The 122,727-nt window shown below is 47.6% G+C and overlaps 1 protein-coding gene across 1 annotated transcript; it reads right to left on the bottom strand.

Moving 5' to 3' along the window:
- Positions 1–30,051: 30,051 nt before the first annotated feature.
- MAP6 (microtubule associated protein 6) lies at positions 30,052–105,616 on the bottom strand. The gene is made up of 4 exons (XM_006133575.4): positions 104,255–105,616; positions 48,945–49,158; positions 46,910–47,106; positions 30,052–30,136 (listed from the first exon to the last, which is right to left on the bottom strand). Exons 1-4 carry the CDS (start codon positions 105,007–105,009, stop codon positions 30,067–30,069), a joined length of 1,236 nt encoding a protein of 411 aa, XP_006133637.2. The 5' UTR covers positions 105,010–105,616; the 3' UTR covers positions 30,052–30,066.
- Between the last annotated feature and the right edge of the window lie 17,111 nt (positions 105,617–122,727).

Here is a 122,727-nt window from a genome sequence, read left to right as displayed (position 1 = left end):
GACACAACAGCCCCACACTTTATCAGGCTCACTGCCCAGCAAGTCCTGCTTCTCCCCAGCAGCTGGGCCTCCAAATTGAAGAGCTGTGTTCGCAAACACCATGCTGTGCTAGCCCTTTGTCCACAAAGATGCCCATTTGGGCTGCGAAAGGTCAGCTCCCCTGTTAAGATAATAGAAGCTGAAGCGATTAGAACAGGCGATCACTCAGAGAATTCCTGAGCATGCATTATTAACAGCCTCCTTTGGAAAAGAGAGGCAGGCAGTGGGGAGGGTGGTCCCAGGGGACAAGCTGAGCGAGGCAATCTGGCGGCATGATGAATGGTGGTCTCAAATCACACAGTTAAATGCACTCTCTTGCTAGAGCTGAGTATGGGTGAGTGCGGGGGAGGGGCGGGGAGGAGTTAGGTAAGGCAGAGATATCACAGAATGCTGTTAGTCTTTAAGGTGCCACAGGACTCCTCCTTGTGTTTGCATTTTGGTTTAACCTCTCCGGACACTCAGTGATGGGTTTAAAAGCAGCCATCCTTCTGCAAAAACGACTGAAATCAGACTACAACGAGAAAGAGCAGAGCTGCTATTCATTTGCAAATTTAACACAATCAAATTAGGACTGAATAAGGATTTAAAATGGTTACCTCACTACAAAGGCAGTTTGCCTTCACTTGGTCTTCACACTTCCCCATCAGCAGCTGGGAGTGAGTCACATCCACCCTGACTGAGACACTGTCACGATTGATCTTCTGGAGTTCGATTTAGTGGGTCTAGTAAAGACCCACTAAATTGAACTCAGAGGGCACCCCTTGTCAGCTCCAGTACTTCTGCTATTACAAAGAGTAAGGGAAGCCAATTTTTTGTTTGCTCCTGTTGGCCTCTCAGCAGGGGGATAGCGGGGAAACTAAAATCAAAGTACGTCGACTCCAGCTATGTAATTAACACAGCTGGAATTGTGTACCTTAATTCAACCTTCCCCTTTAGTGTTGACCTGACCCGAATTGGTCTCATTAACACGGGTCCTACACTTCATAACTCTAACTCTCTTCTTTTGATATACTAGTGTGTGTGTGTGTGTGTGTGTGTGTGTGTGTGTATATATATATATATATATATATATACAGGCAGTCCCCGGGTTACGTACAAGATAGGGACTGTAGGTTTGTTCTTAAGTTGAATCTGTATGCAGACCAGGGGGATGGGTAGCAAAGCAGAGCAAAGCGGCGGAACACGCGGGCAGCGGACAGCCCAGACGCGTCTGGGCTGTCCGCTGCCCGCGTGTTCCGCCGCTTTGCTCTCCGTCCCCCTGGACTGCATAAACACGGCCGCCGCTTTTTTTTTCGAAACGGAGCTTTTTTTTAAAAAAAATGGCAGTCTAGACATGGATCTGTCGAAAGATCCTGCTTCATTAAATCCCTGCTTCATTAGCAATTTTGACATGCCTAATTTACATCTCTCTGTCAACAGAGAGGTAGGCTGTGTCTAGACTGGCAAGTTTTTCTGCAAAAGCAGTTGCTTTTGCGGAAAAACTTGCCAGCTGTCTACACTGGCCGCTTGAATTTCCGCAAGAACACTGACGATCTCATGTAAGAAATCAGTGCTTCTTGCGGAAATACTATGCTGCAAAGCTTTTGCGCAAAAGGGCCAGTGTAGACAGCTCAGATTGGTTTTGCGCAAAAAAGCCCCGATCGCGAAAATGGCTAAAAAAGCCCCGATCGCGAAAAGTGCGTTTGCGGAAAAGTGTCTGTGCCAATCTAGACGCTCTTTTCCGCAAATGCTTTTAACGGAAAAGTTTTCCGTTTAAAAGCATTTGCGGAAAGTCATGCCAGTCTAGACGTAGCCGTATAGTCTAGACACTGCCCCAGTTCCTTCTGGTCACTCTCACCTGGGACTGACAGATTCCTCTCTCCATACATGGATCAGATCCAACAGCTTTGCAGTGGTCCAAATGCGGGGTGCGTTGGTGCGATGGCCAGGCATAAGCACCTGGGAAGTTGCCATGAGGGGAAGTGTTCCAAGTGTCCTTGCTGCAGGGAATGGGATTTAAATTTTGTGGAGCTTGCAAGCAAGTGGGGAAGATAGCTGGTCACCTGGCTGCAGGGCAGGGGAGTTCAAATGGCTGACCAGAGTGTCTGTTTGGGCCACTTCCTGGAGGCCAGAATCAGTGGCAAAATGCCACAAGGTGTCCACATTGCATGTTTGTCGACAATACATGGCGGGGAAAAGACGAAATTCCCTCATGGTCCTGGAAGCAAAACTTACTGGTATAGTCAAGCCTGGAAACTTTGTTTTGTCACAGCCAGCATTAGAATTCAGGTATTCCTGGCTCCCAATCCTTTGCTGAGAGAGACATACCTTTTAGGAACAATTTGAATTGTGAAGAGGGCAGGGGGTTGGAGCACAGATTTAGGGAGGGCAATGCTGCCGCGTAGCTGGTGTTATTATTAAATCCCCATATCGTGGAGTCATGTGACAATCTCTGCTTTCATTTATTAATACAATTTTTATTTTTAAAATGTTCTCGTCGTTCTTGAGGCGGGGAGTGGGGTCTGACTTATGTTTGGGGTTGGTAACACTGGTGGGCCGAGTGGACAGCATGAAAGCTCACCTGTGGCATAGAAGAAATGGGCATCAACTCTGTCATTGCAAGGAGAGTAGAGCGGGTAGGAAACAGTGAAAATCAGAAAACATATATCACAAGACATATGGTACTGATAACATGAGAAAACTCTTACCTGGTCCAAGATTGGGCCTGGAATATTAGCTCTTTAACATACACACACTCACGTGGTAGCTGTCTCGCAGATCCCCACATACTCTCCATGCAGCCTGCTCCCGAATTTGAAACCAAACAACAGCAGCTTCTAGGCTGCCATTATGACGTCACTGTGTTCCTCTCATGCAGCTATCCCATTCTGCCTGTGTCAGTGACATCACGGTTGCTAAACCCCTAAGGCTGTGTCTACACTGGTGCTTTCTTGCGCGAAGACGGCTGATCTTGCGCAACAACATGCCGCCTGTCTACACTGGCCACGCGTTCTTCTGCAAGTAAACTGACATTGTACTGTGGAAATCAGGGTTTCTTGCGTGAGAACTCTGATGCTCCCTCTCAGGAAGAAGCCCTCTTGAGCAAGAGCTCTTCCAGAAGAGGCCAGCGTAGACAGGCAACATGACATTTCTTGTGCAAGAAGCCCCTATGGTAAAAATGGCCACCAGAGCTTTCTTGCGCAAGAGAGCGTCTACACTGGCATGGATGCTCTTGCATAAAAGCTCATGGCAGTGTAGATGCTCTCTTGTGGAAGAGTTTTTGCACAAGAAGCTGCCAGTGCAGACGTAGATCTACCATCTTGAAATTAACCTTAAACTATTGCAGGAAAAATACCCACCTGTGGAAAATAAATGGTGTGTACTCTAAATATGCTTCCCCTTTTATAAACTAAGTTTTGCAAAAGGTAAACCATACCATTTTCAAATACAACTTTGGCAGGAAAGTCTTTTGCTGAGAAATCAATCTCACTGGAATAGAATGAACATTCAGCTAGATTCTTTTTTAATATAGTTTTTCATTTTCAAGTGGCATGGTATATAAATATTTCAGCGCCCTCTGCATTTTAAAGACAGAAAATACTGTCATAATGTCAAGAGCTCATTACAGGGACAGAGTCCGGTTTAATGGTGCCAATGAGAAAACTAAGTTTTTAAAACTGTCTCTTCTTAAAGTTCCTGTGACAAAGTGTGCATATCCTGCACTGGGCCAGAAGGGGTTAAGACCCTTTGGATGGAGGAAACCCCACCCCTTAGCCAAACTGGGCATGCTCCAAGTGCTGGAGCAGTATAAAAGGGGCGGCTCTGGTCAGCCTGGGCTGAACACTGGCAAGGAAGGACCTGCTACCGGACCTCCAGTGACTCTGACCATTGAGCCATGTTGCCCTGTGACATAAGGGTGACTTCATAGACTTTAATCACTAGGGTGTACTGCCCTGTAATCTACAGGCTAATCTACAGACTCTGGCCATGAGGCTGAACTGCCTTGAACCCAAGGGCTTCTCTACAGACTCTGGTCATTAGGGTGAACGGCTATGCACTCAAGGGCTGCTAGACAGAACTAATTCCCTGGAGCAACTAGCAGCGATGAGTCACACCCCATGACAATTCCTAGGAGAAGCAAGTTGGACTACCCCAGTTGGATATTCATTTGCTTGATAACTAAAATCAAATAGACGTATTGGGGTGGATTCCAAAAGGGGTCAACTCCCACTTCCATCCCTAAATAAGGGCCAGACTTTCAAAAGGTCTCAGCACCCATTGTCACAGGATGGCCACCTGTTCCAAAGAATTTAGCATGTATTGTGATGAGCTCTTTTGAAAATCCAACTGAATTTTAGGTTTATATGGTTGTTGAGCTCTGTAATGGGTCTTCATCCACAACCCAGCTCCCCTTGCTGGTCCTCTGGGAATTGGCTCTTTCCAGTGCTGGAGAACACTTCTCTGGCAGTACAATCGCTCACCTACCTGCCTGCCTCATCCTTCTCCCTCCAGAGTTGGAGAGAGACTGAGCTCCTGCAGCCCATTTTAGATTGGCTACATTAATCCTTCTCCCAATTGGTTCCTAACCCCGCCCTCTTCCAGTATTGTTTTAACCCTTTCTTTTCTAGTATGGGACAACTGCCCCATCACAAGCTTTTTTGAAAATCCTGACCATCCAAAATAAAAACAAAACAGATGAAAAGATGTAGATTTTATCCTTAGTATATCTTTAAAAAACACTTCTAAGTCCATTATGCACCTTTTGGATTTAAAGCTAATTAGTGTATGTATTTCTAAATTAGGAGTTAGTATAGCAGGCCAAATGCTATTGCTGATCCGTTTTTCACCAGCATGTCTCCAAGTGCTGATCTACCTCCTAAATTAAGTTTCTATGATATAGAGTGATGAGTCTTCAAATCAAAACAATTGTTTGGCAAATTCCTGCCGCGGGGGTCTCTGGGTTACTAGCTGCTTTGAAGTGTGATGATGATGCAGAAGGAGAGGGAAGCAGAGCTGTGCCCACAGGCCCAGTGAGATGAACTGTAGCACCAGCTGCTTTCAAAATCAGCATTCATGTCAGGGTGATTGAGACTGTGTTTTAACGGGTATGTCTACACTGCAGAGTATTTCCGGAAAAACAGCCATTTTTTCCGGAAAAAAATACTTGTGTCCACCCTGCTATTGTGTTCTTTCGACAGAAAGTTGAAAGAACGGAGGGGTCTTTCTGATGGTGGTAAACCTCATTCTATGAGGAAGAAGCCTTTTTCCGGAAAAGCTTTTTTGGAAAAAGGCATGTGTGGACGCGGAAGAGAGTGTTTTTTCGACAGAAGAGGCCTCCAGGAAAAAGCACTGATGCCCTGGTGGCCACTCCATCCACAGTAACCACAATTTAAATGCGAGATAGCGTCCAATCAATGCAGATGCTATCTTTCGAAAAAGCAGATCGCTTTTTCCTTGTGCGTCTGCTGTGTGGACGCTCTTTTTTGAAAGAAAGTTTTTCCAGAAGATCTCTTCCAGAAAAGAAGCTTGCAGTCTAGACAGAACCAATACCAAATGGGACCATAAAGTGGCTATTATTGCATCAGTGGGTGCAATGGGACAAATGCAAATGAAAAGCCTCTTCCCAGAACTTTAGGTAAAGAGGACATGTCACTTATAACCGACTTGTTTGGCTGCCCAGCATGCTGCTTATGTTTGGTGTGAGAGCAGCTAAGACCATGGGAATAACCATGCTATTTCCAGAAGGCTGTTGCGATACGGGTGGGTAATACCATACATTGCCTTTGCACTTGGGTTCAGGGAGACATCAGCATTTCACATAATCATCTGGCCAGTAGAGATCACTAGGGTGATAATTCACAGCAGTGATTAATGTCCAGGTTGCTGAGTGTGCTGTCCATAGTTATAATACGAGGGCAGGTCAGAGGCCTTTGTGAGAGGAAGTAGGGGAAACCTCAGTTCAGTTTCTTGTCTTTATATTTGCCCCCATGGTCTCCATGGGCATAGAGAGGACTTGCATTAGAAAGGCTGGTCTAGTGGTTCTGAGGCTCTGCATAGAGCCTTAGGACATCTGGGTTAAACCCCAGCCTCTGCCACAGGCTTTCTGTGTGACCTTGGTCACATTGCTTTATCTCTGTGTGCCTTGTTCCCCATCTGTAAAACAGCAAAAATGATATTTCTTTTCTCCCTCCCTTTGAGGTGCAGGTCTAATTAAAGTTGCTGAAGGGTGGGAAGGGCCTGTTTCTTTGGCCTTGGGTTTCTGCAACACCCAGTGCAAGAGGTTCTAGCTTTGACTTGCATCTGCAGATGTTCCTGCTATACAAATACACACACACAGGACCCTTGGTGCTGGTTAACAACCCCAGAATGCCACCCCTAGAGATTGCTGTGCCAAGGGTTTAAAAAGGGAGTGCCCAATTTGATTCATCTTAGAGATGGTTTTCAGACAGTTGGCACTCAGAGCATTCCAAAGATCCAACCCATTTAAGGTATATCAAGTTGTCAACTTTAAGATTCTGGCACCCAACCTTGCTACTCACTTTTGAAAAACCTTAGCCTAATATCCTGTGTATGGAAGGGGTACTGAATGGGCATCATTCTCATAAGCTTCATAGGATGCTGACAAGTGTGAACGTAAAAATAAACCTGAACAAGGATTCTCAGGCAGCAGGTGTTAATTACAAATAACTAATGAAATGAAAACAGCACTTACAATCTCTGTGTCCAATCAGTTCCTGTGGTATCCATGTGTCATGTATAAATTTAGGCCTTATTTCTACAGCTCCCTGGGTGGACCCCCCTGGACTTACATGGAGCCCATGTGGCATACAGGTAGGTCTGACAATGGGGAGCCAGTTACAGGGTTGTGCTAGGAGCTTCTATCGTTTTCTGTAAAAAACACTCTCCTTTCTGCTATGGGGCTTTGCTGCTGTTACTTAGAATGTGCGGTTTGATCTCTTTCATGTGTATATGATCCCGTCTGCTCTGTTGTTAAACAGAACAACAAAATCCCACCTTGCTTGGATATTTTTTCCTTTGATTGTAAAAATGTCCCTTGCCAAAGCTCCAGTCCAGGACACAGATAATTAGAAGAACTGCTCAGAAAGTTGTCATGCCAGGAGAAAATTGAATTCTGGAAACCCAGGCCTTTACAGTGAGGGCCTGGCTGCTTGAACTGGGTCCCAGCTCTCATGATATCGTGAGGTGGATGCAGTGGTCTTTGTGGCATAGGATTGCATGCATCCGTTGTCCTATCTGTGACGGAGGCTGGTACCAGAGGCCTTAGAGTGAAAGGTGTAAGCAGCACTGTGGCATTTATGGAATAAACGCAAATCATAATCCTGCTATTATGGTGATTTGTGCCCCCATGGGTTCTAGAAGAGCATCCTTGTGTACCTCCAAATGTGAATGGGCCAGGCCCCCTTATGCAGGAGTGCAAGAGGGTTCCTGGCATCTTATCCTATCATGAGCCAACGCAGGGCACAGTCTCCCCCTAAAAAGGCAGCCATGTGCTTCCCAAGGTGGAGTTTCCCAGGGGTCGCCAGGAGGAGTATCCTGCAGCAACCCAGACGCAAGGTGGCACAGCTCTGGATCACAATGGGAGCAGCATAAAAAGTCCCTTTTTATGCATTTAACTCTTGACATCAGGGCAACTGTAAGCCAAATTTCTGTCTAATACAATTTTAAGCAGCTAAGCGAACTGCTAGCCCACAGGGTCCAAGTTCTGTAATGGAAACACCAACTCAGCCATAATAATTTCAATAAATAAAACAGAGGCTGAGCCGGGTACTGAGAGCGCTGCCAGTCCCCCAGGGGGGTCCGTGGATGCGTTTTGACACAGGACGTACTTCTGCAGTAATGTCGCTGGTGTTTCTGAAGTGCCTGGAGCACGCATCAAACTTAACATGTCCATAGCAGCCTAAAAGTGTCAGTGGACACTGGCATTCCTTTTAAACGCGCCTAGTTATTCCACTGCAGCCCGTGTGTGTGTGTGTAAGAGAGAGAGAGAGAGAGAGAGAAAGACATCTGAACTGGTTTCCCTGCCAGCTCAGGGCCAGATGTAAATCAGCATAGCTCCACTGAGTTAATGCTGACTCTTACCAGCTGAAAATCTAGCCCTTATGTGAGCTGCCATCAGAATGCCGCACATAAATATAAAAAAGAGCCAGGTGTTCTCCACCCAAACTGAATACCAGTGTAAAAAAATTAAAAAAGAGCATGGCTGATTTCAGACATTAGAGAACATATGAGCCAGGAATTCCTTGCTGGATCAGACCAGTTCTAGTACCCTGACTCTGATAGGGTATGTCTACACTACAAAGTTAGTTCGAACTAACGGACGTTAGTTCGAACTAACTTTAATAGGTGCTACACTAGCGCTCTGCTAGTTCGAATTTGAATCGAACTAGCGGAGCGCTTAGTTCGAACTAGGTAAACCTCATTTTACGAGGACTAACGCCTAGTTCGAACTAGCTAGTTCGAACTAAGGGCTGTGTAGCCCTTTAGTTCGAACTAGTGGGAGGCTAACCCTCCCCAGGTTTCCCTGGTGGCCACTCTGGCCAACACCAGGGAAACTCTATGCCCCCCTCCCGGCCCCGGACCCCTTAAAGGGGCACGGGCTGGCTACGGTGCCCGTGCCAGGTGCAAGCCTGCCAGCACCCAGCTAGCAGACCCTGCACCTGGCACGGCACAGAGCCACCCACCCGATGCCCCCCAGCCCACCCTCTCTTGCCGGGACCAGGCTGGCGGCTCCCGGGAGCTTGCCCTGGACCGCAAGAGGCGGGCACCTTCCTGGGCTAGTGCGGACATCGTGGACCTCGTCCACGATCTCCGCACTAGGCACAGGAAAGTGGCCGTCTAGGGCAGGAGAGCTGCCAGCCTGGCCACCCAGGAGCAGGTGTGCATGAAAATCAAGGGGGTCCACTGAGGCCCCCGACACTGAGCCCTGAGCTTACAATGGCCGTCCTGGGTCAGACCAAAGGTCCATCTAGCCCAGTAGCCTGTCTGCCAACAGCGGCCAACCCTAGAGACCCTGGAGGGGATGGACCGAAGACAATGACCAAGCCATTTGTCTCGTGCCATCCCTCTCCAGCCTTCCACAAACTTTGGGCAGGGACACCACTCCTACCCTCTGGCTAATAGGACTCCATGGACCCAACCTCCATCACTTTATCTCACTTCCCTTTAAAGTCTGTTCTAGTTGTAGCCTTCACAGCCTCCTGCAGCAAGGAGTTCCACAGGTTAACTATTTGCTTTGTCAAGAAGAACAACTTTCTCTTACTAGTTTGAAGCCTGATACCCATTCCTTTCCTTTGGTGTCCTCTAGTCCTTCTTTATGGGAACTCAGGAAGAACTTTTCTGAATGCACCCTCTCCACCCAACCCCTGCTTTTAGAGACCTCTATCCTGTCCCCCCTCCATCTCCTCTTTTCTAAGCTGAACAGTCCCAGTCTCTGTAGCCTTTCTTCATCTGGGACCTGTTCCCAACCCCTGATCATGTTAGTTGCCCTCCCCTCTCCCAGCCTTTCTCTTCCCCTCTCCCACCTCCTTTTCCCAGTCTCCCCCAGTTTTGTTCAATAAAGACAGAGTCAATGTTGGAAGAAACGTTATCTTTATTTTGTACATCAATAAGAAGGGGGGCTAGGGAAGGGTAAGTGGAAGGAGGTGAGGGAGGAATGGGGTACGAGCCCCCGATGGGGAGGACTGGGCTGGCTCTGCGGGCTTCTGGGGGTGGAAGCTCTCCTGCAGCCCCCCAATTACTCCCTCTCCCCAGATGGCAGCCTGCGGCAAGTGCAGCCGGGCTGATGGCCGAGTGGTGTGATGTGCCCAGTGTGGGCACTCAGGGCACTCCAAGCCAGAACTTCTTTGCAAGCGGGGCACCCCTTAGAACTGTCTGTCCGGGGTGGGGGTCGGGACCCTTTAAGCGCAGCCCTCGGCTAGCCTGAGACAGCATCTCCATGCTCTAAGTCCTCCTTTTATGCCCTGCCGGCACTGCTTCCGGCCATCCTTAAGCCCTGTTCAGAGTCCACTCAATGTGGACTAGTTTTTAGTTCTAGATGCGTTAGTTCGAACTAGCTTAGTTCAAATTAACTAATTCGAACTAAGTTAGTTCGAACTAGCGCTGTAGTGTAGACGTACCCCTAGTGATCAATGAGCCACTTCAGAGGAAAGTGCAAAACACACTATAGTGAACAATTAAGGACTAATATGCCTCTGGGGCATTTCTTCCTAGATATTGTCCTGAAGCAAGAGAATACTATGGATGTTAAATAGTGTTTAATCAGCTAAATGAGTAGTCAATGGAATTTCCATCAACTACTCGATTAGTCGATAAGGGGGGAAACTGCAGAGCTGCAGCAGGGTTTGTTCCTGGCTTGGACGCTAACCCTGCTGCAGCGCTGCCTTTTAAATGTATTGAACGCTGCCAGGCTCTTAATACATTTAAAGGGGAGAGGCCCAGCGGAGGAACGGGGGGAGTGGGCATGAGCCAGGAAACAACTGATTCCTCCTAGCTTCCGCCCAGTCCCCCTGCTATGCCTCTGCCCTCTCTGTTCTCCCTGGTGAAGACAGGGCTGGGAGGAACCAGCTTTTAAGCCAGTTCACCCCAGCACCACCTCCTAATCCACCCCCTTGCTGCCTTTCTCTGATAGAGGCAGCAAAGGGGGGAAACGACTACTACAGTCACTACTCAACTGCCCAATAAACATATGCTTATTGGGTAGTTGACTAGTCGCTTACATCCCTAGAGAGGATATATCCTTTGATTAACAAAATCAATCCTTTTGAATGTATATAATATTACAGAGCTCTTCTGTAATGCCTGCTTCCATCGGTAGGTCCCAAAATGCTCCACACAGGAGGTCGAGATCAGTATTCTCTGTAGGGTCTCTACCAGTTGGGAGAGACTTGCTGCTCTGTCCTCAGCAGGGAGCTGCTGCTGTCACTCAGGCTATGTCTAGACTCCAGGCTTCTTTTGGAAGAAGCTTTTCCAGAAAAGATCTTCCGGAAAAACGTCTTCCGAAAGAAAGCATCCACACTGCCAAAGTGCAGAGAAAAAGCGATCTGCTTTTTCGAAAGAGAGCATCCTCACTGTATGGACGCTGTCTCGCATGCAAGCTGTGATTGCAATGGATGGAATGGCCACCAGGGCACCTGTGCTTTTTCCTCTTTCCTCTTCTTTCAAAAGAACTCCCCTTTCCCCGTCCACACACGCCTTTTTCCAAAAGAGCTCTTTCGGAAAAAGGCTTCTTCCTCGTAAAATGAGGATTACCTATGTCAGAAAAATCCCTGCGTTCCTTCCATTTTCTTTTGGAACAGTGTGATTGCGGTGTGGACGTAATTGCAGTTTAAAAAAACCCTCTGTAGTGTAGACATACCCTCAGGGAAAAGTGCCTTTCCCCTGCCAGGCAGCTACATGCATGAGTCCAGGGGCACATTAAGCAGCTGCAGGGCTGTGCTGCCATGCAGCTTAGAGGGAACACTGAACTGGGTTCTGATGGTTCATATAAACATAGATGCTTTTTTAACATCTATGCAGCTGTTGATTCCAGTATAGGGTACAGGAAATCCTGAAGTGGGCAATTATGGATTACCTAACTCACTGTTTATATGGACGATGTTTAGATACTATAATGAAGGGTTGCAGTTTAGAACTCTAAAACAGGTATCTACCGAGCTGTAGCCTAGTTAGCGAGGTCACCTCTTACTGTCAAAATCTATTTATTAAGCAGGGTTAGAAGTCTTACCTTTCAAGGAGGTGTGTGCTGCTCTTGACAGCAGAGCATTCAGTGTGATGGTCCACCAGTTTTCTCTTGGTTCAGAGAAACTCTAGAGCAGGGGTGGGCAATCATTTTTGATGGGGGAGCACGCCATGAATTTGGAAAGTAGTCAAGGGTTGCACTCTTCCATTATATTAATGGAGGAGGTGCGGGGTCTGGGATGGAAGTTGGGTGTAGAAGGGAGCTTGGGATAAGAGAGGGAGCTTGGGTGAAGGAGGCAGGTGTGACCTGGGGCACTGGACTTACGTGCAAGGGACTGGATTGTGACCTAGGGCAGGAAGCTGGGGTACAGGAGGAGGTTCTGGGGTTTGGGTTGTGAGCTAGGGCAGGAGGGGACTGTGATCTGGGGCAGCAGATTGGGGTGCCAGATCTAGGAGAGGGTATGGGTGCAGGAGAGGGGCAGAGGATTTGGGTATGTGGAGTAGAGGGGTAGGAATAGGGGGCAGAAGGTTGGGGGAAGGGAGGATGCCAGAGGTAGGCTCTAGCCAGGAGACTTACCAGCCAGCAGCCCATTCCTGAATCAGCCTCCCTTCCTGCCCTGCCCCTGCACAAGCTGCTGCCACATGCTCTGTGAATAACTAGGAGCCCTTTGTGCATTGTGGCTGCCTGTTATTGAAACAGGCAGCTCCCATTGGTCAGTTTCCAGCCAGAAGCCAGCCAATGGGATTGTGCTGTATTTTGCCTAGTACTGCTCTAGAGCTTGTCCTCATGGTTGTTATTCGCCTCTTGCTAATTGTGCTTTGACAACCAGCAGTTACAATAGCTTTAATGTAATTAGTTTTCTGATCACCAAAGGGGAGGGAGCATTCCCCGGAGTTAGTATTGGAGATCCAGCAACACATTTGAATCTTTTCCTGACAAATGCTGAACAATGTTCCTGACATTTTCTGATTTTTTTACAAAAGGATTCAAAACACCCATACCCCAAAAAAGACCTTAAAATCAATTCAAAATGGAAAAAAATAATTTAGTTTTGAATGTATTATTTTGAGTCTATTCTCATTTTTTCCACTGAAAGAGGGGCGTGAGAAGGATGTGTGGCAGGCACCCAAAAACTACACCTATCTGTCCTGTTATTAGCCTCTGGAGACCATGGAATTCCTTGGCTACTCTCACAATCTGTCCCTACCTCTAGCTGCCAAAGGCATATTTTATCCAGTAGTGACAATTCACAGTAAGAGCATTTTTATCTCGTTCAATATTATTCCTCCATCTTCTTCATCAGATGCCATAAAAATATCCTTCCATAGAAGACTTCTATTCTGTCATCCTAACTACAGGTCCCAAAATAATGGACATACATTTACTATTCTTGGTTCTCCATAGACCTCTAGAGTTCCCTATTAGATCATCTCCACCGACCCACAAAAAAGCAAAACAGAAAAACGCTCATTTCAATACCATCTGGCTACAATCAAGGAACTTTGTTTGTATGTTTGTTTGTAAATAGATTTTTTTCACCTCAGATTGTTTATTTAAAAATCAGAAAATTTTAAATGATTTTTTGCAAAAACATTTGTGATTCAAAAAGGCATTTTTATAACTGAAAACTTACCAATGAAATTTTTCAACCAAGTGGAGAATCTGGTAAAATGACAATGAAGAATTTTCTCTTAGGTGGTAGTTAGTACTATTACAAAACGTACTCACTCCCTGTTGAGGCTTTGAACAAAAAACCCTTTTCCACTAAGCTCCATTAGTATTTTATTAGGCTCTCCTTGTTTTGGGGAGATTTTGTTTGTGTGTTTCCTTGGCTGAATACATAGTGAATCTTTTTTAAGCTCCAGGTTTAATGTTTAGCTCCCTTTCTATAATAATTATAATTCCTACCAGTCCACAAAGGCTTTGGCTGTCATAAATTCCCCCAAGTAATACATTCATGTTTAATACAAGAACTGCTAGTACTTTGAAAAATTACCTTTATGGGACTTTAAAAAAATTTAAAAGCAACAAATGGTCCTGCAGCACCTTAGAGACTAACAAAACATGTAGACGGTATCATGAGCTTTCGTGGGCACAACCCACTTTTTCAGATCTTGAGGTCTCTTCCATCCTTATATTTCTATGATTCTAGAAAGGTACATTTTGATTCTCACATTAAATACCTGACACAACCACTTACTCCCTTAACTCAGGCCTTGTCTTCACTCTGCGGAAGATCAAAGCTGCCACGATTGATCTTCTGGAGATCGATTTGGTGAGTCTAATCAAGACTTGCTAAATTGAACTCAAAGAGCACCCCCGCTGGCAGCTGGTACTCCTGCTCTTGCTCCCCTTAGCCTCCCGCTGTGTAGATGGCGTTGCATACGTTAAGCCGAGCTTCCGGGTCTAGTGTAGACCTGGGATTAGTATTCCCCATCCTGTAGTATTGCAATAATGTGGATCAACACCCTAGCTGAATATCAGCAGCCAAAAAAAAAAAAAAAAAAGACAGAGAGAGCGAGAGAGAGAGAATGAAGCAGCGCCAACAGAGAGAAAGCTGCATTCCAGACCTGCTATTAAAGAGAATGGCTCCTTTACTTTGAGATGGAGCCCTACAATTTTGTCTGACAGCATCGCTTTACCCTGGCTGATGCCTAGGTATGATAGACAGGGGCTGCCAAGCAATTTCAACATTAATTCAACATTAATTTTCACGCCCCCAGAAAGAAGTAAACTTTGTCTCCTGTTGGCAGGTGGCCCCTGACATTAGCAAAGTAGTTCTCAGCCTTTTGTCCTGGTGACCACTTTCACATAGCAAACTTCAGAGTGTGACCCCACCCTCTTATGCATTAAAAACACTTTTTCATGTATTTAACACCATTTTAAATGCTAGGTGCAAAGTGGGGGTTGGGGTGTAGGCTGACAACTCATGTCCCCCCATGTAATAACCTTGTGACCCCCTGAGGGGTCCTGACCCTCACTTTGAGAACCACTGCACTGGCAGGTCTTACCTTAAAGCTAGGGCTTGAGGATTCCATATAGTCAGTACTAAAATAACCCATGCTGCTCTGTGAAGAGTCACTAGTTTCAATCACAGTTACGGCCTTGTGTGAGCTGTAGCAGGGCAAAATGCTAGTCCAGTGCCTCAGGCTGTAGTGTAGGACTTTGGAGACATAGATTCAAGTTTCTGTTATGCCACAGATGTCTTGTGTGACCTGGAGGAAGTCTTCTAGCCCCTTGATATGATGGGGACAATAGCACTTTCCTACCTCCTAGGAGTGTTGGGGGGGGAGGGGGGTTAAATATATCAAAGGTTGTGACAGATACTGCAGTAATGAGAGGTGTGTATGTTTCATAGGTAACCTGGAACCAAATTCTGCAGCAACAACTACTGGGTTTGACAGCAATGTTAACTGTATTCTACCGCTATGAAATACTTCTCAGTCCCAGCGTTGCAAATCCCAAGTGCCAAAAATGGGCCACCCCTCCCCTTCGCACCCCACTGCAACATCCCAACATACAAAAGCCATCTCCAAGATGGTGACTTTATTCTACATAATTAACAAGCACTAAATTATTGAGCAGATTCATAAAAAATGAAAGACAAACATTTTATTTTGCTCTGCATCTGGAGGGTAACCCAGATATGTCGCATAGACTGACGGTTGCCAGTTGAGAAGTCCTGCCCCTCATTAAATATATAGCAAATTGGAGTAGACTGGGGAACATGCATGGCACTTGGAAGAGACTTAAAGTGACTGCAATCACAGCTGAGGGAGACAAGGATGGAATAAGGAAAGGAAAAGAGAAAAATTGATCAAAGAAAGAGGAAGGAAACGAGGGATAAAAAGTTCAGGTTGGGCTTAAAGGCACGGAAATGAGCATAAGGCCCCTTGAAAGTCAGAGTTCACATAGGGTAAGAAACTTTCTATGCTTTGGGTTTTTTTACAGACATTTGTTTCAGGTCTTCAGTTGGAATAAATCAGCAATGACAAAAATGGAGCGATGTGTATTTGCACCATTCTTATGTAAAGCCTAACTGGGAAGGCGATTAAAAGTTTACTAGGGGACTGCACCCCCTGCTCACTACACTCGCCAACCCCCCTCACTCTACGAGTAGGCAACCCTGGCTTCACCCCAGCCACCAGGGAGGACTGAGCTGAGGCAGCACCAGCCCTTCCGTCCCCCCCTCCCTAGCCGAGGTGGCACCAGCCCTGGCTCTTTCTGTTCCCCCCGCTCGCTCCCCTCCGCTGCCCGGCCAAGTCTGTACCAGCCCCAGATCTGCCGCTGGTGACCAGGGAAGGCCAAGGCCATGGCACGCCAGCCCTGGCTCTCCATGGCTATGTCTACACTCGTGGCTTCTTGCGCAAGTATGGCCGATCTTGCGCAAGAATCGGCAGAGCATCCTCACTGCCCACCCGCTCTTGCGCAAGGAAATTTATAGTACGGCATGGTAAGGGAGGGCTTCTTGCACAAGAGCTATGCTCTTTTTTAAAAGGTGTAAGCCCTCTTGAGCAGGAGCTCTTGCGCAAGAGGGCAATGTGGACGCTGGGCAGGGATTTCTCACGCAAGAAGGCTCTATGGCTAAAATGGCCATCAGAGCTTTCTTGCGCAAGAGAGCGTCCACACTGCCATGGGCGCTCTTGTGCAAAATCACAGCTCGCACATGGCAGTGTGGACGTTTTCTTGCACAAGACTTCTTGCACAAGAACCCTTGTGCAAGATGTTCTTGCACAAGACTTCTTGCACAAGAACCCTTGTGCAAGATGTTCTTGCACAAGAAGCCGCCAGTGTAGACATAGCCCATGTGGCCACCAGCGGGGGCCGGGCTGGCAGTGGGTGGGGCTTGGCTCCAGGGCTGAAGCCTTGGGAGGAATGGGTAGGGCTGAGGGTGGGCTTTACCTGCCCATGCCTACCCCCAAGCCTGTGGACGCTGTGATGTGATGACATCACTCTGTCATCCCCAAGACATTTTTTATACAGAGAGCAGGGGGTGGGCAATCATTTTTGATGGGGGGGCCACTCCAAGATTTTGGAAAGTGCTTGAAGGCTACACTCTTCCATAGTATTAATGGAGGAGATGCGGGGTCTGGGATGGATGCTGGGTGCAGAAGGGAGCTTGGGGTAAGGGACTGGGGTACAGGATGGAGAATGGAGTCTGGGAGGGAGTTGAGATGACGCAGGCAGGTGTGACCTAGGGCAGGGGACTGGAGTACAGGGGTTTGGGTGTGACTTAGAGTAGGAGGGGATTGTGGTCTGGAGCAGGAGATTGGGGTGCCAGATCTGAATGGGGGCAGAGGGTTTGGGTATGTTGATTGGGGGGCAGAAGGTTGGGGAAGGGAGGGGCTGGGGTGCCAGATGCAGGATCTGGCAAGGAGACTTACCAACCAGCAGCCAAACCAGCCTACCTGCCTGCAGAGCTAAGGCTTGAAGAGTTTAAATTGTTCCTCAGCCAGCCTGCCCTGCACCTGCACAGGCTGCATGCCCATGTGCTTATGTGACTGAGCCAAGGTGTAGAGTTGACAGATACTTTTGCAAAAAAGGCAAAACAAAAACTGGTTGAACAAAAGCAAAAACAAAAAAAAAATGGGATACCAAACTGGTTGAGCTCCTTTAAATTTCCACACTTCCCGCTGCCCTGCACCCACCAGACACAGCAGGGGGAAAATGTCCCTGCCAGCCTTCTGGCTGAGAAAAACAGAAAATACCAGACATTTTACATGTCCAGTATTTTCTAGTTTTTTTACCCGACAGAAGATGCAATTACCAGACTGTCCGAATGAAAACCGGACACCTGACAACCCTACTGAGGAGAAAGAATGTGGTTCTTCTTGGCTGCTTGTTATTCAAAGAGGCAGCTCCCATTGGCCAGTTTCTGGCCAGAAACTAGCCAATGGGATTGTGCTGGGTGTGGGGGCAGCTTCTGAAGACTAACCCTCTCCTCCCAGTTTTGCAACAGAAACGGGGCCCAGCAACTGTGTTTCTGAGCAGTGTGCTGGGTTGCGGGGCAAGCAGGGGAGCCGGCCTGGGGCTCCCCGCTGCCTCTAGAGCCAGATCTGGTGGCTTGGTGGGCCGGATTTGGCCTGCAGGCTGTATTTTGCCCAGGCCTGATTTAGAGATAAAACAGCACAATAAATATCAATACATGGTAATAGGAAATGGTGCCAAAAGGAGACAGATAAACTGAATTAGTCCAAACAAAAAGGACTATGGTTGTAACTCAAGGTCTGTGTTAAGACCATACCTGGTAAACAGGAGAGCTATGTCTAGGCTGCATCCCTTTTTCGTAAAAGGGATGCAAATTAGACATATCGCAATTGCTAATGAAGTGGGGATTTAAATCTCCCCCGCTTCATTAGCATAAAAATGGCTGCCACTCTTTTCCGGCTCAGAGCTTTGCTGGAAAAAAGCGCCAGTCTAGACGCGGATCTTTCGGAAAATAAAGCCTTTTCCGAAAGATCCCTTATCCCTTATATTAAGAGGGATAAGGGATCTTTCGGAAAAGGCTTTATTTTCCGAAAGATCCGCGTCTAGACTGGCGCTTTTTTCCGGCAAAGCTCCGAGCCGGAAAAAAGTGGCAGACATTTTTATGCTAATGAAGCGGGGGAGATTTAAATCCCCGCTTGATTAGCAATTGCGATATGTCTAATTTGCATCCCTTTTACGAAAAAGGGATGCAGTCTAGACACAGCCGAGGGCTACATCTACACTGGCAGCTTCTTGCGCAAGAACTGTTTTGTGGAAGAGTTCTTGTGCAAAAAATCTTCCACAAGAGCGCATCTACACTGGCATGTGCTTTTGTGTAAGAGATGTGCTTTTGCGCAAGAGCATCCATGGCAGCGTGGGCGCTCTCTTGTGCAAGAAAGCTGTGATGGCCATTTTAACCATAGGGGCTTCTTGCACAAGAAATTCATGTTGCCTGTCTACACTGCCCTCTTGTGCAAGAGCTCTTACGCAAGAGGGCTTATTCCTTGTGGGGAGAGGAATAACTCTTCCAGAAGAAGCCCTGTTTTACAATGCTATACTGTAAATTTACTTGCGGAAGAATGCACATGCAGTGTAGACAGCAGGCAAGTTTTTGCGCAAGAACGGGAGTTCTTGCTCAATAAACTGCCAGTGTAGACATAGCCAAGAAGTGTGGGATTAGCAATCAATGAACCAAAACTGATGTATCAGAAACTTGGCCTTGTTGGTAGATATAACAAGACGGGCTATTCCATGTGCTACTCCCTTTTGTATCCTTTAAAAAACCCCACCAACTTTGAGAGAAGCTAATGCAAATATTGCTGACTGAAAGAAGGGGAAGGAATGAGCTTGCTACCATCCTCACCATCTTTTGGGCTCTGGGGTCCACAATGACATCCTTTGGCCTTCATTATCCTGATCCTAAGATATGTCCTGACCAGACTGGGCCAAAAGCAGGGCCCAGATGTCTTCATGTTCACACTCCTTTTCCTTCCTCACTTTATTTCCTCTCTTTCTGATTCTCCAAGAGCCTGGACTAGCTGGCTAAGACCAAAGATGAAAGTGGGTCTGTGCAGCGTTCTGGTAAGAACTGGCCACCAGACCGGCCACCAAACGGACGACTCTTTGCTCCCCTCTGTTGGCGCCCTGCCGGTAAGGGTTAGGCAGCACTACCATGGCAGTACTTTGCTGCCCTTTTGCCCAGACCCCTCTTTCAGGGACCAGAAACCTGGGTCCTTCAAATTGCCCACGTACCAGTGCTCCTAGCTTCTGCCTCTACATCCCTGGGCTCCCGGCTGCCGGCCATCGGGGTGGGGGGAGATCTTCCCCAGCCCTGTTATTCTGTCTGAGGCCTGCCCCTTCTGGGGGCCCAGAGCCACCCCTCATTAAAGATGCCGTGCCCAATGCAGGGTATACAGGTATGTCCCTTTTGACCCCTAGCTAAGACTATGTACCATGAACATGCTATAGACCTCTGACTAGAAAGAGGCTGCTAAAAGAAATGCCATAAATAGCCCAATGGTGCTACAAGTTTGTCAGGTCTCGGGTTAGCTGATAAAACTGCTGTGCCTGTGTTTGTCTAGTAGGCTACGTCAAGACTGCAAGCCTCTTCGAAAGAGAGCGTCTAGACTACGACCAGTACTTTCGAAAAAGTGAGCCGCTTTTTCAAAGAGAGTCTAGATGCGCTCTTTCGAAAAAGCACAGTTTGCATTCAATAGCGCCTTTTTTTGAAAGAGTACTTTTGAAAAAAGGCATTATTCCTTGTAAAATGAGATTTACCGTGATCGAAAAAACTGCCTCTTTCTTTCGATTTACTTTCGAAAGAACACGGCTGCAGTCTAGATACAGGTGAAGTTTTTCCGAAAAAAGGCTACTTTAAAAAAAAAAAAAACCTGTAGTCTAGACACACCCGTAATCAGTTTGCAAGTAAAATTGAACACCAGAGGCAGAAGCTGCATTTCTAGATTTGCTATTATTTTCTTTACCCTTTTGTGTATGTCATGTTTTGTCTTCTAGGCCATGGGGTCAGACTGCAACAACAGCCCCACTTAACCAACTTATCTTTTCTGTGAAAAGGACAGTTATTACTCTCGTTAATACCAATTAAGAGCCTTTCCAATAGGGGTTTTGTTTGTTTTTAAACTCTCTGCAGCTAAGGGGAAGGAGGGATGTTGTTAAAAATAAGGCCTTACTTACTTAATACTTTACATTCCAAATTCTTTCGCTGTTTTGCTTTCTTTTCTATATCTTTAATGAAAGGTTTAAATGATGTGCTTGCCAGGGCACTACACAGGCTGTCATCTCTAATGAGCAGTTCTCAAAATGTGGGTGGTGGGAAGAGGTGGAGTGAGGGAGGGGGAGGAGTGGGGCTTGTGGTGGGGGTGGAATTGCCCTGGGCCCTGCGCCTGAGGCTGTGGGGACGGGGTTGCCCCACAGGTCCCTCCAGACAGCCTTGGGTCTAACTAAAATCTTTGGGCTTAATGCTGGGGTAATTGGGTGAAATCTAAGAGCCTGTGTTGTACTCAGGTCAGACTCAATGGTCTCTTCTGGCCTTAGACTCTATGAAACTGTTATGGTTATGCCTAAAGACACCAAAAATGAGGCTGGATTAGGCTAAGGCCTGTATAAACAGAGTAACCAGCAATCTCTGCCCCATGAGTTTACAATCTGAACGCTCAAGACAGACCCAGTGTGGGGGAATGGAATGTAGCACACAAGCAGTCTGATGGTGGCAAACATCAGCTTAGTGCCATGATTTTGAAGCTGGGGGCAAAGAGTAGTTAAGAGGGAATAAGCTAAACAGAAAGAAAATGAAGCAAGCACAGCCAATACTATTAGCAATAAGGAGACCAGAAACCAGTTTGGCATAGGAATTATCTAACTAACCTAGTCTAATACACATTTATTTTTATATGCATGCACTTCGTCCCTATCTAGAAGCCAGGATGCCTTTACTGGAATTCTGTTGCAGATTTAGACTTTATGAGTGGTTGTTGATCATTGATGTCAATGGAGTTGGGCTGATTTGCGTTAGGTGAAGCCTTGCCTTGTGTCATGGGTGATGTTTTACCTTTGCTGTCCTAAGGTCCTACAAACCATTGAAAACAAACGTCTTGATTGCAGAGCAAGGCATATGTGGCTTGTGGGTTGCATACACTGCAAAAAGCATCCGCAGCTCCCTTTCCTTGCATGATCCCACTTCACCTTCTTTGTATTTAATGGCTTGTGCTGGGCCTGAGGTGACAAATTGGGAGTGAGACCGGAATGGTTCCAGAGCTCAGTGTGGTTCAGATCCAGGGTTTTGGCTTAGCCCCGTACAGAGACATCTGCAATAACTGAACATGAGATTTCCTCAAACCTCCAGGAGTGTTTGCAACTGTAGCTTTGCTGTGTGCCCATCTCCTGTAATTGCTTGATCATGGTAATTACACACAAAAAGATAATTTCTTAATCATGTGTAATGAGCACCCTTTAGCTAGCAGGCGAGGCACAAGCTCATTCCAGCTATTCACAGGCTTCTAATCCGCCTCCTTTTGTCTCGTCCATAGTTACCATGTGCAGCTTCTCTGAGATGCTTTGTAATGGTTTGAGTGGATTTAGTCTAATTTCTTCTTGGCTGTTACCTGACAAACCCTGTCAGTATAAATACTGTGCCATGTTATATCATAACACAGATACCAAAAGCTTAATGTTTATATTTAGCAAGCTCTGTGGAGCAAAGGTCCTCTTTCCATTCTGTGTTCTGTGTCACAGAACACCAGGAGGTCAGGGAGCATGAATAGAGCTTCTAGGCATTATTGCAACACAAATAATAAACAATAGCAATTTGTAAGTGTGTCTTCCTTAAAGGTTAATAGGTCTAAATCTCCTGTCACATGCACTGGTTTTATACTGGTGTGAAACTCTTAATTACATAGGAGTTATTTCAGATTTACATGGGTGTGATAGGGTGGAGAACTGGCCACACAACCTTTCAATTCCACATCAAAATATTTGGGACTTTCTTTATCGCTTCATTATGGGCCACTTTTGACTCAGATTCCTTCTGATTTTTTAACCTAACCCACTGGGACATTGTTTCTGGGTACCAGGAGTGGCTGCCCTTTTCTCTTCCTAGCTTGCTACAAATGGCTGCCTTATCTAATCGAGTCAGAAAAGAGCAGGCCACCTTGGCCCAGAGCCTCAAAGCTACCTAAGTGCCTAAATACCGCTGAGGATCTGGGCCTTTGTGCTTACAGAGATGATTCACAAAAAGTGAAATTCACCCTATGTATGGGGCAGTCTAAGGTATATGCACCACTTAAGTCTTACCTGAAGGCTTAAAAGGAGCAGAGTAGAGTAGTAATTTTCTGTGTCAAAATAATGGAAAATTAGGTTTTTACTGAACAAACTGTTTTGGGAAAAATATCTGATCTTTGCAGAAATCTCTGATGTTTCAAAGGGAAAAAAGACGCCTAAAAGCAGAAAAAATCCACCCAAAAACCTGTCATATATATAGTAGCCCAGTGTCTGAGTCTGTAACGCCGAAATGCTGGCTGTTCCCTCTGGGGGGCACTGTTGTTGAAATGCTGGCTGTTCCCTCTGGGGGGCGCTGTTGTTGAAATGCTGGCTGTTCCCTCTGGGGGGGCGCTGTTGTTGAAATGCTGACTGTTCCCTCTGGGGGGGGCGCTGTTGTTGAAATGCTGGCTGTTCCCTCTGGGGGGGCGCTGTTGTTGAAATGCTGGCTGTTCTGTCTGAGCGGCCTGTGCTGCATGGGGAGTGTGGGGCCCAAACGGCCACTTGCTCTGTTTGCTCCCCCACTGCGGCCCAGCTGAGCAGTGCAGAAGTCAGCCAAGCGCGATGGAGGGAGGTGAAGGGGGGCGGTGACATGCAGCGTGACAGCGGCTCCAGGCCCCGCCCCCTGGCCGTGAACATCACCACTCCGGGCCCCCCTTGCCTCCCGCCGTGGCGCTTGGCTGACTTCTGCGCCGCTCAGCTGGGCCGCCACGCGGGAGCAAGTGGTGCAAGCGACCGTTTGGGCTCCGTGCTCAACCATGCAGCATGGTGAGTGCAGAGCCCAAACGGTTGTTTGGGCTCCACGGTCCCCCGAGTGAGACGCATGAGGGGGGAGGAGAAGAGAAAGAGAGAGACGGAGAGAGAGGCAGGATGCGGAGGAGAGCTGAGAGAGAGAGAGAGAGGGAGGCAGTAGGAGGAGGAGGAGAGAGAGAGAGAGAGAGAGACGGAGCAAGAGACCTGAGGCTCAGGAGAGAAGACCAACGTGGAGGAGAGACCTGAAAATCCCATTTTATGATGGGCTAATTGGCTAGTTTTTATAAGAAAATCCACCACAACATAGGAACTTCAGTGCATTTTTCTCATACTCCAATTCATCTATAAGGACTGGCACTTACAACTTGAGAAATGCTGTTCCAAAGCTATTTGACTATTTGTTTCATTTTTTTAAACAACTAACAAAATCATCCAAAGCACAGGACTTGGTGGTGATAGGGGACTTCAACTGCCCAGACATCTGTTGGGGAAATAACACTGCAGATAATAACACTTGTTATTATCCAACAAGTTCTTAGAATGTGTTGGAGACAATTTTTTTATTTAGGAGGGGGTGGGGGGAGCTAATTGGAAAGAGGCTGTTATATATTTGATTTTGACAAATAGGAACTGATAGAGAATTTTAAAATGGAAGCCATTTTGTGTGAACATGTGAACATAAGATTGGTCATACTGGGTCAGACCAATGGTCCATCTAGCCCAGTATCCTGTCTGCTGACAGTGGCCAATACCAGATGCCCAAGAGGGAGAGAACACAACAGGTAATCCTTATGTGATCCCTCTCCTGTCACCCATTTCCAGACAAACAGAGGCTAAGAACACCATTCCTACCCATCCTGGCTAATAGCCATTGATGGACCTAACCCCAGAATCTATTTAGCTCTCCCCCATCACCACCAATTCCTATGCTTTGGATGATTTTGTTAGTTGTTTAAAAAAACCCAAAACAAAGAGTCAAATAGCTTTGGAACAGCATTTCTCCAGTTGTAAGTGCCAACCCTTATAGATGAATGGGATCATGAGGAACATGCACTAAAACTCCTATGATGTAGTGGATTTTCTTATAAAAATAGAGTTTTGGGTGGAATTCTTCTGCTTTTAAGCATCTTTTTTCCCCTTTGAAACATCAGAGCTTTCTGCAAAAATCAGATATTTTTCCCCAAAAAGTTTGTTCAGTAAAAACCTAATTTTCCATGTTAAAGTCCTAGCATTCACCACTTCTTCTGGCAAGGAGTTCTAGAGGTTGACTGTGTGCGAAGTGAAGAAAAACTACCTTTTGTTTGTTTTAAACCTGCTGCCTATTAATTTCATTTGGTGACCCCTAATTCTTATATTATGAAAGTGATCATGAAATGGTAAAGTTCATGATTCTAAAGAATGGTAGGCAGGAGACCAGCAAAATAAAAACAGTGGATTTCAAGAAGGCAGATTTTAGCAAACTCATGGAGTTGGTAGGTAAGATCCTATGGGAAGCAAGTAGAAAAGCAATTTAAGATAGTTGGTAGCTTTTCAAAGAGACATCATTAAGGATGCAAGAGCAAACTATTCCACTGCATAGGTTGATGGCAATTGGACACCCAGCACAGTGAATGACAGCGAAAATGGGGTAGGATGAAAAGTTAAAATAGAGAATTACTTACACAGATTAGATGTCTGCGAGTCACTCAGGCCTGAAGAAAAGCATCCCAGAACAGTGTTTCTCAATCAGTGGTACGAGTTACCTTAGAGGTACTCAAGAGAATTCTGGGGTGTACATCAACACAACTGAAATTTGGAGAAAACTGAATTTTTATTAAGTTTTACAGCACTTTATTATTTTTGTACTTTTTACACCCAAAAATTTCATCTCCTGCCCAGCTACAATTAAATTGTTTAAACAAATGTGTTGTAATGGTAGAAAAAAATTGTGTGTATCTGAAAACTGTAGGTACTGGGGGTACTTATTTTTTTTAAAGGGGTACTTTATAAAAAAAAAAAGGTTGAGAAACACTGTCCTGGAATACTCAAGGAGCTGATTGAGGAAATATCTGAGCCATTAGCTATTAACTTTAAAAAATCATGGAAGTCGGGAGAGATTCCAGAAGACTGCAAAAGGGCAAATACAGTGCCCATCAATAAAAAGGGAAATAGGGACAACCCAAGCAATTATAGACCAGTCAGCTTAATTCCTGAACCAGGAAAGAAATGAATTAAGAATTTTCAAACATCCAGGGACTTTGTCAAGAACAAAACAATCTGATTGCTTTTTCTGATGGGGTAACAAGCCTTATGGATATGGGGGAAATGGTGGATTTAGTATAGCTAGACTTTAGTAAGGCTTTTGATAAAGTCTTTTATGACCTTCTGTAAGGAGTCTAGGCCAGCAACATGGCCTCCCTCTGACCTGGAAGAGGAAGGGCCCTCTAAGACCCCTTGGTGGGTAGGTCCAGACTCACCAGCCCCTCCCACAGGAAGCAGAGAGGCGGGACCTAGGGTATAAGAGCTCAGTGCTCAGTTGAAGCCTGGTCGCCGAACAGGTCAGATGTTCGGCCCCAGCTCATGCAGTGAAGGGCCCAGCTATGCTGCGCCTGACCGGAGGACTGGGTTGGGACGCCAGGACCCCGACCAGTCCCCAACGACTGGCCCAGACTACTGAGTCCGCTGCCATGGTCTGAAGACCTGCCAAGGCCTCCAGGACCCCTACCGGGACCTGATGACTGGACTGATCCATCTGGGCCTCTGCCTGAGCCCGAGCCAGAAATGGAGCCAGCACCCCATTAGTTATACTCTTCCCCGTTCCCAGCTGACCCCAAGGAGCCGTGCCCGAGGCAGGTAGGTCCCCCAAGGGGAACTGGAAAGTGGCCCAGGGCAGCTGTCCCTTGGGTGGCTGAGGAAATGGAGGTCGGGTGGGCAGCGTGTTGTAGTTTGGATCCCCGCTGATCCACAGACCTAGTCAGCGTGTTGCGGTCCGGATCCCCGCCAACCCAGTGGCTGCTGCACAGCCACTGTCAGGGCCCTGGGCTGGGATGCAGTGGAGCGAGTGGTTCTGCATCCCCACTGCTAACCTTTCCCTCAGGTGGCTGGCTTCCCACTGTGTGGGCAAAACCCCTGAACTTGTCGGCTCTCTGCCAGCTAGGAGACCCGACCCCTGCCCGGCTGGGACCTGGCCAGAGCCTTAAACTGTTATCAAGCCACCCCTGGTAAACTTTGGTCTTTCTGTCCTGCCCTGACCCAGGGCGGGGCCTTATAAACTGCTTATTTATAGACTGTGACATTGCAATTGCCTTTTAACGGGGCAATAGAGGGAGTCAGCGCTGCCTCCCGCTGACGTGGACCCTTTACACCTTCTCATTAACAAACTAGGGAAATATGACCTAGATGGAGCTATTATAAGGTGGATGTATAACTGGTTGGATAACCTTCCCAGAGGGTAGTTATGTATGGTTCATAGTCATGTTGGAAGAACATAACTAATGGGGTTCGGCAGGGATCAGTTCTGGGTCTGGTTCTGTTCAATATTTTCATCTGTGATTCAGATAATGGCACAGAGAGTAGACTTTATGAAGTTTGCAGAACATGCCAAGCTCATAGGGGTTGCAAGGACTTTGGAGGATAGGATTATAATTCAAGATGATCTTGACAAACTGGAGAAATGGTGTAAGGCAGTGGTCTCCAACCTTTTTACACCCAAGATCACTTTTCAAATGATAGAACAAGCCAAGATCTACCACCCCATCCCATCCTTGAAGCCCCGCCCTCTCTATTCTCCTCCGCTCCATCACTTGCTATCCCCAACCCTTATACTGCTGCTTTTTTTCCCAATTCTTCTGTAGGAAGAGGTTTTTCCAACATAGGGCCTGACTAGACTGGACCAAATGTCAGAAAAATCCCTTATTTTGGGCACCCCCTTATTCCTCGTGGAAAGAGGAATATAGGGGTGCCAAAAGCTCATGTTTGCTCTTCCACTAAAAGAAGCAGAAGAACAAATGCATCCCTGGATGCAGAAGTGTTTTTCTGGGATATCTCCAGAATCCTGAAAAACTCCTGCAGTCTAGCCGTAACCTCGCTGGATTGAGACAGGATGTGTAGGCTCTGGGGTGGGAATGAGGGATTTGGGTGTGGGAAGGGGTGAGAGGTGCAAGCTCTGGGAGGAAATATGGATGCAGGAGAGGGTGGATAAGGGGATACTGGGTCGGGAAGAGGGCGCCAGGCTGGGCAGTGTTGGGGTCAGATGTAGGGTTAGGGTACTAAGCAAGCCACAGACTTCTGGATGTGAGGGTTCAGGAATTTGGGTTAGGGTATGTGAGGGGCTCTGGGCAGGGGGTTCCAGTGTATGATAGGCTCAGATGTAGGGTCTGGGGGAAAGGGGAGTGCAGGAGTGTTATGATGCTGTGGCCAAGTGGGGGCTTGGCTCCAATTTGGGGTTTGTTGGCCAAGCTTCATTTTCAAATAAAATACTATGTCAAACAAAAAGTTTCTGCATTGTCTTTATTTCTGAGAAGGGCAGGGAACCTGTTTTGAGTCAGGGGTCACTGACCCAAGAAAAGTCAGTTGGGGCCACACAAGTGAGATGCAAAAAAGCCTCCAACCCCCTCCTCCCCCCCAGCAAGCTTCACTACTGTGGCCATAACTGTGTTGATGGGAACAGGGGACATAGTACTGGGGAAGGGTGCTAGTGGGTGCTTTGGCAGGGGACAGGGTGCCAGTGGGGACAGAGTTCTGGGGTTGGAGGCAGGGGAGAGGGGACAGGGTGCTGGGAGGGCAGAGGACAGGGTTCTCCAGTAGGCGACAGAGTGCCAGTGGGGACAGAGTTCTGTGGCTGGGGACAGGGGAGTGGGGAGTGGGGGCAGGGGAGAGGGAACTGGGGAGTGGGAACAGGGGGCAGGGTACCAGTGGAGGCATAGAGTCCCCTGCATCTTCCTCCTCCCAGGATTCCCCCCTGCAGAGGGAAGCCGGCGCGTGCCTCCTCCGGGCCTGACTCCTCCTCCATGGCACAGAAAAACCCCGTGCTTGCCTGCCCTGGAGCTGAAACACACATACACACCCCCTCCGTGGCGCAGGGAAACCCCGCACACACATGCCTGCCCCGGGGCTGAAACCCCCGTGCGCGCCTGTCCCGGGGCTGACTCACCCCTCCTGCGCCAGTGCAGGGAAGTCGCCGTGCTCCTCCTCCGGAGCCAATGCCCCTTCCCACAGCGTGGCTGGCAAAGCAGCCAGAGCACTTCCAGAACCCCCGGAAGAGGTGCTAAGCTGCGGGACTTCTGTCTACCCGCATGAAGCCGGCACTACCTCCATTTTTGCTGGAGGTAGGTAGTGTGGCTTCTCGGGGGTGAGGGAAAAATGGGGGGCGGGGCAGACGCCTCGTGATAGACCAGTCAATTGCAATCGACCTGTTGGTGACCACGGGTGTAAGGTAAACGGGATGAAATTCAATAAGGACAAATGCAAAGCACACCACTTAGGAAGGAACTATCAGTTACACACATAAAATACGGGAAATGACTGCTAGGAAAGAATATTGTGGAAAGGAATCTGGGGGTCATAGTAGACCATAAGCTAAATATGCACCAACAATGTGACACTGGGGGGGGAAAAAAAGCAAACATTATTCTGAGACATATTAAGCAGGAGTTTTGTAAGTAAGAAATGAGAAGTAATTCCTCCACTCTACTCCATGATGATTAGGCCTCAGTTAGAGTATTGTGTCCAGTTCTGGGTGACACTTTTCAAGAAATATGCACAAATTTGGAAAAAAAAGTTTGAAGAGAGCAACAAAAATGTTAAAGGTCTAGACAGCACGCCATATGAGAGAAGATTGAAATAATTGGTTTTTAGTCTAGAAAAGGGAAGACTGAGAGGTCATAACAGTTTTCAAGTACCTAAATGGTTATTACACAGAGGAAGGAGAAAAAAATATATAAGACAAGAAGCAATGGGCTTAAATTGCAGCAAAGGAGGTTTAGGTTGGACATTAGAAAAACTTCCTATAAGCACTCGAATAAATTGCTGATGGAGGTTGTGAAATCTCCATCATTGGAGATTATGAGCAGGTTATACAAACACCTGTTGGGATAGTCTAGATGGTGTTTGGACCTGCCATGAGTTCAAGGGAGTGGACTTAACTTCCCGAGGTTCCTTTCAGTCCTATAATTCTATGATGTATTCCAGTATCATAGCAAGAGGGGGCACAGTAGTGCATTATGGGAAATATAGTCCCACCAGGCTGCCTGGCCAATAGAGGAGAATGGGAGCACAAAGCACTCAAACTACAACTCCCCTGAGGCACTGTGTCAGGATTGCTCAAGTGAAATTTTTGGGTTTCATTTTTCTACGAAAAATTTCACCCTGCTGTAGTGTTTAGGACTCGTGTTGGACTTCTGCAACACAGTGAATTTCTTTTAAAAAGCATAAGCTACTCTTTCTGTTGAGGCTGCTTAACCAAATGGCATCCAAAGCAGGTAAGAAATTATACTGCATCAATCCTCTGAGGAATTCAAAAAGAACTGTTGACCCTCTGAATTAGGCTTCTAGATAAGCCATAAAATCCAATATGAACCTACACGAATCTGCCTCCCATCAGCCAATATCGGCTACCTCAGCAGAAATCACTAGCACTTGACCAATGCATGTGAAGGGATCATCAGACCCATTAGCTTTCCCTGCTCAGCCAAATATAAATCCTGTCATGATCGAGTGAAATAAACGACGCTGGTAGAAATAATGTTTCAGTGAGTGACGGGCAAGAGAAGATGGCATTCCAAGCAGTTTGCCAGTTTTATTGTACGCCGTAGGACTATACATGTTTCATGCAAGCTATGTGTTTGTCCCATCTGCCACTCAGAATGACATGCTTCACCTCATGTGGGTGGGTCCTGGGCTAAGGTACTTGGTTCCTCGTCTGGAGCACTGGTGGCTTTATCAAGGGTCCTGCAAGCAAAAAAAGAGAGTCATTCCACAACTTCTAGACTGAACCAGTGGTCAAAGACCACAGAATGCATCCCTCCCTCCTCAGCCAATTGGTATTGGCCTAGCAATGCATCACTGCATGGAGCGTATTCATTGATTGTACACCCACGAAATAGTTCATTCATTCACCATATTGAGGATGGGCCTGATTCTGTTTTCATTTAGGGACTGAGCTAAAGCTCACTGAAGTCAGTGGATATCTTTCCACGTACTTCACTGGGCTTTGGTCAGGCCTGTAGAGTGATTTTACTGGAGCTGTGCCATTTCATTGACCTGAGTTGATTTGCTCTGGGGTTAGGCATGAACAGGATCAGGCCCAAGGGCAAGCCACAAACTGGCTATGAAAAATGTTTGCCAATTGATTATAACCTGCACAGAAAGTCAAAGGGTATGTCTACACTACCCCCCTAGTTTGAACTAGGGGGGTAATGTATGCATACCGAACTTGCTAATGAAGCCTGGGATTTGAATTTCCCGGGCTTCATTAGCATAAAGCCGGCTCCGCCATTTTTAAAAGCCGGCTTGTTCGAACCCCGTGCCGCGCGGCTACACGCGGCACGGGCTAGATAGTTCGAACTATGTAGCCATTCCGATCTATCTATACGCCTCGTTCGAACAAGCCGGCTTTTAAAAATGGCGGAGCCGGCTTTATGCTAATGAAGCCCGGGAAATTCAAATCCCGGGCTTCATTAGCAAGTTCGGTATGCATACATTACCCCCCTAGTTCGAACTAGGGGGGTAGTGTAGACATACCCAAAGGGTGTCTCGCTGTAAAATTGTATTGCAAGCAAGCCGTGTGTTTCCCTCAAAGCGAGCGATGAATTCTGGTGAATGCCCTATAATAAAAGAGAACTATATGCTATAAATTCAGGGGTGACTCATCTGTCTTGAGCTGCTTAATGACTCCTGAAGTGCTTGGATCCTGCCATGTCATTAAAATGATTGGCTTTAATAAAGAGCAGTTGCTAGAAAAACATAATCCAGCGTTTAGGAGGAGCCAATAGCAAGTGTGACGAATTGGAACGCCTTTTTTTTTTAAACCGATAAGACAAAGCCCCTAATGCTGACATAGTCCCTATAATATTGGCATGTCTTCTTACCAGACCAGGATTCCAGTCTGCCAACACCTTACCTGTGTAAATTCAGCAATCCAAGAGAAATGACAGACATGGGACAAGAGATGAAGATTCTACCATGGGAAGCTAGCTCCTTCTTCACCCACCTTTTCTGCCCAAGACCCCACCCATACTTCACCCTCACTCCGTCCCAGCCTTGACCCCTGTTCTGCTCCAGGCCCTTCCCTCTGCCCCGCTAGGCTCAGCCTGGGTGTCATGTCCCCCCGCCCCTGTGAGACACACCTGCCTGCCGCTTGCCGCATCCCTCCTCACCCCTCCAATCCTGGAATACCACTCCCACCCTTCTGCCACGTCTCTTCTCACCCCCGGCCCGCATGAGACCTCCCCACCTTCCACTCGCCACATCCCTCCTTATACCCCGCCCTTGTGACCCCCCCCGCCCATCACATTCTCTCCTCAACCCCTCCCACAGCACTCCCCCTCTCACCACATCTCTCTTCAAACCCCCAGCCCTCACAGGGGAGGGATGGGATGGAGGAGAGTTGGTACTTGATGAGCAGCAGGGACCTCTAGAGGGGATGGAGTGGAAAAGAGAAGGAACTGGTGGGCAGTGAGGAAAAGGGAAGAGACAGAGCAGCGAGGTGAAGCACAGGTAGCGCATGGCCCAGACATTTGGCAGCCAGTCACTGGTGGCTGCATCAAGCCTATTACACCTGCCACCCATCATGACAGATCCTGTTTGCGGGGGGGCAGATGTTGGGCATCAGTAGTGATTAGGGTTCCCTGGGACCAGGGCCTCAGCTGATGGACATCAGCATAGCTCCGGCGGCGTCCATGCTGATTTAACTCGCTGAGGTGCTGGGCCCATGTGCCAAGGAGGACAATCCCTGGGAGTTGCTCCATGCCAGGCGTCAGTGCAAGTAGCATGTGGAAGCAGGAGGGGAAAAGATCCTGCAATCGGGGAGGAAGGTGGTGGAAGACGCGGAGGAAGATCAGGGCAGGAGGCATATGGGCCTGTGGAGGGGAAAGGAGGAGGTCTGTGGGGTTTGGAGTATGGCGGGGGAGAGCCGGGAAGAATAGAATTTACGGGGGACCTGGAAGGGCAATGGGATCTGCATTGGTCAGTAAGGAAATGGAAGGAGACTCTCTGGGCATAGGCATCAATTTCCTCTGTCCCAGGGGCTGCTCTGCCCCAGTTCCCAGCCCCACTCTAGCCCTCCCCCCTCCTTCCCATCCCACTTCACCCCAGCCCCTGTCCACCCCGCTCCAGCCCACTTCTTCCCACCCCTGCTCTTCCCCCACTGCCTCCTGCATACTGCTGAATAGCTGGGCAGGAGGAGCGGGAAGGGAGCAGGTGGAGCTTATGTCAGAGCTGGCTGGTGCGCGGGAGAGGCGCTGATCCACAGGGTTGCCATGTGTGCTGAGCACCCACTACTTTTTCCCCATTCGTGCTCCATCCCCGGAGCACCCCTGGAGTCGGCACCTGTGTCTGAGGGGCAGAGTGGGTGGGAGCGATCCAGTGTCTGGGAAGGGCTCAGAGGAGGGACAGAGGTGCAAATAGCTGGCCAGGTTTAACATGGTTACCGTCCCATGGCAGCATCCATTTAAAATATCTGGGAACTGCGCTGCCCTTTGCAGCGAGATTCGTGTACCGGCTCTGGCCATGTGTGCAGAGAGGGGATTAAACAGCAGTTATGGAGCAGGGAGTGAGCTGGTAACATGCCTGGCTTTCTCCAGAGGCAGGGGGTGCACAGTGAGAGAACTGAGACCGTCCCATCTCCCGGGTGCCGGAACTTGGGAGGCGCTGGGAGTGAGTGGGAGTGGCAGGGCCCACGGTAAGGTTCCCCCTGGCCCAGTCAGGTTCAGGAGCTGCACCGAGTGCTTTGTGGCCTATCTCCACTGCAGCTAGGAGCCAGCCTCCCTGCCTGGGTCCACACACGCTTGGTAATATGCTAAAAATAGCTGTGTCGTCATAGTCGGTAATGCCGGAGCTGGGACGCAGAAGCCAGCGGTGGGGTTCAGACCCTGAGCTCCAGCCTGAGATGCACCATCAAAGCAAACGCCACACACTTGCTATGAGGGGCCAGCATGAGTGTGTGAATCCGGCCTTGTGAGGTGCTCTCCCAGAGGCAGTGTAGATGTACCCGCTTGGCATAGGACAGAAACAGCAATGCAAGTTCCCTTGCATCACCCTGTGCAAATGTGCCTCACCCAGCAACGTACAGGGAGGCTAGTCATCTGTATTCATACTAGACTGTCTTCTTTTGGGGTGGTTTGGCCCCCTGTCCAAAACTGGAGGTAGTGTTGTCCAGAGTCAGATGGGGATGCCATTTTGAAGAGGCCACATGAGCAGGGGGTGGAGTGGCACACGCTTCAAAATAGTGTTATCTGTGAAGTGTGACCTTGTACACACAGTGCACATGAAGTCATGGCAGGGGTGGCAAGGTCACACTGGTGGGGTGGGTCCCCACCACTCCCGGGAGTATCAGAATGGCTGGTATTCTGGGAATGTGCCAACAGATACCCTGGTGCTCCACTTTGGGGGGTGAGAGGCTGTTCAGGATCCATGGCACCCTACAGCAGTTGTGCTGTGGACAATTCTTCCCTAGGAGCTGATCTGAGACCACCTTTGTAAGCCAATGAATAGCCATGAAATGGCAATGTCCCAGCAGGCTCTGCACCAGGCTCCTGGAGAAGACAAGAATTTGATCCTATTCCCAGATCTTTCCCTCTCCCCCTCCATGAGAACCTGAAGTAAGAATAATGGTGTGATAGTTGTTTCACATAAACCTCAGTCACAACTAGCACTGAAATGGGGGGGGGGGGGGAGGATTGCATTAATACCCTGTGAAAGCACTACTCAAAAAGGATTGCTCTGTAGAAACAAAACATCCCCTGCTCTCCCCACTGTCTTCCAACACACACAAAACCATCCACTGGATCACATCCAGTGGATCTGTGCAAAAAAAGTCAGGAAGGTGAAATATCTACCCTCCGAACAAAGGGTAGTTTGAAAGAAAAGCCAGTTCTGAAATAAAACTGTCTTAATGTAGAGACTGCGGGTTAAAAATGCATCTTGTCTCTGCATTTGCCAGCAGTTCTGTGCACTCTCACAGACAGTCTGTGACAATCATATCCTCCAACAACACTGGGGTCTTGACAAGTTTATGGCAGAACTCAATAATGGGCAGTGACAAGGTGACAGCTCAGTGCACAAAGCAAGGGATGAATATTAGGCAGCAGCTCATAACACTGGAGGCTAACAGCTTGAGAGAGATCTGGCAAGAAATGCTGGGGTTTAGTTGTGAGTCTTCCAGCATCTTAACAACCGGCCAGCATTTACCAGCTTGCACCGACAGTGAGATACCGTATGTCATGTATAGGACCTCCAGCGTCCCAATGGGGGGCTGTGGCCCCAGGCCAGGAGGATGGCGTCCAGCTGCAGTGTACACAAGCCCCAAGATGCTCAGTGCAGCTCCCTAAACTGACTGGGCAGGATGGAGAGGCACTGTGGGCCTAATGGGCCCTCTGCCTCCATTGTCCTTAGGCATTGGGCTCCCCTCCTTTGGAGTTAGGAGCCCAGAGATGGCACTTTCAGTGCCCACCTCCTGATTCCTCTCCCTAACATCACCACTACACTGGTGTCACACCGGGGAGGTCAGTGGCACGCCCCATCCAGGTTTGCACTAGTCTGACTGAGTTTAAAATGGGCCTGTTCCTCAACTGGTGTACGTGGGCATAGCCCCACTGAAACCAGTGGGTCAGATCCAGCACTGTGGGTTGGGCATGGACTTAGGAGACAAGGGACCATGCTTCTCAGCCTCGCTCTGATACTGTCTCCCTTTGGGTAAAGGCATTTAAGCTTTTGGTGCCTCAGGGCATTAGGGATATGAGATTTCACCCCCGTTGTGAAGTGGTTTGGGATCTTCAGGTGAAAATGAGCTAGCTAGCTGCAAACGGCTATGGTTTGTTATGAAAGTTGATCAGTGGCAAACAAGGACTGAGCTGCTAAGAATGTGTAATAAGGAGACGCGCTGGTACCCTGCACTTGCCAGGAAAAGAAACAGGGCCCATGTGCTCGCTCCATTTGGGCACTGGAGTTTTTGTTCCTAGCTTCTTCCTCTTCATACGTTTGTCTGTCCTGAGGGCCTGATATCTGTGTCCGTGGGGATAGCTCCACTCTACACCAGCTGAAGATCTGCTTGGATGTCTGCTCTGCGCATGTCTTGATGAACCTTGCGCTAGATTCACAACAGGGACTTAGCCACCGAATGCCTCGGCATCCTGCTGCCCAAAAGAATCCTTGGCCTCGAGGTACACATCCAGGCTCCCCACGGGCACAGTCAGGACTGAAAGGCATTCACAGAAGGCAGCATGAAGAGTGGGGAGACAGTAGAAAATGCCCCGGAGAGGAGTTGAGAGGAAGCATGCATGCAAGCCAGCCCAGTATAGCCAGGTACTCATCTGGGAGGCAGAAGACACAGGTTCAAGTCCCTGCACTAAATCAGGGATTCAGACCTTCATCTCCCACATCCCAGATGAGTGCCCTTACCATAGGGCTCCTGGGTAGCCTGGGACAGACATACTGCAGCCAGTTCCCAACATGCCTGCTCCCGGCTGTCTGCGTAGACCAAGTCTGTTGTGTGTGCAGGTGAGGTATGCGCTGAGCAGGTGAGCACACCAACCAGCTCAGGGCCTACTTGTGAGGTAAGTGGGGGATTGTTTAATTTGCAAACTCTTCCAAGGCTCAGATGTAAGCAAAGGCTCCCAGCAGTTTGGCAACAGCAGGACCTAAGTGGCCTTGTGTTTGCCCACCAGCAGAAGTTTAGGCGCCTATGGCCTACAGGGTTAGGTGTGAGCTGAGTGGTGGTTTTGTAAATGTCAGTGGCACCTAAATGCTGGCCTCAGGTGCCTTAAGAGGCATTTAGGTGCCCATGTCCCTTGGCTGCCTTCCTCCTCCTCCTCCTCAAAGAATGATCCAATTTTGTGGTGTGACATTCCCTTCCCTGAATGTGTGTTCTCTTTTCTAAGATGCTGAGCTAGAGGCAGTGTGGTCTAGTGGACGGAGCATAAAAATGGGCATACTTAAGTTCTCAGACTCAGATTTCAAGGCCCGATTATGGTCATCACATCTGAGTTCCTGCCTGGCACAGACCAAAGACTCTCACCCAGTAAACTCTGTTGCAAGACGATAATTTGTGTTTGAGCTAAATTATCATCCCAAGTCTGCAAATGTCTTGCTGTGAGGCCTTGGGCACATCAGGTAGGCTTACATCCTCAAGGTATTTCGGCTCCTACCTCCCACTGATTTCAATAAATTCAGGGCCTCACACCTTTGAGAATTACACAGATGAACTGCACATGGAGTGGGTCTTAGATCTTGATACCCCCTTACTCAGAGCGGATCGTCCATTACTCTACTTACAATCCCACTGATTTCAATGCAGTCAGTTTAGTACTCATTGCAAGGAAGGGCCTCAGAAACCGGCCCTGTAAATGCTCTTACTATCATCATAATTAAGGGGAAAAGATCTGTCCTTCACAGTGGCATGCACTTTGCCTCACGTCTCTGCCTCCTCTTCCCTGCGACCCTTCCCACTCCCTCACGCATCCCACACCATACAGTGTATTTGGTTCACTTGTGTAGCTGTAACTGGCACTATACTATGGTGTCACACAATTGTACAGCTCCTGAAGCAAACCTTTTCACTGGTAGGCTCCCATTGTTTTTCATCAAATCTTTTACTAACATGCTGCTCTTTCTGTATAGCTAACTACACCTAGGGATCACATTGTGTTCAAGGGCAAATCTCCAACAGTGTGGGTGTTGGGTAGCAGTTCAGTGAGTGCATACAAGCCTTGCTACCCACACCCTCCTAACAGAATAATTTGCCGTGGGATGCTGTAGGAACTGAGAAGCAAGGATCAAGCCGAGACTCTGTCAATCACAGAGCAGTCCCTGCTGTAGCCCTCACAAGGGCAGGCTGTAAGATTCGGCCACTGGGATAACGATGAGCAGTGAAAACCACAACACTCTCCGGCTGTTGTCCAGACTCAGACTGCAAACAGCCCTGTCGAAATCCACCCTTGAAATGTTTCCTCCTGCTGAGCCAGCCTCTGCAGCATTCTCTGGAATAGTCGTGTGCTTTCATGTCCACTGATGCAGCTTATGACGTGGCTCCTGCTGCTTTTTCTGTTCTGCTAGCAAAGGCATTGACATCCACTGCAGGTGTGGCTTCTGCAGCTTTCTCTGCCATTCTGGGCTATGCAAGCTCTTTCCTGGCTTCCTCAGCTCACATGGCTGCACAGTCCCATGAAAATCCAGAAGCCCTATTGATTTCCTCTGCATGGAGCCCCATCTTCTGCCAACAGCACCAGTGCCACAAAGGCAGAAGGTCACAGTACAGCACTGAAGAGGGAGGACTCCTGAGTAGAAGGCAGAGGGGCTAAGTGGGGTTCCTCAGGGCCATAAGAGTGAGGCATGGGGTGGGGGGAGGGGGAGAGTGAAACACAAGTACTGCAATTCCAAAGGGCTGCAAGAATAGAGATAGCGAGGCCAACTGTCACCCAGGCAATCAGGACAGAAAGACAGCGCTCTGGCAGACTGGAGACGGGGGTGGGGTGCTAAAGCCACAGAAGCAAATGGTTAAGGAAGTAGGGCCATTGTGGGTAGCGGTATCACTGTTTATCCTCCCCAGTTACATAGCGAGAGACATACAAGCCCATGAGACAAGGCATGAGACGAGAGCTGGCAGAGGGAGTGGTGGCGGTGGAGGCGTTCCTGTCAGAGGTGGGTGCAATGAGAAAAGGGAAGCCAGTGACGGAACTCAGTGGGTGGGGGAAGAGAGTATTGAAGAGCGGGGAAGGGGGTGCTGTGAGGGGAGGGGCCTGTTCCGTGACAGGAAGTGGGAAGGGGATGGTGCAAAGGGATCTGCTTGTTCAGTGACATTCCTCTTACTGAAGTGTAGATGAGTTAGTCGGCCCGGAGAGGGCCCTGGAGTACTTAGGCCTTTCCCAGTGAGAGGAGGACGCCACTGATACTCAGTTGGCAGGACTGGGGATTCAGGTGCAGCATGACCAGCGGCTCGCCACGCAGTAGACAGCAGCACGCAGAGGCAGCTTCAAAACAGCACCCACAGTGTCCTGAGTCGCACAGTGCTGCTTCTGCCTGCCCTACTCGCCACAGGGAAACGCCTGCTGCTGAGCCAGAAAAGCACAGCACAGAGCCTAGTCTTTCGGGACGACATCAGCTCCCCGGACTTACACAGCCCTTTCAGCGCAGCAAGGAACTCAGTGAGTTTCAGTGTATGGGCAAGGGGCCTACCCTGGCTGAATGGAGCAAGGCAACACGCACATCCCCTGCAACTAAGTCTTGCAAGCCCAGGGAGGCATGAAGAAAGATCACTGCTACACAACGGGATCCTACACGACTTCAGGCAACGTGCTCTAAAAGCCAACACAGGTGGGAGATCATGGAATACCACGATGATAACAAAGCGGTTTCAAACGTCAGCACACATTTATTGGAAATGAATGTTGTATTGGCTGGCAAACATTCCTTCCAGCTCTTGCTTATATTTACTTTCTTTGCCTTAGCCACTGTCTTCTGAGGGAGTATGGACATTTCCATCCTGTAGCTCACTTTATGCAGCACCCTCTACACAGAGCAAGCTGGCATTCAAGAAGCCCAAAGGTCTTTTCAGTCCAAGCACAAGTTTGTCACCAGTGGCACATCTCCTCCATTCATGTTTCCTCCATTCAGAGGTTCACTAGGCATGTAGCTTTTCAACAGCCAGCCCGCAACAGAAATCCATGTTGTTTACAAGAAATCTCCACACTTCACAATGAATCACAAGTCATCAGACAACAGACAACAACACCCCTTCCTGCAAACCTTTATTCATCTGAGTAATCCTAGCAGGTTCACTAGATTTACTCACATGAGTAAGGGCTTGTAAGATTGGGCCCTTAAACCCATAATTAAATCAGACTTACCAAGTAGCTACTGCAGATAGGTGACCAAGATCTGGCTGAAGTCTGACATCTGGAAGCTATTTTGCTATAGCACTGAGGATTACATTCTTAACACTGAATGCTAGCATATATTCAAGTCCACATTTAAGAAACATTTCTTGTCCCAGTATAGTTCTTTAGTTCCTGGTGCTGTAGTTGTTGAAAGAAGAACACAGTTATTTCTAGGACACTTGGAAACATCAGCAATGACAGAGATGTGCCTTGACAATCCTGTTGCCTTTGGCAAAGGCAGATGACACAATATGGCCTAATGCCTACGCTACTGGGACACTAAAGACAGGACTTATCTGTGGGTGGCACGAAAACCACTGAGATACTCATATAGGCTTGCCTTACGTTGACCTTAACAGTAAGGAGTTGTGAATGATAGTTTAATCATTTGAGATTTTCAAAGATGATCTAGAGATTTAGATTGACAATTTGGTATATCTCAGTCCAAAGCCACATCTCAGCCAACTGTGAAATCTAAAATCTTCGCAACTGTGAAGAAAAATCTTGTGTATTTTGTCAGATTTAACCAATTTGTTCATTTGCTGACTGACCAGCTATTGGTAGCTGAAGCCAACCTCAGATGTTCGGTTTCTGAGGATGTCATGAATTAAAGTTGACCATGGGTAGTTTTCAGTAATACATTTCAATATTTTTGGACCTTTTCTCCCCTAAGGTCATATCCAACACTGTGTTCATTCTAGTGAGCATCTCCACATTTTAAGTCAGCTACAAAACATGATATCCCTTTTTAAGTAACATGTGTCCTAAAGTTTTGTAACAACACTTGTGTTAGCAAGTGAGCTGTTTGGTGCTACACAACGAGTCAGAGGCAGAACAGGAATTGACTCCTAAGGGCCCCTGGTGTTTAAGCCTATCTTTGGTTCACTAGGCCACACAGTCTCTTGAAATTGTATCTGGCATATATGTAGTGTTTGAGATTCACAGCAAATTCTGTGTCATGTTTTCCAGCACCAAGCATGGTTTTCTCCATGTTCTTGTTGGAATGCTAAGAAGAGGTGCTTAGTGATCATGTGATAGGTCAGGTCAGGGTGCATAAATACTAGATTTATGAAAACAATTCTGATTTTTTCCCCACAATTACAAATATATCCAAAATGCATACTCTCAATGACACATGTTTTCCCTATCTACCAGTTTTTGTTGGGTGCAAAAATGCTCTGGGAAATTAGAGCTATGACTGTGACATGCTTGGAAAAATTGAAATGTTTTAAGACAATCTGATTGTTATGGTTGAACACAAATTGGTATGGGTGTGTCTGTGGATGTTGCGGAAGCTAGAACACGGTGTTTCAGCACTTAATGGAAAGGGGACATATTTAGCAGGTTGTTTATAGACTAAGCATAGGTGTGAAATCTGGTAGTACATACTGTATCTTAGGAGAATATGAAGTAAATACCAGCAAAAAACAGAGTGTGGAATGTTAGAAGAATGTGAAGTAATTAAAAGCAAGGCCAGAAACAAAACTGTTATTTATTTTTTACTTTATTTACTTCACATTCTCCTAACACTATGTAATGTCAATATTTTTACCTGGTCCAGTTTCTTAGCTAGTGTGAATGGGCATAACCCCACTGAAGTAAATGGAGATATGTCAAAACCACAAATCTGGCCCACGGACATATGATTTTATCCATTTGAGAAGCTATCATGCCTGTACTAGGAAATTATTTTGAAATAACTACATTTGACATAACTCCCAAAATAACTATTTCAAAATAAGCTTATTCCCCAAGGAAAGCAGGAATACTGATTTCAAATAATGGGCTTGGTAGTGTGGATGCTCTGCTTAGTGTTTCAAACAATGGGGGTGGGGGGAATATTTCAAAATAACTCCCTAGTGTAGACCAGGGCCTGGTGTGTTAACCTAACATTCATTAAAAGAGGAAATGTGAATAGAGGTAATATTCAGTGCAGAATCTTACAGAGCTAGATAAAATAACTGAATTAAATTCTCTGGCAGTTCACTACCTGAAGCTAAAATATCATTATCCACCTACCAACCTTCATCTTTTTCCAGCTAGTAACCACATCTACATTACCATCTACACCAATACTTTGCATTTACACAGAAACTTTCATTCAAGGTGCTTAAGTGCTTCATATTCAGTTAATTAAGCTCCAGAAGAACATCTTGGTGGTTGGGTATTATAAACTTTACATGGGCAAACTGAGGCACAAAGCAATTAATCTGCAACTTGCCCATGGTCTTCTAGAGAAAATCAGTGGCATACAGAAACTGAACCCAGGAGTCCTGGATTCCCATCCACAGCTCAAAATAAGACCAGTCATCCTCCATCATGTATCCAATATAAACGTGCTTGTTTGTACATGTATTTTGTCCCTTTTGTAGCTTAATTGCCACTGAAAAAAGTTAAGAAAACATCTTCACTATTTCCCCAGCAAGGAGTTTTTGGACCCAGATCAATCATTAGTTTGGCATCATATAAACCCTCCTGTTGCTGGTCATCTGTCTATATGGACCAGCTTATGAGTGTGCACTATTCCTTCCCAATGCATAGGCCAGATAGGACACAAGCACTGATGTTGAGAGTAGAATTCTGAGTTTCCAGGTTTGTGGTTGTGGATGTGCCATTGATATGTCACCACTGAGTAGCTTTCATGTTATATGATCATGTCAGAGGACCTGATCCAAATCCACTGATGACAATGGAAAGACTCCCAATTCACTTCAATAGGTATTAAGTGAATGCCAACTACAAATGCTAATAACTCAACCATCACGCTCTTGGGAGGAGTTCTTCTCCTCTACATAGGGACATGTTTCTGTGGCTTGGCTGACTGTGATCTGAACAGTGAATCTTACCCAGTAGCCTCCTGCACATGGACACAGAGCAGGAGCCCTGTGTTCAACTAAGCACCAATTACAAACCCTATCTGCTCTGTTCACATGATGTCACTGTCCATCTTCAACTCTGCCAATATGTAGCTCTCAGTTCTTGCTCACGGGACTTAAGCAGCCATCTGAAAAGAGCCAGATTGCAGCATCTAGAAGCTGCTAGAAGCAGGCCACATCCTCCCTGACTGAATTCACCTCGTTATCTCTGGCCTTCCTCTTGATTGGTACTCCTTTCTTTTCATGTGCCTGTATATTTATACCTGCCTTTGGAATTTCCACTACATGCATCTGACGAAGTGGGTCTTTGCCCACAAAAGCTTATGCTCCAATAAATCCGTTATAAGGTGCCACAGGACTTCTCGTTGTTTATGCAGATTCAGACTAACACAGCTACTCCTCTGATACATTTCACTGTTATTTCTGCAACACGAAACTCAGCTTGGCTCTCCTGAGGTAACATTGGAAAGGGGGCTTGCTTCTCTTATTTGGTTGTGCTTCTTAGTGAGAAAACAAGATCAAGAAGGTGGTATTCATCTTCAGCATTTATTTGTCATTGAAAAAAACCCTTTGAGCAAGCAAAGATCACAAGCACGTCACAATCAATTGGCTATACATTAATCCTTTTTTTTGTCATTCTCATACTAACAGCAAGAATGAAGTAGCACCAAGAGGTGGTGTGCTCAACACATTACAGAGACAATTTGTGATACGCAACCAAAGCCCAGGCCACAAAATAGTAATTAGACACTTCCTATCTGCCTCCAAGAGGCATGAGTACATGGGAATCATGGGCATCATGTATTCACAACAGAAACATTGCAGATGAGGAAGCAGATGGTGGATTTGCAAAGCAGTCAGAAAAAGAAGCCCATTGGCATTTAGCACCATCTTGCAAAAGGGAGTGACAACACAATAAGAAGACACAGTGAAAATAAGAAAGCAGGAGGTCAAAGAGAGCCATAGGAATTCTCACAAAGATAAAGCAAATACTTTTGAACCAAGGAAGCAAAACACATTACAAGTTGGCAATGAAAAAATAACTGCCTTTATGGCAATTGAAAACCCAAAACCAGAGAATAAATGCTTGCCAAATGAAAGTGACCAGCTTAGCACCCAAAGTGACCTTGAATCAGCACAGATTTCTGACCAATGTTAAATTCACTGTATGGGTATTATGTCTGAGCAATGAGAAAGCAGGCAGAGGACTATACGTTGTCCTGAATCCATGCACACGTCTGAAATTGGTAAGCGTTTTATCATAGACTAAGGCAAGATGAGGCCCGCAGGACAAAATTCTGTGCTCAGATACACCGCATGTAACTCTGCTGACATCAGTGGGCTAGCATGGAGTGCGACTGAATGAAGAATTTGGCTCAAAGACCTGATTTTATTATACCTCCTAGTACTAATCACTGGGCCAACTATGCACTTGGATGCATGTCCGAGACCCTGAATGGCATGCACATCTAGAGACAAACTTGGGCCTATTCAAGGGGCTTACTGTTAAACCTTTTAGGACTGTATTTTAGTCTCACTGACTTCCAGTGGACTTGGCACTTAGTGAAGCATTAATACGGATGCAAATGGGCAAAAACGTATGATCCTCTGCAGTGAATGAATACAATCTTTCTCACATGTGAAGAAGTCAGTGTTTCTACCTACCGTAAACAACTTTCACCCTTTATGGACATTGTCTAACTGCTCTGATGCTTCATCATCTTAACTGTTACTATCCTCTACCTGAGATAAGAAGGTGTGTATCTGAGGTCATGTCTACACTAGCACTTACGTTGTCAAAACTTTTGTTGCTCGGGGGTGTGAAAAACACACCTCCTTGAGGGATATAAGTTTTGCTGGCAAAAGAGCTCCTGTGCATGGTGCTAAGTTGGCAGGAGATGCTCTTCTGCTGACATAGCTACCGCCTCTCACAGCTGCATTTAATGTCAATGGGAGAACTCTTTCCCATTGGCAGAATATAGTTACATGAGTATTCTGGCAGCAGCACAGCTGTAAACTTGTCAGTGTAGACAAGGCCTGAGAAGTGTAAAGGTGAATGGAGGCATCTGTTGACATGTCAAGAATCACAGAGTCTTTGAGGCTCAGCGCTCTCCAGAAGGTTAACAAACATCCATGGAACAGTGAGCTGCATTATCTTCAGTGAACAACTTAAAAAACCAACAAGTAGTCCTGTGGCACCTTAGAGACTAACAAAAATCTACGTATGCTATCATGAGCTGTCGTGGGCAAAACCCACTTCTTCAGATGAGATGATCTTGAGGTGCCCGCAACAGCTTATGATACCATATGTAGATTTCTGTTAGTCTCTAAGGGTATGTCTAGACTGCGGAGCTATTTTGGGATACTGGAAGTATCCCTAAATAGCAATGCCGCATCTTTAAACGCTACTGTTGTTTACCAAAATAGCCGGCATGCTATTCCCTGTAACTCTTGTTCCATGAGGGTCAAGGGATCTGTCAGAATAGTGTCTTATTCTGATGCACCCTGAGGTGCCACAGGAGTACTTGTTTTTTTAAAAGTTGTTTTTAAAGTTACAGACTAACACAGCTACCCCTCTGAGACTTTATATTTCATGAGTTGAGTGCAGCCCTTTGCTGAGCTACCCTGCACTAGTTACAAACAAAACTGAGGTTTGCTGTTGCACAACATCCACTCGATGTCTGAGCTCTCAGACTAGCGACGATCATTATAGACGGTTCAGTGAGGTTCTCTGTGAAGCATGCATGTCAAAAATGCATTACATTCACAAAGAGTTCCACAGTTTTACTTCCTGGAGGATTTCCCTGGTTTCCTCCTAAACATTGGAAGCATAAATATATATAGAAAGAGAGGGTTTTTTTTCCACATAAACATCCTGGCTATCTCATACTATACAGTTCTAACACAGCTAAACTTGGAAATACAGCACTGAATTAAGAACATCACACTTACTTCTACTCAAAAGTTTTAGTCTGTTAGCACAAGGCAAACAGGACATATCACACAACACACTCTATGTATGTATTCATTATTCAGGCCAACACTGTTCGCTAGTCACATAGCATAGAACTTCCCTAATCTTTATAAACCTTCTTTTACCCTCCCATCGTGGCACCCTTTTTCAGACATACCAAATGACAAAACATTTAGATTCTGACCAGTGAAATCACCACCCCCCAGAAAAAAAGTCTTGCAAGTATTTAATTCACATCTAATACATGCTAGAAGCGAGAATTCCCTTTTCAAATACCGCTGCAGCAAGATGGTTCTGGAGCGCTCACCTTACATCTTCCCCAGTTGCTTTTGCCTAATTAAATTTGCAACTTGGATTGAGCTATAGCAAAAAGGATTAATCCAGGCCAATCAGTCCTGATTTCTATAGCTGCTTGGTGGGTTTATTACCAGGTGGATCAGTTTTGTCAAACAGAAACCAGACCCTGAAAGGTGCTTTGCTCTGTAAGCTACCAAATCTGTCAGCTGAATCCTGAGATGGGCACGCTGGCCAGACCTGGAGCTGGTGTAAATCGATACAGTTCCATTGATTTCAACAGAGCTGTGCAATTGACACCAGCTGAGAAAGAGGCCTTCTGTGTTTACTGAGTCACACTGACATTAGTGGGACTTTAGCAGAGTAAAGGCACAATAAACACTTGAGTTGAGACCCCAGGGATTTGGCCAAGTTGGAGGTAATGGCTCTCAATAACTGGATCATGGTCCCATTCGCACAATTATGAGCAGCCATGACTTAACGTGTTTGTATATTTAAAACTATTGTGTTTGGGACAATTTTCTAGCAGTTTGCCAGAGCTAACAATGGTGACTTGCAAGTTCCATTCTACCTAGAAAAAGTCATGTTTGCAAACTGGATCCATTCCTGAAACTTGCTCCTACTCCAGTTGCACACAATAGCCATCTGCATCCGAAAAACATAGGAATCAGACCAAGATCCAAAACAAATAAAAAATAATAAAAAAGATGCAGATCTTGAAAAATGATAGGGAAGAACAACCTGCAGAGTCTGACCTGAAGCCCATTCAAGAAATCTTTGCAACCAGCTGGACTCTTTCTGTGCCTGACTTCACTTTCCATTCTGCTGCAACACGGGGCCAGATCTTGAGCTGATGTAAATGGGCATGGTCCATCTATACTAGTTGAAGATCTAACCCAGTATCTTTCATCCTTTCCTTTGGCCAAATACCCATTGATGTCTCTGAGAACAACTGTGAATCTGGAATGACTCCACTGAGTTATGTCAGGTTTATAGGGCCTAATCCCACAAGATATTGAGCACTACTTCTGTTCTGTTGATGCCACTAGATGTAGACAGAGCTCAGAACCCCCGACAGGCACTCAGGCTCATGGGATCAGATCCTGGGAACAAAACTGAGCCCCTTCCCTGCACTAGCGGAACAAATGGCAGCTTTATGCAATTTAAGCACTGGAGGTTCAGGCCCAAGGAAAGAGCCATGCCTTTTAATACATTTGCAGTGCACAATTAATTGAAAACCATTGCAATCTACAATCCTCTGTGCATTCCAGCCTCATCCTCTCCCCATCATTCTGTGTAGCTCTGTGTCGTGCAGGCAAAGCAGAAAACCTGACCTCTGAAATGAGGATTCCTAATCTTCCTTGGAAATAAAACATAAAAGCTTCTAATACAATCAGAACAAAAGCAGATTAGAAGCCTCTAATTAATTTTGTGGCCTTTATTTAATGAAAGAAAAAAAAGAAAGAGAGAAAAGTGCAATGAAATTTACTCTTTAGCCTCAGCCAATTTATTGTTCATCTCTTTACTTTTCTCCTTGTCCTCTGGCTTTGTCCCGCTGGAGCTCTCTGCAGTCTTTTTCTTGGCAGCCCGGCCAGATGTAATCTGCTTGTCTTTGGCCTTTTTCAGTGGTTTATGGCTCGTTGTTGTCTTTTTTGGTTTGGAAGGCTGAACACTACGCTTCTCCACCTGGATGGACGTAACATACAAACCGCCAACACAGAAACACACAGGAAAAGGTAGAAAAACAGGATTTAGAAGGAAAAAGGATCAAAGAGAAGGCAATATTTGTTTATACATTATTCCCTGTGTAAGAGCTTGTATACACAGCGACTTTGATATACACCTCAGCTTGCAGCACACTAAGTCTGTGTGTACACAAGCCCTAAGTCAAGTGTTGGGTTTAATGCCATCCAAGGACAACATGCCAGACCCTCTTGCATAAGATAAATTGACATAGCACCACTGACGTCAATGGAGCTGCACTGATTTACACCAGCTGATTATGTGGCCTGAGATATCAGAGGAGATATACATGTTACTTGCTTTGCTTAAGGATGCCGTCCAACTTCTCATTCTAATGTCTGTAATGCATGAGGCTGACTAGGCACCACCACGGAAAACAGCTGTCAATCTTCTGCAACCCCGTGAATAGGGTCAGCCTAGCAAAAGGAACTCTTTGGTGTTATATGCTGGGCTCCCCAGTGTTTGAAGGAAAGCCAGAGGGATGCCAGGACATCCCATCCATTACTGTAGGCAGGGCACATATTTTGTCACCCCCGTTACTGGCTGATTTGGGGAGTGGCTTTGCAATCTCATGAGGAATTACCTTTCTTTGGGCTCCAGCACAAAGGGGAAGAGGAGTCTCAGGCTCCCCACTGGATGCTCCAGAAGTTCTATACCACAGCCGCAGCCTGGGAGGGCTAAGGAAGAGCCCCTTACCCTGCTCTGTTCTCAGGTTGAGGAAATGGAGGAAAAACATATTGAGCTGTGTGGGGCTCATCTGCTGCCACAAGAAACAGCAGCACCAAGCGTGGAGCGGGACTGATGTCTGGCAACGGTGTGAAGCAAAACCCCGAACCCAGCCCATTCTCTCTCCCCAGCTTTGGGGGGTTGGGTTTCAGAAGCCCACAGGAGGCAAAATTTCCCATGTGCCCTTTCCGCCTTCCCTTGTTCTCTTTATATAAGGCCCAAACAATACCTTGAATACCTGCACAGCTCCAAACTTTGGGATGAAGGAAAAATTCCAGATGGATTTAGAGGGCCATCCTTGGCCAGGGGAGCTGACGACCTGCGCTACCCCTCTGGGCCAGGTGTGTGTGTATGTGGGGGGGGGGGGGGCAGCTCCATGCTTCCAGAAGGCGCAGGTCCTCAGGCGAAAGCAGTGGGGCGGGATCAGGGGCAGTCAGGTCTCTGTGCCACCCAGAGCACAGCATGGCCCCCCTAGCCCTCAGAGCTACACAGAGCACACAGCACAGCCTCGGGCAGCAATTTAAAGGACCTGGAACTCTGGCCACTGCCGCAGTAGCTGCAGCCGGTAGCCCCGGGCCCCTTTGGGCAATTGCCCCCTTTATACTCCCTATCAGCAGGCCTGTCCTTGGTTGCTGTGCATGAGTGTAGCTTCACGGAAGTCATCCATTTACACCAATTGAGGAACTGGCCCTTCGCTACTGGGGTGAAATAAAAGAAGGTAATGCATTTGTAGCTGTGTGTTTAGCAAGTAATGAGATTCTGCACGAGAGATCACGGAAACGTGAATGCAAAGACATTGTCTTGGGGCCAGATCGGGCATCTGTTGTAATTCAGTGTCACACCGCTGACTTCAATGCAGTCATGCCAATCTACACCAACTAAAGATTCAGCCCCGTGCTTTTGAATTGCCAGAGAATGATTCCTAGAAAGATGCCTGGCCAGAAATGAATAAATCCTGGGAAGTGGAATGAAACTAGGCAGTGCAGTGAAGTCTTCATAGCCATACCTTGCAGCAAACACCTCCTGGCCCGTGTCCCTTACACTGTATTTCTCACCTTTGAAGATTCTTGGAAAGGCTCACTATAAAGGCTGCGTATCCTCCTGCGATCGATGAATTTGTTGTCAGGTGGCGCAGGCTTGTTGGGTTCTCCCTTGAATTGAGAGCTGTAACTGGTTACATGGCTCACTTTCTCATCCGGGGGCTTGTACTGGGTCTTCGATTTTATAAGTTTGACTCTGTTGACATCTACCCAAGGTCTGAATTCATTTCTAGGGTTCAAAAAGAAACAGGAGACAGAAATTAAAGCAACAGGAAAATGGGTGGATAGATTGATTTCCTTTCTTAGCAGACATCTCCACTGGATAGCTCTTCCCCTGATGGATATTTTGCATTCTGAAATAATTGTGGGGCTAGGTATGATAGTACTCAGCATGCAGCAACTCCTGTTGGGTCTGATCCATTGCATATTGAAGTAAAATGGGAAAATTCCCATTCAGATCTGGCCTCTTTGGGTGCGTCTGCACAGCAGGGCTTACCTCGAAATAAGCTACACAAATTGAGCTACATCAATTGCGTAGTTTATTTCAAAATAGCTTATTTTGAAATTGGGAATGTCTACACAGCACTTATTTCGAAATAGAGCACTCTTCCTCCGACTTCCCTTACTCCTCATACAATGAGGTTACAGGAGTCGGAGTAAAAGTCCTCCAGCTTAACAGTATTTCGACACTATTACAAAATAACTGCTTGCTGTGTAGATGTGGACTAAGTTATTTAGAAATAACGCTAGTTATTTCAAAGTAATGTTGCTGTGTAGACGTATCTTTAAATTCAAAAGCCACTGCTGGGAGTGGGGCTAAAAATCTACCACTTAATTTAGGTTTGCAAATAGCTGAGCTCTATAAAAACCTGGCTGCAGATGTACCCCTTAAGTCTGTGTTGCTTCATCTATGCACTACAGAGCCCAAGAAGAGATTCCTGACTCTTGCACACATTTATTCTTATGATAAACTAATATATAAAAAAGGAATGTGCAAATTTAGCAGATGTCACAGTAATCTTTTGGTTTCCCATCTCAGCACATAAGTTTTGTTGTCAGTGAACTTACCTGTCTGAGAGATAGCTAGGTGAGTGCAAAATGCAAAAAAATCTAATATTTTCTAGTCACCACTCACCTTGGGATTGTATTGCGCTATTTGTTCTATATTGCACCACAGTGTATACATTAAAACCCTTTTTAGTTCATTCCTTCTACAGTACATCTATAGCACGATATCAACTATGGTTTTGGGGGGATTCACTCAAGCAAACCCATTGCAATGTGTACCACACAATGTAGCTACATATCTGCTTCTCCTCTTCATTAGCCCCTGAAGACAAACACTACAGCTAGTGAAACATTTTCCACCAAAACTTTTACCAGTGAGGAAATAGCTTTTTGATAAATCAGAAAGAAAAAGTAATCTATTTCTATTTTTAAAAGGGATTTTTGGGAGAAAAACAAAAAAAAATTGTTTTGTTTTCAACGCCCAACCAAAAAACCCAGCTTTTTCAGTTGTAAACAAAACTTTTTAATTTTTTTTCATCAAAATTGTGTTCTGGAATAAAGGAGAAGCATTGCCTGACCAGCTGCAGGAAACACAAAATTGAAACCCTAGGCTATGACATCTCCTAGGATGAAATTCACCTGCGTTCAGGGAGCCAGCACAAGATCTATGCATCGCTTATGTGTCAGGGGTTCAAGTAGGATGTTGGAGGTGCCATAACTCTCTGCACAGGGGTAAATTTCACCCACATAGCACAGCCTGCGTCTGTTTCTAAGACTCTTGAACGAAATTAACCCCTGCGTGCATGCAGTCCTATGCCTCTTGTAGGTGCTATATCTCTGTGGGTGCTATGAGCCATCTTTGTCTCTGGCAAAAGCTCCCAGTTATTAGTAATTTAATTTTTAACAAACCTGCCACTTGCACATCCATTTGCAGAATTTTTTAGTGTAGACCCAGCTCAGCAAACATGTCCTGCTGCCTGATAACCCTCTGCAGGGGTGTTAATTACCCATTTCCTTTTAAGTGGTATCCTACAGCACGCGTGAACTCCTTAAGCTTAAGAATTGGTCCGATGTTGTAGGTACCTAGGACTCTCCACCTACCTTCTCCACATGTGAGGAAGTGCTCTGTGTAGCTCAGAAGCTCGTCCCTCCCACCAAAAGGTATGGACCTCGCCTACTTTGTGTCCTAGGGCAACAAGGCTCCAGCTACGCTTCAAACCAGCTTGCAGTGTCAAAACATGTAAAGTGTAACCAGGTTAAAGCAATAGAGATGCAGCTGTGTTAGTCTGGTCTAGCTGAAACAAAAGACAGGACTATGTAGCACTTTAAAGACTAACAAGATGATTCATTCGATGATGAGCGTTCGCGGGCCAGGCCCACTTCCTCAGATCAATATGTGGAAGAAAATTGGCACAACCATATATACCAAAGTGTTATTTTTTTGATTGTATCACTTTGGTATATATGGTTGTGCCCGTTTTCTTCCACATATTGATCTGAGGAAATTCTGTATTTTGTTTCAGGTTAAAGCCTGTGTGTGGCCAACATTAAACAAAACTGAGGCTTTGTTCAGAACAACTTGCCCCCTTGTGATGTACTTGGACTATTGTGGATGCCTGTCATCTTTGTTGTGCCATCGAAGCAGATCCTGGAGCAATGACACAGATCCAGCCTGGCAGTAAGTGGATGCAATTTAGAATGTTCCCTATTTGCTATTTAATATTCATATTACCCCAGAGGTATGTGAGGCACCCTGCAAACAGGCAGGAGCACCGAGATTCTTGTCTTGAGGGACTTGCAATCTAATATCATGATGGAGCTCATGTAATGCTTCTGAGTAGAGAAGACCAAGACAAAAGATGCCTGCTTGCGCCCCAAACCCAGCTGCTTGTGTTGCTGGAGTGAGACAATAGCCTCCCCAAAGCCACTACTCCATCTCCAGCACAGGTGGGCATAAATTGGGAAAGCAGGGCTGGAAAGTAGTCAGAGCCTTGACTCCACCTGCCTCTCCCACAACTTGAGAACCAGCACAGATGGGCCAGCAGTACGGTAACATGCTGGTGACTTCTTCCTTGGACCATGTGGGAGAGAAGCAGCGTGTTAATCACACCACACGGGGCCTCTGACACAGGGCTTGTGGCAAAGCCACCTCCTAGCCCCAAACAGGTTTTGTGAAAGTAAAGGCCAGGGATGGACTGCAGAAGTGAGCATGTGTGAGAGAGAACAGGCGCAGTACGCACAGGCTGCATTAACCCAACAGTTTTTGTTCATATTTTTCCTCTCACTTTTGCTGAGTTTGTTTTTAAGGGGCTATTTCTTTTGATGAAAGAGGGGCAGGAGGCTACCAAAAATATCGCTCCTGATTCTTTATCCAGTCTCGGGCACAGGTGAGAAAGCTCTGAAAAGAACTAATTGAAAATCACTGACATCCCTGGTATAAAAGCAGCATATGTGGAATTAGACAGTCACTAATAGGCCAAATCCCATAGTTCCAGCTCCAGCAAAATTCCCACCACTCTCAACAGGAGTTTGACCAAGTAAGGACTTGATTTGACCCAGAAGGCACACTTGAGTACTATGACCAGCACACCAGTGAATCACATCATACAGTACCAGGCTCTGACCCTGAGTAATACTCCACATAGGGGTTAGTGAGTTTTCTGACCTGCCTGGAGGCTACCCTGGGCCTGAGCCAACATCCATGAAAGCCAATAGCCATCCATCTGCTGACTCCAGTGGCTTTGGGATCTCATTCTGCAGGGAGATCTGCTATTGGCCAGCTGGGTTCATAGTGGTTATTTTCATTTGTATTTCAGATTTGAGAAGAAGTGGGCTCTGCCCACGAAAGCTCATGATACCAGACCTATTGTTTTTTTCTGTAACAGACTAACTCGACTACCCCCTGAAGCATCCAGGAGGGTTAATGGATCCTGCAGGTGAAGGGGAACCAAATACCACCCCGCAACACACACACACACACACACACACCTCTGTAAGACACCTGCTAAACTCGACCTCAGAGCTAGTGCTGGCAGCCATCTCAGGAGAAAGTCAGGAAAGCATTAATTTCTTCCATCTCCATCTGCTTTTGCGGCCATTGTCTACTAGTGTCAGGTTTAACTGGTTCAGAGTGATACTAGTTCAAGCTGCAGCCCACAGGGCTTTCAAGAGAGGTTTATGTTTGCTCACAATGAGCTGAGGACATTGTGATGGGGTGCACTAGGCCCAAATCCCCCTGCTGGAAGCTTGCAGCCTTGCCACATCCTGCCCCAGTGAAAAAAGCAGAGAAGAGCTCCTCCAGGCAAGCTAGAGTGGCTGCTTCTGCTGCAGCCAATCAGGGCCCAGTAAACTGGTATAAAGAAGCTGCTGGACCAAGCCCTGGTAGTTCTTCTTTGGAGCTCAAACCGTGCAAACCCATGGATGGGCAGGTGGTGGTGGTGGTGGTGGTGGTGGATGCGTACGCGGGGAGGGGTAGTGTAGTGTAGTGTAGTGTGTAGGCTGGATTGCAGACCCAGCTGAAGACCAGGTGTGGTGAGCTAGGGTGGATTGCAAGACTCTGGACAGGGTGCAATGAGGACTTGGATAAAGCCTTGAAAGAGGGCAAGGATGGAGCAGCCACTTGAGAAAGTGGCCTAGGGAGCAAGTAGCAATGGCTAGTAAGGACATTTAGCAGGCAACTGCTATTTACAGTGTACCGGGGCAGAGACCTAGTGGGGTGGAAAGGCCTGGGTCTTCTCTCTCACCCCTCCCCATCCTCCCAGTACTACTCCAGGGGGTAGGAGAAAAGTCTGGTCCCAAGTCCCAGAGAAGAAGGGTCATCTGGGATGCCCTCCACTCCCAGAGCTAGTCAGAGGAGTGGGAGCTTGTGAACACATGTTCTTGGACAGAAGGGGGTGCTTGAGAGAAGGTGAACCCTTTACAGATATCCAGTTAATTCTGCACCTGAAGAGAGAGCTCCCATGGTCAATTAAGCTAGTGTGAATCTGGAGTGACTCCACTGACACCCAGGGAGGCTCCCAGACCCATACCAGTGTAACTGAGATGAGAACCTGGTGCTCCTTGGATTTTATCACTTTGTGACAGGGTGTCTGCCCCACACTGGCCCTTTAAGGGATAAAACCCAGCCCAGGAGAGGGCTGGAGTGGTGGAGCTGTGGAGCCAGCAGCTGTGGCAGGTATCAGCCAAATTAGGACCCAGCTGAGGGCAGTATAAATAAAGGCTCCTGGAGGGGAGGAAAGACACAAACTCACTGGGTGTGTCTAGACTACATGCCTCCTTCGACGGAGGCATGTAGATTAGCGAGATCGGAAGAGGGAAATGAAGCCGCGATTAAAATAATCGCGGCTTCATTTAAATTTAAATGGCTGCCCCGATCTGCCGATCAGCTGTTTGTCGGCAGATCGGGGGAGTCTGGACGCGATGCCCCGACAAAGAAGCCTTTCTTCATCGACACAGGTAAGCCTCGTGAAACCAGGCTTACCTGTGTCGATGAAGAAAGGCTTCTTTGTCGGGGCATCGCGTCCAGACTCCCCCGATCTGCCGACAAACAGCTGATCGGCAGATCGGGGCAGCCATTTAAATTTAAATGAAGCCGCGATTATTTTAATCGCGGCTTCATTTCCCTCTTCCGATCTGGCTAATCTACATGCCTCCGTCGAAGGAGGCATGTAGTCTAGACACACCCACTCTTACTCCAGATGTGAAGTAGGAGGGACCAAGCGGCCAGGAAAGTTGGAGGCTTCCGGTCCACACCCCCTTGCCAATGATGAGTGGCCATTTCAGACTGCAGTTTGCACCTGAGGCAGGGGCTAGATGAAGACTGGAAGTAGGACACAGGCAAGGTGTGCAGAAGGGTTTGGGGGTTCTGAGAGGATGAGGACCCCAGAGTGTGGGATAGGGCAGTGCCCAGAGGGGAGGATGCCATGGTCTGGGAGGGATGTGGGTCCTAACACAGAGGTGGAGGAAAAATAGGTAGCAGTGGTACCAGCTGAAAGGGGACACTCCAGAGCTGAAGAGCTAATTCCTGTGGTGGTGACTCATGCCATGCTACACACTTCAAACATATCTGTAAACAGATGTGATGAACAAAACATGCACATGTAACCTGTGGTTCAGTCTGTGTTACGGTCCATTCTAGTGGACGGCCTATAGGAAATAGGAGTCTACTACTACTGCTACCAGTGTGCTGTACGTAAATAGCTGGTTTAGATAGTATTATCCTAACCAAGATATTTGGTTTACTACCTGATTTATCAATCTAAGGGTACGTCTACACTGTACTCTAAAATCAAAATAGGACATGCAATTTGCATAACACAAATTGTGTATCTTAGTTCAATTTTATTTCGAAATAGGCTATTTTGAAATTTGGTGCATCTACATGGCACCAAATTTAGAAATAAAGTGCTCTACTCTGCACTAGTTAGGCCTCAGCTACAAGAATGATTAAAGGTCTAGAGAACATGACCTATGAAGCCAGGCTTCATGAACTGGGCTTGTTTAGTTTGGAAAAAAGAAGATTAAGGGAGGACATGATAGCGGTTTTCAAATATCTAAAAGGGTGTCACAAGGAGGAAGGAGAAAATTTGTTCCTCTTGGTTTCTGAGGACAGGACAAGGAGTAATGGGCTTAAAGTGCAGCAAGGGAGGTTTAGGTTGGACATTAGGAAAAAATTCCTAACTGTCAGGGTGGTCAAATATTGGAATAAATTGCCAAGGGAGGTGGTGGAATCTCCCTCTCTGGAAATATTTAAGAACAGGTTAGATAGACAGAGCTTGGTCCTGCCTTGAGGGCGGGGGGCTGGACTCGATGACCTCTCGAGGTCCCTTCCAGTCCTATGATTCTATGATTCTATGATTCAAGACATGCCTTATTCCTCGTGGAAAAAGGTTTACAGGGATGCTGAAACAGTGTGTCATTTTGAAAATTATTTCGAAATAGCAGACACGTTCCTTGGTCCCAAAATAGCATTTCAGTCTAGACGTACCCCAACTGGCACTAGTCTGTTACTAAAAAGAAGCTGTGTATCATAGATCAAATGCTACTGATAAAAGTGGCAGAAAGTTGCACAATAGGAAACCTCAAATCAAAGCAGAAATGAACCCCAAATCTGACAATTCACTGATAAAATATAAAGTCCATTGCTTCCATCACTTTTGCTTCAGACATGGTTTCAGGTTTAAAAGAAAGCACCTTAAATGAGTCCCTTTTTTAACATTGAAACTGAAATACCTTTCCTGGCATTCAGGGACAAACATTAATGGCTGCAGACTACACTACTGCAGTATGTTTGGCAATTGTGTTAGTGAAGATTTAAGAAACATTTGCAAAATCCACTTAGTACCAATTAGACATGATAAATGTTGCTTCAAAAAAGACTGGCACAAATTAATTGCTCCACCCTGCTGCTCATGCTATATCTACACTGGCAGCTTCTTGCACAAGAACAACCGTTCTTGCGCAAAAACGTACCTGCTCTCTACACTGCACGTGCGTCCTTCCACGAGTAAATTTACAGTATAGCGTTGTAAAACAGGGCTTCTTTTGGAATGCTGCATCTAGACTGGCATGATTTTGCAGAAATACTTTTAACTGAAAAGTTTTTCCGTTAAAAGTATTTCCGCAAAAGCGCATCTAGATTGGCACAGATGCTTTTGCACAAAAAGTGCTTTTGCGCAAAAGCATCCGTGGCCAATCTAGACACGATTTTGCACAAGAAAGCCCCGATCGCCATTTTCGCCATTGGGGCTTTTTGCGCAAAACAGTTCTTCCCTGTCTACACTGGCCCTCTTGTGCAAGTATTCTTGTGCAAGAGGGCTTTTTCCCGAGCAGGAGTGTGAAAGTATTTGCGCAAGAAGCGCTGATTTTGTACATTACAAAGTCAGTGCTCTTGCACAAATTCAAGCAGCCAGTGTAGACAGCTGGAAAGTTTTTGTGCAAAAGCAGCCACTTTTGTGCAAATCTTGCCAGTCTAGATGCACCAAAGGCTACGTCTACACTGGCATGATCTTCCGGAAATGCTTTTAATGGAAAAGTTTTCTGTTAAAAGCATTTTCGGAAAAGCACGTCTAGATTGGCAGGACGCTTTTCTGGAAAAGCACTTTTTGCGGAAAAGCGTCCGTGGCCAATCTAGATGCGCTTTTCCGCAAAAAAGCTTTTTTGCGGAAAACACTACTGTGCTGTCTACACTGGCCCTTTTCCGGAACAGTTTTCTGGAAAAAGACTTTTGCCCGAACGGGAGCATCATAGTTTTTCCGGAAAAGCACTGATGATTTTACATTAGATCGTCAGTGCTTTTCCGGAAATTCAAGTGGCCAGTGTAGACAGCAGGCAAGTTTTTCCAGAAAAGCGGCTGATTTTCCGGAATAACTTGCCAGTGTAGACACAGCCAAAGAGTTATTCCTCTCCCCACAAGGAATAAGCCCTCTTGCGCAAGAGCTCTTGCACAAGAGGGCAGTGTAGACAGACAACATGAATTTCTTGTGCAAGAAGCCCCTATGGTTAAAATGGCCATCAGAGTGATGTGTAAAAGGGAAGTCAAATCCCCCGGAGCCATTGACTCCCCTATGAGGGGCACGTACAATATACATACATTGCTCATGCTTAGATATATTTGCTATTTGTATAGGAGTAAGACATGACAAAGGTCAAGGCCTGTCACAAGTAATAACTCATAATAAGGAGACGAGGGGAAGTGAAACCAGTCTTCTGTTAAGTAGAGATATGGATTATTCCACATCCTTTAAACTTGTGACCGGCTCAAGCAGGAAAGGAAAAAGGGAAGTATGGCTCGCCCATTGTTCAGCAAAAGTGAATAAATGTAACACAGCTGTAACCGCAAAGTCAGCAAGTAGGCACTGTATTTAACCTCATTTGGAAAATTAACCTGACCTATAGGAATGCTAAATGTCAAAAATGAAGTAACCTATCATGTTAAGGCACCTAAACCAGGAAGGATGTTAACCCTATAAGAACCCCTGCCTATGAGATGTTGGGGGTCGGCTCTGCTTTGAACATTGAGTTCCTTAGCCGTACCTTGGTTGCAACCAATAAACTTGAGTTGGACCCAGCCTGAAAGTGTGACTCTCTTCTTGGGGTAAATCAGACTAGCTTCCAAGGGGACGAAACCAGCAATTTATGCAACAGAGCTTTCTTGTGCAAGAGAGCATCCACACTGCCATGGATGCTTTTGCGCAAAAGCACATGCCAGTGCAGACGTGCTCTTCTGGAAGACTTTTTGCGCAAGAACTCCTCCGCAAAACAGTTCTTGCACAAGAAGCTGCCAGTGTAGACATAGCCATGATATGTAGCTCCTTACTGTTGGAGTAGCCCCATTCAGCTCTGTGCAACTAGTGAAGTGCAAAGGACTGATCTCTGTGACTAAGGATGGCAGAATCTGGCTCCAGACTCCTGATTTATACAACAGATAAATTACAGAGGTAATTCATTGGTTTAGAATGAGGTGACATAATGAAAGCATTTAAAACTAGTGGATTTACCCAACATTGCTCAGGTCCTTGCGGGGGCTTAGGATGAGGTCTTGGGGGGTGCAACAGTCAGGACAGGGAGAAGGGAGGTGTGGGGGGCTCAGAGGAGGGGGCTAGGAGGTGCAGGACTCAGGGCAGGAGTGGAGCATGTATGAGATAGGGGATGAAGGGCAGAATACTCAGAGCAGAGGGAGGAAGGTGGTGGGGGAGGGCTGAGGGCAGGAGTCTGGCATGTGTGGGGAAGTTACCAGAGCTGGGGTTGTGCTGCCTTGGTGGTTCCTCCTAGGGGATCGGGGCTGCACTGCCCATTCCACTGGCTGGCTGTTCCTGGAGGGGATGGGCTGTCTGGCTCTCCTGGCCGGCCAGACTGCCTTCCCCTCCTGGCAGCTACTCAGGGAGGGGAAATGGGACCTGGCCATGGTTTCCAGCATATCCTGGGGGGTGATTCTCAGGGGGCTATGGCAGTGGAACCAGTGACTGGTGGGGTTCTCCTCTACCTCATCTGGTATTGCAGCAGAGCCAGTGAGGAGGGGTTTGGGGTAGAAGAGCGGCACTTACCCGGTCTGATGGCTGGCAAGAACCACTGGGTTTTTGCAACCTAGAAAAATAGATAAACATGTAGCTGCTCTACTTTGTTGTGTCTTTTGCTTAACCTCATTGGCGCTGTATGAAATATCTTCAGGCTTAAATTTCTTGTAAACTCTGTAACCTGCTGATTTAGAAAGTTTGTAGTGTAGAAAGTGTTGATTCAATTAGAAATTCTGTAAATAATAATTGGGGTGGGTATAATTGTATTTATTCGTTTAATAACATTAATGTTATGGAGTTAACATTACTAAATAAGGTTTTAGGGAAAGTAGTGATAGATGTGTGAATTAACATACTAAAATAGATAAAAGGATGTAATTGGCACCAGGTTGTTGCCACTCAGACATTGTGTTGAATGTCTAAGGTAAACGTGCGTGGGCAATAGAGAAGTTCCATTTATCCCATCTGCTCACGGGTCACCTGTTTCTTCTCTAACAGATACAGGTGCATAAGTACTACTGACAAAAAGATATCCAGGCCCAAGGGTCAACCCACCTTGCCCTCCAAGCATAGCAATGAATCATACTCTGACGAGACTTGCTAAGCTCCTGAAGCTATCACACTAAAGGAATTGCAGGTGTTTTGCATCTTTCAGGATTCCAGTGGCTGGGAAGGTCTCATCTGAGGTAATGTCTACTCTGGTGGGTTCTTGAGCAAGAACAAGTCCACACTGCCATGTGCTTTTGCGTAAGAGCATCCATGGCCGTGTGGACACTCTCTTGCACAAGAAAGCTCTGATGGCCATTTTAGCCATAGGGCTTTCTTGCACAAGAAACCCCTGATGCGCGTCCACACTGCCCTCATGCACAAGAGCTCTTGCGCAAGAGGGCTTACACTTGTTAGAAAAGAGCGTAGCTCTTGCCCAAGAAGCCCTGTCTTCCAACACCGTACTGTAAATCTTCTTGTGCAAGAGTGGGCAGGCAGTGTGGACGCTCTGCAGGTTCTTGCACAAGAACAACTGTTCTTGCGCAAGAATCTGCCAGGGTAGCTATAGCCCATGAGTGGGAAGGAAGCTGAAATACCCAGTAGCAGCTGATCAATCAGGAGAAAGGAAACTGCAACCCCTGCTTACTGTTACACTTGTGTGTTTAAGAGAAAAAAACCAAGCAGCTCTACTGAAGTTCAGGGAGTAACTGTGCACTGAAGACTTGCTCCAACTCCACTAAAAGTTTCAGAGGTAGCCATTTTAGTCTGTTTCAGCAAAAACAACAAGGAGCCTGATGGCACCTTGAAGACTAACCATTTTATTATGGCATGAGTTTTCATGAGCTGCAGCTCACTTCATTAGAAGTGAAAGCATATGTCATAATAACATTGCTAATTTTTGAGCTGCCACCGGACTCCATGTTGTGTTTTCATTGGAATTGAATGGGAGTCTTTTCCTTGGCATCGGAGATTTGCTTCAAGCCCATATGCCAACAGGACTGAGAGCAGAATTTGAACCACACAAAATATTTGCAGTATTATGGTATGAGAGAAATTATTTGGAAGAAACTTCTGCTCTGAAGTCAGGGGTGGACTGGCTTGGCGGGATACCAGGAATTTCCCGGTGGGCTGTTGTCCAGTGGGCCGTCATGTCCGCATGCTGTTGCCCCTTGCTCCGAGTGGCTCTGTATGCGGCACACAGAGCCCAACCCTGTGCCACGTGCCGGACATAACGTGGGGGGGAAGGAGGGAGGCTTGAGGGGTACGCAGGGGTGACGTCATGGGGAAGGCCGTTCTCAACCCATTTCCCAGGCCTATTTTGATTGCCAGTATGCTCCTGCCTGAGGTACAGCCTGTGCAATCCCCAGTGTTGCTGGGTTTGTAAAGTAGAGCATATTAGGATTTCATTTGTAGTCTCAAGACCAGTTGAGGTTGCTTTAGAGGAACACTGACCTACACAAACCCCTGAATGCCAGGAAATGTCTGGGTAGCCATCCAGGATTTTCAAAAGAGGCTCATCATTTAGGGGCATCACAATTCTTAGGTGTCCAACCAGACACACCCTAAAAGAGGCTGATTTTCAGCAAACTCTGAGCACCCACCCTCTAAAAAATCAAGCCTCTTTAAAGTGTCTCAAATAGGCAGTAGCAAATCAAATTGACCCCCTTCTTTAAAGTCCCCAAAGCCCCTCACATAATTGTCAGACTCACCTTCTAAGTAACCCCCAACATGTACAGTAAGACAGTGCGCATACCACATTCCTCACACTCACTCGAGAGCTAAAACCCTTGACCTCAGCAAGCAAAATTTCTGACAATTCAGCATCTGCATGCTCACGACATTGCAGGGGGTGTTATTTCTCACAGTCACCTCTGAGTCTCACATCCTGACCATTCCCTGCTGCTGCAAAGGCTAAAGGGGCTAGAACAGCAGGGGCTGAAATTCAGGCAGCCTCACGTTGATGTGTAATTCCGGCTCCAACCATTCGCCCCCCTGTATTTCAGCTCCTTTTGATCAGAAGAACAATTCTGACTAAACTGATATTGCAACAGGGGAATGAAACTTGCCAATAAAATGGAAAGAACTATCCATTTGCTCACCTACATGCAGTGTCAGATGTTATTGTATCAGATTCCCTCTGGGTGCTAAAAGACAGCAGTTTTCTCTGGTGCCTCCATTATTATGTTGTGCATAGTCATTCCCTGAAATGTCTTTCTGGGATTGTAACTAGAATAAGGCAGCTAAATTATGCCTGAGATTTTTTTTTCTAAATAAGAATATTCAAGCTTCATCTAACACACACACACATACACATGCATGCACAACAGCTTGATATGGCTGGCCCAGTATAAAGTTAGTTAGGCGCATATATCCTGAATCAATTTGATGTGTGAGTGGGAAACATGAGTCAAACAAAGGAGCAAGTATCAAGGGGAAGTCAAACCTATGGATATGCCTGGCTAGCTCCTATCCACTGCTGAACTGGAACACAAGAGGGGGGAAAAGTATCAGAGGGGTAGCTGTGTAAGTCTGAATCTGCAAAAACGGCGAGGAGTCCTGTCGCACCTTATAGACTAACCGAAGTGTTGGAGCATAAGCTTTTGTGGGCAAAGACCCACTTCGTCAGATGCATGTAAATATTGATCCCAACACACTGAGTGATGCTGAAAGCAAGTAGGAAAGCAATGTAGTCTTTAGCCTGTGGGTGTAATTGTATCCCCCACACCTAGGGTATGTCTACACTACCCTCCTAATTCGAACTAGGAGGGTAATGTCAGCATACCGCACTTGCAAATGAAGCCCGGGATTTGAATTTCCCGGGCTTCATTTGCATAAGCCGGGCGCCACCATTTTTAAATCCCGGCTGGTTCGAACCCCGTGCCGCGCGGCTACACGCGGCACGAACTAGGTAGTTCGAACTAGGCTTCCTAGTTCGAACTACCGTTACTCCTCGTGGAATGAGGAGTAACGGTAGTTCAAACTAGGAAGCCTAGTTCGAACTACCTAGTTCGTGCCGCGTGTAGCTGCGCGGCACGGGGTTCGAAGCAGCCGGGATTTAAAATGGCGGCGCCCGGCTTATGCAAATGAAGCCCAGGAAATTCAAATCCCGGGCTTCATTTGCAAGTGCGGTATGCCTACATTACCCCGCTAGTTCGAACTAGCGGGGTAGTGTAGACATACCCCTAGTGTGGTTCACTGTCCCAAGGGCAGAGATGTAGTGAGGATGTAATGTGTCCAGGGGCAAAGGTAAAATTTGCATCTCCCCTTCCTTTTCCCTCCCCCATGGTGTGGCAGGGCCCTGAACCTGGTGTACAGCTGAGCTTGACCATGGGAGAAGGGGGGCAGAGCTTGTACTGAATCTTCCCCCACCCCTTCCAGTTTGGGGCCAGGCCCCTGCATGCACTAACCTGCTGGCGGAGATGGAGGAGGATAAGGCTGGGGTTGGAGAGGCGGGGAGGCAGCTCTAGCCACCAGCAGCAGGTGGAGGAGGAGCAGGCAAGCCAAGGGATGACGGAGGGTGGGGTGGAGGGGGACTAAATTGGCATCCCCTCTAAGCGTGGCGCCCTGGGGCAACTGCCTCCCCTTGCTACGTCACTGGATAAGGGGAGCTCTACAGGCTCTCCAAGATTGAGAGCCAGCTGGCTTTATAGCTCAAACTGTAGAGGCTCTTATACTAAGCTCCAGAGGTTCAACTTCAAATCTGCTCAGTGGTGGTTCCATAATATGCTCCCTGGTAAGAGGTGTAGGCATCATTTAGGTGCCACACCAGACACCCAGTTCCCTCTCGAAGGTGTCAAAATGGAAGCCCCAGAACAGATTTTCTTCTCCATGCCCTCCAAAAGTGGTGGGGAGGGGACTGCAGAGGGCAACCCAACATGGGTGAGCCAATCACCCTTCAATGTGCTAAAAACAACTAATTACACAGACGTCCTCAGATGTGAAAGTTCTTTATTGTTGACAGCTGAGTGCAGCAGGATTAGAATCCAATACAGAAGTTGTCAGAGGCAGATCCTGGCAAACCCTGGTATTTAAAGAGAGAAAGAATAGTGAAAGTGTTGCTTTAAACATTCCTCAGGCCACAGGGCTCAGTATGTCTGACTTATTCCTGGGAGCACATGCAGCGCTATCACACTTTTGCTCTGGGAGGATATACAGACTTACAAAAATATTGAGATTCACAAAGCAATATACTCGATATCTTCCTCAATTCAAAGAGGAAAGTTCACACAATTAGGGGAAGTGAAATAAACTGCAAAGACAATAGTATTTGCCAAGGTGCTGTAAGCTCTGTTTTTCTTTGATGCTGCAAATATACTTTAGTGTAATTAATATCAAGGGAAATTCATTCACATCTCTGGGTATTGGTAGACTGTCTCATGGGGTCTGCATGTGCTCTTGCCTTCTTCAGCCTAAATTCTTTTATGGTGCCGATCACCTTGGGTGCATCTAGACTGGCAAGATTTTGCGCAAAAGCATTTGCTTTTGCACAAAAACTTGCCAGCTGTCTACACTGTCCGCTTGAATTTGCGCAAGAACACTAACATAAGTGTTGTAATGTAAGAAATCTAATGTAAAATTGTAGGTGTTCTTGCGCAGATACTATGATGCTCCCGCTCAGGGATAAGCCCTCTTGCGCAAATGTTTTTGCGCAAAAGGGCCAGTGTAGACAGGGAAAAACTGTTTTGCGCAAAAAAACCCTGATGGCAAAAATGGTGATCAGGGCTTTCTTGCACAAAATCACGTCTAGACTGGCCACGGATGCTTTTGCGCAAAAGCACTTTTTGCACCAAGGCATCCATGCCAATCTAGACGCTCTTTTGTGCAAATGCTTTTAACGGAAAAACTTTTCCATTAAAAGCATTTGCGCAAAATCATGCCAGTCTAGACGTAGCCCTTATGTATTGGTGAGGCAGATTTGTATATGTTTGATGGTGCCCTTCCCAACAAGTCGTTCTCTTGATGCTACCAAGCTGGGTTTGCAAGTGCTTTGAGGGAGAGGATTAAAATTCAATTCTTACTTCAGTTAAGAACCTACATTAAAGCTAAATTTGAAGTGGAAATCTGATACAGTGGGGTAATTTGGTGGAGGCTGGGAAAGACAAAGGTGGTTTGGATCAAAGGCATAAATTTAGGTTTGGTAAAATTAGGTGGTGCAGCACAACCCTAACCGCTCTAAAACCACAGAAAGGAACGGGGTGCAACATTTTTCAGGAAAGAATGGTCAGACTGTTCAACCAATATGAAATAAAACCACCCAATCCGACTGATAACAGAGCAACCCTCTGATCGGACCTACTGTAGAATGAGCTGGGGAGTGGAAGCGTCTTTTGTTCTGAACTCTTAGGAGGGAGTGATCTATGTCACCATGCCACAGACCAGGTATTGGACCTTGCAGGGCCTTTGGGGTGTTCCATGGTGGAAGAAGCCCTTCTATTTTAACCTCTCTGGGCATGTCTGCACTAGGAAACTTTCAAAATTGATTTAATAACTTCTGGAATAACAGAATCTAAACAGTGTGTCCTCACTGCTGGGAAGCCTCAACACTAATCTGAGGCAGGCTCTGTTAATGTGGATGCGCTGCCTTGACTTAGAACCCCAGGAAGCACTGGGGAGTAATTAGTCTGAATTTCTCTGGGCAGTAGTTATTTTGAAATAGCGGCACCAGAGTGTCCACACTACCGCTATTTCGAAATAACTATTTTTAAATTAGTGTTGTTCCTTGAGAAAAGCAGGAGTACAAAATAAAGCATCCCATTATTTCAAAGTAATGGGCTTGGTAGTGTGGACACTCCGTTGATTAATTCGACCTAAGGGGGTTGTTTTGAAATAAAGCCCTAATGTAGACCAGGGCTTTGGAAGCCAGGCTGTGAAATAATTTCAACATACTGCCTGCTCCTGTTACCTAGATGCTGCCCCTGCTCCAGCAATGGGACTTGATTCCAGCTAAGTTGCAGGACCAAGACCTCAGAGTCAGTTCTGGACACTTGTGATGGTGGAGTTGATGGAACAGGGGTATTGCTCAGATTATGGAGAGAGGTTATTGGGCAGGATGCAGGAATTACAGGGTGGAATTCTCACACCTGTGTTAGGCAGGAGGTCAGACTAGACAATAACAATGATCTTAAAAAAAAATCTATGACTCCAGAGTTATATCTAAACTGCAGGGGCTACAGCAGCACAGCCATGGCACAATAGCTGTGCCACTGTCGTACCACAGGGTAGATGCTTTCTATAATGACAGAGGGATTTTCCCATCTGTGCTGCTAATCCATCTCCCTGAGAGGCAGTAGTCTGTCCAACAGAAGAATTCCTCAATCAACCTGTGGAACTCCTTGCCAGAGGGTGTTGTGAATGTCAAGACTATAATAGGATTCAAAAAAGAACTACAGGTTGACCCTCTATTAACCTGGCCAAGAGTACTCTGAGGCTGTGAAGTCTGATAAGTGGCAGCAGGGCTGCCGGGTGAGGCCAGGAACCCAGTGCACAGTAGCGGGGCTGCCTGGCCATGCTGCGAAGCCTTGTACATGGCAGCAGGCGCGAGGAGCCAGCCTCTGTTCAGTAGCAAAGCCAGGAGAGACTGATGGCAAGGAGGGGGACAGGAAGACCTCCCGTGTTCAGCAAAATCCCTCATCCAGGAGCAGTCAGGTCCTGAGGGTGCCGGACCAGGAAGGTCCAACATGTAGATAAATTCAGGGAGGATAGGTCCATCAATGGACTGCAATGGTGTCACTACCCTCTGTCAGAGCTGGGAATGGGTGAAAGGAGAGGGATTATTTGATAGTTACATGCTCTGGTCATTCCCTCTGGGGCACCTGGCATTAGCCACTGTTGGAAGACAGGATACCTGGCTGGATGGTCCACTGGTCTGACCCACTATTGCTGTTATGTTCTTATGAATTAGCTGCGACTATAGTGGGGTTCAGGTTGACCTAACTCTATTGCACAAGGTGTGAAATTCGACACAGCTCTGAGCGATGCAGCTAATATTTAGGTGTTGACAGGACTAGGTTTTGTCCTATGCTCGGAACCTTATTTTACCAAAATCTATCTAAATGTTGGCCTAGATTAATCATCAAAACCATGAGTGTCAACTAGCTCTCAAGGCTCTCTTTTCCTCATTCAATGTGCAGGGCAACATTGGAGCTTACCTCTCTGCTCCTTCAGGGAAGGTCAGAATGGTCTTTGGTGGAGGTCGGGTGTCTCTGCCCCTACATTTAATATTATTGCCCAAAATATTATTTCCAGTCTCATGTGGTAATCACCGTGTCTCCCTCCACCCGCCTCCCTGGTTTTCTAATGGCGCTTGAAATCAGTATGGTTTTCTGATATCCCTTCTTATTTGTGCACCAGAATCATCAATCATTCCTGTCAATACAGCTGTGGAAACAGAACCGAACTGACTGTCATTGAACATGCAACAAAGGAGACAGGCTGAGAAACACTGTTGCTCCCTAGGTCCTACTAGAATAGCAGGCATTGTTGTGCCATTGTGTGGTTCCATCTGGGTATTCATCCTGCGCTCATCCTCATGGCAGCCTTTATACGAATACGTCTGGAGTATCACTTGACATTTGTACAAGACACAATGTACTGTAGGACTTACAGAATGAAAGTTCATTCTCAGAAATGGAAAATTACTGGTTATTCAGGTCAGAAAACACAGCCTGTGTGAGAGGTAATGATGCAGCTTCACATGGTTTTCATGGTCAAGACACTAACAAGGCAAAATAACAATCAATTTTCCACCATTGGGAAAGGGAGCACGGGGATCTAACTCTCCTTATACACTCATGCAGCAGCATCAGAGGAAAGGAACCCCAAGCCCTGACAGCTAGCAAGCGGAATGGTGCTGTGTAGCTCTCGGAGGGCGTGTTCCCCAGCCTTCCATTGAAACGTGGTGCTGGAGGAACCGAGAGGATTCTCCTGTTCAGGGGAACATAAATTTTACACCGCTACGTCACTCTGCCCAACACAAGCAGGTGGACTCAGCCCCGCCACCTCACAGCACACTTTGTAAGAGTCTAGTTGGAACCTGTTTTGGAGCCCCTCCAAATTGAACAAGTGGCATCCCCAGACATTTACAAAAAGAAAGGCCCATGCAACCAAAGCACAACTTACTGCAACCTTAAACTGAGCTCCAGGCTGGATAACACTTGCAGCTCAGAAAGAGTGATGGGGCATGATTCTTCTCTTCCTTACACTGGTGACTTCAATGAAGTCACTCTTGGCTCACAATAGAAGAAAACTAGCACCAGAATGCTTAGCAAATACAACCCCTTCCAGCTCCTGCTTAAATCAATAGGAAAAATTTGCATTGATCTCAGTAGGAGTTGGCTCATGTTCTTAATTATTGACGAGCTAGGCATTTCAGGCCTATATCTGGTCAGATCAATCCACTTAGTATTCTGCATCTGCAGGGATGGCCAGGCAGCCTTCCCTTGGTCAGCTCTGCAGCCATTTCAGCATTTCCAGATTCTAATTAACTCTAAATATTTCATGCTGTAAGCAGTCCAATGAAAAGAAAACCCAGCTCTGGAAACCCATGGAGAACTGCACATGCCTTCAGTGCATATTGCTAATTACTATCAAAAGTAGAGGATCTGATCCAGAAATGCTTAAACTGACACCATTCCCTTCCACTTCAAGGTCCATCAAATCCATCGGGAGTGTTGATGCAAGATCATGCCTTCCCTAGCCAACCATGCCTATGGATAATATCCTTAGAAGCACCTAAATATCCTATAATACCAAGCTCTCATATAGCACTTTTCATCAGAGATTTCAAAGCACTGTGCTCCTGATTGAGTTGCCAGCTGCCCCTTATCGCGCTCCTGCCCCATGGCAGAACTTCCCCTATACCTGGGTTCTGTGGTCTAGGAACATCTGTGATCCTGCCAGACCATGCATGTTGCTGGACCAGAGAGTCCCAGTTAAGGGAGGTACAACGTGTAGTTACTGCATCATTTGGAAGCTACTCTTTGAATTCTTTTTGCACCAGTCTGACTATACATTTACATTTGACTTGGCAAAGTTTATGCTCCCTTCTATTTTCCTCAATAAGACTTGACTTCCAATTATTTTAAAATATGTCTTTTTTCCCCTCTGATTGCCTCTTTTAATCTGTTGTTTAGCTATGGTGTCTTTCTTTTTACTCCTCCAACTGTTTGTTTGGTTTTCTAATTTGTGGTATACATTTAATTTCCATGCAGCGTGCAGGCATTTCACTCTTGTTCCTTTTAATTTCCCTTTAACTAGCCTCCTCATTTTTTTATGTAGCTTCCATTTTTGTAGTTAAAGGCTACTGTGTAAGGGTTTCGTTGTTATTTTCCTTCCCCGAAGGGTGTTAAATTTAATTGCATTATGGTTGAATGCAGTCTGTGTTACCATCAACCAGCTAATTGCAATGCTGTTTGTAATACTACTGCATGTGGTTTTGCAGTTTTGTTTGGGTTTCCTAATGTCCTGTCAACATTTCCTTGAAAATTACTACTGTATAATGTGCCTACCAGCTGGTAGCACAGAATTCTGTATTGACCCAGTGTGAATATTTCATAGCACACATTTCTGCAATTCAGCAAGCCACATTTCCACTGTGTCCTGAGAATGTAATTCCAGTGAGTGAAATCAGGCATAGAGACATGCAATATGCAACATGTGTATCTTCATTAGAACTCCATCATGCCTGCATTATGGCAACAACAGAAGTATGAATAATGTAACATGGAATGTGTAGTAGCCAAAATTAACCCAGAGCAGGGCTGATTCCACTGCTGGCATTGGTCTATGTCTGTGTCTTTTTACAAGGTGATTTATAGTGAAACTTAGTTTTAGCTGTCAAAAATTACTGTATAGCTGCTGGCTTTCATATGGTAGGCTAAATTCTGCCCTCCATTACTTCCATGCAATGTATTCATGAAGGTTTCTTGTACTGAAATAAATGAAGTTTCCATTTATTCTTAACTGGGAACAAAGTCCATAATAAAGATGGATCAAAATCACAATCTTAGATCCAAATGCCACTGAACTTTATGTGGGTGAGAGTCTGAACCGGGATCCTAATCTTAAATGATCACAGTTCATTATCTCAATAAATGGGCCAATTTTTGTCTCAAATCTGAACAATATTTAATTTTGGGGTGAGCAAAACCTGTCTTCAGCATGTTACTCTTTACAGGATAGTGCCTCAAGCTGACAAGCAAAGTGACTTTCTGCATGAACCTTTGAGCCTATGCCTCAAATGTTAAGTAGGGGCTTTGGGAAGAAATGTAAGGACATAGATTTTAACAGATGAAAATACACTGTGCTAGTGCCTAGACAATATAGTATTGGTTGCTTTAAAATTAGACAGACTAGACAGACTACACTGGGCTGAACAGAGAGATAGACAAGTCTTTTGAAGGGACAGAGTGGAAATATTGGGAAATTTCTTGCCAATAGGGACAGTCAACACATGACTATGGTACAAAGTCTCACACTGTGTCATACTTTATATAGTTCTTTAGGAAGCCACAAAAGGCCCACGCACAACTACAAGGCCAGGGGCTGCATGGGGCTAACTGAGGGCAGAGTTAGGCCTACAAAGTGTGTAGCACACATAACACAATAGCGTAATACTCGTCCCACTCCTTTTTCAGTTGACTCTTCCTTCACTTGCAGCTATCCAGGCCTGTGGAGAGCACAAGAGATTTGATCAAAGATAGAAGGCGACACAGTCAGACATCCCTTTCTCCCCCAGAAAAACAGGCGGAAAGCTTTTGAAAATGTAAACATCATTCGCGTGTCAATCATTATTTGACAAGGAAGAGCGGCTGAATCGGGTTCCCAAATAATTGGTTTTGCCCCCCATGCTATTGGATCAGCAAATGCCAGGGCCATCAGCGGTGTCTCAGGAGAGTCTGGGGAAGAGACAGTTCGAGACATTGAGAGACAGTTCGAGACATTGCAGCAGATGGCTACATTGAATGACCTCTTGCTAATTAGATGAAACAAAGAATGACAGAAGTAGATGAAGCAATTATTGGTCAGAACTGGTAACGCTGCCCCAGACACTGTCGTCCAAACCCAGAAAAGCTTGCTTGGTAGGTTACGTGAAGCTGGGCTTCTTCAAAGGTTACACTGATTCAAAACCTTTATACAGAAAAACAAGCAAAACTGGTTGCATCTTTAGACACCAAAGGAGTTTACAGTAACATGGGGTGACTTTATACATTCTATTGAAGGTTTCATTCTAAACACTTAATCTAGGAATAGGCATATCACAATGAAATAGGCTTGTTATTATGTGTATTATGGGAGGAAGATTGAAGGCCCATTCTGGAAGGTGATGTACAAATACATAGAGACAGTTCTTGCTCTGATGGGTTTACAGCCTAAATACACAAGACAAAGGAAAAAAATATAGCAGAGAGGGAACTGAGATGCAGAATTGAAGGGAATCCTGCAAGATGCCACTGAGAATCTGTGGTAGACTCAGGAACTGGATCAAGATGTCCTGATTCTCCAGTGCCTTAGTGTGATGGGGCGGAGCATCTCCGGTTGGCCGAAGCCGATCCGCCTGGCTCTGAACCGGCGCTAGCGCTCACTCTCCTGGGGAGCGGCCAGAGAGCGCTGATCAGCTGTACCTGTTGCTCAGCAGCAGTGGCACAGCTGACGGGCGGGGGCGGGGTGAGCGGAGAGCTTTAGGCAGATGCCGGGGCACACCGAGGGGGAAGGACGCCCTGCTCGTTGGCGGGGGTGGGTCAGCGGGTTATTATGGACTTGCCGGTCGGCGGGGTTTAAAAGAGGGGTCACCCAGACCCAAAAGGGAGGGGAGGAGAGCAAGCCGGGAAGATGGACACTGTTGGAACTAGTGGGGTAGGAAGCAGCCCAGGGCAGGGCCTTTAAGTGCAAGGTGAGTTTCAGGCCAGTCCCCGCCGGCCGGACAGGGCTAGCTGAACCTGTCCTTAGGGCCCTGGGCTGGGGCCCGTGAGAGAGGGCGGGCCCGGGCCCCCCTACCCCGTGTTTCCAAACAGGGGAAGCGACGGAAGCCGACGCTAAGTCCACCACTCGCCTTCGGGATGGACGGTGACAAAGATAAAGGGACGAATACAAGGGTGAGCACAGGGCCACCCCTGTACACTTAGCCACAAGACCATCCTTTCTCTTTCATCTGACACTTGGCAAACAAGAAAACAAATTCAGAGGTGATATGTGGTTTTCCAGCCACAAAGAGCTAATCATATATGGTGAGTCAGAATGGCTTTCATTTCCAACAAAAGTAAAGGCTCCATGAGGCAGTACAATGCGTAAGTCTCTTCTGTAAGGCTACATCTTCACTGCAAGTTCTTCGGCAGAAAATATGCTAATGAGGGACTTATTAGCATAAGTCATGATTTCATTAGCATATTTTCTGCCGTTTCTTTTTGCACAAGGGGTTTTTGCGCAAAAAGAAGCAGTGTGGATGGGGTTTTTTTTGCACAAAACTTTGAAAGATCTCAGTTCTGCCTTCTTCCTGTTCTACTCCTCTCATGGTACTGCTCTGCTACCTACATATGCACCAGCAGCACACACAATTTTCTACACTCTGGGTATGTCTACAGTGGCCCCCTAGTTCGAACTAGGGAGACTAATGTAGGCATTCGAAGTTGCAAATCAAGCCCGGGATTTAAATATCCCGCGCTTGATTTGCATCTTCCCGGCCGGTCACCATTTTTTAAAATTTACAAGTCCGGACTAACTGCCCACGTCTACACGCGGCAGGGACCCGGTAGTTCGAAATAAAGCCCTAGTTCAAACTATCTGTTAAACCTGCTGGAATGAGGCTTTTGGGGATGATCAGAGCTGTGCTACATGGCCCTAAAATGTACAAGTGAGGCTCCTATCCTGTTCCCAAAGGCTCACTGTTAATTTAGACCCATGTAAAACTACTTCCAGTTATTCTCGTTAATGTGCAGCTTCCTGAATTTGTCAGCATTTCACTTGCCTCTGTGCTGCTCCCTCTGCAAACTCTTCTAGCAGCAGGTTCTCCAAAGGCATTTTGCAATCATATAGCTACCCACAAACGCCTGAAATGTGTCTTGGCTGGCAGTGCTCTTAACTGTTAGGGAACTGAATTAAAAATAATAAAATGTCCAAGATATTAAACACCTGGAATTTATCTACAAAGAGATTTTCTAAGTAAATGTTTAATTATATGAGTATTCGTTTCTACTTCCACTGAGACACGGGAGTGCGCTGGGTAAATAATCCAGCGCATTTGGGAACAAGATCTGTAAATACTCATACTCATTTCTTTGGAGCTGTTCCAAGTTTAATTGACAAACTAAAGCCTGCTAGGAACAAAACCATTACATGGGTACTTAATTGAAAGGCCACGGCAAAGGAAGAAAACTTCTTTCCAGCGAAGCATGCATTGTTTAAACACGTTCCTAAACTGATATTTATTGCAACTGACAGAGCAGAGAGCTTGGAGAAAACTGCGCCGTCCTCTCCCATAAATAATTCACAGTTTGTAACATTTCATAAATGATTTTTTTTTAAATATAAAGAAAAGTGATTGTTAGAAATACAGTCAGATTGAAGCTGGGTGAGAAATCAGCAGCACTGAATGTGGTGAAAGTGAATGTCCTTCTGTGACTGTTTTGGATTTTTTTCCTTATCCATTGGCACACCCCGTTCCACAGAAAAAGTAGTTAAAAGAAACCATTTTGCTCAGTAAGAATCAGGGAGCTAGTTCTCTCTGCGGCACAGGAACCTTCTGTCTACACCACTTTTGCTGACATTTGGACTGAACCTCTTTTCATCAGTGTTAACTCACCCAGCTTCCCCTCACCCCTGCAAAAATACGGAATGCTCCTTAAGAGAGCTCCAGAGACGCAGGGCAAGGCTAGGAGGCTTCTGGCCGCACTGTAGTGCAATGATTCTTGGCCCTTTGCACATGCATGACTCCACTGGATCCCCAGAGATCCTCATGCACGTAGGGGAATTTGTGGGTTTGCTTCCTTTTGGGAGGAAAGGGACGTAACATAGTCTCATCTGTGCTTATTAGGTGGAAGGGTGGACACTGCAGCACAGCAACCGCATGCACCTACTGTGCACAGTCTTCCCCTTGTGTTCTTCATTGCACATGAGCATGTATTTCCAGCTGCAGGTAGGCCCAGCGCTTAGTGCCCCATTCCCTTGTCCATCCTGACAGGTCTGAGCATGCAGCAACTGACAGAGGGGCATGAGCAGAAGCTTTTGACAACTTAAAATCTCACAGCGGCCTCTCCACAGGCCCTTGCTCCTAGTTGTAACAGGCACCAAGGATGTTGTGTAGACATGGTCTGCAAGTTCATGGGCATGTCGTTCGGTGGCAGCCCGCAACCAGCACTTGTGAAGTTGCACACCCAACCTGCGCAGCTAATTTGAGCCCTTCGGTGTCTGAAGTTCAGTGGGAGGGGTTGCACCTGCTGAGTCTTGACAGAGCTATTGGCCCAACCCGGAGGTAGGAGGAGCTGGCCTAAAAGCTCAAAAGCAACCCGTGACTTTGGGCATCTCCTTTTGTGGGTGTACAATGCGAGACCCCTTAAAGCGACCTGAGTATCAGAAACAGCTGAGCACCTGACTGATGAGAAGGGTCTGTAGCCAAGGCCGGCCCACAACATTTTGGCACCTGAGGCGGGGAGCTCAAATGACGCCCCCATGTCCGCTCGCTTGGGCCAAAACTTTGAAAGGTCTCAATTCTCTCAGTCCTAGTGGGCCCCCCCCCCCATAGTCTGGCATCTGAGGCAGCCACCTCAGTTCACCTCATGGTAAGGCCAGCCCTGTCTGCACCTGAGCACCCCAAAACAGAGGGACCCCAAATCACCCATCATCTCTGAAAACTTAGGCCCTCATCACTTAGGGCTAATAAATCTCTTATATAGTGTCAATATATATGAGGTACTAGACAAGATGGCTCAAATATATTGACACGTATATTAAATGCATGCTCTGGAATGCAACTAGAAGCACATGCCGACTGCCTCCAAGCACCTGCTGGCCTGGAGGAACTTGTGTATGGGAAAAGGGCATAAGGGTCAAGGGAGGGGAAGGAGTAATGATTAAGGACCAACAAAGCCATAAAGGTAACAAAGGATCTCACATACATCAAAGTACTTCTCATTACAACAGTCATTGCTTGGTCAATCATGCTCCCTATGGAGCATAATGAAAGGCAAGGAACCCCAAGGTCATTGCTGACTGGAAATCAATGGACAGCATGATTTTTTGTGTGCTGGGCCATGAAGCAGGAGACCAGCACAACTGGGATGTAGAGGAGAAAGTTAGAGCCTCTAGCTGGTGCACAACATACCCTGATGTAGCAAAGCCCATAATCATTTGCTTAACTTTATACACCCGAGTGATCCCACTGACTCCGTGAGAATCCCTTTGAGGACATTATTCACAAGTTTAAAAATAACATGCGCTTAAATGTGTCATTGGATCAATGGCTTAGAGAGATTTTAAATCTTTGCAACGTATTTTGTCGTCAGAGCTCAATAAGTCAATATTGAGATCTGAAATTTCAAATCTAAATTAGACACAAACACAAATTATTAACACTGAGGGGGAGTAAGCAAAGGCACAAATTACTAAGTGAAGCAGTAGGTTCTTCCTCCTTTGAAGTCTTCAGATCAAGACTGCATGCCTTTCTGGAAGATATGTGTTAGCCAAACACAGATTACTGTGTTCTGTACAGGCATAACTTTGAAACCCTGTACTCTGCAAGCAAGCAGACAAGATGGTCTGGTGGTTCCTTCTGACCTTCAAATCTATGAATTGCAATAGAATTCAGGTCAGGATGGCAGCACAGACTCTTACCAGACGTCGTGCTGGGAAGACGGGACCCTTCTGGGGCTCTTTAGAAGATTATTTCCTATATGGAAGGGAAGAAACCACTTTTTCTTCTCCTTAGAGCTGTGAGGGTAACTAGATGGGTTAACCTCTTCTCATACAGGGAAGTCTCCTTTCCAAAGTGTGCCTGAAGGCTAGACAGAAGAGGATTTGCTAGGCAAGTAGGACAGCAGGACAGCAGCAACTATACCCATTTAGTGACAGTTCCAGGGCTCCAAGTCAATTAGAGACCTCACTGGGCAATGGATCTAGCCCTGGGCACTTGGCATTAGCACTGAAAACTGGCCATAGTGGTAGGCTAACAGTTTGGCTATACTGGTATATTTGAAGGCTTGCAAATGTAGCATTCTGGCCTCTGCTCCTGCATGCCTCTAGGTCGATATACTTATTTCTGTAATGGCTCTGAAAATATACTCACTACAGCATTTTTGGCAATGGGACTTTTCACATTCCACTTGTCTCACTACCCACAATGGGGACCAAGGATACATCACCAAACTATGACAAGCCATTTCCAGATCACGCAGAGAAGATCTAACTAGCCAGCACTTACGTGACCAAGAACAGGAACAGAACATTTCGACTTCTGCAAACCACATTAACTGAAGATGAAGTACAAATCGATGCACAGAACTTGGATGTATTTAGGAGCTTTAAACAAAATAAGTGAACCTGCATCTAAAATCACAGTAACTAAGCTGCTTGTAGGTTTCCCTTGCTGCTTACAGGATACTGCTGTGCTTTTATAAATAATCAGGCTACATAAGCAGGCAACCCTTCATATGTACACAGAATGTGGGATCCACTCTTCCCATAGATGTAACAGAGGATTTACCGATTTTATCGCCAGCTGGGACATGACAATCATCTGTTTTGACATCCTGCATCACAGAATAAATGTGGCACTAGGTAACTTGCCTGAGGCCACTGAGGAGTCAGCAGCAGAGGTATGGTTACTTAGAATCCAAATCTCCTGATTTCCACATCCATAGTTAAACCACAAAACCAGCCTCCCTCACAAACATGGGTATGAAAAGGGTGCAATTGCTATGTGAGAATACGGGGTGTGGATGCAGAGTCATCCTCCACCTGACTCTGGCTTGGAGAGGCCAAAACAGTGGGGATAGCTGTACCTCATGGTTCTGATCATTGTGTTGTGTCACATTTAAATGAAAATAACTGAAGCCATGACTTCACTACTGGGAAGCTTGGTGTGACTGTGATCAATCTTCCGGAGTTCAATTTAGCAGGTCTAGTAAAGACCCTCTAAAATAAACTCAGAGGGTGCACCTGTTGGCGCTGGTACCTGTTCATGCAAAGAGTAAGGGAAGCCGACAGGAGCATTTGCTCCTGCTGTGGGGACAACAGGGACATTCAAATTAAGGAATGTCGACTCCAGCAACACAATGAACATAGCTGGAGTTGCCTAACTTAGTTTGACCTTCCCCTTTAGTGTACACCTGGCCTCTGTTGATAACTACAAACTCTCTGAGCATTAATGGACACATCACCACACATGTAGCCTTTCCCAAGTGTTCAAAGTTCAGGAGTCAGCCCAATACACATCCAGAGGTTGGCTTAAAAGCCAAGTGGTTTTTGTTTTAGAAATAATAGACCTATGGTTCTTTTTCTTTGCATTCTGGTTTCTGAGCCGCATGTCTCCTTTTCTATACAACCAGGAGGCTGGAAACTGACTTTTCTTTTTAAAGAAAGCTGAAGCCCCCACATAAACACCTGACTCCACGAAAAAATACCAGATACCATGAGACTTGGCAACAGTGCAAGATGACACTCTCCTTTCTCATCCCTGAGAAGGATTAACCATTGGGACAAACTACCAAGAGAAGTGGTGGCTTCTCTCATTGCTTGAGGCTTTCAAATCAAGACTTAAGAAGTCCCCGCTGCGGTAGGGAAGTCACGTCCCTACTCTGTCCCTCGTTTTTTCTCCATTGTTAAATGACAAATTCCTGAACTGCAACTGCGCCCCCTGCCTCCAGTCCAATTCCAGTCACAGACTGACCAGGATCAGCCACACCAGCTCTTGTGTGTTACTGCTACAGAGCCACATACAGAAATTAACAGTAGCAGCAGATACCACCTCCCCCTGAGCTGCCCGGACAGTGCCTGGTGCATAAGCAAAGCTCCGTGTGTTTGTGGAAGGGAAGCCTAGCCTGCATTAAAGCCCCCAATACAGGGACTCTGTAACGGGGTCTGGTGAGCGCCCCTCTGTGGCCAAGGGTATCAGATAAGCTCTTTGCCTGGCCGTCTGGTACTTCCTTGCTCCCTGGGTCACTTCCCTCAGATGCTGCCTTATCTGGTTGTCTTCAAGGTTCTGAGGCTAGAACTGGGATGGGTAATAATTTTTTGCCGGGGGCCACTTCAGAAATTTTTGAAGTGGCACCCAGCCAGACCGGACGGGGCGGGGCCTCAAGCAGAAGGGGCGGGGCCAGAATACTTCCCTGCTTCCCCACCCACAGATCATGATTGATCTGGGGGTGGGGAGTAGGTGAAGACTTTGCCTCCCCCCCAGAGGTTCCCCTTAGGCACTCATGCCCCTTGTGGTAGGAGGAGATTTTGTGCCTCCCCCTTCAGTTCCCAGACCAATCAGGGCCTGGGGGTGAGGGAGCACACAAAGTCTCCTCCTGCCCTGCCAGAAGTGCATGGCGCTTTTAAGCACCCTGCACTCCTTGCAGGGTGGGGGCAGGGTGGAGGAAACTTCGTGCGCTCCCCCCGCCAATCAGGGTTTGGGGGCAGAGGAGTATGCAGTCTCCTTCTGTCCCGCCAGGAGCATGTGGTGCTTCTAAGCATCACATGCTCCTGGCACAGCAGAGGAAACTTTGCGCGCTTCCGCCCAACCCCAGGGTCTGATTGGCCTGGGGGCAGGGAAGCAGCAGAACCTCCACAGGTCGGATCAACCAGCTTGGTGGGTCAGATTCAGCCCGTGGAGGCCCTTTTGACAACCCCTGGGCTAGGATCTCACTAGCTCTGTCTATGGTGCTATCAGTTCTTGTATTCAGCTTCTGGCCCGTCTTCAGTCACTGGACCTGGGCCTTACCCAGGTCTAAAGTTCAGCTTGCACTCAGAGCTGTCCATAGTGCTGCTGGTCTCCTAGTCAGTATATAAAACTGCCTGGGTTAAGCTCCTGTAAGGAACTGGCAGGCCCTAGCCCGGCAGCTTCTTTTATACCAGTCTGCTGGGCCCTGATTGGCTGCCATGGAGACAGCCTCTCTATCCTGCCTGGAGAACCTCTCTTCTGCTCATCACTGGGAGGGGGTGTGGCAAGGCCTCCTGCCTCCTGTAAGGGTGTCGGGGCGTAATCCACCCCATCACAGATCTCCAAATAAAGCCAGCCCTCAACCCCACAGCTCTTGAAGAACTGAAGTGCCTTAAAATAAAAAAATAAAAGAACCCAAGCTCAATTCCGAGCAAAGCACTGCAGAAGTACTAAGTGCTATCATGGTACAGAGTAGACATCTTTAGACACTGCCTGCTGTACCATGCATTCGTAGGGTTGCCAGGCATCCGGTTTTCACCTAGACAGTCTGGTATTTGCGGGTGCCGTCTGGTAAAAAAAAAAAAAAAAAAACCAGGAATGTGCAATGTCCGGTATTTCTTGTTTCCCTGGGATGGAAGCTTGGCAGGGACAATTTTCCCCTGCTGTGTCTAGCAGGGGTGAGGAGTGAGGAGCGCAGCAGAGTCCAGCGAAGGCGGGCAGGAGGGAGCAGACGCCAGGCTGGGGTGGGAGCAGAGCACACGCTGTTCTGGCCCATGTGACCAGCAGAGACCGGGAGCTGGACACATGATGCCTCCCTCTCTCTACAATGCAAGCCAAGGGAGCAGGGCCGGGCGGCAGGAGCAGCCACTTTAAAAGTCAGATTGTTCCTCCATGCCTGGCTCTGCAGGGGGAAAGAGAGAGATTTGATTGGAGCAGGGCCTCCCGATGCTGGGGATGCCTGCCTCAGGGGGAGAAGGGAGTGCACTGGGATGGGGGAACGCTAGGGGGACCTGGCTCTGAGGCAGGGGTGAGTGCATTGGGAAGGGAGGCATTACGGGGGGGGGGGGGGGCTAAGTCTGAGGCAGGGGTGAGTGCATTGGGATGGGGAGCACTAAGGGGGACTGGGTCTGAGGCAGGGGTGAGTGCATTGGGATGGGGGGCACTAGGGGAGCCTGGGTCTGAGGCAAGGGTGAGTGCATTGGGATGGGGGGCACTAGGGGACCCTGGGTCTGAGGCAGGGGTGAGTGCATTGGGATGGGGAGACTGGGGGGCCTGGCTCAGGGGGAGGGGTGGGTGCATTGGTGGTTAGTGGGTGGTCCCAAACTGGAGGGAGTGTGCAACTTTTGCTTAACAACTTTTGTCTCCCCCTTTTTTTTCCCCTCAACAGAATGTTTTCCTGGTGCTTTTGGGGGAGGGGCGACAGGTGTGGGGAGGTGTTCAGTATTTTTTGTTAAACCATATGGAAACCCTATATATTTGGAGCAGTTCATCTTTTATTAGTCAGTGTTCTGTGCATTTATGCCAGCAGTTGGGGAAAGGGCACTGCCCATATTTACTGGGCCAGATCTTGACCTCATCCTCGTCCACAGCTAGGAGCTGGGCAGCTGGCCACGCAGGTTGTTCAGTATGGATGACCAGCTCTCTACATTACCATGCTGCAACAGCCGCATGCAGCTCTGCACAAATAGGACATATGGCTCCCCCTCCTCCCTGCACCGTTCCAGCTCGCCCCTTTGGCTGCCTGCCAGCAAACCCCCTCGCAGCCCTCAGAGCTGGTTACCATAGATACTTGTGGACTCCATGACAAGCTCTGCTGCTTTGCTCAGAGAGGCTCATTTATCCACTGGACACATGGCATCCCTGGCTTACTATGCTGCCTGCCAGCAATTCACCCTGCAGCCACATGCAAACAGAGCCAAGTCCTTGATGAAGAAAGGGGCCCTCTGCTGTATACAACGTGGCCAGATCTCTTGTTGCTTAAGGATAGTCCTTAGCGATTTCACTGATATTTCCTCAGCACTTGGGCCATATGCTTTATCAAAAGTTTCCTTTTCTCCAAGCTTCCTGACACCCCCAATACACCAGCTGACGTGCCAGTCTCTGTACGGTGGACAAGGGCTCCCAGTGCATGAATGGGAGTTCAGATGGCCTTGCTCACTGACAATTATTTTAGGGCATGTCTACACTGGAGAAAATAACTCCTCTTATTTTGAAATAACAAGGCGAGCGTCCACACTACCAAGCCTGTTATTTTGAAATTATGGGCTTGTGATTTCGAAATAACAACTCCTGCTTGTTAAGAGGAATAGACTTATTTTGAAATAGTTATTTGGGGAGGTATTATTTCAGGAGTTATTATTTCAAAATAACCTGGTAGCATAGACATAGCCTAAGGCTAGGTCCTGATGAAGCTATTTGCACCTGGATGAAGGGAATGTGACTTGCTGAAAGCAGAATAATGCTTTCACCCAGCCCAGGTGTAAATGAGTCCTTAGAGCAGTGGGAAATTAGATCCTCAGCCTCTGGGGCTTGATTCTTCTTATATACAAGGTTTATTCCAGCGGAACTCCACTGACTTCAGAGAGCTGCTCCTGATTTACAACAGTATCAGTGAGAGGTGAATCAGGCCTGCAAGAGAGTTTAGGACATGCTGGGCCCAAGTCTGGTCTCATACCAGAGTGAATCAGATCAATGGCTCTTCACAGTCACAGATGGTGTGAGAAGAGAACGAAGTACCCTGCATGAGATTCAAGGTTGGGTGGCTTCCACTTCTATGGCTCACACAAATAAACCCCTACCCCAGCTAGTTGTCCCTGAATTACCCAAGTCTGACCTGTGTTTTCAGTGCTCCCTCTGCTTCCTTTCCTTCAAAAACTCCCATTTGCCCTTAGGAGCCATAGCTGGGACAAGGGATTTTTGGTGTCAGGGACTTAGGAGCCTGGGGCATTGTCCTTTTCCATTGCATATAGTGTTTCAAGGGCCCACAGAGGCCTGTGAGCTTTTGAATAAGCCAGTTTCTGCCCCAGCCTTCTGCTGCTTGGTGTGAGGTTTCTGGCAGGCATCTATGCACAGGGTCACCCGCTACATCTTGGCATCCCATGTTAAGAATGTTTTCAGGTGCTTAGCTGTACCATACTGGAAGGCTGCCCATCCACTGAGAAGTCATTTGCACCCCTCGCCCAAAGTGATTAACTCACAGTCTATCTCCCCCTCTGATTGCAGCCGGCTCTGTGGCCTAGTAAATGGGAAAGAATAAGAAGAAAATGGGCAGGGAGGAAGGAAGGATTAATTCATTCCCTGAATAATTAATTGCAGAGAATTGCTCATATTCACCCACGCTCTTTCTTTTTCTATTAACCATCATGACCAGCATTCCCATAACGATCTTAGCTGCTTAGGCTGCCTGCATGGGTGACTCCTTCTCCAAGCCGGGAGAAGGCAGAACAAGGAATCTGGTGTGTAGTACTGATATTGTACAGTTTTCAGCACAGCACCCCTCCTTTGGTGTCAGACTGAGAAGAGACTCTCTTCAGGTACAAAGATGCCTTCCATGGCATTAGCTGCCAGTAGGAATCAGCCAGGTAGGTTGTTATGCCGAACTAACTCCTCCCCCTGCCACGACCCACTGCAGAGGGTGGGGCTCAGTGGATCTGTAAGCATTCTGCAGCCCCACGAAGGCTGCTTTGGAGTGTCCGGCCAACTGAGACGCTCTCAGCCAGTTTCCCCGATGGTGGGAGTCAGAATAGCTCCATCTATTTAGCTATGCCAAATTACACCCACTGAGGATCCAGCCCCTTCATGTAGATCGGGGTGGGCAATAAATTTAGAAGGGGGGGGGGTCCACTTCACAAATTTTTGAAGTGGCTCCGGGCCACCCCAGAAGGGGCGAGGCCTCAGGTGGAAGAGGTGGGGCCAGGACACTTCTGTGCTCCGCCGCCCACAGACCCTGATTGGCTGGGGGAAGGGAGAACGTGTGAAGTCTTTTCCCCCACCCCCGTCAGAGAGAACCACCAGCTGTTCTGCCACAGCCATGGGCTGGCCCCGGAGGCACTGCAGCCACAGGCCACATTGGAGGTGCCACGGCCCAGGACCAGCCCTGGAAGCGCTGCTGCCATGGCCACGCAGCCCGGGGCCAGCCCTGGAGGCACCACTATCTTGGCCAGGTGGCCCAGGGTCAGCCCCAGAAGCACCATTACCATGGCCAGGTAGCCTGGGGCCGGCTGTGGAGGTGCCTTTACTGCAGCCAGGTGGCCTGGGGCTGGCCCCAGAGGTGCCGCTACTGTGGCCAGGCAGCCTGAGGCTGGCCCCAGACCGTGTGGCTGTAGTAGCATTGCCTCCGGGGCCGGCCCCAGGCTCTGTGGCCATGGCAGTGGTGACTCTGGGGTCAGCTCTAGGCTACAGCATTTCGGCCTCCAGGGCGGCCTGGAGACACGTGGCCACAGTGCCTCCGGGGCTGGGCCCAGACCGCGTGGCTATAGCAGCTGAGGCGCTGTTGCGAAGCCCCAGTGCTGCCTCCTCTCCAGCGGCTGCGTGGGGGGAGGAGGATAAATATGAGCTTTTTCTCCCATGGCACATGTGCCACAGTTTGGGCACGCCTGTTGGGGGTGGGGCCTGGAACTACCTCACAGGCCACATCAAAGCCCTAGGCAGGCCGGATCTGGCCCACTGAGAGGTGTTTGCCCACCCCTGCTCTAAGCGCTACAAGCTCCTGGAGGGGGAGGAGACTTCACGTGCTCTGGGGGTGGGGGAGCGGGAAGGTATCCATGGGCCAGATCAACCTTCTTGGTGGGCCAGATTCAGCCTGTGGAGGCTCTCTCGCCCACCCCTGCTGTAGATGCTTTGATTGGCGGGAGGAACACGCATGCTACTGCCTTCCAGAGCTGCAGTAAGTTGCACCATGGCATATCTTGACCTCTGCCCTCAGGATGGCTCCAGACCTGCTCTGCTCCTACCCCCAAAGCACCTCTATTGAGGAAAGGGCGTTCTTCAGCCTAAATACCTCATGGGTTAGACAATCAGTAAGAAGCAAAGAGCAAGTCAACCTCTGATACCCATCTTTAAAGCAAACGTAAAGCAGCAGCAAAACAATATTTGTAAACCAAAATGCTTTGCAAGGTCATTTGTATCAGAAAGCCAGGCCACTCTCCAACAAACACACCTGCAAGACTAGATGGATAAACAACATTCCAGACTTCATGTACATGGAGGCGAGTGATCCTGCAATGCTACACATGCAAAGCCCCACTGTAGTTCAGCCCTATCTTCGTACAGGACACAGAAGAGACAACACAGCCTCCTGCGCTATCATTAACGGCACAGTAACAGATACTGAAACCTCATCTGGCTTGCAGAGCCATGTCTCTGTTCTGGTATTTTCTGAGTCACTCAAATCACAAGGAGTCACAAATCTTTTGGCAGCAACAGACATTTGTATCCAGTGATAAACTGCAAAGACAAGCTTTTATTTCTACCCTCCAATAAGGAGCAGGCACTGGGCTCAAAGGGTCTGAATTTAAAAACTTGGAGCCCGGAATGTCTGAATGCTAATCGCTATCACCAACTCCCATGCATGACCGGATGCAAGTTATTCGCAAGCTGTGCCTCAGTTCCCATTGATAGCAGTAATTGTGCTTTGCATCCCCATAGCGCCTTGCATCCAAGACTCTCAAAACACCTTGTACGTGCATATGATACCGACTCTGCCTCACAGCAATGTTGTGAGGGCTAACTGGGTATTGTCTGAAACTTACCAAGCATCTTCTCACAACACAGACTGTGCTGACTCAGGCCATTTTAAGCAAAACTTTAAATAGTTTTGACTCAGCACTTTGCCATGCTAAGAGTTCAGTCCTGCTTATGAGGCAATGGCCCTCGCTGGGGTGGAGAACAGCTGCCCTGCCCCTGAGGAAGGTTCAGGAGACCTGGTGAACAGCTCCTATAAGAGAAACATAATCCGCCCCTCTCTGGGACTATTCAGTTCTTCCAACCATTGCTGGGGATTAAGGGCCCACTGCCTCCCCTTGCTGCCCTTTATGGGGTGGGTAGGTCACACAGTCTTACGGGCTGCAGTCCTTAGGCCAGATGCTCTGCAGGTATAAATCGGTGAAGCCGATGGAGCCATACTGATTTACACCTGTGGAAGATCTGACTGCTTGTGTTCGATGGGCCAGTCACTCCGGTGAGTGAGGGGCTGTAGGACTGCTCTGGCCATCTACTGTCATGAACAACTTCATGGCCTTTTTCACAAGAGCGAGGGACGTCAACTGCAGCGCCCTGTCCAAATGGGCAACCCCAGTAATTACACGTACCACCTAAAATCCTCCCTAGAACTGGGTCACTTCCCCTGCAGCAAACAGTCTCCTCTTTCTTCCCCATCAAAACATCTCCCCCCCCCCACTCTCTCTGTGTGGTCGCAGAGGCACAGACTGTGCTGTGTTTCACCATGGAGCTACTTGTTTTCCAGTGGTGGCCAAGTTATTCCTATACTATGCACACACTTTGCAAAGTGTTTTGGGTCTCTGCTGGGTGTATGTAAGTATCACTAGAAGGCAATCTATACCTCAGATAATGCTCTACTTGAGGACAGGAGAAACATTTAGGGTCTGAAATTAGGAACCCCCTATAGAAAAGTGGGTAAAAGGTTAAGCAAGCATAGGAAGTTATACATTGGGAGCTAATTGTTCCATTACATAAAACTATCCTAAGACCACATGCACTGTCTGCCAGTCGTGCTGTGAGGCTTAAAGAAGGTATATACATTCTTTATATGTTTCAAAGAGGGCTAACAGGTGTATCTGGAGCATAATGAATACCTCCAGCTAGCTAGGGATAAAGTAAAACGTTATTAGATTAGAGTGTTCACAGGCTAAGACCTGTTCTGCTGGCAGGCAGATAGGAAAACAAAGCAGTCATGATCCAAAGGTGATAAAAGATACAGACAAACCATGTGGGCACAAGCTTTTGTGAGCCGGGAGCCCACTTTGTCAGATACATGTGTTAGTCTATAAGGTGCCTTTTTTTTCAGAAACAGACTAACATGGCTACCTACCTTGCTGAAACAAAACACGGAACACCCATTCTAAATGTAAGGATAAGGGGAGGGAAAGCCCCAGGGAAAGTCCCAAACTCGAAATTAGCTTCTCCTTGCTTCTATTATTATTCTTTATTACAACAGCACTTTAAGGGCCCAACTAAGGTCAAGGCCCTATTGTCCTAGGCCCTGACACGTACACAGTAAGGGTATGTCTACACTACCCCGCTAGTTCGAAGTAGGGGGGGTAATGTAGTCAAGACCTCCAGCTTGATAGCATTTCAACACTATTTCGAAATAACTGCCTGCTGTGTAGACGAGTACTAAGTTATTTCAAAATAATGCTAGTTATTTAAAAATAATGTTGTTATGTAGACGTACCCGAAGAAACAGTCTCTGTCTGAGAAATCTTACAGTCTAATTAGGCAAGACAGATAAAGGGTGAAAAGGGAAAACAAATGAAGTGACTTAACACATCAGAGCTGAGACTAGAAACAAGATTTTCTCAGGCCCAGTGTAGTGGCCCAGAAGCAAGGCCACACTTAGGCCTGGTCTATATTAGACTAGAAAGGTTGGATTAAGGTATGCAACTCCAGCTACGCAAATGCGCAGCTGAAGTCAGCTTTCGTTAAGCCGAGCCATGGTGGCATCCATGCAGTGGGAGACCGACAGGAGCAAATACTCCCATCGGTTTCTCTAACTCCTCACAGAAGGAAGAGTACTGGATGCTGGCAGGGGGCTGCCCTCAGCATTTGATTTACGGGTCTATACTAGATCCACTAAATTGAACACTAGAAGATCGATCTCTGGATTATTGATCTTCTCGTAAGTATAGACATTTCCTTAATACCATTTTAAGAGCCCTTTGCAAGATCAGCCACAAGTTGTTGGGCTCAGTGCAGGAATTTGCAGTTAAAATTTTAGGTCTGTGATGTGCAAGAGGGCAGACTAGTTGAATATAACAAATCTTGGATCCTTCTCCTGCTTCTGTTTTCATGCCTTCTGCCATAGCAGTCCTATGCTGTCACATAGAGCCTCATTCAACCAATACACCCAGGACTTTCTCCTCCTCTGTCTTTCCCAACTGATAAATCCTCAGATTATAAAAAAAAATTGTGCTATTCATCCCCAAGTGCATAACCTTGCAGTTTGCACTAATTTCATCCCATTTATCTTACTTCTGTTTTCAAGATTATCCAGATCTTCTTGTGTGATATTCTGGTCCTCCTCTGTATTGGCAACACCCCTCTCCACCTTTGTGCCTTCTGCAAATTATATTAGCCCACTCCCACTTTTTGTGACAATGTCATCAATGAAATAAAGTCTTCTGCAAGGCCTCCAGCCATAGATCCATCTCAATCAGCTGCCTTTTTTATCCCAAGTTAATAGAAGAGGCAGGAAATCAAAGCAGTCAGGGAGAAGGATAAAAGAAGACAAAGAAAGCCTGCAAAGTGTGTCACTGCAGAATCAGGGCCTGAGTTTATAAACAAAGATTTTAAACAATCAATAAATCCATTAAAATACAATCTCACTGCTGAGCAAGCAAGACACACTACACACAGATCTGAGCCACCGTGTCTGATTATTCCTCATGTCCCTCCCTCACCCCCATTTCCCTACTTTGTTTATTGCTCTCCTGTTGCATCAGACCTAAAATTACATTGTAAGCCTCTCCTGGCTTTTGTTCCACAAAGCACTTAGGCCCTGAGACATTCAAATAAGCAGCAGCTCACAGAATCAAAGGCCTTCACCACTGGGAATCTTCCCTAACAAGTCACTGCCAATATTCAGGGGCGTCCTTCTGTGTAAAGTGGATCTGTATAGATAGCGGACTAGACAGACAGGCAGCTGGAACAGGTGGCATAGATGGATTTAAGAAAAGGATGGACACATACCTCGCAGTTACCGGCTGTGCAGGCTGAAAAGTAGCAAGCAGCAGTGCAATAAACTCGCTTAGGAGAAGCTGATGCTCCCTGCACCGTCAGCCTGGGAGAGGCTGGGTGACTTTGTCCCAAGTCTGTGCACAGACTGGAGCATCACACCACTCTGTCCCCCATTTGTACCAATGGGGTGCACCCACAGGGCAGCAGCAGTGCTGAAAAAGGCTGGCCCTGCCCCAGAGCCATGACTAGTTGGGGATGGGCAGACTAGAAGCTGGCCTTTCCATCCCCCACAGTCATAGTCGGTTAGAGAGCCGGCCTGAAATCCTGGGAGGACAGGGCCTTAACCCAGCTCAATGGCCCCTCCAGCCTGGTCTCCATAGAGGCTGCACATGACTGACGGAGGCAGAGTTCCATTCAGCATCTGGGATTATACCACATGTCCATTGACTATCCGTTGCCATGGCACCGGAAGTCAGCCCATTCTGATCAAAGTGTTGGAACAACTCTATTCGCTGGAGTGATGGGTGTTAAGCGTTTGGAGGAACCTCGCTGTGTGGGGAGTCCCCACCACAGACCACAGTGCTGCCTATTACCCGAACAGGGGCAGAACAGTCAGGAACACACTGAACTCCAAGGTGCAGGGTGGCCCTGTCAGCGACTCCTGACACTGCGTTAAAGCCTGCTCAGAGCCAGCTTGAAAGCTTGGTTTGGCCAGGACTAGTGAAAGCAGCGCTGACATCCTTTGTCAGCAGTGAGGAATGTATCTGGTGGCTCTGCGATCCCCTTCTCATCCCAACCTGTGCTCTGGGCCCTTGGGATTTGAAGAGAAAGACTCACATCTCCAATCCCCACCCCCAACCTGCCTCTGAAGTAAATTAACATTGGTGTGGTCCCCAGAAAGAGACTTCAGCATTGCCCTCCCCTCCACACTGAAATGAATGAAGGAGTTCACCTCCCCCCACAGCTATGTTTTCAGTCTCCCTAGTCTGTACTCTCTGCATGTCTGGGAGACTTTCTTGAAATGATGAAGGATAGATGTATGTGCAATTATCCACCCATTAAGTGACAGGTCTCCTTGGCTTCAGCAGAACTACAGCATCCATGCTGCCCATCAAATACATATTAAATAACCACTCACTACCAAAGCTATCAAACATGTTGTTTTCAACATGGCCCTTTAGGAAAAACTGTTTCACTAGGAGGGTGGTGAAGCACTGGAATGGGTGACGTAGGGAGGTGGTGGAATCTCCATCCCTAGAAGTTTTTAAGTCTCAGTTTCACAAAGCCCTGGCTGGGATGATTTAGTTGGGATTGATCCTGCTTTGGGCAGGGGGCTGGACTCAGTGACCTCCTGAGGTCTCTTTTAGCCCTATGATTCTATGATTCTATAATGGCTTGAAGGAAATTTTGCTTGGTTTTTCCTTAAATACCCATTGCCAAATCCTATTGTCAGAGATGTAGCTGACAAGGGATTCCACAGATGTAGCTGAAAGCAGAATTTGGCCTTTACTGTTATATACTCTACTTTAATAATACCATGGGCCCAGTTTGGGTCTTTATGGCTCTGCTCCAATTCCTATAGAAGTCAATGGAAAAATTCCCCTTAATTTTAATAGGCCCAACAACATCAGTGGCTATCAGGCATAACCGCTGACTTTATTATGCTGGATTTACACAACAGTAAAGGCTACATCTACACTGGCCCCTCTTCCGGAAGGGGCATGTAAATTTCACGAGTCGTCGTAGGGAAATCCGCGGGGGATTTAAATATCCCCCGCGGCATTTAAATAAAAATGTCCGCCGCTTTTTTCCGGCTTTTAAAAAAGCCGGAAAAGAGCGTCTAGACTGGCCCCGATCCTCCGGAAAAAGTGCCCTTTTCCGGAGGCTCTTATTCCTACTTCAAAGTAGGAATAAGACCCTCTGGAAAAGGGCACTTTTTCCGGAGGATCGGGGCCAGTCTAGACGCTCTTTTCCGGCTTTTTTAAAAGCCGGAAAAAAGCGGCGGACATTTTTATTTAAATGCCGCGGGGGATATTTAAATCCCCCGCGGATTTCCCTACGACGACTCGTGAAATTTACATGCCCCTTCCGGAAGAGGGGCCAGTGTAGACGTAGCCTAACAGAGTAGTAATATGTTCCATGAATGTTCATTTACAAAACTGGCAACCCTCCTACTGTTCAGTGTTTCCAATAAGTATGGATAATCCAGTCACAGTAAGATCAGTCAGGCACGCATTACTAACTCGATCTTATCTTCAGAGTCAGAGACAGAATTCCAGACCCAACACTGAACATAAAGAGTAGCTCTGAATATGAATTTGTTGGGGACTAATCCAGCACTTTCTAAGAGGTCCCTCTGTTTATTGTTTGGATGCTGGAAGTAGCCAAGCACTGAATCATCTAAGCTGTGGCTTTTAGTAACTTTTGCTTGCTTAGCCTGTTTTTACAACAACAACAATAATAATAATAATAAAATCAAAACCAAACAAAAACAAAAAATAAAAACACCAAACAGGGGTTTTCATGCTAGCAAATCATGACAATTTTGGTCAAAAGTTTTCCATCAAAACCTTTTTGTGAGGAAAAATGCCTTATCAACTGAAATGAGAATTTTTGCAAATAAACCATGCATTTTGCTCCAAATTCTTCATTTTGAAATATTTAATAAAAGAGTTAATTTTTTTTCAAAACTTTCATTTCATTGCAAAGAGGAGAGACAAATCACTCTTATTTTTTCTTCACTAAGAAAAGATGGAAAATTCCCACTACATTGTTTCCTCACAGGGCCAGGGGAAAAGAAATGAAACATTTCCTACCAAGATGAAAGGAATTTTTCCATGAAAATTTAAAAACCCAAATGCTTCAACATTTTTCACTGATAAAACCAAAATGTTCTCAGAAAAAATTAATTTATTTTTTGAAATGTTTCACCTAACATATTCACCACTGTCCTGCTGATTTCTGCCCGTAGCACCTAGAAGTCTAGTTATGGGCTAGTAGAGATAGATTGACCCCTGCTCAGATACAAAATTTGTATCCACATCCGCAAAACAGCTGTGGATATCACCATCCACACCCGCAGATGCGAACGCTGTTGGCATAAAGCAGATATCTGCGGATTTGCAGGGCTCTAGAGACAGATGATGGAGGTCATGGGACCAGAAGTCAACGGCAGGGGATGCTTTTCCCATCACTTCCAGTCAGATGAAGTGACTGAAGTTAGACTAGTGAATCAGTGACATTATACACTAGGGATTGTCAGAGTGCAAGATAGTTCTCCTGTTTGGTAGGGAGCTGGGAATGAACAGCCCAGAGCTGGTTACACTGCCTGAGTGTTCTCTACATCTTTGAAATCCCCAGCTGCTTCATTAGGGCAGTTTTGGGATGCAAAGAGGCTGGAAGGGGGAATTCCTTGTCCAGCTGCAGACTCTCTGTGTGACCTTGTGCACATGACTTAGCCTACATTGTCCTCACTTCCCTATATGTCAAAAATCCCTTTACTGCTTCACCGGGCCCTTGTGAGAATAAAATCTATGAATGCTGGTGAGATGCCCGACACTGGGGAGGAGCTCGTAAGCACAAGAGACAGTCTCAGATGTGCGCATGTGGAACAGAGTAGTGGGCTCAACTTCTCTTGGAGTCAAATCTCCCTTTTTCTGCCAATGTGCACAGTCCCCTTGAAGCCAGCGGAGCTGCACGTGGGAGGGAGATAAGTAAGATTTCTCAGTGATTGTGCTGCCATGTGTGGTTTGTACAGCACCTAGCACAATAGGGCCCAGGTCCATAACGAAACTCGTGGGTGGTACAGCAATGCAGAGAAATGTTATTAATAAACAAAGAGCACCGACATGGGTTATTATTTATTGTTTGTATTTCCATAGTCTCTGGGAGCCCCAGCCCATTGTGCGAGATGCTGTACAAACACAGAACGGAAAAGCCAGTCCCTCCTCCAAAGAGCTCACAGTCTCAGGGTTTGTGTGAGCAACTATGGGTTTGTCTACACCGGCAGAAGAGGGTGGGGGTACTTAGAGAGGTTTTCAGTGGTGAGCTATACTGACTCACTGCAGAAAGCGCCGTTTCCGCCTGTGTAGACAAGCCCTGGAAGGGAAGGGCAGGAGTGAAGGGGTATGCACAAGAGGTGGCAGGCAGAGGCCTAGGCCACTCAATAATCTTTGCTACAGTGGTGGGTAGAGCAAGCCCCTCTTAGCCCCAGGACTGCAGAGTGAGCATGAGCCAGGGTAGGGGGGCAGGGAAGGAGGGAAAAGCAATCTGCTAGAGTAGGGGAGGGGGAGGCACAGAACAAGTCGTCCCCCCCCCCCCCCCGCCAAGAGGGGTCAAAGTTAAATTTCTGCACATGCCCCAGGGTGAAGATGTTGTAGAGCTGATGGGGGGGGGGGGGCAGTTAGGGATGTTTTCCACATTGACTTGTCTTGAGCATTTGTTCTTCAGAACTATTTTAATAACTCAATGTTGGTAGAAATGACTGTCCAGCCATATCACATGGGTAGGGAACGCGGAGTGACGCCAAGACAGGCTGGGAAGTCAGCCCCAATCCTTGCTTTAATTAGGTGTCAGAATTTTAATGAACAGCTCCTACCAACCCCCTCTACATAAGAACGGCCGTACTGGGTCAGACCAAAGGTCCATCTAGCCCAGTATCCTGTCTGCCGACAGTGGCCAATATTAGATGCCCCAGAGGAAGGAAACACGACAGGTAATCCTCACATGATCCCTTCTCTGTCACCCATTTCCAGACAAACTCTAGCAGACCATTGAATAGCTGGTCATCTTCACAGGCTTGATCCTGGTAAAATCCCACAGAGTGCCGTGGGAGTTTGGTTAGACAAGCAGTGCAGAATCAGGCCCTATTCCCCCGGCATCCCTGTAATATCATAGAATCATAGGGTTGGAAGAGACCTCAGGAAGTCACTGAGTCCAGCCCCCTGCTAAAAGCAGGACCAGCCTCAATTAAATCATCCCAGCCAGGGCTTTGTCAATCCGGGACTTAAAAACCTCTAGGGATGGAGATTTTACCACCTCCCTGGGTAATCCATTCCAGTGTTTCAGCACCTGCCTAGTGAAATCGTTTTTTCTAATATCCAACCTAGACCTCCCCCACTACAACTTGAGACCATTGCTCCTTGTTCTGCCATTTGCAACTACTGAGATCAGCCTCTCTCCGTCCTCTTTGGACCCCCATTTCAAGTAACTGAAGGCTGCTCTCAAATCCCCCCCTCAGATGAAATCAGCCCAAATTCCTCAGCCTCTGCTCATAAGTCATATGGCCCAACCCTCCAATCATTTTTGTTGCCCTCTGCCAGACTTTCTCTAATGCATCCACCTCCTTTCTGTAATGGGGGCACAGAATTGGACACAATACTCCAGATGTGGCCTCACCAATGCTGAATAAAGGAGAATAATCACTTCCCTAGATCTGCTGGCAATGCTCCTCCTAATGTACTCCAATATGCCATTAGCTTTCTTGGCTACAAGGACATACTGTTGGCTCATATTCAGCTTCTCATCCACTGTAATGCCCAGGTCCTTTTCTGCTGAACTGCTGTTTAGCCAGTCAGTTCCCAGCCTGTAACAACGCTTGGGATTCTTCTGTCCCAAGTGCAGGACTGCATTTGTCCTTGTTGAACCTTATCAGATTTCTTTTGGCCAAATCCTCCAATTTGTCTAGATCACTCTGTACCCTAACCCTACCCTCCAGTGTATCTACCTCTCTCCCTAGCTTAGTGTCATCCTCAAACTAGCTGAGGGTGCAATCCATCCCCTCATCCAGCTCATTAATAAAGATATTGAACAAAACTGTCCCCAGAACAGATCCTTGGGCACTCTGCTTGTTACTGACCACCAACCAGACATCAAGCTGTTGATCACTTCGCTTTGAGCCCAATGATCTAGCCAGCTTTCTATCCACCTTACAGTCCAGTTTTCCAATCCATACTTCTTTATCCTGCTGGGGAGAATATTGTGGGAGACTGTATCAAAACCTTTGCTAAAATCAAGTAGCCTAGGCGGGGGAAGGGTTGGCCTTCCCAAATTGCCAGGCATAGCCTCCCCCCCACGCTCTGCTCTCAGAATACCCGCTGCAGGTGTTCTGGGGGTGAAGTGTTGCTGCCCCCAGTGCCTATCCTCCCTGCGCTCTAAGACGGGGAAGCTGGAGCCACTGAGCCTCCTCCCTGCCCAGTGCTCCGGGGCTGGAGAGGCTGGAACTGTGCCATATGCCCTCTTCCCTCCCCGGTGCTCCGGGCCTGGAGAGGCTGCAACTGTGCCATATGCCCTCTTCCCTCCCCGGTGCTCTGGGGCTGGGGAGGCTGGGGCAAGCTTGTGCCCACCCACTCCCCTCCCCTCCCTGTGGTTGGGCGGGCGCGCACGCAGCACACTGCCCTGCCCGCCTCCCCATGAGGGTGGGGACTGGGTGGGGCTTCAGCAGAAGGATTGGGGTTTGTGATGGAGTTGGGGGCTTGCCTCCCCCAGCCTTACTTTCACCAACCGCTCATGGGTATATCACATCGACTGCCTTCCCTATAGTCACAGAGCCAGTTACCTCCTCACAGAAGGCAATCCAGTTGGTCAGACATGTTGACTATTCCTGATCATTTTCCTCTCTTCCTAGTGCTTCAAAATGGATTCCTTCAGGATTCCCTCCATGATTTTTCCAGGGATTGAGTGAGACTGACCAGTCAAATCCCGTGCTATCTGCAATTGCAATTGCACTTTGGCCTTCCTGATGACACCCCTGCATGCTCGAGCAATATATCCCTAGTCATCTGTCAGCATTCTTGTAAACTTCCTTTTTGTGTTTAAGATCACCAAGGATTTTACTGCTAAGCCACGCTGGCTTCCTACCATATTTGCTTTTCTTACTGCACACCGGGATGGTTTGTTCCTGGGCCTTCGATAAGGGTGCTTTGAAATACAGCCAGGTCTCCTGGATTCCTTTCCCTCTCATGTTAGCGTCCCAGGGATCCTGTCCATCACTTCCCTGTGGGAGTTAAAGGATCCATCTGCCACTGAATTTGTCATTTGCTTTCTGCTGCAGACCGGTTTCATGGTCTTAAAGCATCACATTATGCTGATCTTCACAAGGGCTGTAAGGAAATCTCCCAGGTCATCTGTTCTCTGAATATTGGCTGCCAGCCCCCACATGTGCATTAGCGCAAAGAGCAAGGAAGACAGGCACCAGTATGAAATGCCCTTGCTGCACTGAAGCAATAGGTATTACATTGAGCTGAGGGTCTGACCTCTGGCTGCCCCTTCCTGACTTTGCTGGGGGAGGGTGGAAAGAAAACACAGGAAGTCGCTTCCCACCCCATTGCTCCCATGCAGACCCCAGAAATAACGGGGACCTATAGGCACTCATGGAGAAAGGACTGGTACAGTTACTGTTGCTTGCTCCAAAGGAGGCATAGCCAACTAGTTTGAAGGTATGGTCCATCCTTGTGCCACTGGCTCTCTACCGCAAGGAGCACTATGCTAAACTCCCCACTGCAATTCACCTTTATCTGCAAATACAAGGCCCCAAGCACCTCTGCTCAGCGGCTACCGATCTGTGTCCACCCAGACCCTCCCTTCTCTGCCGACAGTTTATTTTTGTGGGTCTGACCCTGAAAGATGCGGAGCAAAGTTCTGTGCTGACATCACTGGGGGCCAAGAGAAGCCCTGCAGCTGGCAGGATTAGTGTCCAACTCGTTAGGTTCCAGTGGTTGGAACTCGGCCGCCCATATCTCCTCTAGAGCCTGGAGCCCCAGCAGCACCTTCTAAAAACTCTTTTCAAAGTGATTTACTTAGTTTTTTAAAGTTAAACACGCAACAAAAGAGAGGCTCAGCAATTCCATCAGTGTTCCCACTTGTGCAAGCCAGAAATGGCTTTCACGTCCTACACAGCACAACGTTTAATGAGCACATGGAGTCAAAATTTTCAATGTGGGCGCCAGAGGGTAGGCACCTAAATCCAGATGTTACCTACATAGGGTATGTCTACACTACAAAGTTAATTCGAACTAACAGATGTTAGTTCGAATTAACTTTGATAGGCGCTACACATACAAACTGCTAGTTCGAACTTAATTCGAACTAGCGGAGCGCTTAATTCGAACTAGGTAAACCTCATTCTACGAGGACTAACGCCTAGTTCGAATTAAGCAGTTCGAATTAAGGGCTGTGTAGCCACTTAATTCGAACTAGTGGGAGGCTAGCCCTCCCCAGCTTTCCCTGGTGGCCACTCTGGGCACCATCAGGGAAACTCTTCTGCCCCCCTCCCGGCCCCGGAGCCCTTAAAGGGACACGGGCTGGCTACGGTGCCCATGCCAGGTGCAAGCCTGCCAGCACCCAGCCAGCAGACCCTTGTACCTGGCACGGCTCGAGCCAGCCACCCCATGCCCCCCAGCCCTCTGCCTCTTCCCGGGACCAGGCTGGCAGCTCCCAGGAGCCTGCCCAGGTCCGCAAGAGGTGGGCACCCACCTGGTCTAGTGCGGAGATCGTGGCCCTCATCCACAACGTCCGCACTAGGCACAGGAAAGTGGCCATCTAGGGCAGGATAGCTGCTAGCCTGGCCACCCAGGAGCAGGTTTGCATGAAAATCAGGGTGGTCCAGTGAGACCCCCGACCCTGAGCCCTGAGCTTAAAACATAAAAACATAAGAACGGCCGTACTGGGTCAGACCAAAGGTCCATCTACCCAGTAGCCTGTCTGCCGACAGCGGCCAACACTAGGGACCCTGGTGGCGATGGACCGAAACAATGACCAAGCCATTTGTCTCGTGCCATCCATCTCCAGCCTTCCACAAACAGAGGCCATGGACACTATTTCTACCCCCTGGCTAATAGCACTCCATGGACCCAACCTCCATGACTTTATCTAATTTCTCTTTAAAGTCTGTTCTAGTTCTAGCCTTCACAGCCTCCTGCAGCAAGGAGTTCCACAGGTTGACTATTTGCTTTGTGAAGAAGAACTTTCTGTTATTAGTTTGTAGCCTGCTACCCATTCATTTCATTTGGTGTCCTCTAGTCCCTCTATTATGGGAACTAATGAAGAACTTTTCTTTATGCACCCTCTCCACATCACTCATACTTTTATAGACCTCTATCATATCCCCCCTCAGTCTCCTCTTTTCTAAGCTGAGAAGTCCCAGTCTCTTTAGCCTCTCTTCATATGGGACCTGTTCCAAACCCCTAATCATTTTAGTTGCCCTCCCCTCTCCCAGGGTATGTCTACACTACCCCGCTAGTTCGAACTAGCGGGGTAATGTATGCATACCGAACTTGCTAATGAAGCCCGGGATTTGAATTTCCCAGGCTTCATTAGCATAAAGCCGGCTCCGCCATTTTTAAAAGCCAGCTAGTGTGAACCCCGTGCCGCGTGGCTACACGCGGCACGGGCTAGATAGTTCGAACTACGTAGTTATTCTGAACTATCTGTACACCTCGTGGACCTCGTGGCACGGGGTTCGCACTAGCCGGCTTTTAAAAATGGCGGAGCCGGCTTTATGCTAATGAAGCCCGGGAAATTCAAATCCCGGGCTTCATTAGCAAGTTCGGTATGCATACATTACCCAGCTAGTTCGAACTAGCGGGGTAGTGTAGACATACCCCCACCCTCTCTCTTCCCCTCTCCCACCTCCTTTTCCCAGTCTCCTCGAGTTTTGTTCAATAAAGAGAGTTTCTCTTTTTGAACACACGTGTCCTTTATTTTGTACATCAGGAAGGGGGGCTAGAGAGGGGTAAGTGGAAGGAGGTGAGGGAGGAATGGGGTACGAGCCCCCAATGGGGAGGACTGGGGTGGCTCTGCGGGCTCCTCGGGGTGGAAGCTCTCTTGCAGCCTCCCGATTGACCCTTCCCCCCGGATGGCAGCCTGCGGCAAGTGCAGCCGGGCTGATGGCCGAGTGCTGTGATGTGCCGAGTGTGGGCACTCAGGGCACTCCAAGCCAGGACTGCTTTGCAGGCGGGGAACCCCTGAGAACTGTCTGTCCGCGGTGGGGGTCAGGACCCTTTAAGCACAGCCCTCGGCTAGCCTGAGACAGCAGCTCCACGCTCTAAGTCCTAATCTGATGCCCTGCCGGCACTGCTTCTGGCCAGCCTTAACCTCGGTTCAGGGTCCACTCAATGTGGACATGCTAGTTCGAATTAGCAAAATGCTAATTCGAACTAGTTTTTAGGTCTAGATGCACTAATTCGAATTAGCTTAATTCGAAGTAACTAATTCGAATTAAGTTAGTTCGAATTAGTGCTGTAGTGTAGACATACCCTTAGCTAGCTGGTTGAGTCACCAAAGGGTGAAATTCACACACCTGTATAGGGAAATTCACATGCCATGAGCTCCTAAATGCCTACATCAGCAATTTGGTGCCTGAAACATGTGTTTACAGCATGTGCTTTACTGTACGTTGAACTGCCTAAACTTTTGGCATTCAAGTTTGCAAACTCTGCCCTTAGACCTTAGCATGGTCTATTTCTTATGAGATCTTTTTGAGGGGAGAGGGGGGTGTAAGTGCCCGAGAGGTAACACACATAGCTTGTGAGGAGAACGCTTTTTCAATAATTAAAAGGATTTCTAGATTTGGCATTTTTAAAACAAATAACTCTTGAATATTTTCACATTAAACAGAGAGCTCAAAATCATTGGACCACTAGCAAAACCTATACACGAAGATGCAAGTGTAAAGAGAGAGACCTTTTGATAGCCAACACCCCTCCTATGACATGCTCACAGGACTAACAGCACTAAAACGAGAGCACAAAGAAGAGGGTGAAGAAGTGATGCCTTAGAGGCATAATACTCTGCACACTTCAGGCTCCATCCTGCCCTGAGGCCCTTCAATCACGGTTCATTCCAGCACCTCCAGGGCTGTAAAGATAGAGCTTCAATAGCACATGCCAGACACCCAGACTGACAAAAAGAAATTGGGATGCTACTATCAAAGATCCACTTTACAGGACACCAAGCAACGGGCTCATAGGACAGATGGCAACAAACAGGCTGAGATGCAGTTTTGAACATATTGTTGGTAAATAACTGGTTTCCAAAGCTAGGACTCTACTATGGCTCACGGATCTTGACGTGTCTTCAAGAGGATGAACCGCCTGCAGGGGAGCAGCTGCAGGCATTACCGTTGCAGGCATGATACCTTTAGGAGAGGGAGAGGAAGCACAGTCACTCGCAGAACTGTAGGAGAGGTGTAGCTTCTGCTACCTTGTGATGCCTCCTACCGCTAGTTAGTGTAAGGAAGGGGCCCCATTTGCAGTGGTCCTTACCCATGTTAGCACTGGGCCACCCCTCCTGCCAAAGGGAATGTAATCACCTCAATTACGACTGCTGCCTGCCTGGGAGGAGTGCAAAGGGGGACATCCTACTCTTTCAGCAGCCTCCGAGAACAACCATAAACCTGCCCTTTATTAAGCATTCCAAACAGAATTGACCTGCTCCCACCTGATACATTCTAGCCAATGCATCCTCAGAATTAGTCACAGTATCAAAATATGGACTGATCTGATTTCGAGCTGTTACAATCCGTTGCATTAGCCAGCACCCCAGGGCTCTGACTCTATGTATGTAAATAATCTCAATATCCACTTACTTGATATGGTAGAACAGAGAAGAGTTCAGCACTTTGGCAGCTCCTACATAATTCAAGGACACAGTTTACCTTTTATTCCTACCATTAAAAACAAGCAAGCAATGGCAAAGGCAAAAGATATTTCTGTTTGACCCAAACCAAAAAGCAAGCAAACAAAAAAAGTCAAGAAAATATTTAATTAAAAGGGACTACCTGATTTTTGGGAGCATCTTAAAGAAGCTAGATTTTTAGAGGGCAGGTACTCAGTACATTCTGAAAAATCAAACCCCTAAAGGGCATGTCCAGTTCAGCTCTCCCCCCCCTTAAATATTGAAGCACCTCAAATCACTAGTTGCTCTGGCAAATCTTTGGCAAATTCCACAGTTCCTTTGTCCTTCGCACTTCCTACTGTACCTAGCTATTTCACAATATAGAGGTACCTATTGTCACATGCAGAGCATTGACACCAGTCAATAATAACTGGAGCCCACATTCAATCCAGTATCGGTGCCAATCTCAGAACAAAACAGAGGGCTCTTACTCTCCTCCCCCACAGATAACCTGCTTAATACTCAGACATTTCCTACAAGCATCTGACAGATACATATTCATTTTTGACTTTTGCTAATAGTAGGTATCAACAGCCCTTTCGGAGATTTTTTTCTATTTAAAATGTTTAGCTTAACATTTTATTGAGAAACTTAGGGCCCATTCTGCTCTCACTTTACTATGGCTCCACTGACTTCAAAACATGTCACTGCTGCTTTATACAAATATGAAATTAGTATGAGGCTCTTGTACGCCATGTTTTCTCATTACAGTGTATAATTTCCAATAGTGCAAAGTGAGCGTGAAAACAATTCCCCCCAGAGGGGCATTGTTTTACACCCAGTTTTACTCCAGGAGGAATTCCATGCCACCTTGGCACATACAGGTTTTGTGTGTCTGGCAGATTTTATGTTCCCTGTAGAAAATGCATTGTCCCAAAGAGGCACGGCAGTTACACCTTTCACCCACCAGAGACTATAGTGGTGCCAGAACAGAGGGTAGCTGGTGCAGGGCATCCAAATACAGAGAGGCTATGTCTAGACTGGCATGATTTTCTGCAAATGCTTTTAATGGAAAAGTTTTTCTGTTAAAAGCATTTGCGGAAAAGAGCATCTAGATTGGCACGGACGCTTTTCCGCAAAAGCACTTTTGCGGAAAAGTGTCCGTGCCAATCTAGATGCGGTTTTGCGCAAGAAAGCCCCAATCGCCATTTTCGCCATCGGGGCTTTTTTGCGCAAAACAGTTTTTAGCTGTCTACACTGGCCCTTTTGCGCAAAAGCATTTCCGGAAAAGGGCTTTTGCCCGAATGGGAGTGTGAAAGTATTTGCGCAAGAAGCACTGATTTTGTACATTACAAAGTCAGTGCTCTTGCACAAAATCAAGTGGCCAGTGTAGTCAGCTGGCAAGTCTTTCCGCAAAAGCAGCCACTTTTGCGGAAAAACTTGCCAGTCTAGACGCAGCCATCAGGAGCATCCAAATATGGAGAGGGAGGGAGAGAGCCTGCTTTCCTCACAGTGCCCTGCTCACAGGCCAGTTGAGCAGGCACAGGATATGGGGGAACAGGCACAGCAGGGCACACTGGGCTGCTGAGGGGACACAGAGACAGAGGATCAGACGTGCTACTGAGGGTACAGAGTGGGGTTGGAGCTGAATGGAAGTGGGCATAGCAAAGGCCACTGGTACCTGTGGGGGAGGGATGACAGGGAGGGACACCCAGAGGAACAGGGAGAGGCATGATGGGAAACCTCATTTAGCAATTAGAGTGTTGGCAGGGGGACAGCGCACCTCCTGAGAGCTACCACAAGTCACTTATGGAAGTGGCAGTGGAGGGACACATGGGGATGGGGGGAGGGGTGCCTGAGTGGAATTCAGGGATGGGGAAGGAGGGATGCAGGGACCCATGGGTACAGGGAAAAGGAGATGTACATGAGGATCGGAGAGGAAGGGTGGCTGAGTGGGGGTGCAAGGACACATAGGGATAAGGGAGGATGGGGGAGGGGTGCAGGTGTGAATAATTGAAAAGGGGTGTGATTGTATTGTATTATTTTGACAACATTTGCAGATTTTTTAATATTTTGGCACAGAATTCCCACAGCACATGGGCATATGGCTGCCAAGGCCCAGGGCAATGACGAATCAGGGCCCAGAATGTGTAGCCTTAGTTCATAAGAAAGAAAAATCTATCACATCCGTGATTTTCGAGCTGAATGCCAACTGCACTTTTATCCACTACCAGCAGAAACAGGGAGGAGCTGAATTATGTATCCACGGTAGATTCACATAAATTGTTGCCCATGCTGCTATGTGACAGGTGTCATCTGTAGAACCCGTGAGACGAGCTAATTAGCCACACTCCCTTTGCTCGAAACACGAAGCCTTCCTATTGGGGGTGAGGAGACAGAGGAATTGCAAAATTCTCTTTGTCACCAATCCCCCTCCCTCACAGTCTTGCTCTGAGGACTCTAGAACCCTAGTTTCCTCCAGAAAACAGCATCAAGGGACAGCTCTGATTTCAAAAGGAACTCCGTGCTCCAGTTGGACTAGACAATGCACGAGTACTTCCAGCCTGCCCCCTCTTTGCTACGGTTCATTTTCATTTACAATACATTGTACTTCTTCAAACAAACACCTTACAGCCGCTACATTTTATTCCAAACCACAGGGAGGCCCGTTTTCATGTGAAGCCAGGCATGAATTGCATTCTGAGAATCCAAAGAGAGATCAAACCAAGGGGGACAGGTGACTTCACCAGTTCAGAGGAAAATCTGCAGCTTATGTACAGGGGATTCCCCAGCAGCCAGCAAGCACTTCAATCAAATGCATTTAACACAGCAGTGACAAAACTTTGCCCCACCCACCAACTGCAGGATCCTGTGGGTTACACCCCTCCGCATCAAATGAAGCCCATTGCAGAGGTTTGCTTTCATCCCAGCTGCCTCCTGCTCCTATACATCTGGAGCAAATCATGCTCCAACCTGTAACCTCTGCAGGAGACACCTTGGGATTACAGGCACAGCACAGGCTGAACCTCCACTCACAGGCCATGCTCCCACCTAGTTGATTTCATTGAAAATATCAGGGGCTCCTATAAAGCCTCCAGCCCAAAGCCCCACTGGTTCTTAGTGGCTTGCAGACAGTGTAAAAATGACCAGCATGCTCATTAGCCCAGCATGTAAACGCATACAGTTACAAAGAAAGGGGAAGGGGAACTGAAATGGTGATTTGTTGGCGAGGCTGCCCTGATGGGAGGAGCCCTCAGAAAGTTCTGGAAGCTGCAGACCCAGTAGTGATTGTTACTGAGTGTAGCTAGTGGGAGATGAAATGATCACACACACCAAAGGGAGATGTATCTGGGGTGAGGTTGTGGGAGGATGGCAGGAAATATCCCCTGGCTTCCCCCCAACAAATAAATCACCAGGCAGAGAAAGCTTGTGGTAGAGTGGAAGATGGGAGAGGGGGGAGCATAATGAGTGGAAGAGAGTACAGGAGATAGGGTGAGGAAGATGGATGGGGTGGACAGAGGGCACTGACTGTGGTGCTGGGCAGATGGACAGAGGATTGTGGGAGGGTGTGGCAGAGGGATGACTGAGGTTGGGGTGGGGCATTGAGCAACTGCAGGGAGGGGAGGAGAGAAGAGGGGGACTGGACAGAGAGGTACTGGAGGGGGGCACTAGGGCTGGGTTCTGGGCAGATGGACAGAGAGGACAAGGGCAGGCCAGCAGGGAGCTGGGTAGATGCAAAAAGCATTGAGGCCCACTAGGGAGACAGACACCAAGGATTGGTGCACGGTGCTCGGCAGATGGATAGAGGATGGAGAAAGGTTGTTGTGAAGGGGTTGGAACAGGGTGACAGTGTGGGGTGCTGGCATAGCTACAGTAGTGACAGCGGTGCAATGCCAGGCACACGATGTTATGGGGACCCAGCCGGATGGTGCGGTGCTCCAGCAGTTCTCTGGCTCATGGCCCACAATGCCACTCCTCGCTCAAATTCAGTCCATGCCACATGAGTGCAGGGTGGGCGATGGGAGTGGGCGAAGCCTCTGAGAGGCTGGGATTGGAAGGAGCCCCCCACCTCCAACCTGGCATAGGAGCAGAGTGCTGAGTTGGAGCGGTGGCCAGGAAGGTCCTGTGGTGAGAGGGGGAGGGTGGACTGTGGGGGAGGGGAGGGAGTCGGGGGAAGCCATGGGGTTAGTTGTGCAGGCTGTGGAAGGACTTGGGGATATTGAAGGGACCTCCAAACCTATTCTTGCACCAGGGCCCCTGCGGCCATTTTATGCCACCAGGGCAGAGTGCTGGGAAAGGGATTGGGTCAGGACGGCAGGATGTTGGCTGGGCACAGACAGATGGGAGGAGGGGCACTGGACAGATGGACGGCGGAAGGGCAGGGCGCTGGGCAGACACAGAGAGGATGGAGGAGGGGTGTTGGGCAGTTAGAGGAGGCTGGGACGTGGCTCTGATAGAGAGAAGAGAGGAGGGGTGTTGGGCTGGTGGACAGGGCTGAGGCAGGGCACTGGGTGGACACAAATAGGAGGGAGGAGGGGTGTTGGGCAGGTGGGTGAGGTGGGGGCAGGAGGCTGAGAGGATACAGAGAGGACAGAGGAGGAGCAATGGGATGGTACTGGGACAGGGTGATGGGTGGACACAGAGAGGATGGAGGGGGGGTGTTGCACAGGTGAACAAGGCTGGGATAGGACTGACAAAAAGGACAGAGAAGGGACATTGGGCAGGTGGAGGGAGCTGGGGAAGGGCGCTGGGCAGACACAGAGAGGATGGAGGGGGGATGTTGGTCTGGTAGATGGGGCTGAGGCAGGGTGCTGGGCAGACACAGAGGATGAAGGGGGGTGTTGGGCTGGGGCAGGGTACTGGGTGGACAGAGGACGGGGGGGTGTTGGGCTAGGGCAGGGTGCTGGGCGGACACAGAAATGGGGGGGTGTTGGGCAGGCAGACGGGGCTAGGGCAGGGTTCTGGGCAGACACAGAGGATGGAGGGGGGTTGGACTGGGGAAGGGTGCTGGGCGGGGAGGAGAGGGGGCTGGGCTGGGCACTGAGTGGACACAGAGGATGGAGGGGGGTGTTGGGCTGGGACAGGGTGCTGGGCGGGCACAGAGGATGGAGGGGGGTGTTGGGCTGGGGCAGGGTGCTGAGTGGACACAGAGGATGGAGGGGGGTGTTGGGCTGGGACAGGGTGCTGGGCGAGCACAGAGGATGGAGGGGGGGTGTTGGGCAGGCAAACGAGGCTGGGGCAGGGCACTGGGTGGACAGACAAGACAGAGGAGGGGTGTCAGACAGGGCTAGGGCAGGGTGCTGGGCGGACAAGAGGACAGAGAATGGGTGTTGGGCAGGTGGACAAGGGGGGATGTTGCGCGGCCCAGAGACACCAGTTGCCAGGCAGACACGCCCAGAAAATGGGGGTGCTAGGTAGGGGGTGCTGTATTTGCCTCTCACCTGTAGGAGCTGGTCACCCCTGCTGCCACTTCCTCCCTGATCTGCCAGTTGAGGGCATCCACCGCTGCTCGCCCTTTGCCTCCCTCCAAGGGCGCCGAGGGCCCGGGCTGTTGCTGCTGCCCCCCATCCTCCACCACTTGCACCCTCTTCTTGCTCTTTGACTCTCGCCCTTCCTCAGCCCTGGCTGCCTTGGGCGGCTCCTCCTTGGCCCGTTGCTCTGCCTCCGCCTCCTTCTTCTCCTGCCCCGGCAGCAGCTTCCTCTTCTTCTCCTCCCCGGGGGGTTTCTCCGGGGGGCCCTTCTCCGGGGCAGGCTTGGGGATCCAGGGGTGGTCCCCTCGCTTGGGGATGGGCCAGGCTCGGAAATCCTTCTGGTACTGGCTCTCCGACTCGAAGGGCGTGTCCGAGGGCTGGTACTCGCTCTTGGGCTTGCAGCTGGGCTCGGGCCGCTGCGACTTCCAGTGCCTGTAGTCCTGGCGCATCACCGAGTCGGCCGGCAGCGGCTGCTGCCCGAGCCCCGCCTTGTGGTCCCCCGCCGCGGTCGCCCTAGCAACCGCATCCAGGTCGCCGCCAAGGATGCAGGGCTGGGTCTCGATGGCCGAGGAAGGGCGCGGCGGGTGCGGGCTCCCGTGCGCCGCGGGGCTCTCGGTGGCCTCGGAGTATTTGGTGAAGACCAGGGGGACGGCGATGTCCGCCTTGTCCAGCTGGTTCCAGAAGCGGGCGATGCAGCACGCCCGGGTGATGCAGGGCCACGCCATGATGCGGCCCCGCGCTGCCTCGCTCGCCGCTCCGGGACAGCCTGGCACCGACCGCCGCTCGCTCCCGCACCGCCCAGGCCAGCGGGGATGCGGGGCTAGCTCAGGATCCGGCGCGGGGGGGTCCAGACGCCTGGCGGGGAAAGCTGTGCGGGGGGAGAGGGGGACACAATCACTGGCTGCTACTGGGCGACCGGGATCTCCAAGGCTCCTTGCTCATCCGGGAGGGCGAGGAGCGGAGCGGGGAGCCCAGCCCAAGCGCCGGGCAAAGGCAGGGCCAACGCGCCTGGGTCCAAGTCCTGGGCGACCTTAGGCCAGTGCCCGGCCGCGGTTAAGCCATGGCGCGTAGCGGAGCCGCTGCGAACCGCGGGGCGCTGGCTGCCGGCGCCCCCCGCGTCTCTCTCCCGGTCCGGCTTCGCTGGCGATGGGCGGGCGCGGCGGATCACGGACGCGGCTGGAGGAGCAGCCGCTCCAGAGCCTTCATCTGCGCGGAGTCGGGAGCCGCGCCGCTGCGGCTGCGGAGAAAACGCGCCCCACCCAGCCCCGCTGTCGGCAGCGCCGCGCAGGGAAGGATGCTGCGGGGGGCGGGGGGCGATGCGGACGGATCACCTGCCTCTGTAGCGCACAGCGCCTGCGGAGTGGGCTGGGAGCCCTGTTAACTCTTCCCTCCCTGGGCCCTGGCGGGAGGAGCGTGTGGCGCACAGCCGCAGAGACCCGCGGTGGGGAACCTTTGTTTTTTTGAGGGGGGGGGGCGCTGACCCACAGAAAAATCAGTGGGGGGAGAGGGTTCACACAAGTGAGAAACAAACAAACAACCCGCCTTTCTGGTGTGGCCCCAGAGGAGGAGAAAGCTCCCCACATCCATATTTCCCTCGCACACCACAGCCTAGGGGGTCCAGGCTAGTAGATTTTGTGTGCACCAGCAGGGACTCTCCGGTGCTGGAGGGGGGAGCCCCAAGCCTCAGGGGTTGGATCCAGGGAAGCTGGGGACCACATTCAGCCCCCCCAAGGTCTTAGGTTCCCCACATCAGCATAGACCCTGGTCTACAGCCCACAGCATCAGACATATCAGAAAACGCTTAGAGCCAGCCTTGTTTTTCACACGCTGCAGGAGTTGTTTTGTGGCTAATATGGTCATGGCTGCTGCAGAAGAAATTGACTCCCCCCCCCCCCCCTTCCCTGCCTCTCTCTCATCCAGCTGGTCCCTAATTCCAAACTGCTTTGCAAAAGGCTGGACAGCACCAGGGAGAGTGTACTGTCCCGCCCATTTTCAGGACTCAAAAACTTTGGACAGAGCCCCACCTCCATGCCGAAGAGCAATGCGGAGAATGAAGCAACAAACAAATTAATCCTCTTTAATTCACCATGCTATGCCCAGCTATAGAACTGGACTGGAGGGGGGGGGGGGGGGGAAGGGGAGAGAAAAGGAGGATTGGTAGGTTTTAAAGCCTTGGGGTCTTTTAAGAAAACTCGGATTGCTAGAGCGACTTACTGGGCAGATTGTTCCAGTTTCCTATTTCTGAGTGTGGATTTCAGTTCTCATGGGTCCCTCCCTTCATAGAAAAAAGTCACAACAAACCTGCTCAGGTCACAGAGCCACCTTAAAGCAAACACTGTCTAGACTAGAGCTAAAAAAACCACCCAAAGCCCCACCACATACAACTCAGATCCTTTGTAGGGGACAGAGGGAGAGACTAATAAGGAGGGAAAAGATTCAGCCCTCCCCTCAACTCCAATTGGTGCTGACTCACTTCTCCTTCCCTTGTTGGCTCAAGTTCTGCTTCCCTAAGGATTCTGCTTCCCCTGCCTCTTCCTTCAACTCTCTCTTCTCCTCACTTCCCACCCCACTCTTCTCTTCCCTACTTTTCAGATACCTTTCTTTTTGGGCTACTTCTCCAAGATCAAATCCTGTTATGCCACAATTTTGAGCCTGTTGATATTTATGCTCTGATCTAAACACATGCATAAGCTTACACCAGGGCTCAACCTTGACCTTGGTCTCTAATACTGTTACTTGTATCCCTGCTCAGTTTTTAAAAAAATCATTACAGAATGGGGGAGAAAATGGCACTGGGTTCATCCAGATTTCTTGCAATTAATGAGCAAAATACGATAAGAAAATGATTCTCACCATAATAGGCAAGTGCCTGAAATTTGTGGTACTACAGCAAGAGCAGTCAGTTGCTATTTCACTGTATTATTAATAGTAATGCTAACAATGTTTTGTACTCCTATAGCACTTTCAGTCTACAATCTCAAAATAATTTGCAGACATTCGCATTATAGGCCCAGATTCTCTGAGGTTTAAACAGAGTTTAAAAAAGAGCTAGATAAATTCATGGAGGTTAAGTCAATAAAAGGCTATTAGCCAGGGGGTGAGGAATGGTGTCCCTGGTACATGATTGTCAAAGGCTGGAGATGGATGGCAGGAGACAAATCGCTTGATCATTGTCTTCAGTCCACTCCCTCTGGGGGCACCTGACACTGGCCACTGTCAGCAGACAGGATACTGGGCTAGATGGACCTTTGGTCTGACCAGTATGGCCATTCTTATGTTCTTAAGATATTTATGTACCTAACTGCCATTTATTTCAGCAGAGGAAAGGCACATAAATACTTTTAAAGATTTGGGCCTTAATCCTCATCCTACGTAAATGTATGTAACTGATTTAAACAGAGGGGTATGTGTACACATACACATATACATCTGTTTGTATCAATCACAGATATACAGGAAGTCCCCAACTTATGAACATGTCGCGTTCCAAAAGTTTGTTTGTAAGTTGGTTGTTTGGAACTAAGAACATATTTTCCCATAGAAACAATGTTATACATGGTAGTTAGGTTTCCAGGCTAGTGTACAAAAGGGTTAGGGTTAGGGTTAGGGCCTATTTAACCTATTTAACCATGATGAAGCTGAAATTCTGCACATTTGCAATAAAAATGGAAGTTTAATTAGAGGAGGAGGAGGCAGCAGGTGGAGATACTGAAGGGGATTTCCCCTTGCTGCAGCCACCCCCCAGGCTCTTCACTGGCTCCTGTAGCTCCTCTCAAACCCAGGCTCCACCATCTCTCTTGTTTGTATATGTGGATGTGTGTAAATCAGATGTTTGTAACCGGCAGAGTCCCTGTATGCAGAGTCCCTGTATATAAACAACAGCTGCCTCTTTATAGGGATTCCCCTGTTTCTGCTTTTACATAAAGCAGAGTTTAAAAGGAGGTGAGAGAGGGTTTCCTTATTGTTATGAATGAAATAGTAGGCTTTTCACTCTCTCATACTGAAATCAAAGTAATTGCAAACAAACCGCAGGTCTCCACTGCCTGGATGTGATTCTTGTATCTCCTTTGTTATGACTTTTTAAAATAATAGCTAAAGACAGATTGCACGGCCCCTTACAGCCAAATAAAAGCAGTAGCAGTACATTGCTCTCAAAGTCAATTATAGGCTCTGTAATGGGGTCGTACTACTTTGTAGTACATTGAAATCTTCCCCACAGTAAGGACACAGACCTCTGACTTTGAAAAATCGGGTGATCAGACATTGACCATAATAGATTCGGCCTTATCTTGTAGTGTGTCGTTGGTCTGAATTTACTAAAGTCTGCCTTCCTGAAATCTATTCTCTTTATTTTGTTTATTCTGCTATCTTCCCTTCCACCATTCCTTAGAATAATGAACTCTATCATTTCATGATCATTTTTACCCTTTCTATTTTCAATTTCTCAACCAGTTTATTCCTATTTGTCACAATGAAATCTAGAACAGCCTCTCTCTTAGTTGCTTTCTCCATCTTCTGAAATAAAAAAATGTGTCCAATGCATTCCAAAATTTATTGGACAAACTGTTGTATTTTCCCAACAATATGTCTGGGTAGTTGAAGTCCCTTACCTCCACCAAGATCTGTGCTTTGGATGATTTTGTTTCTTGTTTTAAAAAAGCCTTGTCCATCACTTCTTCCTGGCTACATGGTTTATAGTAAATCCCTACCATGATATCACCCTTGGTTTTTATCACTTTTATATGTTCCCACAGATTTCAGCACGTCTGTCTCTTACTCAGCCCAGTGTCTACCACTGATATATAAGGCAACATCTTCTCCCTTTCCCTGTCCTTCCTGTGAAAGCTGTACCTTTCTACACCAATATTCCAGTCATGGGTATTAACCCACCAACTCTCTGTGATGCCAACTATGTCATACTTGTGATTATTCACTAGTATTTCTAGTCCCTCCTGTTTATCCCCCATCCTTCTTGCATTGGAATACATATAGCTAAGATACAGATTTGATTTGCCCCCATGATCTCTCTTCTCTCTCCCTTATCCTTGCTATAATGGGCCATGCTCCCACCAGATTCCCACCCTTCTTCCAAGTCCCTATGTTTTTAACTTACCTGTGGGCTTTGGTTTTGTGCCCCAACTGAATCTAGTTTAAAGCCCTCCTCACTAGGTTAGCCAATTGGTATCCAAATATCTCTTCCCTTTCCTTTATCAGTGGACCCATCTCTGCTTAGCAGTCCTTCCCAGAACAGCAGCATCCTGTGGTCAAGGAAGCCAAGGAGTTAGGAACCTTGTGGTCTATCTCCATTCCTGCCACTGACCTTGAGCAAATAATCTTCTTCCCCCTCCCTTCCTTTGTCTATTTAGGTCTATTTAGTTTATAAGGTCTTCACATCAGGGTCTTTCACTAGAGCCAGGTCCACACTAAAGGAGAAGGTTGAATCAACATATGCAACTCCAGCTATGTTACTTATATACTGGTGTCGACATACCTTGATTTGAATTTCCCCACAGTCCCCAGAATGGAAGGCCGATGTGAGCAAACGCTCCCATCAGCTTCCCTTACTCCTCGCAGGAGCAGGAATACCAGCCGCCAACAGCAGCACCCTCTGAGTTTGACTTAAACTCCCAAATCCTAGACTAGGGAGAGCTGGATTTAATTCCTGGCTCTGACACAGACTTTCCTTCCAATCTTTGGCTTAGGCATTTTGTCTCTTTGTGCCCCAGTTCTCCATCTGGAAAACAGGGATAGAATAGCATTTTCTGCCTCAGATGGGTTCTGTGAAATACATTAAAGGATCATGCACTGCTCAGATACTATGGTAACAGAGGCTATATCCAAGATAGATAGGGTTAGGTTTTTATCGCACATGTAGAAGGCAGCATAGAGAGAAGGACTGTGAAGACCTGAAAAAAAACAAAAGCTTAAAAAACAAGTGGTCCCATAGCACCTTAGAGACTAACAAAAATATGTTTTGTTTTTTTAAAGTTACAGACTAATACAGCTACCCCCTGAGACTTTTAAACATGGGAAGACCTAAGTTTTATTCAGAGCTGTCACTGGTTCACTATGGGACCTGGGATACTTCACTATTTTTCTGTGGAATTTCTGGTGTAAAGCTGATGGACCTGAATTGTCCATCAGCAGGTGAGACTGAGAACCTGGGACCTTCGGAGCTAAAGCCACAAGGCTCTACCTTGAGCTAAAAGCCAGCTTCCTCTGAGCTAAGGCTGTACAGCACAGTGCTTTCTCCCTTTCTTAGTGGCACACTAGGATATACCCACCTTCATAATATCCCTGTGACATTGTGCCTCAGTTTCTCCATCCTTAAAATGGATGCAATAAATGGATGCACATTAGTAAAGCACTACAAGCTCTTCAGATGAAAGAAGACCTGTCCATGGAGATACTATTTACTGGCAAACGGATGAACCTAGTCACTAAATGGAAGTCTGAGGAAGATGGGGGTGACATCAGATTGGTCGATGTATTGCACATTAATCCACAAGGAATCTCAGCCAGGAACAATTAAATATGCGTAGCTCAGCCATGGCTGTTCCTCACCATCGCAGCCTAGTCACCCAGCACTTCATGCCTAGCTGGGAAGTTGGAGGGGAGGGAATCTGTTGCACCATTCTCTCCTGTCTCACAGCATCAGGGAAACGTGCTGCAGCTGAAACTGTTGGAGAAAATCATGTGCACTGAAGAGGTCAAGGGGGGACCTCCTGGACTCTCTTGTCAGCTTAAAATACTCCTTCCCCAGCACACTGAGGTCATGCGTTTGGAACACGACTGCCATGTGCTGCCTGTCTCACACTATCATTGTTTGAAAGCCATGAGCCTGGGAGAGAGAAGAGCCATTTAGCCACTCTCCATGGCAGCACCCAATTGTTCCAACACGCTGCTGACCAGAGGTTGCGTCTCAAATCCATAGCATGGTGCACTGAGGCATGTTGGTGCTGCCGGCAAGACTGGCCCAGCACGCATTAGCAGACATACAGTCCGTGGCCGGATCAGTGAAGCACCCGTCTGCAGTCTTCCCCCATCAAAGAAACACGTTGTGTTTTGTGTCTCTCCTCAGCCAGAGCCGTTTAGGGCCGGGAACGAAATTCAATACCTGCTACCATAGGATAGCAGCTGCTTTCACTTCCCAGAAGCCCTCCTTGATCTACAACTTGAGTCGGTCAAGCTCCCATTTCTTCAAAGAGGCACCATCCAGCAGTGACCTTGGAAAAGGGAACACTCCGTGGTCTACATTTGCCCCTCTCACTGCAAGCACAAGAGTGGGACAGTCTGTCTGAAATAGTTGGCCAGAGACCTGGGCTCTCTTTGAATGCCCTGTTGCAGCTAGGGCTACCAAGCACTTCTGCCCCCTTGTGGGGGGGGGGGGGGACAACCATTCTGGAAGATAACATTGAGGCCTTTGTATCTAAGGTGCCATTTCCCAAGTCCTACAGCTTGAGACCTGATCTGAGAATGTCCTCCCAGTAGTCTGAAACAAAAGGAAAAGCTATGTAGCACTTTAAAGACTAACAAGATGGTTTAATAGGTGATGAGCTTTCATGGGCCAGACCCACTTCCTCAGATCGTATTCTGGAAGAGAATTGGCATGACCATATATACTAAAGGAATACAATGAAAAAAGTGAACACATTATCGAACTGACAAATCAGATTTAGTACAGAAGATGGGGTGAGGGAGAGGAAGGGAGGGAATAGCTATTTGAGTCAATGAATGGCTAATCAGGGGTGATAAGTGGGGAAGCTATCTTTGTAATGGGTAAGGTAATTAGCATCTTTGTTAAGGCCCATTCATAAAGTGTCAAATTTAAGCATGAATGAAAGTTCTGAAGTTTCCCTCCATAGTCTGGTGTTAAAGTTTCTTTGAAGTAAGATGCATGTAGTAAGGTCATTAAGACTATGTCTAACAAGGTTGAAATGAAAACCAACTGTTTTTTCCTTGTGAAGATGTCTGATCTTGGGCATTAATTCTTTGGCGAAGTGTCTGAGAAGTCTGTCCAATATACATAGCAGAAGGACACTGTTGACACATGATGGCATAAATTATATTTCTGGACGAACAGGAATATGTGTCCTTGATCATATAACTGACATGGTTAGGTCCAGTAATGGTGTCACCAGAGTAAATATGTCTGAGTGATTTGATCCCCTTACTTTTCCTTTAAGGCCTCAGAGATCAAAATCCATGGCTAAATGTATTGTCAACATGAATTCCAGCTATACAAGGTACATTGCTGAGGGGGGAATCACACACTTCTATAATAGAGGTCATGCCTCTAGGAACAAATAATGCAGGTCATACCTACAGAATGTGGGACTGTATCTTCCCAAAAAGATGATGAGGTCATAGCAGACAAGCAACTCAACATGATCTGCCAGTGAGAAACTGTGGCAAAAAAGACTTTGTGACTGTGGGAAGTATGAACAGAGGCGGAGGAGTCAATATGGCATTGGCTTGACCTCCCTATTGCCAAAGGTGACAGAAGATGGATCACTTGATGATTACCTGTTCTGTTCATTTAATCTGGGGCACCTGGCATTGGCCTCTGTCAGAAGACAGGACCTTTGGTCTGACTCAGGATGGCTGTTCTTATGTTCTTCTCTGTGAGACCGATAGTAGAATGCTGCCTCCAGTTCTGGTGTCCACATTTTAAAAAAGATATTGAAAAACTGGGGAAAGTACAAAAAAAAAACCCCACAAATATGAATATGAATCAAGAGAGACTTAAAGAGCTCATTCTGGTTTCTTTATATAAAAAAAAATCTCTTAAGAGGTGACAGGATTATAGTGTACAAGTAACTTCATGGGGAGAAACCACCACATACTAAATGGCTCTTACATCTATATGGGTATGTCTACACTACAGCGCTAATTCGAACTAAGTTAGTTCGAATTAGTTAATTCGAACGAAGCTAATTCCAACTAACGCATCTAGAACTAAAAACTAGTTCGAATTAGCGTTTTGCTAATTCGAACTAGCGCGTCCACATTAAGTGGACCCTGTCTCAGGCTAGCTGAGGGCTGTGCTTAAAGGGTCCCGACCCCCACCCCGGACAGACAGTTCTTAGGGTGCCCCGCTTGCAAAGCAGTCCTGGCTTGGATTGCCCGGAGTACCCACAAAGGCACATCACAGCACTCGGCTATCAGACCGGCTGCACTTGCCGCAGGCTGCCATCTGGGGAGAGGGGCAATTGGGGGGGGCTGCAGGAGAGCTTCCACCCCCAAAAGCTCGCAGAGCCAGCCCAGTCCTTCCCATCGGGGGCGCGTACCCCATTCCTCCCTCACCTCCTTCCACTTACCCTTCCCTAGCCCCTCTTCTTGATGTACAAAATAAAGGACAATTGTGTTCAAAAATGGAATCTGTCTTTATTGAACAAAACTGGGGGAGACTGGGAAAAGGAGGTGGGAGAGGGGAAGAGAGAGGGTGGGAGAGGAGAGGGCAACTAAAATGATCAGGGGTTGGGAACAGGTCCCATATGAAGAGAGGCTAAAGAGACTGGGACTTTTCAGCTTAGAAAAGAGGAGACGGAGGGGGGACAGGATAGAGGTCTCTAAAAGCAGGAGTTGGGTGGAGAGGGTGCATACAGAAAAGTTCTTCATTAGTTCCCATAAAGAAGGACTAGAGGACACCAAAGGAAAGGAATGGGTAACAGGCTTCAAACTAGTAACAGAAAGTTGTTCTTCACAAAGCACAGAGTCAACCTGTGGAACTCCTTGCTGCAGGAGGCTGTGAATGCTAGAACTAGAACAGAGTTTAAAGGGAAGTGAGATCAAGTCATGGAGATTGGGTCCATGGAGTGGTATTAGCCAAGGGGTAGGAGTGGTGTCCCTGCCCAAGGTTTGTGGAAGGCTGGAGAGGGATGGCACGAGACAACTCGCTTGGTCACTGTCTTCGGTCCATCCCCTCCAGGGTCTCTAGTGTTGGCCGCTGTCGGCAGACAGGCTACTGGGCTAGATGGACCTTTGGTCTGACCCAGGACGGCCATTGTGGGCTCAGGGTCGGGGGTCTCAGTGGACCACCTTGATTTTCATGCACTCCTGCTCCTAGGTGGCCAGGCTGGCAGCTCTCCTGCCCTAGCCGGCCACGTTCCTGTGCCTAGTGCGGAGATCGTGGACGAGGTCCACGATGTCCGCACTAGCCCAGGCGGGTGCCCACCTCTTGCGGTCCCGGGCAAGCTCCCGGGAGCCGCCAGCCTGGTCCCGGGAAGAGGGGGAGGGCTGGGGGGCATCGGGTGGGTGGCTCGATCCATGCCAGGTGCAGGGTCTGCTGGCTGGGTGCTGGCAGGCTTGCACCTGGCACGGGCACCGTAGCCAGCCCGTGCCCCTTTAAGGGGTCCGGGGCCGGGAGGGGGGCAGATGAGTTTCCCTGGTGTTGGCCAGAGTGGCCACCAGGGAAACCTGGGGAGGGCTAGCCTCCCACTAGTTCGAATTAAGGGTCTCCACAGCCCTTAATTCGAACTAGTAAGTTCGAACTAGGCTTAATCCTCGTAAAATGAGGATAACCTAGTTCGAACTAAGCGCTCCGTTAGTTCGAATTAAATTCAAACTAGCGGAGCGCTAGTGTAGCGCCTATGAAAGTTAGTTCAAACTAACATCCGTTAGTTCGAACTAACTTTGTAGTGTAGACATACCCTATGGCTACGTCTACACTGGCCCCTTTTTCGAAAGGGGCATGCTAATTTTAAACTTCGGAATAGGGAAATCCGCGGGGGATTTAAATATCCCCCGCGGGATTTAAATAAAGATGTCCGCCGCTTTTTTCCGGCTTGGGGAAAAGCCGGAAAAAAGCATCTAGACTGGCCCGATCCTCCGGAATATAGCCCTATTTTAAAGTAGGAATAAGAGATCCTCCGGAATAGGGCTATATTCCGGAGGATCGGGCCAGTCTAGACACCAGTCATGGAGCCAGCAGCAAATTGAATTGTTCATCTGCTGAGGTTGAGCTTCCTCAGCTGAGCCAACACACCATGATTCCCTGTCTCTTCCAAGAGCTGCCACAACTGCCAAGCGCTCAATGAATACAGCTGCGCTGTGGAAAGCAGAGACATCTTGTAGTTACCAGAAATGGCTTTTACCAAGTAAATTCATGTTTTTTACCAAACTGCAAGAAATGCGTCAGTCCCAGTTTAAGGCATTTCCTTTTTAAAAAGAGCTGCTTATTTAACGTACACCCAAATGACACTGAGCATTAGTTACATGTTAAGATTGTGGTTACATCCGGCTGTTTCGATACAGTTAAAATGCTCCGTTCCTCTGTCAGCCTTGTTAGGCCAGATTTCATTACTGCTCCATGAAGGAAACTGAGGAATGTGCGGTGTCCCCCACCAGAGAGCATGGCTCCCACAACTTTTGCTGTCATCCTGCACCCAGCGTGTTTGAAAGGCTGATGTTTTGCCTGTATTTTAAGCCTAGTTTGGTTTTAAAGAAAACAAAATCAAATCCCCGCAGGTGCAATTAAGCCTTTTTATTTCTCTCCAACCCCTAAATACAATCTGACGACTGCTAGAGAGGAATGCTTGCGCTTCGCTTCTACAAGTGCCCTTGTTTTTGGGAGAAGCACCACTGCTCGACAGCCTCCTCTCCTGAGCTGGAGTAGGCAGAGATTGATACAAGGTGTCTGGAAAAGGTCTGTGCAGGGACTGACCGATCAATGACAGCCAAGGCTCCATGCAATTGCTCTGCACCAGTGGAAAGCAATGCAGAGGGGGGTAGGATAGGCTGCCGTTCTCCAATATCAGTGCTCAGCGAAGTCTCATTCGAAGACCTTTCGGGCTCCATAGTCCAGCAGAGGTTTCTTCCCAGGGAGAAGCCAAGTTCTCCCAGAGAGCAAAGCCCCGAGTGAACAGATTTCAGAATAGCTCCTTTTCCCCAGGTGTTCCTGCTGGGTGAAGGCACAAGGGCAGGTTGAACCTTTCCTCTGTCTGGGAGGGACCAACAATGACCCCTCTCTCGATGGCCCTGTTCTGAGAGGAGGAGGTTGGCTTGTATCCTGTCTCCTTTCTCAGCATGCATTCTGATTGGCTGAGGGACAGAGAAGCTCCACCCACATGCTGAGAGAGGAGCAGGAGCATCACCCACATTGCACAACTCCAGACTAGAGCAATAGACAGCCCAAGTAGCCTAGGTTCTCAGAGCACCGACCAATCAGGGACTCCTTTCTGCAGCCTTAATGGGCCAATGCGCTCCATTGCAGGGAATAGCCAATGTCAATGACAGGCAAAAAGGTAAAACAGGTAAGAGATTGAGAGCCACACAACAGAGGCCTCTCAACAGCTCTGAGGAGCTCTCCGTGTCCGATGCTAAGGATTACCTAGTGCCACAACCTCAGCCACTGATTTGGAAGCAAAAATCCAGGCTGAAATGACTCAATATAAACCAGTCGTTGAACAGGTTTAACTAAACAACCAGTAAAAAGGGCTGATAATTTGCAAGCAAAGAAAGGGGCTAAATTAATGGAATAAACCGTTCTTTGCCAAGTGTTAGATCTAGCATCTGTTCCTGTGCATTTGTACAGCACCCCACACGACAGGACCTCTATCTCATTGGGGCCTCAAGCATGACTGTAATGCAAATAATTATAGTGGTTAACTGCACCCCAGTTACAATGAATGAGCTCTGGGATCTTTAGGAGTGTTGGAATGGGAACACGGCTGTTTGGCAGCCCGTTGAAGGAGCTACAGCAGCGCTCGGTCCTGCAGAGCACAAGTCCTCGTCTAATTCTTTGACACTACATGACATATAGCAGGTGAGTGGCTTTGTAATTTCATTCTTGTCCATTATGGGAATTACATTTAAGTACTCAAGTAGCCATAAATAAGATGGGATTTGCTTCCGCCTTCATGACAGGACTTTTCCATTTATCTGCCAGAAATGACCCCGCACTTACTGCTTAACTTCCTTTGCAGCATTTCAGCCATGCACTTTAAAGAGCTATTTGATCCTATGCTATTTAATCACCTCTTTTGGGCTCTGTGCAGACATGGACTGAGCATGGTCATATTTCATGCTTTCCAAGGGCTGCATCATGGCATTAATTCTTACACATATCCACCAATGTCCCCTCTAATCTTTTCCATTCATGTGTGGGCTTTTTCTATCCATGCACAGAATATATTTTTATGTGCGCCAAGGGAATGTGCACCACCAGGAAAAACACAAACCTAGCTGGGTGCTCTGCTATCAGCTGGGTGGCCTCTGAATCTCTCCTAAGCAGCCACACCAGTGCACATCTTACAGGGAATGTGGATACTCACCATTGAAATTAGGGATGATCAAAGATTAACTGGTAAGCCTCGCCCTTAATGGGTGAGGTTAACTGGTTACAGTTAACCAGTGGGGGCTGGAACACCCCGCCCATCCGCCTCCCCATTTAATCAGTTAACCAGTTAAACTTAGCATTGAACCAGTTAACTAAACAGAATTTTACATCCCTAATTGAAATTGGGGAACTAATAGCACACTGAGGCCAAGTTCAGGGCCACAAGCCCTGTATGACTCACACCACCATAGCCTTTGGGCCGCTCCTTTCTAGTGGACTCCACACACCATGCTCACTCAAAGCTTCAGTACTGCCTTGCATTAGAAGTGGCGCAAAGCTGCTAAATTTTAAGGCCATCAAGAACCATTAGGATCATCTCTAGACTGACCTGCAGAACTAAAGTCATTTTCATCCACCCATAACATAAGCTTCTAAAGCGCACAGTAGGCGCACGGGGTTGCATTGTGCCTCAGGTTTCACAGTCACCTGATGCCTTTCCCCAGCAGCAGGAATGACACGTCCATGCAGGAGAAATGCAGCAACTGCAACGGCAGTTGGCCCGTCTATGGGGAGAGGCGAGAAGAAATGTTCCTACCTTTAGTGCACACACCGAAGGGAGCAGTTTAGACCTGACAAAATCAGATTTTCTGTCCTAGGGAACATTCTACATTTTTTGACAAAAGGTTGTTCCCTCCTTGGAACGATACCAGGAATTTCTCACTTTCCCACTAAAAGGGGAATCCCCTTCTCCACCCCAAAAAACCTACAAAACCTCCACCCTCTCAAAAAAAAAAACCCTTTGTATCCAAATAAAGTTTTGCTTTAAGAAGTTGAGCCTGGGAGCCCAAACTCCAACATCCCATCAGACCTCATGAGCAGAGAGAGCTTTGCAGCCCTGCAGTCCCTGTCTCTAGTCCACCTGGCAGAACTTCCAGTGACTGCAGCTCTGGGCCACCCGGGAGCAGTCCAGCTAGTGGGGCAGCCCCATTGCCACAGACCCTAGAAGTCTGCACAAACAATGAGGAGTCCTGTGGGTCCTTGGAGACTAAGGGTACGTCTAGACAGTGACGCTATTTTGGGATATGTCCGGTATCCCGAAATAGCGATTTCCGCATCTTAGCAACAAGCCCGTTATTTTGAAATATATTCGAAATAACGGGCTTGCTAATCTGATGTCCCAGGAAACCTCGTTCTACAAGGATTAAAGGACTTGTTGGAATAGGGGTGTTGAATTACACCGTGTCAAATTTTGAAATTGACTTTCTCTAAATAAGCTACGCAATTTACATAGCTCGAATTGCATAGCTTATTTCGAGCTACACGGTGCTGTATAGATGTACCCTAGCAGATTTATTTGGTTTAAGCTCAACTAATTCGGTTAGGCTATGTGCAGACTGCACTGCTTTTCCGGGATGAAAAAATTTCGAAAAAGCAGATGCGCTCTTTCGCCATCCCTGTAAACCTCATTTTATGAGAAATAAGGAGTCTGTTGAAAGAGCGCTTTTTTCCAAAATTTGGAACCGTGTAGATGCACCAAATTTCAGAAAAGCCTCTTTCAACAGTAAAGCAGAAAAAGATACACAATTTGCATACCGCAAATTCTGTTTCTTTTTCCGATTTACCATTGCAGTGTAGACCTAGCCTTAGTCTCTGTCTAAGGCAGTGGTCCCCAGTGCGGTACCTGCAGGTGCCATGGCGCCCGCCAGGGTATTTGTGTGCGTCCGCCGACAACCTGGGCCGGCCCCACCCGTGGCGCACAGGAGGCGCCGGCCCCAGGCGCGCGACATGCACCAGCGCCGGCCCCGGGCCCACGGCACAAGGCGCTCGGGCAGCCCCAGCCCCGGCCCTAGGGCACATGCCGGTGCCGGGTGCAAGGGCATCCCAGTCCTCTGGCATGCCCCCGGACGCATGGCCCCGCCCCCGGGCGCCCGGCACGTGAGTGGCCCCCACCTCCCGGGCGTCCGGCGCGTGAGTGGCCCCACCTCCCGGGCGCCCGGGAGCCTCTAAAGGTTGGGGACCACTGGTCTAAGGTGCCACAGGACTCCTCTTTGTTTTTGTGGATACAAACTAACACTGCTATCCCTCTGATACTTGTCTCAGAGGGGTAGCTGTATTAGTCTGTAACTTTAAAAACAACAAGCGGTCCTGTGGTGCCTTAGGGTATGTTTACACAGCAGGGCTAAAGTTGATTAAGCTACGCAACTTCAGCTATGTTAATTGCGCAGCTGAAGTTGAAAGAGCTTAACTCGACTTTTGGTGCTGTGTACACAGCAGGAAGTCGAAGGAAGAACACTCTTCCTTTGACTTCCTTTACTCCTTGTGAAATGAGGGTTACCATGAGTCAGAGTAAGAAGTCCTCCAGCTCGACATTATTTCAAAATAAAGGATTGTAGTGTGGCGCGCACAATGTTATTTCGTTATTCTGAAACAACGATGCAGTGTAGACGTACCCTTTGGCTATGTCTACACTACGAGTTTTCTTGGCAAAAAATATGCTAATGAGGGTTTGCGCAAAAACAAGCAGTGTGGGTGTTTTCTTTTTCACAAAAACCCCTTTTTCCACAAGATTGATATACCTCTTTTTTGCGGCATAAGGATCTTGCGGGAAAAGGGGATTTGTGCAAAAAGAAAACGTCCACACTGCTTGTTTTTGTGCAAAAAGAGATTTTTTTCTGCAAGATCTTGATACCTCTTTTTGAGGGGCATAAGGATCATGAGGGAAAAGGGGGTTTTGTGCAAAAAGAAAACGTCCGCACTGCTTGTTTTTGTGCAAAAACCCCAGCACGAAAATGGATTGACAGAAAATATGCAAATGAGTCCCTCGTTAGCATATTTTTTGCCAAGAAAACTCGTAGTATAAATGTAGCCTTAGAGACTAACACATATATAATAGCATGAGCGTTAGTGTGTAAAACCTACTTCATCAGGTGACTATACTTATCTCCTACAAGCCTGTGTACTCTTGTTTCTGAAAGTGCCTTTCATTGAAAGTTTCTCAAAACTAACTCACTTCCACAAATATTTCTGTTTCAACAAATTGTTATTTTCTGCTGAAAGACTATTCCGTCTGGAGATTCCCAACCGGCTCCAAACCAGACACATCAGGGCATGAGAAGGGCCAGACTGTCTTGATTAGGTGGGGACAAGGACAGTGAAGGAGGCCGGTAGATCAGTTGGCTGTTTTTAGAATGGGATCATTTGCATTTATAGCCTTACTGGCAGCATCAGAAGGAGGTTTTCCCACAGCAGACTGCACACAGTACAATGGAGTCATTTAAAAGGTGCAACACCCAAATACGTTTTACCAGGCTCCTCACATTTTCCCAGCTTCTCCACCCCCAAGCACTTAGCTACACAGACCCTGACCTAAACTGAGATTTCGACTTTTGAATTGTGAACCTTCAAACTTTGCTATCTTCTGGTTATCAGAAAGTCACCAGTGTTAGCAAGTAGCTGTCTCTCTCCCAATATTCATTACTTTATTATCCTTTTATGATGCAAAGGTTTTATCACAGTTCGCATTATACAACACAGGGGACTGATAGTGGATTAGTTCATTTACTTGAGTAATTTCTTAATGATTGGAGCTGGACAAATATTGAGGCAAGGGGCAAAGAGGGAAGGGATCTATTTAAGTTTCCCAGTGACTTGGAGGATAATATTCAGATTGCTACTCATTATCTGCAAAGGTTTGTGATCTCCAGTATAGATCTGAAAGTTTGTTAGCCATTATTCTTCTGAATTAAGGAGGCTCATTCAGTTTATCAGGGAACAGAAATACCATGTGGTTTAGGAGGCAAAGCTAGAGAGAAAAGATAATCTAATGATTAAGGCATATAAGTGGTCAATTCTCTGGCCTGCCACAGACTTCCCATGAGATCTTAGTCAAATCATTTAGCTTCTCAGTGTCTCCGTTCTCCATCTATGCAGGGCTGGGCAAAATAGGGCACACGGGCTGACTCTGGCCTGCCAAACCATCATATTCAGCCCTCGGATGCAGCAGGGAGCCTCAGGCAGACTCCCTGCTTGCCCAGGAAGTTTTTCCCAATGTCCAACCTAAACCTCCCTAAGCCCATCAGTTCTTGTCCTATCATCAGACATTAAGGCTGTGTCTAAACTACATGCCTCTGTCGTCAGAGGCATGTAGATTAGACACTTAGCAAAGGCAAATGAAGCCGCGATTTAAATGATCGCGGCTTCATTTAAATTTACATGGCTGCCTTGCTGAGCCGACAAACAACTGATCAGTCTCCCCTGCCGACATCAAAGCCCTTTGTCGGCAGCCCCGTTATTCCGCATGCGATGAGGTTTACCGGGGCTGCCGACAAAGGGCTTGGATGTCGGCAGGGGAGCGTCCAGACTAGCGCGCTGAGCAGACAAACAGCTGATCAGCTGTTTGTCGGCTCAGCGCGGCAGCCATGTAAATGTAAATGAAGCCGTGATCATTTAAATCACGGCTTCATTTGCCTTGGCCAAAACAACAAATCTACATGCCTCTGATGACAGAGGCATGTAGTTTAGACGTACCCTAAGGGGAGTAATTTTTCTCCCTTCTCTTTGTAACAACATTTTTAAGTACTTGAAGCTGCTATCATGTCTCCTTTCAGACTTTAAGGTCAGTGTCCCATTTCTAGCTGTTGGAGATTTTTGCTACTGGCAGTCATTGTAGTTCTGCTCCCCCCGCCCTTCTCTTCCCACACCATCACCTTTCACCTATTGCCTTGCCCTGCCCTGCCCCACACCCTCACCCGTGCTGCAGTAACCAGGCTCTTTTATCTACCAGTTTCATCATCCCCCAAAGCAGCAGAAATCCTTGCCTCAGCTGTTGTGTGTTCCTCATTTGATACTATTTTTCTCTGCATTTGCCTGGCTCTGAAGGAAGAGTTAGCTAGATTTTCAGCTTCCAGCACTGCACTGCTGGAGAAGAATTATGCATGGGTCCTTCATTTATGTAAATCTGCAAATACAAGAGCCCTTGACACTGCAAACAATGGACCTGCCTGTGCTTGCCCCTTCTGTGAGGCAGAAAAGAACCTCCCCCCCCCCACGAAAAAAAACAACCCTCATTTGCGGCTATGTGGGGAGTGTTGTATAGGGACAAAGAAAAGTCTCTCACCGTGGCCATGTCTGAGGGGTGTGAGTGTGTGTGGGTGTGATGTCTAAG

This window comes from Pelodiscus sinensis, chromosome 1 (assembly GCF_052426305.1).
Source record: "Pelodiscus sinensis isolate ZL-2025 chromosome 1, ASM5242630v1, whole genome shotgun sequence".
Lineage (NCBI taxonomy): Eukaryota > Metazoa > Chordata > Testudines > Trionychidae > Pelodiscus > Pelodiscus sinensis.
This window is presented reverse-complemented; position numbering and strand designations above follow the sequence as displayed.

What these genes read in the sequence shown, in the direction of transcription:
- MAP6 (XM_006133575.4), bottom strand. Translation starts at nt 105,009, where the DNA reads ATGGCGTGGCCCTGCATCACCCGGGCGTGCTGCATCGCCCGCTTCTGG. An exon ending in GGGGTGACCAGCTCCTACAG is followed by an intron (nt 49,159 to 104,254) that starts GTGAGAGGCAAA and finishes TTTGAACCCTAG; the next exon opens with AAATGAATTCAGACCTTGGG. An exon ending in CTTTCCAAGAATCTTCAAAG is followed by an intron (nt 47,107 to 48,944) that starts GTGAGAAATACA and finishes ACGTCCATCCAG; the next exon opens with GTGGAGAAGCGTAGTGTTCA.